At 35.9% G+C, this 144,179-nt stretch overlaps 1 protein-coding gene across 3 annotated transcripts in view; it reads right to left on the bottom strand.

Moving 5' to 3' along the window:
* The window catches only part of ITM2A (integral membrane protein 2A), a 7,427-nt gene extending 431 nt beyond the window's left edge, over nucleotides 1–6,996 (bottom strand). Inside the window, exons 1-6 of one of the 3 annotated variants that reach the window (XM_011236978.3) lie at nucleotides 6,672–6,992; nucleotides 3,165–3,296; nucleotides 2,688–2,885; nucleotides 853–963; nucleotides 469–619; nucleotides 1–327 (exon numbers count right to left, since the gene is read on the bottom strand). The exon at nucleotides 1–327 is cut by the window's left edge and continues 431 nt beyond it. In XM_011236978.3, coding sequence (XP_011235280.1) covers nucleotides 239–327; nucleotides 469–619; nucleotides 853–963; nucleotides 2,688–2,885; nucleotides 3,165–3,296; nucleotides 6,672–6,785 — 795 coding nt within the window. In that variant the 5' untranslated portion in view covers nucleotides 6,786–6,992 and the 3' untranslated portion in view covers nucleotides 1–238. Of the gene's footprint in view, nucleotides 328–468; nucleotides 620–852; nucleotides 964–2,687; nucleotides 2,886–3,164; nucleotides 3,297–6,671 lie in introns of all 3 variants that reach the window. The other 2 variants (XM_002929007.4, XM_019809697.2) reach the window with 2 other exon arrangements.
* Nucleotides 6,997–144,179: the final 137,183 nt, after the last annotated feature.

Consider the following 144,179-nt stretch of genomic DNA (forward strand, 5'->3'; position numbering starts at 1 on the left):
AAAAGAAAAACATAGAATCATTTAATTTCAAATTCAAACAACAAGCAATGTCAATTAAACTAAAAATTGACAAGAACTTGCAGTAGTTAGTAGTTTTTATTTCCTTCTCTCTTTTTTTTGGTATAAGCTATAAAGTATATGCATGAGTAAATATGAGTATCCTACACACTTTAATGTTGAAGTCATATTGTAAAACTCTGACTTCTTATTACTAAGGATATTATTTTTCTGTTGCCTCTCACTCTTGACAGATCTTGGTCTCAATGATAAATTCGTTGGGGAAGTGCCTAATCTTCCAACACTTATCAATGGCACGTTTGTTGAAACCTGTGAGAAAATGCACAAAGAATTGATTTTTTTAACTTTCTATGGAAATGAAAACATACCTAGATTTGTTCCCTACTTTTCTCCTTCACTCTCCTTCACTTTCCCAATAACACAGGTTGAAGGACAGACTGTATCACCTACCCAGCAAGAGATCTCTTCTGCGAAGGCGGAAGGACTTGCGATTGTTGCAAAGTTGGTAAATAAAGATGCCAAGGTTACTAACATCGCGAATCTCCTCCACAGCAACCAGGTCTTCATGAACCACATAAGTCTGAGGCAAGTATTTGCCACTCTAAAATTTGTTTAAAAAGATTAAAAGAAGAACTTCTTAAAAACACCATTTAAATCCTTGCCTATAGCAGATATAATTTTTTAAAATAAACTATTTTTGGAGTGTTTTTAGGTTACAGCATACTTTTTATTTTAAAATTATTTCAATAAAATGGAATGTTTTGGCTCAAATCATTATTTTTTTAAACGAGGGAGCAAACGCTTAAATAAAAATTTGACATCCAGAAGACATACTGCCAGTTTCCCGAAGAACTCCATCAAATTCTTTGGAGGCAGAACAACAGAGGTATTGAGGGGCATCAGATAGCAGTTCCCCAGCAGCAAGTCCAAGTAAGCAGTCATGCCCTGTTTTGGAGGGGGAAAAGTTAACTACGGTGTAAAGAATATCAATTCTGCCAATTCTAACTACCATTGAAATAAGCATCTATATCCTTTTAATATCTGTTTAGATACGTTCAATAGCAAAAGTGAAAAACAGGTTTGCTGCAAAAAAGATGTACATTTATGAGCAGATTTAATACTTGCTAATGAACTAAGAAAAAAATGGGAAAACCTATAAAAATGAGAAACTCACTTTTTCACTGTTATCACAAAGACAGCATGGTACTGGCACAAAAACAGACACATAGACCAATGGAACAGAATAGAGAATCCAGAAATGGACTCGGCTCTTTGGGCAACTAATCTTTGATAAAGCAGGAAAAAACATCCGGTGGAAAAAAGACAGTCTCTTCAATAAATGGTGCTGGGAAAATTGGACAGCTACATGCAAAAGAATGAAACTTGACCACTCTCTCACACCATACACAAAAATAAACTCCAAATGGATGAAAGACCTCAATGTGAGACAGGAATCCATCAAAATTCTAGAGGAGAACATAGGCAANGACATAGGCAGCAACCTCTACATCGGCCACAGCAACCTTTTTCATAACACATCTCCAAAGGCAAGAGAAACAGAAGATAAAATGAACTTGTGGGACTTCATCAAGATAAAAAGCTTCTGCACAGCCAAGGAAACAGTCAAAAAAACTAAGAGACAGCCCACGGAATGGGAGAATATATTTGCAAAGGACACCACAGATAAAGGACTGGTATCCAAGATCTACAAAGAACTTCTCAAACTCAATACACGAGAAACAAATAAACAAATCATAAAATGGGCAGAAGATATGAACAGACACTTTTCCAATGAAGACATACAAATGGCTAACAGACACATGAAAAAATGTTCAAAATCATTAGCCATCAGGGAAATTCAAATCAAAACCACACTGAGATACCACCTTACGCCAGTTAGAATGGCAAAGATAGACAAGGCAAGAAACAACAATTGTTGGAGAGGATGTGGAGAAAGGGGATCCCTCCTACATTGTTGGTGGGAATGCAAGTTGGTACAGCCACTCTGGAAAACAGTGTGGAGGTCCCTTAAAAAGTTAAAAATTGAACTACCCTATGACCCAGCCATTGCACTACTGGGTGTTTACCCCAAAGATACAGACGTAGTGAAGAGAAGGGCCATATGCACCCCAATGTTCATAGCAGCATTGTCCACAATAGCTAAATCATGGAAGGAGCCGAGATGCCCTTCAACAGATGACTGGATTAAGAAGCTGTGGTCCATATATACAATGGAATATTACTCAGCTATCAGAAAGAACGAGTTCTCAACATTTGCTGCAACATGGACGGCACTGGAGGAGATAATGCTAAGTGAAATAAGTCAGGTAGAGAAAGACAATTATTATATGATTTCTCTCATCTATGGAACAAGAACTAGGAAGATCGGTAGGGGAAGAAAGGGATAAAGAAAGGGGGTGTAATCAGGGGGGAATGAAGCATGAGAGACTATAGACTCTGAGAAACAAACTGAGGGCTTCAGAGGGGAGGAGGGTGGGGGAATGGGATAGGCTGGTGATGGGTAGTAGGGAGGGCACGTATTGCATGGTGCACTGGGTGTTATACGCAACTAATGAATCATCGAACTTTACATCAGAAACCAGGGATGTACTGTATGGTGACTAACATAATATAATAAAAAGAACATTAAAAAAAAGAAAGAAACTCACTTTTTCGAAGTCGTGAATAATTGCTGCAGGATCACTATCTGAGAATCTGGGGACAGGCACATCAATGATTGCAATGTTGTCATCCTCTCGAATGTCAGCCTCTTCGGTCACAGGCAAGAAGTAAGGCTCTGCTCCTCGAAGGGAATTTACAGGTTCCTTAGAATCAAAGAAGCACATCTCTCCACGGTAGATGGTACTCTAAAAGATAAAAAGGGAGAATTAAAACCTTTTAATACTTATTATGATGACATTTGAATCATTTCTCCCACTCACATCAATTCATTGTACTTTTTGTCAAGCTTAGGATTTCTGATTACAGCATCACCATGAAGACAAATCAATTTTATAAACTGAATGGTTATCTGAAAACTTGCCCTAAATCTTCCTTTCTCTGGTGACCACCACAGATTTCCTGAAGTGGTTACTAAATATATAGCAATTAGTAATCCAAATTACAAGAATTGTAATTATTATTACCTTGGGCATGAAGTATTTGTAAATGCAGGCTCCACCAACAATAAGTCCTGCCAAGATGAATGAAAGGCCTAAGAGAGTAAGCATGCATCTCCCAGAGGAGCCCTCTTTTTCCTGGGTGGCAACTTGGAGCTCCTGTTTATTAAAAAGCAAAACCAAAGACAAAAACCAGATTGCACTTTTAGACACATAGCTGCCTTGTGTACAATTTACTTTCTTGAAACACAAGACATTTTTAAAAGATGTTATTAAGTCATCCTAGCTTAAAATCATTTCAAGACATTTCTGATATTTAATAGATGTGAAAAATCTCCAATTATATTAACTTTCCTTCTGGCATTTACAATCCCAATTGCAGACATGGAGTTTTTTCAAAATACACACTTTTAGAATCAGCTGAAAATCACCGTTCATTTATGCAATAAATTATACTCTTTAAATAAATGTAAGCTGTTGATTTTTGGACTTATACAGTGATATAATCACTAACTTTCTGGAGTATAATTATGATGCTTTACTATTTTTGGTAAATCAACTTTTTTTCCAACTGAAAGGTAAATTTGTGTCCTTTGATTTATTAAATGATTTTCAAAATGCTGGTTTGTACTGTTTTATCTTAAAAAATTCTATAAGGCAGGTATATGTCATTTCCCCTATTTTAGAATTTAAAATATTGAAGGCAAGATATATTTCATAATGTTCCTAATTTTAGTGAGAATTTAGCCTTTCTAATATCATCCAATATTCTGTCGTTGTGTACTGCATGAATGAGACAATGTTTTCCAAGTTCTGCATAAAACACTAGACTTTACAGTTCAGCATTTATGATAGCTGGGCACAAAAGCTGTGTAACAGTTACTGTAAAAATTCAGTTAAATCCATACTTTGCTCAGGAATTGGAACAAGAAAGATCCAAAGCAAACAAGTAACTGACTAACTGTATTCTACCCGAGGCAATGGTCCAAGGGACCCTCCAATCCCATTCTTGTTTATCACGATATGTTTTAAGCAGTAAAATTACTCAAGGATAAAATAAACAAAGTCAGCAAATGTAGTTTCTTGTAATCAGTGGGTAAATCATTCAGACTAGTATGAAAATAGAATTGTTTCAGTATTTCAGGACATTAGCTCTTTTCCATGACCACTACTATAACGCTTATGACACCTAATTAAACTTCAATTAATTTGGTGAAAACAAATGCGTGGATTCTAAGGAGAGACAATTATTTGTTAAATGGTTTTACAAAAAATTATCTTAATTAAAATTCAAAGAAATTTGGAATGCACATTTTCTTAGCTAAATGTACTTAAATTCATGCTCTCCATTAATACTGTGTAAACCTTGAAGGCTTTTCCTTGTCCCAATAGTTTTCAGAAATCATAAATTATTTTTTTATAAAAAAACTACCATAAAATTAATATTACAAAGACAGAACTATAAATTATGACTGTGAATCACTGTAATTTAGGCTAGAGGCTTTGAAATTGTATCTTAGGTGATTAAATTGAGGTCCAGACAGATGAAGTTACTTGCCTGTAAGTCATAAAATGACTTGATTTTAAATACTCAAAAGGATGAATTTCTTTTTTTCTTGTCCCTGAGATAGGAGAAGAGCAATTTACACTGCAATTTCATTTATTGTTAAGCAAAATCTAAGTATTACAGTTTCAATCTAATAAAATTCACCACCATACTAGGAATAAGGATTTTTTTTCCATTTGCATTTGCTAGAATTCAGAGTGGTATGGACTCTCACTTACCATAGCTAATTTCTCTCTAAACTGTATTTTAAAGTCGTTGTACACAACCTCTGACATACTATTCTGTTGTGCTAGGTTTCTGATGAGCAGATTAATGTATCACATTATAATGTGTCAAGTATCATTAAATCAGTGTCCTATAGTGGTCAGGTCAGCATCCTGTGGAAGTTTCTCCAACACCTAACAAAGAAATGTAATCATGGTGCAAATGCTCATTTTTATTTATTCCTCATCACACCACAGGCCTGGCAGAAGTACTGCTTACATATTAACTGTATCCAACTACAAGTCATGAAGTTTTTGGTGGTGAGAGAAAAATAAAGGGATTACTGTGTGGCTATATTTAACTATTGGCATCTAATTAGACCTCCCAAAAAATCTGGCTAGGTTTCACTCACAAAGTGAGTAGGACAGTTACACATTTGATCTTCTGTCATTTAATCAAAACCACAACAATGCAAGGGGTGTTACTTTTGGCTTCTGAAATGTATAATCCCCAAAAGCTAGGTTTCTTGCTGGGTTAAATATTAAAAATTTCTGTGCTAAAAACTCTATAAGTATATAAGCATTTCAAATTGATGCGTAATAAGTTTTACTACAGAGAGTCTCATTTCACTCAAAGTAGTCTTCAAATCTCCAGTTTGAACACAAAAGTTAAAACTTTAAAAGAGAGAACAAGACAAATTTAAGACAGATCTGGAAACTCTGACACCGTACAGATTTTGTAGAAGAAAATACAATTGTCCCTTTTAACATTGACATTTTACTGAGGAAAATGAGTAGTTTACAAACATTTAAAACATGTTAGATGTTTAAAAGAAATAGAAATTGGACTAAATAAACAACAGCTAACATTTTTTTGGGGGGGACTACCTCAGTTTCTGGCAATGCTTGAAGTTTAAATTACAAGGTCAGACCTGCTTCAGATCTCTCCAAGGGGAGGCGTGTAGAGGGATACCACGAAAAGGAAGTACTAAAAGAAGAAAATAAACCTCAACATTTCTTTTTACAGATGAAGAGTGTCATCTTTAGGAAATGCTGCTGTGAAAACACACAAGGATCTTGCAGTAAGAGGGCACAGTGAACATCCCAAATTCTAATTAAGACCAACCTCAATTTTGACTGCTCCTTTACTGAATGCTTAAAACCGTCTATAACCAGAGAAAAATTGAAAATAAAAGCAGGCGAACACAGACACATACTGACCCCAACCCATGTCCCCTGGAGTCAAAGCTGTCCTTGGCCCCATACCCCACCCCCACAAACATTCAGAGATCCTAGGAAGAATTAGATTCATAGAGCTTTATCCAAATCAACAGTTAAGAAAGAAGAGTTAAATCTCTTGCCCCTGTTCTCCTTGAGTATCTGCTCCTTCCCCGTGGATGCTGCGTGCACCCCTGGAGCTGGAGACTGAATAACGTGGCTCTCATTGAACCCAGCCCCTCACATGTTCCCCAGGAGAGTGTGACGTCGGATCCCAGGGGTTCTCCTCGAACTCCCTCTTGGAAATGTACAACAGCTGGATCCGACAGAAAGTAGTGCAACGCACTGGGATGTTAAAGGGTGTGAGACACTGCAAGCGGAAGGCGGCGCGACTAGATGGAACTGGGGCAACCGGTAAAGCAGTTCAACAGCGCAGAGGGGGCAGCTTTCATTTCATCCTCTGTCACTTGCCCCTTCCTGCCCTCAAACCACCCCCTCCCCGCCTTACCGACCCTAGCAGGCAGTCTGGGGTGGAATGAGTACTGCTACCTTGCCGGTCAAGATCTGAGCTCGGACCGTGCGGTTTACAAGGGCCTCCACGTCTTGCCGCGCCTCTTCTTTTTGCACCGCCGTGGGTGTATTGAAGGCGATTTTCACCATCGTGAATCCTTGGGCTTCGTGGTAAGGCGTGGCTCAAATCAGCGTCCCGGGCTGCAGGTCGTAAAGAGATCGCGCTAGCCCTAGCAAGACCTACTTTCTCTCTTGCTTGTATTAGGCAGCTGCAAGCACAAGTCGGGGGATACTTATGACGCAGTCCCAAGCTTGGTGGGAGACCATGGGAGGGCCGGGGAGGGGCCGAGGGAGGAGCGGAGGGGGTCCAAATGCTGGGATGCGGGTGGGGGTTGTCAGTGAGGAAAGAGAAAGGGAGGTGGAGCCCTGGGGCAGCTGGGGCTTGAAGTGCCTCACCTGCACTCCAGGCGTGCTCCCACCCACCCTCTGCACCATTAGATAAGAACAGGACAGGAAGGAAACCTGCTGTATTGTGTCTTTTTGCCTCTGTCCAGGCCACAACAGCCTCTGACGCTGATTCTGTTTTCCCAAACCTGGGCCTGGCCGCCTAAGGGGCCAGGAACTGTAACTTGGCACCAACTCAAGCTTCCTCGGCTCTGCACTCACCCAGGTCCCAAAAGCACAGCCCATGACTGTTCTGTACCTGTTCTGTACCTTTATAATAATACCTTCCCCTTAAAGAACACTTAGAGGTCTGTTTATAGTTACTTGGTTCATTCTCCCAACATCTTGTTTTCTTTCTTGGTGTTTGTTTTATAATTTCAATTTCCCAACGTAGAGCAATACTAAATGAGAAATATAGCACTCCTGCCTCTTCAACTCCCCATTTTGCAGTTAGGAAAGGATGAGACACAGAGGAAGGGGGAGAACTCATAGTGAATCTCTGAAATAATCCAGATCCTTTCACTCTTGCAGGTCGGGAAACCAGAGTAAGGTCTCAGTCCAGACCTTGTTTCTCTTCGACCACCAATTGTGAAATCTGCAAGGAGAAAAACAAGGGTGTGTGTATACCTATGCATTTAGGGAGGTGGAAGTGTGAGTGAAGCACACAAAGTTTAGCCATATGCTAACCCAGCTCTAGTGGGGGGAAAAAACAATAATCCCAAAGAGGGCTGAGTTAGAAATCATTATTGGAACATTTATATGTGCAGCATGCTATTCCTTCATGATCAGTTCTGCCTGACACTGATACACAACTTCGGTATGTGAAATTCATGCTGTGGACGTTGGTGACTACAGTGGTAAAGAGTTTATAATTAGTCCTGCTGCCAAAGACAGTAAAGGGGTCTATTGTGTAAAGGCAATAACACCAATAAAAAAACAAAACAAAACCCACATGCAAAACAAAGGAAAGAATCAGGCTTGCGCTAGAGAATACTCCATTTACTCATATTTATTAAGGATACTTGAATATGTCATAATCCCTTGGTCTAAGAAATTTCAGGTTGGAGTTTTCCCCACTGAGGCTTCCTTGACTGAAGCCTGTTGCCTGTCTCTATTATGGGAGCTTTGTGAAGACACCCTTAATTTTCTCTGATAAGCCGCAGATGAGAAGGTAGATGGAGAATAGTGGGGATCCTTGCCTTACACAAGGCCAGATGTTCATGTTTACTTAGAAATATTAGTGCTTTATGTATTTTTTGTTTTCGTTTTTGTTTTGTTGTTGTTGTTGAATTCTTTCTTCAGTTCTGGCCATTACAATTTAACATTTATCAGGCAATCATTACTATAGGCTGAGGAAATCTCAACTTCCCAGGATGTTTCTTTTTACAGTTACCTTCTGTTTGCCATCGCCTTTATGACAACTCAAGCTAGGTTCTGTGCTAGCGTGTCCCTGTCACACAGGTGGCTGAACAAATGGTTGTTCCTACACATTTACCTATCAAGTGTAAGGTGCTGGCTAAGATAGTAATGTATTAGCTTAGTGCATCTTCCCTGAAATATGGTCAGGCAGAAGGGGCAGGGATTATTTCTGTTTTTCAGATGATTAAACCCAAACTTTGGTAACAATGAAGGGATATGTGATTGATTACTGGCTATGTCACATTGAGCACACTTCCTCATCTCCTCGTTGCCTCATTTTCCTCCTCAGCAGAGTGGTGCAATATTTCCATCCTGTTGCTGTGAGGATCATTTAGGATAATACAGGAGGCAACAACTTTCAAATTATGAAAAGAATAGGAGAGTAAAATGGTTGGTTACACTTGGATTCTTATTTTAGTCTGTAAGATAGCTGTGTTTCAAGGTTATAGGATGCTCTATATTTTTTTCCAACTATCATTTAGCCTTTAGAGCTGCTTAAGACCACACTATATCTTACTATAAGTCATTTTTGAAAGGCCAGACTTTCTGAAAATAGTCACATAAATTGACGTCTAAGTTATCTGTTGGATTTTCAAAAACGTGACCATCTTCTGTTTGTTAATGCCATGCTCCCTTTGAGAAATATCACTCATACCTCTCGAAGGGCTTTTGCTTCTATTGAACATATGTGGTGCAGGCGTGGTCTCAAGTTAGGGGTACTTACTGTTACCCTTTCAGTATAAATAATACTTGTGTTAGAATCATAGAAGAGCAACAGCACCCATTGTTAGTGTCTATTTCAGGAAGGGAAGATAGTTCCTACATGCTTTTTGACTTTCAAAATATAATCTGCCATTTGCTCATTGAGCTGAAACCAGCAGTGAACATATCTCCATCTACTAACAAAATAGTTCTTGGGTGCCAGGGTGGCTTAGTCACTTAAGTGTCGGCCTTCAGATCAGGTCATGATCCCGGAGTCTTGGGCTCCCTGCTCCATGGGGAGTCTGTCTCTCCCTCTCTTTCTGCCCCTACCCCTGCTCCTGTTCTCTCTCTCTCTCCCACTCACTCTCTTTCTCTCTCAAATAAATAAATGAAATCTTAAAAAGTAGTTCTTATTGCTTAAGCTCTTTGTTGTACTCTTTCCTTCCCAGCAACAACTTCTTGTTTCTTAGAATCAATTTCCTTCAGTTTCTTATCTTGGAAAACTGGGGATCTAGATGCCATGCCAATTCCAGCTTATATTGTTAATCATGTCTGAATGCACACCATTCAAGTTTATAAATGACTTCCGGATGATGACTAAATTATCACAACTTGAGCTGAATGGAAGATTATGTACAATTGGATGCCAACTCTCTTTGAATCCTGTGAAATTACCAAGAACTTAATCAATGAAAATAAGGCTACTAGTGGCTTCTTTGATACCAAGTCATTCATTAACTCATTTATTTGCTTACCAAATATTTACTGAGGGTCTACTGCCTTGTTCTGTGTTTGGCCATGGGAATGGTGGTGAGTAAAGCAGACACAACTCTGTCCTTACAAAACATATCACCACTGAAACCACAAAAATGACATATTTGTCTTAAGTTCTACAGTTTCTATATTAGGGACACTGGTCCTGTGCTGTAGAGTATAATACAGCAATTCTACAAACCAGCAGAGTAGTTCTACCCACAGCCAGTGCTACTAGGAATGTTTAAATTCCTATCTTACCTGCAGTGGTTTCACACCCAGCATTCTGTTTAGGAAGATTAATCTGACAGCAAGATATACTGGGAAACCAGTTAGGAAATACTTCTATATCCCAGGTGAGAGGTGGTGCAATACATTATGATTGCAACATTAAAAATAAAGGGATAACTTCCAAAGATGTTTAGGAACCATACTTTACAAGGTCCCGTGCAGGATTAAATCATAAGAAATAAATTAGAAAAACTAATTCTATTTTAAATAAATGGGAATCCAGGATTGGGAAGATGGTGGCACCCTTGATAGCAATACTAAAATTTGTTGAACAAATCAAATACTAGATTTCTGTGCTAAGCCCATTAAATTCATTGTCATTTAGTATTTAACACAACCCTGTGAGCTATTATTCTATTCCTCATTTTATGGATGAAGAAACAGACTTTCCAAGAGGTTAAGTGACTTGCCCAAGGTCAAATGCTAACTCAGGTGGTCTGATTACAGTGTTTATACTCTTAATCACTATGGTGTCCAATGGCTACCAAAAGAAATCAGAAAATCAAGAAGGGAGCTGGCTTGAAAGGAGGGAATATAATCAGCATATTCATTAGGGAAATGAAGAATGAATCCCCTGCCCATATTGCAAACAGAGATTCCTGCCTAGGATTTTGTTCAGGACTAAAAGCACTTGAAATCCTTTTAAAATTTTGCTGGTCATATACATCACTACAGGCTGCTCATCCTAAAGCATATTTCTCTTGAGCTGCCCAGTTGTTTTTGTATGCAGAGAAGTGGCTATGGGGAGAATGGCCAGCCATCTGCTTTTGGGTGTAATTCTAGGAAGCTGGCTTAATTCTTTAAAGATCCAGGCTGTTTTATAGGTCCATGACTTCTCTACATACATGGCTTGGTCCTGGGAGCACAGGTGGGGTTTCTCACACAAAGTAATAGAAAATACTCACTTTCTGATTTTTGAAAGTGATAGACTTGTATTTCTTAATTCTATTTAAGGTTTTTTTGTGTTTTTTTTGTTTTTGTTTTTTAGGCTAGTAAGCTTTGACAATAGGAGGATGCAAGGTTTTCTTTCTTTCTTTTTTTTAATGATATTTTATTATATTCTGTTAGTCACCATACAGTACATCCCCAGTTTCCGATGTAAAGTTCGATGATTCATTAGTTGCGTATAACACCCAGTGCACCATGCAATACGTGCCCTCCTTACTATCCATAACCGGTCTATCCCAATCCCCCACCCCCCTCCCCTATGAGGCCCTCAGTTTGTTTCTCATAGTCCAGAGTCTCTCATGTTTCATTCCCCCTTCTGATTACCCCCCTTTCTTTATCCCTTTCATCCTAGTTCTTATGTTCCATAGATGAGAGAAACCATATGATAATGTCTTTCTCTGCTTGACTTATTTCACTTAGCATGATCTCCTCCAGTGCCGTCCTTGTTGCAGCATATGTTGAGAAATCGTTCTTTCTGATAGCTGAGTAATATTCCATTGTATATATGGACCACAGCTTCTTAATCCAGTCATCTGTTGAAGGGCATCTCGGCTCCTTCCACGATTTAGAGAAATCATATGATAATTGTCTTTCTCTGCTTGACTTATTTCACTTAGCATTATCTCCTCCAGTGCCGTCCATGTTGCAGCAAATGTTGAGAATTCGTTCTTTCTGATAGCTGAGTAATATTCCATTGTATATATGGACCACAGCTTCTTAATCCAGTCATCTGTTGAAGGGCATCTCGGCTCCTTCCATGATTTGGCTATTGTGGACAATGCAGCTATGAACATTGGGGTGCATATGGCCCTTCTCTTTACTACGTCTGTATCTTTGGGGTAAACACCCAGTAGTGCAATGGCTGGGTCATAGGGTAGTTCAATTTTTGACTTTTGAAGGGACCTCCACACTCTTTTCCAGAGTGGCTGGACCAACTTGCATTCCCACCAACAATGTAGGAGGGATCCCCTTTCTCCACATCCTCTCCAACAATTGTTGTTTCTTGCCTTGTCTATCTTTGCCATTCTAACTGGCGTAAGGTGGTATCTCAGTGTGGTTTTGATTTGAATTTCCCTGATGGCTAATGATTTTGAACATTTTTTCATGTGTCTGTTAGCCATTTGTATGTCTTCATTGGAAAAGTGTCTGTTCATATCTTCTGCCCATTTTATGATTTGTTTATTTGTTTCTCGTGTATTGAGTTTGAGAAGTTCTTTGTAGATCTTGGATACCAGTCCTTTATCTGTGGTGTCCTTTGCAAATATATTCTCCCATTCCGTGGGCGGCCTCTTAGTTCTTTTGACTGTTTCCTTGGCTGTGCAGAAGATTTTTATCTTGATGAAGTCCCATAAGTTCATTTTATCTTTTATTTCTCTTGCCTTTGGCGATGTGTCGTGAAAAAGGTTGCTCTGGCCGATGTCATAGAAGTTGTTGCCTATGTTCTCCTCTAGAATTTTGATGGATTCCTGTCTCACATTGAGGTCTTTCATCCATTTGGAGTTTATTTTTGTGTATGGTGTGAGAGAGTGGTCAAGTTTCATTCTTTTGCATGTAGCTGTCCAATTTTCCCAGCACCATTTATTGAAGAGACTGTCTTTTTTCCACCGGATGTTTTTTCCTGCTTTATCAAAGATTAGTTGCCCAAAGAGCCGAGGGTCCATTTCTGGGTTCTCTATTCTGTTCCATTGGTCGATGTGTCTGTTTTTGTGCCAGTACCATGCTGTCTTTGTGATCACAGCTTTGTAGTACAGCTCGAAATCCGGCATTGTGATGCCCCCAGCTTTGTTTTTCCTTTTCAACAGTTCCTTGGAGATTCGGGGCCTTTTCTGGTTCCATACAAATTTAAGGACTATTTGTTCCAGTTCTTTGAAAAATGTCCTCGGTATTTTGATCGGGATAGCATTGAAAGTGTAGATTGCTCTGGGTAGTATGGACATTTTAACTATGTTAATTCTTCCAATCCATGAGCATGGAATATTTTTCCATCTTTTTATGTCTTCCTCAATATCTTTCAAAAGTGATCTATAGTTTCTAGGATATAGGTCCTTTACGTCTCTGGTTAAGTTAATTCCAAGGTAACGTATGGTTTTTGGTGTTATTGTAAATGGGATGGATTCCCTAATTTCTCTTTCTTCAGTCTCGTTATTCGTGTATAGAAATGCAACTGATTTCTGGGCATTGATTTTGTATCCTGCCACCTTACTGAATTGTTCTATAACTTCTAATAGTTTGGGAGTGGATTCCTTTGGGTTTTCCATATAGAGTATCATGTCATCTGCGAAGAGAGACATTTTGACTTCTTTTTTGCCTATTTGGATACCATTGATCCCTTTTTGTTGTCTGACAGCTGTTGCAAGGACTTCTAGTACTATGTTGAATAATAGTGGCGAGAGTGGGCATCCTTGTTGTGTTCCTGATCTTAAGGGAAAGGCTTCTAGCTTTTCCCCATTGAGAATAATATTTGCAGTAGGCTTTTTCATAGATGGCTTTTATGAGATTGAGGAATGTACCCTCTATCTCTACACTCTGAAGGGTTTTAATCAGGAAAGGATGCTGCATTTTGTCAAATGCTTTTTCTGAGATGCAAGGTTTTCTTAAATATAAAGGTAGTTTACATCATCTCTTCACAACAATGTCGTCATCTCTTCAAGTTTAAGAGGAAGTTGTGCCTCACCCTAATTTATAAAAAAATCACTTTTCCTTTGTGTCATTTGGCACAACTGAAAAATCTGTGAAAATATTTGCACTTTTAATGCATCTTCTCTAAATTGTGTAAAAATCCTTCTCTTTTGCAGACTATTTGGGCAATTTTAAAAATAGAGTCATGAATCAGTAACTGATCATATTGTCTTATCTGATCAAACATCACTGGAAGTTTCCATCCTGAGAAATACAGGGAGGAAACTAACAAATCTTGCCTTAGGAATGCTTTTTCTAGTTGGTTCAATTGCTTTATAATATATTACTAAGTGATACTAAGATGTCTTTGTGACTTTAAAGTTATGTTCCTATTCAATGAAAGCATAGCATTTGTATTCTCATTAATGAGTGCTAACCAAATATTCTTTTTACCTCTCATTTTATTTCATTGGTGTCTCAACATATTCTGTTCCTAGTTTAACCTTAAAGAACACAAAACCCCAAGCTGTTTTATCACACGTGATTCATCTTGGTTGTTTCTGAAATGCATTTTTTTAAATTTTCCTATTAATTTATGTATTTATTTTTATTTATTATTTAAATTTAATTAGCCAAGGTATTAGTACATCATTGGTTTTTGATATAATGTTCAATGATTCATCAGTTCAGTATAACACCCAGTGCTCATCACATCACATGCCTTCCTTAATGCCCATCAATCAGTTACCCCATGCCCCCACTCCTTCCTTTCCGCAACCCTCAGTTTGTTTCCTATAGTTAAAAGTCTTTCATGGTTTGTCTCCCTCTCTGATTTCTTCCCATTCAGTTTCATCCCCACCTCTATTGTCCTCTGCACTATTCCTTATGTTCCACATATGAGTGAAACCATATAATTGTGTTTCTCTGATTGACTTATTTCACTTAGCATGATATCCTCCAGTTCCATCCATGCCGGTGCAAATGGTGGGTAGTCATCCTTTCTGATGGCTGTGTAATATTCCATTGTATATATGAACCACATCTTCTTTATCCATTCATCTGTTGAAGGACATCTTGTCTCCTTTCACAATTTGGCTATTGTGGATATTGTTGCTATGAACACTGGGGTGCATGTGCCCCTTCTTTTCACTACATCCATATCTTTGAGGTAAATACCCAGTAGTGTAATTGATGGGTCATAATGTAGCTCTATCTTTTTTTTTTTTAAGATTTTATTTATTTATTTGACAGATATAGGGACAGCCAGCGAGAGAGGGAACACAAGCAGGGAGAGTGGGAGAGGAAGAGGCAGGCTCATAGCAGAGGAGCCTGATGTGGGGCTCGATCCCACAACGCCAGGATCACGCCCTGAGCCGAAGGCAGACACTTAACCGCTGTGCCACCCAGGCGCCCCATAATGTAGCTCTATCTTAAATGTTCTGAGGAACTTCCATAACTGTTGTCCAGAGTGGCTGTACCAACTTGTATTCCCACCAACAGTGTAAGAGGGTTCCCCTTTCTCCACATCCATGTCAACATTTGTTGCTCCCTGTCTAGTTAATTTTAGCTATTCTGACAGGTGTAAGGTGGTAGCTCATTGTGGTTTTGATTTGTATATCCCTGATGGCAAATGATGTGGAACATTTTTTCATGTGTCTGTTGTCCATTTATATGTCTTCTTTGAAGAAGTGTCTGTTCATGTCTTCTGCCCATTTATTGACTGGATTCTTTGTTTTTTGGGCGTTGAGTTTGAGAGGTTCCTTATAGATCTTAGATACCAGGCCTTTATCTAATATGTCATTTGTAAGTATCTTCTCCCATTCCTTTTAGGTTTGTTGATTGTTTCCTTTGCTGTGCAAATTTTTTTTTTATTTTGATGAAGTCCCAAAAGTTCATTTTTGCCTTTGTTTCCCTTGCCTTTAGAGATGGGTCTTGCAAAAGTTGCTTTGTCCAAGGTCAAAGAGGTTGTTGCCTGTGTTCTCTTCTCGGATTTTGGTGGATTCCTGTCTCACATGGAGGTCTTTCATCCATTTTGAGTTTATCTTTGTGTAAGGTGAAAGAGAATGGTCCTTCTTCTGCATGTGGCTGTCCAATTTTCCCAGCACCATTTGTTGAATACACTGTCTTTTTTCCATTGGATATTCTTTCCTGCTTTGTCCAAGATTAGTTGACCATAGAGTTGAGGGTCCTTTTCTGGGCTCTCTATTCTGTTCCTTTGACTATGTGTCTGTTTTTGTTCCAGTACCATCTTGTCTTGATGCTCACGCTTTATAATATGGCTTTAAGTCAGGCATTGTGATATCCCCAGCTTTGGTTTTCTTTGTCAATGTTCCTTTGACGATTCAGGGTCTTTTCTGGTTCCATACAAATTTTGGAATTGTTTGTTCAAGCTCTGTGAAAAATGTAGATGGTATTTTGATAGGGATTGCATTGAATGTGTAGATTGCTCTGGGCAGCATAGACATTTTTAGATTAACTTCAATGTATTGATATTACAAAACCTTTTATTACTCCAAATCATCATGACATATTGTTCATATTGAGGCCAACAAAGGAATGCTTTAAATTAGATTGTCATCAGGTCAATGTCACAGTTAGTCCTAATAAATTCAGATCATGATTGGAAAATCCTAGCAGATAATCTCCAAGCTCAAACTCAAGTTCCACAGAAAATGATACTTATACTTTGGTGTGGTTACCATGTAGTGCAAAAGGGAAATCTTCCATAAAGAAACACTATAGTGTGTGACAGCTTCTGTACTGTTTTTCATCAACACATCAATTATATTTCCTGAGTTTCAAGTTAAGGGAATTATCTTCTTAAATTTTTATTTTTTTATTTGTTTCAGCAACTGAAAATTTTAATTTCTTCTATCACATTGAGAAGAAACCCACACAAAAATATTGTCCACAGAATTTGAAGAAGGAGTATCTTCTCCTATATTCTGCTTATGTTTTGGTTAACACAGAACAAGTGGCTTCTTTCCTCACATTTGGAAGAGGGATTTATAATCTAAAAGATTCTACTAAAAGGGAAAGATTAGAATAATTACATTTATAAGTAGAAATAGCTAATTATACAAATGCCAACATTCATTATAAGTAAGGAGAACCTTTTCCTTCACTACTGTAATGTTATTCTTTGACTTTTAAGCTTTAAGACCTTCTATTTATTTGGACTGAAATACTTAATACTTCACTTGTGTAAACTTTACAAGGCAACTAAAGAGAATTCCATACTGGTGTACTCCTACTCAATCTTCTTTTTTGCACCCTCTTTGGGTTGAAACTTTTAGATGAGTAGCATTGGTATCTTATTTGGTGGTTTATTTTTGAAGAGCTTGAGAATAAATAAATTCTCAGTGTATGCCAAGAATTGCTATGGACCAATGAAATACTCACAGAAAAGAAAAATGCACATACATTTAGAAATGACCAAAGAAATCAATTTAATCAAGAGGCAAATATATATATATATTTTTTTCTTTCTTTTTTTCTTTTTTTGAGAGAGTGTGAGTGGGGGAAGGGCAGAGGGAGAGAGATAATCTTAAGTAGGCTCCATGCTCAGCAGGGAGCCTGACCTCACATCACTGAGGTCCTGACCTGAGCCAAATCAAGATTTGGAGGCTTAATCAATTGAGCCACCCAGGTGCCCCAGGAAGCAAACATACCCTATGGAATTATGAATTAGATGAGGCTAGGAAGAGGAAGTGATGACTGATTAACAAGAATGTCCGACAAATGCTATGATGAATGTGCTAAGACTGTGAGGAGAGTATGATTCTGCCACCTACACAACAATTTCTTCCAAAGACTACCCTACACACAAAACTTTGAATTCCAGATTTGCATCACAAATACAGCTAGAAATCTCTCCCCAGCAATTTAAAAAGAACTATAATTGTTTATATAGGTAATTGAAAGAAGCCAAAAAAAGTCTCCCAATAAATCAACTGAGCACATAATTTATTTTCTGTATGTGTGTGTTTGTTTTAATGAGCATATTCTCTTGGGGCTATTTTCTCTAAATGACACTACAACCTAAGCATCCAAAGAAGTTTCAATTGGAACCCTCCAAAACACGTCTATTATACTTTATGTATTCATGTTGTACAGCATATGATAGTAAAATACTTCCTATCACACAATTCACCTTAAGCTAGAACAATATTGACATTAATTTTATTCCTTAGTCCTTTCTGGTATTATCATAATTTTTGTGTTTTCAATGTATCGGAATGTTTGTGGAATTTGTACTTCTGGCTTGCCTGCCTGGTGGAAGAAGGGCAGAACTATTTCTAAGGGACATATTAAGTCCCTGTGTTTCTGACAGTGACTGACAGTGATTCTGGGACTTACTTTTGGTAAGAATAAATGAAGTATATTTGAAGTGTATTTGTAATACTACCTTGTTTTATAGTCAATTCCATGTACATGTATCTTTTACCTCTATCAGCCTCTGTCTAACTCATCTTTGAATCTTTAACAATGCTTAGTCCTTTGTCTGTGAAAAGAGGTACCTCAATAAAATTGTTGAATTGAACTGAACCTGAAGTTCATAGGCAACCAGACAAATTATAACATGATCCAGCAAAGCGGATGGGACCAGCTCTATCACCATACATGCACTCCTTAAGATTCCCACATGGACTTTTCTCCTTCAGAGATGGCTCTAATTAATGCTTATGTGATTTCATCTGTATGCGTGTATTTTTAAAACTTGAAACAGTACATAATACATAGTGTCACTTGCCTTAGAACCACACAGTACTGCCAAGAAGTCTTAAGCACAACCATCTCTTTGGGGGTAAGAATGCAGCAGAAACCTATTCACTCATTAAGTCTCATTTCCTTCATGGTGTTTTATAGGCACACCATTCTTCTCCCATTTTTTGACCTCCACCAAAACTAATTTCATATAAACTCTTTGTTCTGTTGTCCCATGCCACTATATGCAATTGTGTTTCATCTCTCTAACTATATACACATCCCCAGAGGGCAAGGGCTGAGTCCCATGCTTTGTATCCCCACACTGTCTAACCTGAGTCTGAGCAAATACCTAGTCAGTGTTCAAACAAGACTTACTGATTGTGTTAGCTGTTGACATTTTTTTTTCTTTAAGGAGAAAGAGAGAAAGTAATTGGAAAATTAAGAAGGGATTATACTGCCTCTATTCTCTTATGCCTTCAGTCTACAAATAAATAAATCTACAGTGATTTTCTTTTATACGCCCAACTCTGTGTTATGTAGAACAACAGAAATACAAAAAACACAATCTCCTGTAAAGATGTTTAAAGCTTCCTGCATTAGAAAAGTAATAGATTTAATCTATATAGACTAAATTTACTTTTACATCTCTTACTTCATTTGATTCTATATTCATCATGGCAGAGCTTATCAACTCTTTGTTTTAGAATCAGTAAATCTATTTGGAGAATGTGCGTGGTTTTGGTGGACCAAAGGGATTTGTTAATATACCCCTCCTCCTGTACTGAAGTGAGCCTCCGGCAGGTCTCCTCCACACAGCACACCTGCCTGAGAGCAGACAGAATGTACTGTACCTATGGCTCTGAGATTTTGAGGAAGAAATGCACTACTTATCCTTGATTCACCAGTAGAGGAGTCACTCACTTCTCTTATTGAGAAAGAAATAGGGAGTGAGTGAGGGTGAAAGGCAAGTTCTTCTCTAGGGTATTCTTCCTCTCTACATGGAAGCAGGAGCACTGGGAAATACTTGTCCATTCCTAACACCTCCCTCATTGGTTTTAAATTTTTTTCAATGTGATTTTTTAAAAATAAGGTATAATTGACATATTATATTAATTTCAGGTATACAACATAATGATTCAATATTTGCATATATTGTGAAATGATCACAAGTCTAGTTAAATTAGACACTACACATAGTTACAGATTTTTTTCATCTGATGAGAATTTTTAAGACCTACTCTCTTAGTAACTTTCAATTATACAATACAGTATTATTAACTATAGTCACCAAGCTGTACATTACATCTCTGTGACTTACTTATTTTATAACTGGAAGTTGCACCTTTTGAACTCATTTACAGATTTCCCCCAACCCTACCCCCACCTCTAGCAACTACCCAATCTGTTCTCTGTACTATGATCATCTTTTTAAAAATTCCATATAGAAGTGAGATCATACAGTATATATCTTTCTCTGTCTGACTTATTTCACTTAGCATAATGTTCTTGAGGTCCATCCATGTCATCACAAATGACAAGATTTTGTTCTTTTTTATGCCTGAATAATATTCTTGTGTGTGCGTGTGTGTGACTATGTGTAAATTGTTTTTTATTCATTTATTTGTCAATGGACACTTAGGTTGTTTCCATATCTTGGCTATTGTAAACGATGCTGCAATGAACATGGGGGTACATATATCTTTTAGAGATAATATTTTCATTTTCTTCAGATACATACCAAAAAGTAGAATTGCTGGATTGTATGATAGTTCTATATTAAATTTATTGAAGAACATTCATAATATTTTCCATAGTGGCTGCACCAATTTACTTTCCTGCAAATAGTGCACAAAAGTTCCTTTTTCTGGGGCACCTGGGTGGCTCAGTTGTTAAGCGGCTGCCTTCGGCTCAGGGCGTGGTCCTGGGGTCCTGGGATCGAGCCCCACATCAGGTTCCTCCACTGGGAGCCTGCTTCTTCATCTCCCACTCCCCCTGCTTGTGTTCCCTCTCTCACTGGCTGTCTCTCTCTGTCAAATAAATAAATAAATAAAAACTTTTAAAAAAAAGTTCCTTTTTCTCCACATGCCCACCAACACTTGTTATCACTTGTACTTTTAATTAATTAATTAATTTGAAAGAGAGAGCAGAAGAAGGAAGGGGCAGAGGGAGGAGGAGAATCTCAATCAGACTCCCTGCTGAATGAAGAGCCCAACATGGGGCTTGGTCTCACTACCCTGAGATGATGTCTTGAGCCAAAATCAAGAATCAGATGCTTTACTGACTGAGCCACCTGGGTGCCCCTTGTTTTTTGATAGTAGCCATTCTAACAGGTATAAGGTGATATCTCATTGTAATTTTAAGTTATTTCCCTCATGATCAGTGATGCTGAGTGCCTTTTCACATATCTGCTAGGCATCTTTAAGTCCTCCTTGGAAAAAATTCTACTCAGAATCTCTGTACATGTTTTAATTGCATTGCATTTTTGCTATTGAATTGCATGAGTTCTTTATATATATTGTATATTAGCCCCTTATCAGACAGTGATTTGTAAATATTTTCTCCCATTAAGTAGGTTGACTTTTCATTTTGTTGATGGTTTCCTTTGCTCTGCAGAAGCTTTATAGTTTTATATAGTCCCACTTGTTTACTTTTGCTTTTGTTGCCTTTCCCTTTGATGTCAAATCCCAAAATTCATCACCAAGATCTATGTCAAGGAGCTTACTGCCTATGTTTTCTTCTAGGAGTTTTATGGTTTCAGGTCTTACATTCAAATCTTTAATCTATTTTGAGTTAATTTTTGTGTATAGAGTAAGATAGTGGTCCAGGTTTTGTTTTTGTTTCTGTTTTCATTTTGTATGTGACTGTCCACTTTTTCCACAATTTCTTGAAGAGACTGTCTTTTTTCATTGTGTATCCTTGGAGCTTTTGTCATAAATTAATTGACCGCATGTATGTAAGTTTATTTCTGGGATCTTTATTTTGCTCCACTGCTCTGTTTGTCTGTTTTTATGGCAACGCCATATGGTTTTGATTACTGTACCTTTGAAATATAGTTTAAAATCAAGAAGTGTGATGTTTCTGGCTACATTCTCTCTCAAGATTACTTTGGCAATTCAGGCCTTTTGTGATTCCATACAAATTTTAGCTTTGTCCTCCTTCTGGGAAAAAAAATACAATTGGAATTTGAAAGGATTTGCATTGAATGTGTAGATTTCTTTGGGTAGTAGGGACATTTTAATAATATTAATTCTTCTAATACATGAGCATGGGACATCTTTCAATTTTTAATGTCTTCAATTTCTTTCATTGGTATCTTTTTTTAAAGTTTTTTAATTTAAATTCCAGCTAGTTGATGCAGTTAAATATTAGTTTCAGGTGTGCCATATAGTGATTCAACATTTCCATATGACACCTGGTGCTCATCACAAGTGCACTCCTTAATACTCATCATCTATTTAATCCATCCCCCCACACCCACCTCCCCTCTGGTAACCATCAGTTTGTTCTCTGTAGTTGAGTCTGTTTCTTGGTTTGTCTCTCTTTATTGTTCTCCTTTGTTCATTAATTTTGCTTCTTAAATTACACATGTGAGTGAAAACTACCAAGTATTTACACAAAGAATACAAAAATACTAATTCAAAAGGATGCATGCACCCTGATGTTTATAGCAACATTATCTACAATAGCTAAATTGTGGAAACTGCCCAAGTGTCCATCAACTGAAGAATGGATAAAGAAGATGTGGTATATATACACAACGGAATGTTACTCAGCCATAAAAGAGAATGAAATCTCGCCAATTACAATGGCATGGATGGAGCTAGAGAGTATTATGCTAAGCAAAATAAGTCAGTCAGAGAAGGAAAAATATCATAAGTGTCTTATAATTTTCAATGTGCAGGTTTTCCACTCCTTGGTAAAATTTATTCGTAGGTATTTTGTTATTTTTGATGCAATTATAAATGGGGTTATTTTCCTTTTTTAAAGATTTATTTATCTATTAATGAGCAAAAGAGAGAGGAAGAAAGAGCAAGTGGGGGTAGGAGCAGAGGAAGAGAGAGACAAGCAGACTCCATGCTGAGCAGAGCCTGATGCAGGGCTCAATTCTAGGACCCTAAGATCATGACCTGAGCCGAAATCAAGAGTCAGATGCTTAACCAACTGAGCCACCCAGGCACCCCAGGATTATTTTCTTAATTTCTTTTTTTTATAGTTCATCATTAGTGTATAAAAATGCAACACATTTCTGTATATTGATTTTGTATCCTTCAACATTACTGAGTTCATTTTTTAGCTCTGACAGTTTTCTGGTGGAGTCTTCAGGTTTCTCTGCATATAATATCATGCCACTTGCAAATAGTGACTATTTTATTTTTTTCCTTTCCAATTTGCATGTCCTTTACTTCTTCTTGATTAATTGCTCTGATTTGGCTATTCTATACTATGTTGAATAAAAATAGCATGAGTGAACATCCTTTCAACTCTTTCTTTTTTTTTTTTTAAAGATTTTATTTATTTATTTGACAGAGATAGAGACAGCCAGCGAGAGAGGGAACACAAGCAGGGGGAGTGGGAGAGGAAGAAGCAGGCTCATAGCGGAGGAGCCTGATGTGGGGCTCGATCCCACAACGCCGGGATCACGCCCTGAGCCGAAGGCAGACGCTCAACCGCTGTGCCACCCAGGTGCCCCTCAACTCTTTCTGAAAAATGAAGAAATTTATTTTCTGAGGGGTTGCTCACAGAAACATTATCAGGAATATGGCAGAACTTGGGCTACAACACAGGTTCCTTTACTTCAAGTTTAGTTTTTTATGCACCACACCATACCACCTCTTGGGTATAACAGATGTCCCCTGCCTTTCTCCACCAGTAATGCATATCAATATAGCAGTCTGAAAATATGACCTCTACTACTTGACATATGAGGCTTCCATCTCACCAATGGATTTTACATAAACCAATACCAATACCACAAAAATTCCAAAAGTAGTTCATGAGAAAGTTTTATAAAAGAAATCTCACATGTGGACATGAGGACATGTTAGTTTTCATTGCAGCATAGGTACACATAGCATCAAGAGTAAAAAAAAAGTTCCTTTATTTAAGTAATTTCAGCCTTTCTTGATTTGTCAAGAGCAGACACAATCATATGTTGGAAGGAGGACCTAGTCAGTGCTCCATACCTCTGTCCATCTCTAGAGCATCTAGAGTAATGGTTATAAGCACAGATTCTGGAATCTTTCCCAGAGGTTACTCAGCAGACTTCTGCTGATGTTTAATTGGCTAGGCTGTACCATATACTAGTTCTTAAATCAATTATTGGAAAGAAGAATGAAAGGAATACTTGTGATTGGCTTAGTCTATTCAAAATTCCCTTCAGTCTGAAGAAAGACCAGGTTTTGTGGGGTAAACAAAATTGGGCGTCCTGTAACTGGAAGAAAGAAGAGGATTCACTATAAAATAGGCAACCAATAATACTACCATACTTCTTTCCCAAAGGGAAAAAAATGTATAAGCACTGTATTCAGTGAAATCCTGTTAAGTTTTATTGGTAGATTACTGCAACTCTGGGACTCTCCAAAGTAGAGAAACTACTCAGAAATTCTTCTTTCAGCTTTAGGACTTTTTATTTTGTGTATATATAAACCACTAATTGTAATGAGGCTTATTTTAATCAACTGGAAATAGCCATCATTCTTCAATTCATGGAACAGTAGTACTTCCTTGTTTCTAAATACAGCTACAAGAAATACAGGTTCAGGTAGAGGGAACACAGCTGTGTTGGGCTTCAGAAACATTGTTCAAGTAAGTTTTAAGGCTTGAGTTTCAATAATTTTAGTCATACAAAATATCTACATTGGGTTCTGTGTCAGTCCATTTTTACAAGTGCATTACCCTGATACCAAAACCAGAAAAAAGACTCCACTAAAAAAGAAAACAACAGACCAATATTCCTGATGAACATGGATGCAAAAATTCATTTGGATGTAAATTGTATCCCAGAAGAAACATTTACCACGATGGGGTGAGATTTATTCCTGGGTTGTAAGTGTGGTTCAGTATTTGCAAATCAATCGATGTGATACACCATATAAACCAAATATATATATGCCATATTGACCCTTTCAATGCAAGAAAAGCATTTGACAAAGTACAACATCCATTCATGATAAATACCCTTAGCAAAGTAGGTACAGATGGAACATACCTCAACATAATAACAGTCGTATATGAAAAAGCCAGAGCCATTATCATCCTCAACGGGGAAAAACTGAGAGCTTTTCCTCTATGGTCAGGAACAAGACAGAGATGTCCACTCTCACCACTGTTATTTAACATAGTACTAGAAGACCTAGCCTTGGCAATCAGACAACAAAAAGAAATAAAATGCACCCAAATTGGTAAAGAAGAAGTAAAACTTTCACTATTTGCCAATGACAACATACTACAAATACAAAACCCAAAAGACTACACCAAAAAAATTGCTAGAACTGATACACAAATTCAGTAAAGTGCAGGATTGAAAATCAACATACAGGAATCTGTTGCATTTCTCTACACCAATAATGAAGCAATGGAAAGAGAAATCAAGGAATCAGTCCCATTTATACTTGCACCAAAAACCATAAGATATCTAGGAATAAACCTAACTAAAGGGATAAAAGACTTGTACTCTGAAACCATAAACTGATGAAAGAAATTGAAGATGACACAAAGAAATGGAAAAACATCCCATGATCATGGATTGTAAGAACAAATATTAAAATGTTTATAGTACCCAAAGCAGTCTACACATTCAATGCAATCTTTATCATAATACCACCTGCATATTTCACAGAGCTAGAACAAACAATTCTAAAATTTGTATGGAGCTACAAAAGTCTCCAAATAGCCAAAGTGACCTTGAAAAAGAAAAGCAAAGCTGGAGGCATCACAATTCCAGACTTCAAGTTACAGTACAAAGCTGTAGTGATCAAGACATTATGGTACTGGCACAGAAATAGACACATAGATAGTAGAATGGAATAGAAAACCCAGAAATGAACCCAGAACTATATGGTCAATTAATCTTCACAAAGCAGGAAAAATTATCAAATGGGAAAAAGACAGTCTCTTCAACAAATGGTGTTGGTAAAACTGAAGAGCAACATGCAAAAGAATGAAACTGGACTACTTTTTTATACCATACACAAAGTTAATAAGTGGGTGAAAGACTATGAAGTGAGACAGGAAACCATTAAAATCCTAAAGGAGAACAGAGGGAGTAACCTCTTTGACATTGGCCATAGCACCTTCGTACTAGATTTGACTACTGAGGCAAGGGGAAAAAGGTAAATATAAAGTATTGGGACTTCATCAAAATAAAAAGTTCTGCACAGTGAAGGAAACATTAAAAAAAAAAAACACCTAAATTGAAATAGGAGAAGATATTTGTAAATGACATATCTGATAAAGGGTTAGTATACAAAATCTGTAAAGAACTTATAAAACTTAATACCCCAAAAATGAATAATTCAAATAAAACTTAATACCCCAAAAATGAATAATCCAATTAAAATTTTTGGACCCAATTAAAAATTGGGAAGAAGACATGAATAGATAATTTTTCCAAAGAAGACATACATGGGACACCTGGGTGGCTCAGTTGGTTAAGCATCTGCCTTCAGCTCAGGTCATGATCTCAGGGTCCTGGGATCGAGTCCCACATGGGGCTCCCTGCTCAGTGGGGAACCTGCTTCTCCCTCTACCTGCTGCTGCCGCTGCTTGTGCTCTCTCTCTTCCTCCCTTTCTCTCTCTGACAAATAAATAAATAAAAATCTTTAAAAAATTAAACGAAAACAAAGAAGACATACAGATGGCCAACAGACACATGAAAAGATGCTCAACATCACTCCTCATCATGGAAGTGCAAATCAGAACTACAATGAGATATCACTTCACACCAATCAGAATGCTAGAAACAACAGGTGTTGGTGAGGGTGTGGAGAAAGGGGAACCCTCTTGTACTGTCAGTTGAATTGCAAACTGGTGCAGCCACTGTGGAAAACACTATGGGGTTCCTCAAAAAGTTAAAAATAGAACTACCCCATGATTTAGCAATTGCACTACTGGGTATTTACCCAAAGAATACAAAAATACTAATTCAAAGTGATACATGCACCCTGATGTTTACAGCAACATTATCTATAGTAGTCAAATTATGGAAAGAGTGCAAATGTCCATCGACTTAAGAATGGATAAAGAAGTAGTATATATATAAAAGGGAATATTAACCATAAAAAGAATGAAATCTCACCATTTTCAATGACATGGATGGAGCTAGAGAGTATTATGTTGAGCAAAATCAGTTAGAGAAAGACAAATACTATATTATCTCATTCATATGTGGAATTTAAGAAATAGAACAAATGATCATAGAGGGGAAAAGAGAGGCAAACCGAGAAACAAACTGTTAACTATAGGTAATAGACTGCTGGTTAGCAGAGGGGAGGTGGGTGGGGGATGGGTTAAATAAGTGATGGGGATTAAGAAGTACACTTGTTGTGGTGAGCACCAGGTGTTGTATGTAAGTGATTAGTCACTAAATTGAACACCCGAAGCTAATATTACATTGTATGTTAACTAACCAGAATTTAATTTTTAAAAAAGTGCTGTTTTCTTAAATTATTATTATTATTTTTTAAAGATTTTATTTATTTACTTGACAGAGATAGAGACAGCCAGCGAGAGAGGGAACAGAAGCAGGGGGAGTGGGAGAGGAAGAAGCAGGCTCACAGCACAGGAGCCTGATGTGGGGCTCGATCCCAGAACGCTGGGACCATGCCCTGAGCCGAAGGCAAATGCTTAACCGCTGCGCCACCCAGGCGCCCCTTCTTAAATTATTTTATAAAAGCTTTTAACAGTGTGAAATTTTGATCAGGTTTCTGTTTTTCTTTTGGTTTTGTTTTTTGCTTTTTGTTTTTTGTCTTTTCCTTGAAAGAGCAACTAATGCTTTACTAATAACAACTAAACTTAAAACAACAAAATGCTCCAGTTGGCTTCAAATTAAAAAGCCATTAAATTTATTTTTAAAAGTGGCAACATATGGGATGCCTGGGTGGCACAGTCAGTTAAGTGTCTGACTTCAGTTCAGGTCATGATCCCAGGAGAGTCCAACATTGGGCTCCTTGCTCAGCAGGGAGCCTGCTTCTCTCTCTGCCTGCAGCTCCCCTTGCTTGTGCTCTCTCTCTCTCTGACAAATAAATAAAATATTTTTTAAAAAGTGGAAATATTCCAACTACCTACAGCTTTATTTAACTACCTACTGCTTTATTTAGTTTTGTAACCCAGAAAAAATATTGTTTCTCTTACTAATGGCTCAAATAAATTAGCCTAATGTGAAATCTCCTTCCTTGATGCTAGGAGAAATAAACTGGGCAAACAGGTTGAGTAATAAGGAATACGTTGAGGACAAAAGCCCGTAAGGGCTCAGATTGCTTTGTCTAAGACAGATCATTTAGTTTGGCATAAGAATGTTTCTACCCAAAATGGTTGCTATCAAGGCTGAGGAAGTCTTTTTGAGTAGAGATTCAATTACAGTAATACTAAAATTAAATCTTTGTACAACTTGTAAGCTTTAATTTTGAATCAAATGGCTGAGGTCTGCTAGCAACAGCCCAGATGCTACAGAGATCCCAGATTTAAGGGTTTCCTCTGTAAGCAGATATTATCATTATAGTACGAATTCTATGACTTGGCACAGACCAATATTCAGCTGGTAGTAAAGTTATGGGATGTGTGATATATTACTCTTGTGATATCTTACCTATTACTTGAATAAAAAGCATCTTGTGGTATTTTCAGAATCTTATCTTAGATGGAAAAACTTGCTGAAGTAGGACAGTAGATTTAGGAAGATTCTAAAGTAGACAGTGGAAGTCACAACGTGCAAATATAATGTCAGAGGACTAAAGCAGTAGAAATTAGAGGTCACCATCAGAGAGGCAGTTCATGAGGACTGGGAGCAGTTCATGAGGACTGTGTACTTGTATAACTTATGTTTGTTCAATCTGTACATTAACTGAGATATGAAATAGCAGACCTTGGCCTCAGGCTTTATAAGCTGCACTTTCCATTATGTCACTAGTTAACACCCCAAAATATGAAGAACTAAAGTACTGACAGGGATAGGGGAATAAAAGAGGTGCTTAATTCTGGGATGTAAGGGATAAAGAACTGACGACCAAATCAGATCAGGAATAACAACCAGCCTGCCTTGATGTTATTTGACTAGATTCCAACGACTAAACTGATCTTAAACAAACAAACAAAAAACAAATGAAAAACAAAACAAAACTTCAGAGAATTGACTAGAACATCCTGATAGACTATTGTTTAATAAAAAAGAGGAGCTAAGGAATTTTTCACTTCCTTAAGTTTTGTCCTCTTAAACTGAAACACCCTTATTTTCCTTTTGACCTTGAAGCCTCTAAGCCAAATGCACAAATATACCTAACTTCTTTGATCTGTGACTCATTTAGGAAATAATACTTTTACCAGAAATTTAGTGTCTTTTTTTCTTTGTATATATTTACCATTAGACCCTCCCACCCTTCCCTTACACCCAACCTAGCAAATCTTGATTATTCACTGACATTTATTAGAAATTTAGAGCCCTGTCTTTGGGGGGAAAAGTTGGCCTCAAGGCATAATGAAATCCCAGTTTCCGCCTTTTCCTCCTCTTCAGGTATATCATAAGAAAGAACCATCATGTGCCCCCCCACCCTCGTTTCTTTCCAGGCTTGCTTCTACTTGGCCTTTTTCCTCCTCCACACACTGTCTGCCTGGGGAGTGCATAGAGTAGGCTTTCTTTATTGTATACACAAGCCCTATTTAAATCACTGAGGGCCCTAACAAGACTCCAGCCCTCATTCCCAGTCCCCGTTTGCATTTTAAGCAGCTTTGGCAGTTGTGATGAGGAGCTCTCCATAAGAGCTATAGGCCTCTGTATTTGCTTGTGTGACTTATGTTTGATGTTTGTTCTCTCTGAACATAGACTGGAATGTTGAATGACAGGCATGGGCCCTCTAGTCTTTATATTCCATCTCTCCATTATGGCAAGAATCAGCAGAGCTAAACCTGCTCACAATTTTATGGCCCCAAACCTGTAAAAATTGTGTTTGCTTAGTAATGAGGAGTTTTCAGTTTTCCACTATGTAATTTCTTTTAGAAAATCGGGAAGCAGATACTTCTGTTTCTTTACCATACTCCTCCTCCTTGCTGGCTCCCTGATGTTCATCGGTATAATCTTTAAAGAGGTGTATTTGGGAGTTAGAAGGAAAAGATTTGGATTGAAAAGTCTAAATCAGGAGTTCTGTAGACTCTCAATTACACAAAAGAAGAACCCAAAACCCAAATTGAGGGTCATAACATAACTAACGTCAACATAAAGGCAAGATTATTGTTATAAATATATGTGTGCCTTCTCCTTGGGTCCCTCAGAAAGGGCATTACCAAAATAGCTATGTTTGAAGGATTTATTCTTTCAAAAACAGAAAAAAGAATGAGACCTCGTAGAATCCTAAAAAGTCAGATTTGGATGGGACCTTAAAAGTTTGGTTCAGGCGTGATCCCGGCGTTATGGGATCGAGCCCCACATCAGGCTCTTCCTCTATGAGCCTGCTTCTTCCTCTCCCACTCCCCCTGCTTGTGTTCCCTCTCTTGCTGGCTGTCTCTATCTCTGTTGAATAAATAAATTAAAAAATCTTAAAAAAAAAAAAAGTTTGGTTCAACTTCCTTTGCAGCTCTCTAGTGACCAGTGTTTTGCCCAAAGTTCACAGTCAGTTAGCAGGAAAGGGAGTCTGGAAGCCTATGTTTCCTCATTTCTTTCTACTATAGTCTGCCACCTCTTGGGTATAGTGTCTTCTCTGAACCAGCTGTTATTGATAGTTAAACTTATATCCCCTCTTTCACAAAAACACTTTTCACAGAAAATCAAACAAAAATAACTTCAAAAAGCCTTTGCCAATGCTAAATTATTTCCTTTTTTCATATTCAGTTTTTCTCCTCAGGAACTTTCTCTTGGTATAGACTTTTTTTGTTGCTGCTGTTTTGTTTTTGTCTTGATTATTCCATTGGAATTTGGGAAGTCTGTAATCTGTATGAAAGGGGTATTTTTTATTTTTAATAGTATTTGGTTCAACATGACTGATATTCATACCTTGGCAAACACACACACACACACACACACACACACACACACACCTTTCACCCATAGGTTGGTTAATGACAAGAAATGAACAAGTGTGAAGGACAGTCATTAGAATTGGCAGTCTAGTCTTTGGATGGATCCAGCAGCTCTGGGTTGTGATAATTTACTCTGGATCACAGTGAGCACAGGTGCTTCAATCAAAATTTATTGTCCATTTACACTGCAAAGGCAGTCCTAAGGGGAAAATACATAGCCATCCAAGCCTCATTCAAAAGAATAGAAAAAATATAAAATGCAGTTTTTATATTTTCACCTGAATAAACTGGAACAGCAACAAAAGAAAGGTCTAATCCATGCACAAGAAAGCAGTTGATCAAGATTAGAGCAGAGATCAATGAATTAGAAACCAGGAGCACTGTAGAGCAGATCAACAGAACTAGAAGCTGGTTAATTATGAATGAAAAGGGAGAGGACACAACCAACACCAATGAAATAGAAAGGAATAGAGAAAGGACCCAAATTAATAAAATTATGAATGAAAAGGGAGAGGACACAACCAACACCAATGAAATAGAAAGGATTATTAGAAACTTTTATCAACAGCTTTATGCCAATAAATTAAGCAGCGCGAGAGAGACGGAGGCTTTCCTGGAAACCTATAAACTACCAAGACTGAAACAGGAAGAAATTGATTTTTTAAACTGACCAATTAATTATGAAGAGATTGAAACAATGATTAAAAACCTTCCAAAAAACAAAGCTTCAGGGCCTGATGGAATCCCCGGGGAATTCTACCAAACATTCAAAGAAGAAATAATGCCTATTCTCTAAAAGCGATTTCAAAAATAGAAACAGAAGGAAAATTACCAAACTCAATCTATGAGGCCAATATTACCTTGANTGAGGCTAATATTACCTTGATCCCCAAACCAGGCAAAGACCCCCTCAAAAAGGAGAATTACAGACCGATATCCCTGATGAATATGGACACCAAAATTCTCAACAAGATCCTAGCTAATAGGATCCAACAGTTCATTAAAAGGATTATCCATCATGACCAAGTGGAATTCATCCCTGGGATGCAAGTGTGGTTCAACATTCACAAATCTATCAGTGTGATAGAATATATGAACTACAAAAAAAAGCCAAGAATCATATGATCCTCTCAATAGATGCAGAAAAAGCATTTGACAAAATACAGCATCCTTTCCTGATTAAAACCCTTCAGAGTGTAGGAATAGAGGGTACATTTCTCAATCTCATAAAAGCCATCTATGAAAAGCCTACTGCAAGCATTATTCTCAATGGGGAAAAGCTGGAAGCCTTTCCCTTAAGATCAGGAACACGACAAGGATGCCCACTCTCGCCACTATTATTCAACATAGTATTAGAAGCCCTTGCAAAAGCAATCAGACAACAAAAAGGGATAAAATGTATCCAACTCAGCAAAGAAGAAGTCAAACTGTCTCTCTTTGCAGATGACATGATACTCTATATGGAAAACCCAAAGGAATCCACTCCCAAACTATTAGAAGTTATAGAACAATTCAGTAAGGTGGCAGGATACAAAATCAATGCCCAGAAATCAGTTGCATTTCTATACACGAATAATGAGACTGAAGAAAGAGAAATTAGGGAATCCATTCCATTTACAATAGCACCAAAAATCATACGTTATCATGGAATTAACCAGAGACTTAAAGGATCTATATTCTAGAGGCTACAAATCACTCTTGAAAGACATTGAAGAAGACACAAAAAGATGGAAAAAGATTCCATGCTCATGGATCAGAAGANGAGGAAGACATAAAAAGATGGAAAAATATTCCATGCTCATGGATTGGAAGAATTAACATAGTTAAAATGTCCATGCTACCCAGCGCAATCTACACTTTCAATGCTATCCCAATCAAAATACCGAGGACATTTTTCAAAGAACTGGAACAAACAGCCCTTAAATATGTGTGGAACTAGAAAAGGCCACAAATCGCCAAGGAATCGTTGAAAAGGAAAAAGAAAACTGGGGGGATCACAATGCCGGATTTCAAGTTGTACTACAAAGCTGTGATCACAAAGACAGCATGGTAGTGGCAGAAAAACAGACACATAGACCAATGGCACAGAATAGTGAACCCAGGGCCGCCTGGGTGGCATAGCGGTTAAGCGTCTGCCTTCGGCTCAGGGCGTGATCCCGGCGTTATGGGATCGAGCCTCACATCAGGCTCTTCTGCTATGAGCCTGCTTCTTCCTCTCCCACTCCCCCTGCTTGTGTTCCCTCTCTCGATGGCTGTCTCTATCTCTGTCGAATAAGTAAATAAAATCTTTAAAAAAAAAAGAATAGTGAACCCAGAAATGGATCCTCGGCTCTTTGGGCAACTAATCTTTGATAAAGCAGGAAAAAACATCCAGTGGAAAAAAGACAGTCTCTTCAATAAATGGTGCGGGGAAAATTGGACAGCTACATGCAAAAGAATGATACTTGAGCACTCTGTCACACCATACACAAGGATAAACTCGAAATGGTTGAAAAACCTTGATGTGAGACAGGAATCCATCAAAATCCTAGAGGAGAACATAGGCAGCAACATCTACGACATCGGCCACAGCAAACTTTTTCATAAAGCTTCTGCACAGCCAAAGAAACAGTCAAAAAACCTAAGAGGCAGCCCACGGAATGGGAAAATATATTTGCAAATGACACTACAGGTAAAAGACTAGTATCCAAGATCTACAAAGAACTTCTCAAGCTCAATACACGAGAAACAAATAAACAAATCACAAAATGGGCAGAAGATTTGAACAGATACTTTTCCAATGAAGACATATAAATGGCTTACAGACACATGAAAAAATGTTCAAAATCATCAGATATCAGGAAAATTCCAATCAAAACCACACTGAGATACCACCTTACGCCAGTTAGAATGGCAAAAATCGACAAGGCAAGAAACAACAAATGTTTGAGAGGATGTTGAGAAAGGGGATCCCTCCTACATTGTTGGGGGGAATGCAATTTGGTACAACCACTCTGGAAAACAGTCGTGGAGGTCCCTTAAAAAGTTAAAAGTTGAGCCACCCTATGATGCAGCAATTGCAGTACTAGGTATTTAACCCAACGATACAGACGTAGTGAAGAGAAGGGCCGTATGCACCCCAATGTTCATAGCAGCATTGTCCACGATAGCTAAATCATGGAAGGAGCCAAAATGCCCTTCAACAGATGACTGGATTAAGAAGATGTGGTCCATATATACAATGGAATATTACTCCACCATCAGAAAGAATGATTATCCAACATTTGCGGCAACATGGACGGCAGTGGAGGAGAATATGCTAAGTGAAATAAGTCAAGCAGAGAAAGACAATTATCATATGGTTTCTCTCATCTATGGAGCCTAAGAACTAGGAAGATTGGTAGGAGAAGAAAGGGATAAAGAAAGGGGCGTAATCAGAAGGGGAAATGAAGCATGAAAGACTATGGACTCTGAAAAACAAACTAAGGGCTTGCGAGGGGTGGGGGTGGGGGAATGGAATAGGCTGGTGATGGGTAGTAAGGAGGGCATGTATTGCATGGTGCACTGGGTGTTATACGCAACTAACGAACCATGGAACTTTTCATCAAAAACCAGGGACGTACTGTATAGTGACTAAAATAATATAATTAAAAAATATTATTATAAAAACAAAAACAAAAAAACCCAAAATTAGTGTCCATTTAATATTAACTGTCTGTAGTGCTCAACTGGATAACACCTATGATTTTCTCCATCACCCTCCGCTCAGCCTTTCACACCCCTTTGCTCCTCTTACCCCCACAGAGCCTGCTGCCTCCCTTTCTAGCTTAGAACATTCTGACTGCATAGTTACTACATGGAAGCAGCCCTGATCATGTTAGCCTTGGCCTAAAGTTATGTTCCAAAACTTCATTACTATGTCATTAATTTATTGATCTCCTTAATGCAGAGTATTAATTCAAAGCTGTTGTTTGAATCTTCACTCATTGTGCACCTATTTATTATTGAGTTGTAACAGCAATTTTCACAGAAGAAAATGCTTTTGGTTTATGTGGTTTTGGTTTTTCATGCCTGACCCATGAAGGAGATTTTATAAATCATGTGTCACCTTTTACATGCCCTATGGTTGTATTGTAAAAAAGACTCTGTGACAAGGGTCTTTTTTGAATGGAAAGACTATAAAGATTTCAGAACACTTGACATAAAACTGATGTATTATGTGTTAATGCTTCTGGTAGAAACCAGGACCTCATTCATTATGAAAGACACTCCCTAAGTTCCTTGCTGTATGTTAAGGAAACCATCACCCTCTAGTAACACTGTAGATTGTCACTCCTAATCAGAGGTGGGCAACCTAGAGATTTTAGAAGAAAATACTGCTGTGAAAAAATGAGTTTTGCCAAACAAGGAATACTGGGGACAAACTCAGCCAGCAAACCTTCTAGTCAGGACCCCTCTTGGTGCCTCAGTTTTATCCTTTACAAATTGAGGAAGTGGGCCTATAAATCCATACTTCTGGTATAATTCACTTTCTTTCTCAATGCACAATTCTCTGTAGCTGCTCTATTTGCTGGACTTCAGCTTAAATTGGTAAATATTAACTAGGGAGCTACGAGCAATAATCTTTTGACTAGAATGGTGATTGGTTTTGCCTAGTAGGTCTCTGGTTATCTCAGAAGGCAGTGTGAAATGTTTAGGAGGGAAAAAAAAGTACAAAATCAATTCAAAATTATTTGAACTGTAAGTAGGAGCCAACAGCATTGAGTCCTTTTGTAGGGTTGTGAGAAGAAGTGTTAGGAAATTAGACAGTATTTTCCCTCTTCCTTACCTCCATAGCCAATCATCCACCATATCCTGCCAAACCTTCTTGTAGAGTATCTCTCACATCTGTTCCTTTATATTTACAACACTGCCATCCTCACTGCAGCCTCTCACTAGTTCACTCTTACCTACTTTGAAAGCCTCTTGAGTGTTCTCTCTGCCTCTTTCTGTCCATTTATGGCTCTGCCATAATACTAATCTTTCAAAAATGCAGCTTATTTAAAGAAAAAGAGAAAAAATGAAAACATCTTCAGTGGTGCTCCATTGTGTCCAGGAAAAAAGGCAAAAACTCTTTGTCTTAAAGTTAAAATCACCTCACACTTTGGCCCCAACCTCCCTTCAGTAGCTTTAGTTCCCTCACACATATCCTCCCCCTCAAACAGCTTTATTGACTGTTCCCTAAACACAGCTTGGTTTACACTGCTACCACCAAGTTTTTTCATCTTTGTATCACCTCGGGAATACTCATCTTTATTCCCTTCACCTCAGCAACGTGTAGCCATGCCTCCAATTCCCAGTCAAATCTTATCTTTTTCTTAATCCTTTACAAGCCACTAAGCCTAAAGTGGTCTGTCTCTGAATTTCTTTAGTAATTATTCACTTGGTCTTGAATCTTCAACTGCCTTATTTCTTAATAAATTATTTATTTGAAATTTTTCATTATAGAAACAGTACAACATGAAAGAAATACTTGAGAAATGAATAGAGAGATAGGGTAGAGAAACTGACCCAGAATCCAGGGTCCCTAAATGGAAAACTTACTGTTTTTGAGAATGTAGGTTTTCTTCCCCCCTCCCAGTATCATCATTTATGAGTTTTGTGACCCTGAGCACTTCAGTTATGTTATATGTATATTTTCATAGCGGCCAGCATTTTTTTTCAATTAATGTCTCATAAGATTTTTTTTTTCCACTTTGGTACCATCTTTAGATAGGTTATTTTTAATAGTCTTATAACAATCTGTAATAGGCATACATCATATTTTACTCATGATTTCCCTTATTGTTAGGTACTTGAGTTGCCTTTCCTATTCTTTTGTTATTATAAATAATGCTTTGATTAATATTTTTAGGCACAAAAATTCCCTCCATTTGGATGATTTCCTTAGAATACATTTTTAGAAACGAGGTTTTTGAGGAAAAGAGTATGCACATTGTTATGGCTCTTATGCCACGAGCAATTTAAGATAGCTCTAGTTTTATTTACACATCAATTTTGTGTATTATCCTCTAATTCTGAAGCTATGTAATATTCAAAATAATATTTGTGTTTTTTTTTCTATTTCTCTAAACATTGCCATAACAAGGTTGAACACTTTTCACATGTAGATTTGCTACTATATCCTCTCCTACAAATTGTCTGCTCGTATTCTTTGCCCAGTTATCTATTTGGACTTAAATGTCTTTGTTTTAATTTCTATAGATTCTTTATATAGACTATAAAGAGTAGATTTTTGTATGTTATATTTGCTGCATATTTTCTTGGTCCATTATTTACTTTTATAAGTTATTTTTAAATGTATAGAAATTTCACATTTGTGTGGAGTTCAGTATGTCAGTATGTCAGCCTTTATTCATTCTCAGCCATCAAAGTTATTCTCCAATCTACTTCCTTTGATAGCTCTTATATTGCATTTATAATATTGTTTTAGTCTATTGTTGTTTGACTATTCTCAATCTAGATTATAAACTCCCTAAATTCAAGGATTCTATTTTATGTTACAAGCAGTGTGGAAAGAGGACTGACTTGTGAGTTCAAAAAAACCTGTACTTGAATCCTCATAATTCTTATGTAACTTTAAATATATCAGTATATTTCTTTTGGCTTCTACAAACTGACTTAACTTCTGTTTTTTTTCCCCTACAAGTTTTTAGGAGTGGCAAATGTAGTTATATACATATGAAAGTTTTATTAATGGTAAAGCATCATTAAAAGGATCAGTTGTAATTATTCGTGTGACCAACAATGCCTAGCACGCTGCTGCCTTGATAAAAGATTCTTAGTAAAATAGTTTAATTGGAATTTTATGGGGAAATCATATATTAAGTAAAAGAAAAGAGAAAGAAGTCACTGTATTAGATGTTCACATTAGCCAGGATTCCTGTCTATTCACTCTAAATTTTCCAGTATAAAATGAATTGCAAACGTTCTACTTTATTGTAAGATGTGTCATTGTTTGATTTGGGAAATGTGGTATCCTTTACTATGACTTCTCATTAGTGGATTTTGGCTAGAATAAAAGAAGTAAAGTTAGCTGTTGTTTAATGTTTAGCCGTAAAACAAATGCAGAAATTCACTTTAATGAACTTTTGAAAACTATCTCTGCTGCAAAGTGAAGATTATGCCTATTAAGAGCATGTGACCTTCTAAATGAAAATTAATCTGGAAAATCAAGGTTTGATACAGGATATAAGAACACAAGAGGCCATCTTAGTTCCTTTGCTTTAAACCTACCCTGTGGAACATAGAAATACTACTTCAATTAACTGGCAGTGGCAACACTTTGGAAATGCTTTCAGTTATGTGAGATTTGTGGCAACAAAGGAAGAAACAAGAACTGTGCACTGATATGCATCTCTTAGAAGTGGAGAATGCATAACCTTAGATAAGGTGCCTACCTTCATGTATGAAGAAACTCAATGTCATGAAGCAGGAAGCTATAACAGACATAACTTATTCACAAATCAAGATGAAAATGTATCAGCTCTTTATGATGTTCTGAAAGGAAAAAGAATTATTAAAATAAAATGTGATACTTACAAAGATAAACTATTCTTACAGAAATTGCCTTTCCTCATCATGTCTATAAATGAGAAATTAAATGGGAAAAAAAAGCCAAACCAAATATGCACCAGACACTATGTTAGACAAAGTTAAGTTAAATTTTTTGAAATTAGTGGAACTTAGTGGAACTTTTAAAGGGAGTTAAAAGGGGGAGATAATGGGAAAATGTTATTTAATAAGCAAAGACTTGTTTTGGCCTCAAAATGATGGTAAGGATAGAAGGGAGGAAATTTGTAGAAGTATTAATAGAAATGTGAAGAACTCTAAGGATTATATATAGATGAATGAGTGCAGCTTCTGTAAAGAAAACATAGAGGAGGAAAAGAAAGAAGAGAAGAGAAAAGAAAAGGATGAAAGAGGGAAAGGAGGGAGGGAGGAAGGAAAGAAATAAGAAAAAGAGAATGAAAGAGAAAGAAAAACTCTAAACACCAAAACCCAAAAGAAATGACTTTTTGTCCTGTAAAATGGTCAACCTTTGTGGCACTTGTTCTAATAGGCTGTGATAATCATAACGGGTCTTGATTTTTATGTTGTGAGATCTCACAAAAATTTGTTTTCTGCATCCTTTTATAGTTCTTTTTGATATTCAATACACTGGGCATTGTCTTGCCATAAGTTTATTTGTGCTTTTAGATCTTAGTTCCTTTACTGGACTCTAGAACCAGAGTCCTCCTTTTCAAGGCCAAGTACAAGAATGTGTACATGTAGGGGCGCCTGAGTGGCATAGCGGTTAAGCACCTGCCTTCGGCTCAGGGCGTGATCCCAGCGTTGTGGGATCGAGCCCCACATCAGGCTCCTCCGCTATGAGCCTGCTTCTTCCTCTCCCACTCCCCCTGCTTGTGTTCCCTCTCTCACTGGCTGTCTCTATCTCTGTCAAATAAATAAATAAAAATCTTAAAAAAAAAAAAAGAATGTGTACATGTAGAATAGTCACTCAAAGTTATAGATAAAGATATAGATCAGATTGAGTTCTCAGTTTTCTTCAAATACTAAAATACTTTGTTAGTGCCTCTACATCTCCAAGACGTATTTTTTGCATGCTTTAGAATTTTCATATTCTTTGTTCAATTGGCAAAGTCATTTAAATAATACATTTTTAATTCAACATTTGGACTTATGATTATGTGAGTAACATAGAATTCAAATAGAGTAAAATATGTTAATATACCAACCGTGAAACAGTGTTGTGGAAACAATAAACAGAATGATAATATTAAAAATGAAATAAAGACAACAGAATTGAGAAGATGGAAATTAATTTCAGCACATCTAAGGAGTACTGTCTGTTAAACCAAAGTAAAATGCATCTTAAACCACAGATTTTATTATTAATTTGTGACTAATGATTAGATAAATTTTGGGGGTTTTTTCCCCAAAGAAAGTGAAATATGTTCCTGTCTCAAAGCATTTGCTTGTACTGTTTTTTTTTTACCTTGCAAAGGCCCTCTTCTAGATTTTCTACATAGCAAATACTTACTCAAAAAGTCTAGATCAAATGGCCCCTTTGCTATGAGATGTCCAAATCTTTCTTATCATGATTAATATTGCCCTCTGCCTTCATAATATGCTGCTCTCCTCTTTCAATATTTAAAATCATAAAGCCAGAATTTTAGAGTTATAAAGGAACTTAGAAATCATATGATCCAGTGTAGCCCCCATGTGGGGTAGTTCATTATCACTACCCTTTGTTGTTCTAGCTAATTTTGAGCACATCCACTGTCTCCATTAAATTTACAGTCCTTGAGTGTAAGACCTGTGATTTGTATTTTCTCATAACTTTCTCATTCACCTGCAAACAGGGAGTACTCAAGAAATACTTATTGAATAAATGTTATGAAATGAATTAATGAATGAATAAATAAAATGAATTGCTTCTGGCAAAATAGTAAGGTAAATACAACTTTGATTTTAACACTTCCTTAATGATTTCTCCTTTTATCATTTACCACTTCACCATCACATGAAGCCCACTTTTGTCATGTTGATTCCTACTACTGGGTACCCCATTAAGGTGACCTCAAGAATAGGAGAGGACCATTTCCATTGTCCCTCAATGGAAATTATCTACTAGCTGTTGTATACAGAGCTGGCCTAGCTGAACTACTTGACATTTTCTGTACAACATGTGTGGCAGGGTCTGAATTTCCTGTGTGGTGAGACTATGTTGATGAGCCATGGCAAATCAGACAAACTGTGCATTTTTGTCTCATCTGATTAAGCTGCACTCATATAAAGTTTCTTCTTTACTAGACTCAGTGACATTTCCCCTTCTGCCATGCTGTTTATCCTAAATGATAAATGGAAACTATAAACATTGATGAAACAAATTGAACATGACACAAACAATGGAAAGGTATTTCATGTTTATGGATTGGAAGAACAAATATTGTTAAAATGTCCATATTACCCAAATAAACTGAAATCTTGAAAAAGAAGAAGAAAACTGGAGGTATCACAATCCCAGATTTTAAGATATAATACAAAGCTGTAGTAATCAAAACAGTATGGTACTGGAACAAAAATAGACACATAGATCAATGGAATAGAGGGCCCCCAAAATAGACCCACCATTACATGGTCAATTAATCTATGGAAAGGTGGCAAGAATATTCAATGAGAAAGACAGTCACTTCAACAAATGGTGCTGGGAAAACTGAACAGCTACAAGCAAAAGAATTAAATTGGACCACTTTCTTACACCACACACAAAAATAAATGCAAAATAGATTAAAGACCTAAATGTGAGACCTGAAATCATAAAACTCCTAGAAGAAAACATAGGTAATAATCTCTTTGACATCAGCCTTAGTAACATTTTTATAGATATGTCTCCTTTTTCAAAGGGAACAAAAGCAAATTTAAACTACTGGGACTACACCAAGATAAAAAGCTTTTGCACCATGAAGGAGATCATCAATAAAACAAAAAAGCAACCCACCAAATAGGAAAAGATAGTTGTAAATGATATATCGGATAAAAGGTTAATCCAAAATACACGAAGAACATATACAACTCAAAACCAAAAACCAAACCAAACCAAACCAGAACAAAACAAAACAAATTAAATTAAAAAACAGGCAGAAGACTTTAACACACATTTTTTTTCCCTAAAGAATATGCATATTCTAAAGAATACATATGGCAAACAGACACACTCAGCCAGGTGTTGTATGGAAGTGTATGGAAGTGTTGAATCACTCTACTGTACATCTGAAACAAATATTACACTGTATGTTAACTAACTGGAATTCCAAATAAAAACTAATAAAATAAAATGACTGTAAAAGAAGAAAAGATGGTCACAATAACTAATCATCAGGGTAATGCAAATAAAAACCACAATGAGTTATCCCCTCACACCCGTCAGAATAGCTAAAACCAAAAACACAAGAAATAACAATTGTTTGCAAGGATGTGGAGAAAAAGGAACCTTCCTTCACTATTGACAAGAATGCAAACTGGTGCAGCCAGTGTGGAAAACAGTATGGAGGTTCCTTAAAAAATCAAAAATAAAGTTACCATAGGATCCAATAATTCCAATACTGGGTATTTACTGAAAGAAAATGAAAACACTAATTTAAAAAGATATTTGCAACCCTATTTTTTTTGCAGCATTATTTACAATGGCAAAAGTATGGAAGCAACCTAGTTGTCCATTGATAGACAAATGGATAAAGAGGTGATATATTTATTCAATGGAATAGTACTCAGTCATAAAAAGGAATGAAATATTGCCATTTGCAATAACATGGATGGATCTAAGGGGTATAGTGCTAAGTGAAATATGTTAGCTTGTTGTGACTTATTTTTCAGAAATTCCACAAAGGGCTGGTGATTTTCCAGGAAATAGTCACAATAGGAGAAAAAGGTTTATCATAAAAAAAGAGAGAGATGCCAACAATGACACATCTATATGAAGTTTTTAAGAATCACTTGCAATAATCAAACTGAACGCAACTCTTCAGGACCTAATACTTTAGCAAGGTACCTGAAAGTTGGAGAAATAGGAATAATGATACATCAAAAGATTTCAAAATCATGATCAAAGCCATGTTTGTAATAATAAATATAATATATAAGTAATAGTGTGATAAAAATACTTTGTTATTGCCATCCCATATTAACAGAGCTTCCTTAGACCCTGGAGATTTCAACTGTGAATATGGATGGTTTCAATGTGACTGAATTCTAGGACCACTAATACATGGAATCACTGGAATAAATGCAAAAATTGCTGAATATTTGCATACCATCATAAATCAAGTGTATTTCTTTTGGACTTAGTCCCTGACTCAGTCATCATATCACTCCATGTAATTGTTTTTTTTATAATAATATTTGTTATTATATTATGTTAGTCACCATACAGTACATCCCTGGTTTTTGATGTAAAGTTCCATGATTCAATAGTTGCGTATAACACCCAGTGCACCATGCAATATGTGCCCTCCTTACTTCGCATCACCAGCCTATCCCATTCCCCCAACCCCCTCCCCTATGAAATTGGTTTAAAAATATACAAAAGAACCTGAAATTTGCTTTTAAATATTTCAGGATCTCAAGGTTTAAATCAGCAGAATTTTCAAAGAATCACAACTTTACCATCCATTGGTGGGGTGGAGGAAGAAGAGAGGAAAAGTTCAAATGGGCAAGGGTGTTTAGAGACTGATCCAGTTCTTGGGATTTGTGGCATGGTGTAGGGAAAGAACAGAAAAGTTAGTCAGGAAAACTATCTAAGGACTCTGTTATGAAACCCCCACATGACTTTTGACAAGTCACTCCCCTTCCTTTGTCTTGTATACCAGCTAGCTGCTGTCAGCATTCAGTGAGATAATGTGTGTAAAAAATCTTTGTAAACTGCAATACACTATCCACTTTAATGATTATATTATTAATACATTATCAAAATATTACTGAAAGAAGTTAAAGACTTAAAAAAATGAAAAGATATTCCATGTTTATGGTTTGGAATATATATATATATTCCAAAATCAAGAGTCAGACACTTAACCAACAGAGCCACCCAGGTTACCCAAAATCTAGAGTACTTTTAAATGAGGTCAAACATAATGTTATTTATATTCTAAATACTTCCATATGTTTTTCAGAAAAAACAAATAAGTGTATTTGCATTTAAAATACCATAATCATACCTAAAAATCAAAAATACCATAATCATACTTAAAAGGTCAAAAGATATATTTTTACAATTTGTATATTTAGATCAGGATCCAAAATAATTCTAGTCATTGTATTTCAAAATCATGTTTCTTAATTATCTTTAATTCGTTTTATTCTAAAATAGGTCTCTCCCTTTCTCCCATCCAATTTTTGTTTTTATGGTTACCACTATTTTGACCATACATCTTTTAGTTTGAGAATTTAAATTATCAATGCATATTTTTTTTCTGAATTAAGCATTATTTATTATTTAGCTGAGGACACCATACATACATTTACTATGCCAGGCATATTCATGGTGCTGGATATTCAGTGATGAAAGTGGACAATATAGTCCAGAAACATGTCATGAAATTTGTAGACAATATGTAGTTTCATAATATGGTATCAGTTGTGGTAAGCTACGTGATAAAAAAATAACTAAATCATAATAAGGAGAGTTGGGTAGAGTGATGGAGCTATTTTAGATAGGTTAATCGGAGAACAACTTTATAAAGTGGCCACTTATATAGGGAGTAGAATATAGAATGATAGGCTGGCTGACTTGAAAGTCACCTTAAGGTCACATGGTCCAATTTTGGGACAGTGTGATGACTTAGTATTTGCTGGATGATTGGTAAAATATGTAGATTTCAATGATTTTACTATCCATATATTTTTAAGGGTTTTATGATGGTTTTTCAGATGGTATGCAGATATGTATGTACATACACCTAAATTTTGACCACATGTTTGACCTAAACTTTGGAATGAATAAAACCAAAGAATTTGGGAATGCCTATGAACTCACTTTATTTTTCAAAATAACTTGTTGAATTAAGGGTAGGAATTTTATAATTTAGGTTACCTAAATTTCAAAATAGATATTCTTTTTTTTTTAATTTTATTTTATTATATTGTGTTAATCACCATACAAAATAGATATTCTGCCAGTAAGTGTGAGCATTCAATGCAGGTGATGAGGCGAAGTGACTTACATGGCTACAACACCTGAAAACTTCAGAAAACTTGATGTGTAGTAAAGTGTCTCTTTAAATCTGTCATCGGGTTTCAGAACTGTGCAGATATAATGGTAAAGAACAGAAAGCAAGTGCAACATCTCTGATCAACAGAAAACAGACATCCGAAAAAAAAGTTGTAAAATTATGACATCAAAGTTTATTTACTTTTCAAAAGACATTACATTGGATTGATAAGATTAGTAGTCCAGTTTTCTAATCCCTGGACTTGCATATTTCCAGTACATTCAGTGTTGTTGAAATATATATGTACTCTGCCCTTAGAAAATTTCAAATATTAAGTTTGAGTAAGTTAAACACCACAGAATAACAAACATTTCATATAGTTTGTCAATAAATGCTAAAGAATGAAGGAGATTTCAGTAGGGAATTGTAGTTTCATGTGTACTTCCTTTATTGGAGAATTGTCATACTTCTGGGTCATGATGCAAATAGGATGAAGATAAAGAGAGACATATTTGCCAAGTCTTTCTTAAAGATCAGCCGGAAGTGATGAACTATATAATTATTAACATAAGTAAAGTAGACTAAATTTCATCCTCCCATCTTTCCTTTCACCTCAATGAAATAAAAAATTTTAATGCTCTATGGTAAAATTGTTTTCCAGCATTTTCTCCATTTTTTTACATTAAATTTTACATTATGTAAGTACAACATGTACTCAGAGTTTTCATTCATGCTTATACTGTGGGATCTAGAAAAAAAATGAATAATAGGGCATTTTATGTTTGGCCCATACTCACCCTTCATATATTTGGAATAGCTTGAGTTTTCTATTACTAGCCAATTAACTAATTTCTCCATATCTAGATTTTCCAGTTGCTCTTGTAGAAATAATGATCCTTAGATTAAAAGTTTCTTGAATGTGGAAAATGTTATATATCATAAATAGTTCTTTGATGACACAATGTAAAAAGAAAAAAAATAATAAAATTAAGCCAAAGAACAATCATTTGGAGCCCATGTACTCTATCAACCAAGGCATTTATGTGCTTCTTCTGTCCTTGGTAACAAGTGACATACTTGTGCCAGGTATCTTAATTTCTTAGATGCACTATGTCATTCTAAACAAATAATCACACTTCAGCTCTTACCCAATCTCTTAATTTTAGGATTAACTCTGAACTGAATATTTACAAATTACATCCTTAGAAATTCTCATTCTATTTCCAAATTATATGGAGCTGAAACTAAGGTAGAAAGTGTCAATTCAATTACAGTGAAGTACTACATGCTCAAACTTTATCACATGCTAAAATTAAACTACTGAGATATTCAGAGCCAGAGCTCTTATTCTAATGAAATCATGAAAAACTGGAACAGCCAGACAAGTAGGGAGAAAACTTCCAAGTTCATAGCCTCTTAGACCTTCTCTACTACTACTTCTGGAGTAATCTACTCTACACAATAATATTTTTTGTATGATTCAAAAATCTCTAATCAAGGACAAAGTTAATACAGTCATAAGTCTGTTTTCTGAACTCTCTTTCACATTAATAATTCTGAGCTCATTAAGAAATATTTTAACATAATAGAAGCAATTTCTGCATAAAAAAGAAAGAAATCATGAAAAAAAAATACACCAGCATATCTGGTTTTGTGATTCTCTTTTCTTTCTGTTCTTTTTAATATTTTATAAATATAAAATGTCAGAGAGAGGGGAAGGTGGTGGAATAGGAGCACTTTAAGTGTGTCTTTTCCTGGAAATAACTGGATACTAATCACATCAGTGTAAATAACCCAAGAAATGACCTGAAGACTGGCAGAATGAACTCCACAACGAAAGGTAGGGAAGAGGCCACATCAAAGAAGGTAGGAAAGGCAGAGATATAATTTGTGACCTAAAGGGACTGTGGTCATTTGTGGACAGGAGGGACCAAGGAGCATAGGGAAGAGAAAGACTCAGCAAGACACCTAAATAAGACAGATATAAGTAAGATGCGTTATAGAGAATTTAAAGTAATGGTCATAAAGATACTCACTGGACTTGAGAAAACAGTGGAGGACATCTGCGAGAACCTTAACAAAGGATAAAAAAGAACCAATAAGAGATAAAAAACAAAATAAATGAAATTGAAAATACACTTGATGGACTAAATAAGAGGCTAAATATAGCAGACGAACAAATTAATGACCTGGAAGACAGAGTAATGGAAAGTAAGCAGAGCAAATGAGAGGAAAAACAATTAGGCAAATTGAGAATAGTCTTGCGGAACTATAGTTCCGTGACTCCATGAAATATAACAACATTCAGATTATAGGAATCACAGAAAAAGAGAGAGAAAAGGGGGCAGAGGATTTATTTGAAGAAATAATATTTCCTGAATCTGGGGAAAGAAATAGATATCCAGATCCCAGAAGCACAGAGAGTCCCCCAAGAAATCAATCCAAGGAGGTTCACACTGAAACACGTAGTAATTAAGATGGCAAAAAGTAGTGATATACTAAGAAAATTAACAACAGCAAGAGAAAAGAAGGTAGTTACAAACAAACAAAACCCCACACGGCTATCAGCTGATATTTCAGCAGAAACTTTGCAGTCCAGGAGAAAGAAGCATGATATATTCAAAGTGCCGAAAGGGAAAAATCTGCATTTAAGAATACTCTATTCAACAAGGCTATCATTCAGAATAGGAGACACAAAGAGCTTCAAAAACAAAAACTAATAAGAGTTCATGAAAACTAAACCAGCCCTATAAGAAATACTAAAGGGGACCCTGAGTGGAAAGGAAATACCATAAATGAGAGTATGAAAAAATAAGTATATCGGGGCACCTGGGTGGCTCAGTCAGTTGAGCACCCAACTCTTGATTTTGGCTCAGGTCATGATCTCATGGTGTGGGATCAAGCCCCATGTTGGACTCCATGCTCAATGTGGAGGTTGCTTGAGATTCTCTCTCTCCCTCTCCCTCTGTCCCCCTAACCTCTCTCTCAAATAAATAAATAAATCTTTTAAAAAATTAGTATATCAGTAAAAATCAGTCAAGGGATTCACAAAATAAAAAATGTAAAATATAACACCATATACCTAAAACATGGGTGGGAGAGGAGTAAATAGGTTCAAACTTAAGCAACAATTAACTTAATACAGACTATTAACCAGATGTCAAAAACCAGTAATAGATAAGCAAAGAATAAAGAGATAGGAATCAAAGTAAATCACTAAAGAAAGGCAGCAAACTATGAAAGATAGCAAGAGAAGAAAAAATTTAAAAACCCACCAAAAACCACACAAAACAAGTAACAAAATGACAATAAATATATATCTATCAATAATTACTTTGAATGTAAATGGACAAAACACTCCAATCAAAAGACATAGGGTGACAGAGTGGATAAAAAAATAAGACCAATCAATATGCTGCCCAAAAGAGACTAATTTCAGACCTAAAGACAGCTGCAGACTGAAAGTGAGGGGGTGAAAAAATATTTATCAGGCAAATGGCTGTCAAAAGATAGCAAGGGTAGCAAAACTTATATCCAACAAAATAAACTTTAAAAAAGACTGTAACAAGAGACAAAGAAGGACACTATGTAATAATAAAGGGGTCAATCCAGCAAGAAGACATAACAATTATAAATATTTATTTACCCAATATGGGACCACCCAAGTACATAAAAAAATAACAAATATAAAGGAACTAAATGAGAGGAATCTGGGTGGCTCAGTTGGTTAAGCAACTGCCTTTGGCTCAGGTCATGATCCCAGGTTCCTGGGATCAGGCTCCCTGCTTGGTGGGGAATCTGCTTCTCCCTCTCCCTCTGCTCCTCTCCTCTGCTCCTGCTGTCTTGCTCGCTCTCTATTTCTCTCTCAAATAAATAAATATTTGGGAGAAGCAGACTCCCTGCCAAGTATGCTAAGTGAAATAAGTCAAGCAGAGAAAGACAATTATTGTGTGGTTTCACTTATACGTGGAACATAAGGAATAGCATGGAGGACATTAGGAGAGGAAGGGAAAAATGAAGGGGGGGATCAGAGGGGGAGACAAACCATGAGATACTATGAACTTTGGGAAGCAAACTGAGGATTTCAGAGAAGAGGGATAGGGGGATGGGTTAGCCTGGTGATGGGTATTAAGGAGGGCATTTATTGCAATGAGCACTGGGTGTTATATGTAAAAAATGAATCATAGAACACTACATCAAAAACTAATGAAATACCTAATGGTGACTAACATAACATAATAAAAATAAAAATAAAAATAAATTAAAAAGGAACTAATTGATACTATTATTAATAATAGTAGGGAACTTAAACAGCCCACTTACATCACTGTGGAGATCATTTAAACAGAAAATCAACAATGAAACAATGGCTTAGAATGACACACTGGAGCAGATGGACTTGCCAGATATACTCAGAACATTCCATCCTAGAACAGAAGAATACACATTCTTCTCAAGTGCACATGAGACATTCTCCAGAACAGATCACATACTAAGTTATAAAACAGACCTCAGCAAGTACAAAAAGTTGGGATCATACCATGCATCTTTTCTGATAACACTATGAAATGTGAAGTCAACCGCAAGAAAAAATTTGGAAAGACCATAAATAAATGGAGGTTAAACAATATGCTATTAAACAATGAGTGGGTCTACCAGGAAATTAAGGAAGAAATAAAAAAATACATGGAAACAAATTAAAATGAAAACACAATAGCACAAAAACCTTTGGAATGCAGGAAAAGTGGTCTTAAGAGGGAAGTATATAGCAATACAGGCCTACCTCAAGAAGCAAGAAAAACCTCAAATAAACAACCTAACCTTACACCTAAAGGGGTGAGAAAAAGAACAACAAATGAACCCTAAAAACAAGAGAAGGTAGGATATAATAAATATTAGAACAAAAATAAATGACATAGAAATGTATAAAACAATAGAACAGACTAAAGAAACCAGGAGCTGGTTCAATAAGATCAATAAAATTGATAAACATCTAGCCAGACTTATCAAGAAAAAGAGAGAGGACTCAAATAAATAAAACCACAAATGAAAGAGGAGAAATAACAATCAACACCACAGAAATACAAGCAATTTAAAGAGAATATTATAAAAAAACTATATGCCAACAAATCAGATAACATGGAAGAAATGGATACATTCCTAGAAATATATAAATTGCCAAAACTGAAACAGGAAGAAGTAGAAAATTTGAGCAGACCTATTACTAGCAAGGAAAATGACTCAGTAATAAAAAAAACTCCCAATAAACAAAAGCCTAGGTCCAGATGGCTTCACAGGCAAATTCTACCAAACATTTAAAGAAGAGTTAGTGCTTATTATTCCCCAAATATTCCAAAATATAGAAGAAGGAAAACTTCCAAATTCATTCTATAAGGCCAGCAATACCCTGGTACCAAAACCAGATAAAGACACCGCACATGCACACACACACACACACACACACACACACACAAAGAGAGAACTACAGGTCACTATCTCTGATGAACACAGATGCAAAAATCTTCAGCAAAGAACTAGCAAACACAATTCAATAATACACTGAAAAAAATAATTCACTATGAACAACTGGGATTTATTCCCATGATGCAAGGATGGTTCAATATTCGCAAATTAAACAATATGATGCATCACATCAAAAGTGAAAGAATAAAAACCATATGATCCTTTCAACAGACGCACAAAAATAATTTGACAAAGTACAACATCAATTCATGATAAAAAACAGAAACAAAAACAAAACAAAACAAAAAATACCCCTTAACAATGTAGGTTTGGAGGGAACATACCACAACACATATTCCTTACATAAAAACCCCACAGCAAACAGCATAATCAATGGGATAAAACTGAGAGCTTTACCCCTAAGGTCAGGAGCAAAACAAGGATGTGAACTCTCACCACTTTTATTCACCCTAGTATGCAAAGTTCTAGCCATAGCAACCAGACAACAAAAAGTAAAAAATAGAGTCTTCTAAACTGGTAAAGGAGAAGTAAAACTTTCACTATTTGCAGATGATATGATGCTGTATTTACAAAACCCTAAAGACTTTACCAAAAAAACTACTAGAATTGATAAATGAGTTCAGTAAAGATGCAGGATATAAAATCAAAGTACAGAAATTTGTGGCATATTCATACACTAACAATGAAGCAGCAAAAAAAGAAATTAAGGAATCAATCCCATTTATACCTGCACCAAAACTAATAAAATACCTAGGAATAAACTTAACCAAAGAGATGAAAGACCTGTACTCTGAACTGAAGAAAACACTGATGAAAGAAATTGATGACGACACAAAGAAATGGAAAGATATTCCATGCTCGTGGATTGGAAGTTAAAATGTCTATACTACCCAAAGCAATCTACACATTTAATGCAAATACCAACATCATTTTTTACATAACTAGAAGAATTCTAATGTTTGTATGGAACCACAAAAGACCCTGAATATCCACAGATGGAGGTATTGCAATTCCAGACTTCAAGTTATATTACAAAGCTCTAATAATGAAAAAAGTTTGTTATTGGCAAAAAACAAACAAACAAACAAACACCACCATAGATCAATGGGACAGAATAGAAAACCCAGAAATGAAACCACAGTTACATGGTCAATTGTTGAGAAAGGAAGAAAAAATATCCAATGGGAAAAAGACAATATCTTCAACAAATGTTGTTGGAATACCTGGACAGTAATATGTAAAACAATGAAACTGGACCACTTTCTTACTCTGTAAACAAAAATAAATTCAAAATGGATTAAAGACCTAAATGTGAGACCTGAAACCATAACAATCCTAGAAGAGAGCACAGGCTGTAACTTCTCTGACATCACCCACAGCAACATTTTTCTAGATATGTCTCCTGAGGCAAGGGAAAGAAAAGCAAAAATAAACTATTGGGACTACATCAAAATAAAAAGTTTCTGCCTAGTGAAGAAAGCAATGAACATAACTAAAAGGCAACCTATTAAATGGGAGAATATATTTGCAAATGACATATCTGGTAAAGGGTTAGTATCTAAAATATTCAAAGAACTGATATTATTCAATACCCAAAAAACAAATAATCTAATTTGAAAATGGACAGAAGACATGAACAAACATTTCTCCAAATAAGACATGTAAATGGCCAACAGACACAAGAAAAATGCTCAACATCACTCATTGTCAAGGAAATGCAAATCAAAACTACAATGAGATATCACCTCACACCTGTCAGAATGGGTAAAATTAACAACACAAAAACAATAGGTGTTGGTGAGGATGTGGAGAAAAAAGAACCCTCTGGCACTGTTGGTGGAAATGCAAACTGGTGTAGTTACTCTGGAAAACAGTACAGAGGTTCCTCAAAAACTGAGAAATGGAACTACCATATGATTCAGTAATGAATTACTGGGTATTTACCCCAAAAATGCAAAAACACTAAAGGGGTTCATGTTTAAAGGGAATGTTTACCGATGTTTATTGGAACATTATTTACAACAGCCAAATTATGGTAGCAGCCTAACTGTCCATCGATAGACAAATGGATAAAGAAGATGTGGTATATATAATGTAATATTATTCAGGCATAAAAATGGGAAATCTTGCAATTTACAGTGACATAGATGGAGCGATGGTGTAGAATGGTAAGCAAAATAAGTCAGAGAAGGGCAAATACCATATGTTTTCACTCATACACGGAATTTAAGAAATAAAATTAATGAACAAAGGGGAAAAGAAGAGAGACAAACCAAGAAACAGACTCAACTATAGAGAACAAACTGATGGGAGGAAGTGAGTGGGGGGATGGGTGAAATAGGTGATGGGTATTAAGGAGGGTACTTGTCATGATGAGCACTGGGTTGTGCATGGAATTGTTGAATCACTATATTGTACACCTGAAACTAATATAACACTGTGTGTTAACTATACTGAAATTGAAATAAAAAATCAATAAAAATATAAAGTGTCATAGGACCAAAGGCACATGGGAGAGTTCTGTAGATTGGAATATGTATGTGTGTGGGTGGAATTTGTGGTAGTAGAGAATGTGAGACAATTTGGTCTCAGGTTAACTACATAGTGAGCTAACAACAAAGGCATTCTAGAAAGTGTTTTAATCACTAGATTACAATGGACTTTCAGACCATGGCATCATTATGAATTTATAGAAATTATGTAAAAATGTACATGCTTAAAGCATAATTCACTCAGCACCTTAAATGCTGCCCTAAAATGAGATAGCTTCTAATAGAATGTATATTTATAAAATCCTTTATTGGTTATGCATAAGGTTAATAATAAAAAGATATTACTAGTATCAGCGGTAACATTAGCTTCATCCAAAATAATTGTTTTATTTAATCACAATATTTAAAATAAGAGCCAAGTTTGTCTCCACAAACCTCTCTGCACAAAAAGAGCAACTTGAAGATAGGGTATATATTTAAATATTAATTTCAATACAGCTTTTTTCAGTATCCAAACTTATGTTTCAAATGTACCATTCATCTTTCTCACTCATCTGAACATGGGAAGAGTTGTGTAGAGCTTCCCGAGATAAACCATATGTTTCTCTGTATATAAGCTCATTTCAGATTCTATTCCTTGCTTTCAAAACTGTATATGGCTGTTCAATTTCCTTCCTCCTTCATTGGTGCAATGGAATAACATTTTGAACTCTGAGAATAGGTATTTACTTAAAAAATATTTTTAAAGCTTTCAGGATTTTGGGGATGGGGAGAGCACTGAGAATACTAAAAGTTTTTGATCACTATAATTTTACATGGAAATTTCCAATGTCTTATCAATATATTGATAATATATTTCTCTCTTGGGGTGCCTGGGTGGCTCAGTCAGTTAAGCGTCTGCCTTCGGCTCAGGTCATGGTCCTGGAGTCCTGGGATTGAGCCTGGTGTAGGGCTCCCTGCTCAGGGGAGAGCCTGCTTCTCCCTCCCCTTTGCCCCTCCCCCTGCTTGTTCTCTCTTTCTCTCTCTTTCATTCTCACGCACTCTCACAAATAAATAAAATCTTAAAAAATATAGATATATTTCTCTCTCTTGGCATGAAGTGAGGTGTCCAGATACACTAAATTGGGTAGGATTTGCTACCATTTTATTGATTTGATTTTGTTGCAGTTGTCTGCCTTTGCATGACACTTGGAATTTTGTAGCCCACATCTGAGTGAATTCCATCAGGATCTTGAGGACTTGATCCAAAAGAGAATATGGGATGAAGGGTCATTTGGAAAGGAAGATGACTGATTGACTTACTGACTGAAAATATATATAGCTGACCATTGAACAATACTGGGAATTGGGATACAACTCCCCCACAGAGCTAAAAATCTACATAAAACTTTTGACTCCCCCAAAATTTAACTGACTGGAAGCCTTAGTAATATGTAAATAATAAATTAACACTTATTTTATATGTTATATGTATTCTTACTGTATTCTTACAATAAAGTAAGCTAGAGGAAAAAAGATGTTAAGAAAATTTTAAAGAAGAGAAAATAAATTTAGAGTACTGTATGTATATTTATTGGAAAAAATCCACATATAAGTGCACCATGCAATTCAAACTCATCATATATTTTTTTAATAAATATATTTAAATATATATTTTAAAAATAATTTTGAATAAATCCAAAGTCAAGTTGGAGACAAAAAGAAAGAATGGTAATTTGAAAATGATTTAAAGGTGGTATTTAGATTTAGGCTTTCTATGTCTAAATAATTTCTAGTCCCTTTCCCCTTTTGATTCTGTTTCTTCATTTTTTTATTATTATGTTCAATTAGCCAGCATATAGTACATCATTAGTTTTTGATGTAGTGTTCAGTGATTCATTACTTGCATATAACAGCCTGTGTTCATCACCACGGGTGCCCTCTTTAATACCCATCACCCGATTACCCCATCCCCTCACCCCCCTCCCTTCTGTAACTCTCAGTTTGGGTGCCAGAGACCAGAGTCTCTCATGGTTTGTCTCCCTTTCTGATTTCTTCCCATTCTAAGGATATTTCCAGTTATATATAAAAAAACTGATGATTCAGTTTTAGGTTTGGAGCAAAAATACCTTAGGTTCAGAGCACTGGTTCTAAATCAGGGATTATTCAGGAAACATTTGTAAATGTCTGAAGACATATTTGACTGTCACAATTGGGAGATCAGTGATCCTGGCCTCTAGTGGATAGAGAGGCTAGAGACGCTGCTAAATATCTTGCAATACACAGGACAGCCCCTTACAACAAAGAATTATCCAACTCTAAATGTCAATAGTGCCCAGTTGCAGAAACAAGGTTTAGTGTATCTCAACAAATACCTTCAACCTTTGATCTCCCCCACTTTAACATATCTTGACTACAGGGATGATTTTCATGTACTAAATTATTCCCAAAATAAGTTCATAGTCCAGTGCCTCAGCATTCACCTGGGGCATTTAATTAATGTTCATCAAGTAAAAAATCTAAGTCCTTTATTTTTTTTTGTTTTTATTCAAATTATGGCTGGTTAACATACCGTGCAATATTAGTTTCACATGTACAATTCAATGATCCAATACTTATGTACAACACCTGGTGCTGATCACAAGTGCACTCCTTTTTTAAAGATTTTATTTATTTATTTGACAGAGAGATTAGCCAGTGAGAGAGGGAACACAGCAGGGGAGTGGGAGAGGAAGAAGCAGGCTCATAGCAGAGGAGCCCGATGTGGGACTCGATCCCGAAACTCCGGGATCACGCCCTGAGCCGAAGGCAGACGCTTAAGGACTGCGCTACCCAGGCGCCCCAACAAGTGCACTCCGTAATCCCTATTTCATTTCCTTTTTTTTTAAATAAGATTTATTTATTGAGAGAGAGAGAGAGAGCATGAGTGGAGGGATGGGCAGAGGGAAAGGGAGAGAGAGAATCCTCCAGCACACTCCCCGCTGAGAATGGAGCCCCATATCCTGCTGGATTCCATGACCCGGAGATCATGACCTGAGCCAAAATGAAGAGTCAGATGCCCAACCCACGGAATCACCCTGGCGCCCCTATCCCTATTACATTTTAGCCCATCCCATCACCCGCATTCCCTCTGGTAACCATGTTTGTTCCCTATAGTTAAGAGTGTCTCTTGGTTTGCCTCTTTCTTTTTTCCCCCATGATCATTTGTTTTATTTCTTAAATTCTACATATGAGTGAAATCATATGGTATTTGTCTTTCTCTGACTGATTTCACTTAGCATAATATTCTCTAGCTCCATGCACATCATTGCAAATGGCAAGATTTCATTATTTCTATGACTAATATTCCATTATATGTTTAATGGAATATAGATATACATATTCTTCTTATCCAATCATCAGAGGATGGACATTTGATCTATTTCCTTAATTTGACTGTTGTAGTTAATGCTGTTATAATGCTATAAACACTGGGGTACATATATACCTTCGAATTAGTGTTTTTGTAATCTTTGGGTAAATACCAAGTAGGGCAATTGCTGGATCATAGGTAAGTTCTATTTTTTCACTTTTTGAGGAACATCCATACTGTTTTCCAGAGTGGGTGCACCAGTTTGCATTTCCACCAACAATACAAGAAGGTTCCCCTTTCATCACATCTCCTTTAACACCTGTTGTTTCTTGTGTCATTAATTTTAGCCATTCTGACTAGTGTGAGGTCATATCTCATTGAAGCTTTGATTTGTGTTTCCCTGATGATAAGTGATGTTGAGCATCTTTCCACATGTGTGTTTGGCTATCTGTATGTCTTCTTTGGAAAAATGTCTATTCTTGTCCTTTGCCCAATTTTTAATTGGATTATTAGTTTTTTGGGGTCTTGAGTTTTATAAGTTCTTTATAGATTTTGGATATTAACCCTTAATCATATATATTATTTGTAAATGTCTTCTTGATTCCATAGGTTTCCTTTTAGTTTTGCTGATTATTTCCTTCACTTTGCAGAAGCTTTTTATTTTGATGAAGTCCCGATAGTTTATTTTTGCTTTTGTTTCCCTTGCCTCAGTAGACATATCTATTAAGAAGTTGCTAGGGCTTATGTCAAAGAAGTTACTGCCTGTATTCTACTCTAGAATTTTAATGGTTTCTGGTCTTACATTTAGGTCTTTCATCCATCGTGAATTAATTTTTGTGTACGGTATAAAGAAGTGGTCCAGGTTCATTCTTTTGCATGTTGCTATCCAGTTTTCAAAAGACCAGTTGCTGAAGAGACTTTCTTCCATTGGATATTCTTTCCAGCTTTGTTGAAGACTAATTAACCATAGGTATTGTGGATTTACTTCTGGGCTTTCTATTCCATTCTATGGATCTATGTGTCTATTTTTGTGCCAGTACCATGCTGTCTTGATCACTACAGCTTGTAACAACATGAAGTCCAAAATTGTGATGTCTCCACCTTTGTTTTTCTTTTTCAAGGTTTCTTTGGCTATTTGGGGTCTTTTGTGGTTCCGTACAAATTTTAGAATAGTTTCTCCTAAATGTCTGAAAAACGCTTTTGGTGTTTTGATAGGGATTGCATTAAATGTGTAGATTGCTTTGAGTAGTATAGACATTTCAACTTCTAATCCATGAGCATGAAATGTCTTTCCATTTCTTTGTGTCATCCTCGATTTCTTTCATCAGTGTTTTATAGTTTTCAGGGTAGAGCTATTTTACCTTTTTGGTTGGGTTTATTCTTACATATCTTATGGTTTGGGTGAAATTGTAAATGGACTTGATTCCTTGATTTCTCCTTCTGCTGCTACATTGTTGGCGTAGAGAAATGCAACAGATTTCTGTGCTTTGATTTTGTATCTGCAACTTGACTGAATTCGTGTAGCAGTTCTAGCAAATTTTTTTTTTTGTGGAGGCTTTCAGGTTTTCTATATAGAGTAACATGTCATCTGCAAATAGTGAAAGTTTTACTTTCTCCTTGCAGATTTGCCTGACTTTTATTTATTTTTGTTGACTGATGCTATGGCTAGGAATTCCAACACTATGTTAAATAACAGCGGTAAGGGTGGACATCCTTGTCTTATTCCTGACTGTACAAGAAAGACTCTCAGTGTTTCCCAATTGAGGATGAATTTACCTGTGGGTTTTTTGTATATTGACTTTATTATGTTGAGGTATGTTCACTCTTTGTTTGAGGTTTTTTGTTTTTTTTTTAAGATTTTATTTATTTATTTGAGAGAGAGAGAGAGAAAAAAAAAACACAAGCAGGGGGAGTGGCAGAGAGACAGGGAGAAGCAGGCTCCCCACTGAACAGGGAGCCCAATGTGAGGCTTGATCTCAGGACCCCAGGATGATGACTTGAGCTGAAGGCAGGTGCTTGACCAACTGAGCCCCCCAGGCGCCCCCTTTCTGAGGGTTTTATCATTAATGAATGTTGTACTCTGACAAATGCTTTTTCTGCATCTATTGAAAGGATCATATGATTCTTATCCTTTCTTTTATTAATATGGTGTATTATGTTGATTGATTTGTGAATATTGATTCAGCCCAAGAACAAATCCCAATGGATAGTGGTGAATGATTCTTTTAATGTACTGTTGAGTTCAATTCACTAGTATCTTGATAATTTTTGCATCCATATTCATCAGGGAGAGTGGCCTATATTGCTCCTTTTTAGTGGGGGTCCTTGTCTGGTTTTGGAATCAAGTTAATGCTGGCCTTGTAAAATGAATTAGCAAGTTTTCCTTCCTTTTCCATTTTTTGGAGTAGGAAATTTTTGAGAAGAATTACTATTAACTCTTCTTTAAATGTTTGGTAGAATTCATCTGTGAAGCCATCTGGCCTTGGACTTTTGTTTGTTGGGAGTTTTTCGATTAGTGGTTCAAGTTCTTTACTTGTTATTAGTCTGTTCAAATTTTCTATTTCTTCCTTTGTCAGTTTTTGTAGCTTGTATGTTTCTAGGAATTCATCCATTTCACCCACATTACCCAATTAGTTGGCATACAGTTTTTCATAATGTTTTCTATAATTGTTTGCATGTTTGTGGTGTTGTTATTTCTCCTCTTGCATTTGTGGTTTTGTTTATTTGGGTCCTTTGCCTTTTCATTTTGATGAATTGGTAAGGGTTTATGAATTTTATTATTTTTTTTCAGAGAACCAGCTCCTGATTTCATTGATCTCTTCTATTGTTATTGTTTCTTTGTTTCCGTATCATTTATTTCTGTTCTAATCTTTATTGTCTCCTTCCTTCTCTTGCTTTTAGGCTTCATTTGTTGTTTTTATTGTTCCTTCAGGTGTAAGGTTAGGTCGTTTGAGATTTTTCTTGCTTCTTGAGGTAGGCCTTTATTGCTATATACTTCCCTCTTAAGACCACTTTTGCAGCATCCCAAAGATTTTAGGTCCATTGTGTTTTCATTTTCATTTGTTTCCATGTAATTTTTAAAATTTCTTCCTTAATTTCCTGGCTGACCCACTCATTGTTTAGTAGAATGTTGATTTGTTTCGTAGCTCCATTTATTTGTGGTCTTTCCAATTTTTTTTCTTGTGGTTGACTTCACATTTCATAGTGTTGTTATCAGAAAAGATGCATGGTATGATCTCCATCTTTTAGTGTTTGCAGAGGTCTGATTTGTAACCTAGTATGCGATCTATTCTGGAGAATGTCTCATGTGCATTTGAGAAGAATGTGTATTCTTCTGTTCTAGGATGGAATGTTCTGAGTATATCTGGCAAGTCCATCTGCTCCAGTGTGTCATTCAAAGCCATCACTTCCTTGTTGATTTTCTGTTTAGATGATCTGTCCATTGATGTAAGTGGTCTGTTAAAATCCCCTACTATTATTGTATTCTTATCAATGAGTTCCTTTATGTTTGTCACTAACTGTTTTATATATTTGGGTGGTCCCATGTTGGGGTCATTAATGTTTACAATTGTTAGATCTTGTTGGATTGTCCCCTTTGTTATGATATAGTGCCCTTCCTCATGTCTTGTTACAGTCTTTGGTTTAAAGTCTAGTTTGTCTGATATACGCATTGCTACTCTGGCTTTCTTTTGACATCCACTTGCATGATGAATGTTTCTCCATCCCCTGACTTTCATTTTACAGGAGCCTTTAGGTCCGACAGGAGTCTCTTATAGGCAGCATATTGATGGTCCTTGTTGTTTTCTTTTGTTTTGTTTTCCTTTTCTGATACCCTGTGTCTTTTAATTGGAGCACTTAAAGTCCATTTACATTCAGAGTAATTATTGATAGATATGTATTTACTGGCATTTTATTACTTGTTTTGTCATTGTTTCTGGGGATTTTCTCTGTTCCTTTCTTATCTTTGTCACTTTTGGTCTTTCCTTTCCACTGTAAGAGTTCCCTATAATATTTCATACAGGACTGTTTTATTGGTCATTTTCTCCTTTAGTTTTTGTTTGTCTGGGAAACGCTTTATCACTCCTTCTATTCTGAATGATAGTTTTGCTGGATAAAGTATTCTTGGCTGCAGATTTTTCACATTCAGCACTTTGACTATATCATGCCACTGCCTCTAGCTTGTCATGTTTCTGTTGAGAAATCTGCAGCTAGCCTTATGGGTCTTCTCTTGCAAGTTAAGGTCATCTTTCATCTCACTGCTTTTCAGATTAATTTTCTTCATCACTATGTTTTTGCAAATTTAATTAAAATATGTCTTGGTGTTTTGCTTTTGTTGTTTTTGTTGGGAGTTCTCTGTGGCTCCTGGATCTGGATGTCTCTTTCCTTCCCAAGATTAGGGACATTTTCAGCTATTATTCCCTCAAACAATCTTTCTGCCCACTTTCCCCTCTCTTTTGGTACTCCTATAATATGAATGTTATTATATTTGAGAGAGTCACTGAGTTCCCTATGTCTATGCTGGTGTTGCATAATTCTTCTGTTTCTCTTTTGTTCAGCTTCATTATTTTCCATTATTTTTTGTTCTATATCACTTATCCACTGCTTTGTTCTTCCAGCCTTGTGTTCATTGTATGAAGCCTTTTTCCAATCTCAGTTATTGTGTTTTTCATTTCTGATGCATCTTTTTCTTCCAGCCTTGTGTTCATTGTATGAAGACTTTTTCCAATTTCAGGTATTGTATTTTTCATTTCTGATGCATCTTTTCTAGCTCCTTTAAATCTCTGGTATGGTTCTCCTTGAAGTCTTCCATTCTTTTCTGAAGCCCAGGTAGTATCTTTACAGATATTGCTTTAAATTCTCCATCAGACATGTTCATTATACGTGTTTCACTTAGATCTTCTGGCATGACCTTATCTTATTCTTTCATTTGGGATATATTCCTCTGTCTTGGCATTTTTTCTAAGTTTCTGCATCCTTTCCTGAGTTAGAAAATCCCATTATGCTTTCTGCTTCTGAGAATAATGGCTTTTCTGATGGAGAGGTTATATAGTGTCCAGGGCCTGGCCTTTCAGGCAGTGTCTCTGGTGTGTGTTACGTGTGCTCTGCTGTTGTGTTTTGGCTTCTCTGTCCTTCATGTCAGCCATCTGCAGAGGCTTTCCTTACCTGCATTGGGTGGTGTTTTGTCCTTGGCCAAAATGTAGCAAGGTTTACCTAGGTGTGTTCTGGTCTGCTTGTTACTTAAGACCTGATAGTACTTCCACTAGAAATGAAGCTTTGCAGAACTCTCTGGGAGATGTGGTGTGGGTAGGCATTTCTGTTGGTCTTCTGGGAAAGGGGACCACTGTGCTGGGATGAGGCATACTTGACCAAGAAGGAGATTCATGCCAGATTGCAGGGGTTTAACCAGGTTAGGCAGCTAGTGTGGGCACTGGGTTGATTTCAGCAGGTGTCTCCAAGTTTATGTTGTGGGGTAGGGAAGGGAAATGGTGCTAGCCAGATCCTTTGTCCACAGAGAAGCGGCTCCCTGAATCCTGCCTCTCAGGGAAGCACTTGGAGGCAAGGGAATAATCTTCCCTTCTATGTTCCAGGTGTTTTACAAATTGCTATTTGCACATTGTTTGTCTCTCTGTTGTTTGCTTGCTTTCTTTCCGAGCACTGCACGGTGCCCTCTGGGCTCTATCCCAGCCAAGCTTGCTGCCTTTAAACTCCAGGGTTCAGGTTTAGGGTGTGTGCAGACGTCTGCACTGGTCTCTAGGGGAGAGCTCGGCCTCACTGGGATTGAGGCAAGCTTGACCAAGAAGGGAAGTCCTGCCAGAGCACAAGGGTGTGGGACCTGGTGTAAGCAAGTCAGAAGGCCAGTGTTAATAAAATTATGAATGAAAAGTGAGAGGTCACAACCAATACCAATGAAATAGAAAGGATCATTAGAAACGTTATCAACAGCTTTATGCCAATAAATTAAATAACCTGGAAGAGATGGATGCATTCCTGGAAACCTATAAACTACCAAGACTGAAACTGAAAGAAATTGATTTTTTAAACTGACAGATTAATTATGAAGAGATTGAAGCAGCGATTAAAAACCTTTCAAAGAACAAAACTCCAGGGCCTGATGGATTCCCCAGGGAATTCTACCAATCATTCAAAGAAGAAATAATACCTATTCTCCTGAAACTGTTTCAAAAAATAGAAAGAGAAGGAAAATTACCAAACTCATTCTATGAGGCCAGTATTACCTTGATACCCAAACCAGGCAAAGACCCCATCAAAAAGAAAAATTACAGACCGATATCCCTGATGAATATGAACATCAAAATTCTCAACAAGATCCTAACTAATAGGATTCAACAGTACATTAAAAGGATTATCCATCATGACCAAGTGGGATTCATCCCTGGGATGCAAGCATGGTTAACATTCGCAAATCTATCAGTGTGATAGATTATATCAACAAGAAAAAAGCCAAGAATCCATACAATCCTCTCAAGAGATGCAGAAAAAGCATTTGACAAAATACAGCATCCTTTCCTGATTAAAACCCTCCAGAGTGTAGAGATAGAGGGTACATTCCTCAATCTCATAAAAACCATCTATGAAAAGCCTACAGCAAATATCATTCTCAATGGGGAAAAGCTAGAAGCCTCTCCCTTAAGATCAGGAACACGACAAGGATGCCCACTCTCGCCACTATTATTCAACATAGTATTAGAAGCCCTTGCAACAGCAATCAGACAACAAAAAGGGATAAAAGGTATCCAACTCAGCAAAGAAGAAGTCAAAATGTCTCTCTTCGCAGATGACATGATACTCTATATGGAAAACCCAAAAGAATCCACCTCCAAACTACTACAAGTTATAGAGCAATTCAGTAATGTGGTGGGATACAAAATCAGTGCTCAGAAATCAGTTGCATTTCTACACATAAACAATGACACTGAAGAAAGAGAAATTAGGGAATCCATTCCATTTAAAATAACACCAAAAATCATATGCTATCTTGGAATTAACTTAACCAGAGACGTGAAGGATCTATATTCTAGAAACTATGAATCACTCTTGAAAGACATTGAAAAAGACACAATAAGATGGAAAAAGATTCCATGCTCATTGATTGGAAGATTTAACATAGTTAAAATGTCCATGCTACCAAGAACAACCTACACTTTCAATGCTATCCCAGTCAAAATACCAAGGACATTTTTCAAAAACTGGAACAAAAAGCCCTTAAATTTGTGTGGAACTAGAAAAGGCCCAGAATTGCCAAGGAATTGTTGAAAAGGAAAAACAAAGCTGGGGGCATCACGTTGCCGGATTTCAAGCTGTACTACAAAGCTGTGATTACCAAGACAGCATGGTACTGGCACATAAACAGATACATAGACCAATGGAACAGAATGGAGAACCCAGAAATAGACCCTTGGCTCTTTGGGCACCTTATCTTTGATAAAGCAGGAAAACACATCCAGTGGAAAAAAAGACAGTCTCTTCAATAAATGGTGCTGGGAAAATTGGACAGCTACATGCAAAAGAGTGAAACTTGACCACTCTCTCACACCATACACAAAGATAAACTCCAAATGGGTGAAAGACCTCGATGTGAGACAGGAATCCATCAAAATTCTAGAGGAGAACATAGGCAACAACCTCTACGACATCAGCCAGAGCAACCTTTTTCATGACACATCTCCAAAGGCAAGAGAAACAAAAGCATAAATGAACTTTTGGGTATTCATCAAGATAAAAATCTTCTGCACCGCCAAAGAAACTGTCAAAAAAACTAAGAGGCAGCCCACAGAATGGGAGAAGGTATTTGCAAATGACACTACAAATAAAAGACTGGTATCCAAGATCTACAAAGAACTTCTCAAACTCAATACACAAGAAACAAAGAAACAAATCTTAAAATGGGCAGAAGATATGAACAGACACTTTTCCAATGAAGACATACAAATAGCTAACAGACACATGAAAAAATCTTCAAAATCATTAGCCATCAGGGAAATTCAAATCAAAACCACACTGAGATACCACCTTATGCCAGTTAAGAATGGCAAAAATTGACAAGGCAAGAAACAACAATTGTTGGAGAGGATGTGGAGAAAGGGGATCCCTCCTACATTGTTTGTGGGGATGCAAGTTGGTACAGCCACTCTGGAATACAGTATGGAGGTCCCTTAAAAAGATAAAAATTGAGCTACCCTATGGTTCAGCAATTGCACTACTGGGTATTTACCCCGACAATGCAGACATAGTGAAGAGGAGGGCTGTATGCACCCCAATGTTCATAGCAGCATTGTCCACCATAGTTAAATCGTGGAAGAAGCCGAGATGCCCTTCAACAGATGACTGGATTATGAAGCCCACTGATTTTTAAAACTCTAGCCTTTAAGCCCTGATGTTTGAAAAAACTCATGACAATCAGCCCCCTTTGTTTCAGCCAATGACTTGGTGAACTGTTCTCCTTGTGTATTTTAATGTGTTCTCCTCTTTCCTGCACCTTTCTCTGCAACCACAGCTCCCTCTTGTCCACAGCACCCACAATCCATCTCTCCCCCAAACCACATCTTCACATTTCTTACCTTCCTCAATGTGGCTTCTTCTATCCCTTTAGTTGTGGAGTTTGTTCTGTCATTTTTCAGGTTGATCTCTGGGGTATTTAGAATGATTTGATAGTTATTTTTTTTAAAGATTTTATTGATTTATTTGACAGAGATAGATACTGTCAGTGAGAGAGGGAACACAAGCAGGGGGAGTGGGAGATGAAGAAGCAGGCTCCCAGCAGAGGAGCCTGACGTGGGGCTCGATCCCGGAACGACGGGATCACGCCCTGAGCCGAAGGCAGACGCTTAACCGCTGTGCCACCCAGGCGCCCCGATTTGATAGTTATTTAGTTGTGTTTGTGGGACAAGAGAAGCTTAGGGTCCTCCTAATCCTCCACCATCTTCTGGGAATCGAGATATAAGTCCAGAAATCCTAGCTCTTTAACATTTGGTTCCTCGTAAAGGGATATGGTACTATGATTGAATGCACCAAGTTAAATTCTATGCAAATGAATATCTTAACTTTATAGAAATACCTGAAGCTCTTTAGGGCTTCACAGACTTGCATTTATCTATTATAACACCCTCAGTATACATGCACAAGCAGTGCCTGGGCCATTTTAGCAAATGTTTCACCAAATTAAGTAAAGTAGCCATTTCCCCTGTCATTCTTCATTATTCCCTTCTTTCTTGCTTGGACCTGTCCATTATTCTTTTCCTACTTGTCTTGAAACATTGAATTGCGCTATCTTTTTTCCCCATAATTCTTCAGTAGGGGGCAGAACTTCCTGTCTGGAAATTGTGTTTTTTGTCATGTACCCAGATCTGATCCAGAAAATAAGGACATGTAGGTGAAAAAATCAGACCGTGTCAGACATTTTTGATTGTCTACTTATCTCATTACACTATGTCACTAATTTATTTTAATCTTTGTTTAATTTTATCTTTGTAGTCTAGAACAACAATTTCCCTAAGCTTGGCTTAGAAACTAAACTTTGCCTGTTCCAGGTTATTCACTAGTTACATTCCTGGTTAATTGACAGTGATGAGAGAAAAGCTTTTTGATGGACTCCTAATCATCTTTTTATCCCCTGCAAAATTTATTAAAATATTTTACATGTAAAAGGGATAAAAATTTTCAATTAATTAAAATGAACTTTTTGGTTTGAAAAGCTTAGGACATAACATATCTTCAAAAAGCTCCCAATCTAGATGGGGACGTGGCAGCAAAAGCAAATGTCACTGTAACACACAATAGTAACAAGGCAAGTGATACAAACAATAAATGCCATGAAGATGCAGAGACAAAAGAGGGCAATTTCCTTTGAAAGAGGACAGATTAAGGAAGGCTTCAAGGATAAAGTCATCAAATAATCTTCTCAACACTGATATTTGGACAGCCCCTATTAGAAATTATGGAATATTAGGGCTGGGGGATGCCTTAGTTTAACCTCTTCATTTGCACATTTGAAAGTTTAGGTCCAGGAGTGAAAATAATCAGAAAAAAAAGTCACTCAGAAACTCTTATTCTAAATGTAACATGACACAACATTCTTCTCACCCTTAAGAACAAAATGTGTGCCATATAATCAGTCAGAGCTGCTTGGGAGATCCCGTTCCATGGAGGTTTCATGCTTAATCTTTGATTACCTCCCCATATACTCTGCTCAGATGTTGAGTTAAAAAAGAAAGATGTGAAGACTTTGCTTTTTTCTCTGTCCAAAAAATTGTGGGCTTGTCCAGTCAAACATGTAGTTTGAGAATAGTGAATCGATGGAGTGTCTGAAAACTTATTTTAACAAATGGTGCATTCATTTATTGTCTGTTTCCATTCACAGATTGGTATTTATCCCCCAAATTCCAAGGCACAATATATTTTAGAATTCTTAGAGTCTTTCACATTTCTAGTCTCAAGTTAGAAACACTTTAAAGGTCGTCAGGTTCATCTTCTGTTCCTGGCTTTCTCACCTGCCAGATGTAAGAATGTTTTCTACTCTCTTTGCCAGATGATACTGCTAGAAGGATAGGATGACTAATGAGTCTGGAACAAATACATATTTTAAGTTATTCTTTCCCTCATTCATTTTTGTCTCCAGAAGTGCTTCAGGAACTAGGGTACTTGAATAGAAGACTTAGAAAAGTTCAGGCCAATGAGAATAGTTACATAAATTTGCTTCCAGTTTCTCTATATATTTTGAAGAATTTGCTCATCCTTCATTTGTTAATATCAAGCCCTCAGTTGAGTCTATAACCTATACACCTATGAGAGTCTTGGCTGCTGAAAGTGCCTAGGTATTGGATATTCAGGAGTCATTCAAGGTCATCCAAATAGCATATATTTCCACCATTCCTTTTTCCCCCTGTCATCCTTTACATACAGATAAGGATTGCTCGTATCAAGAAAATAGAACAGCAGCAGCAATTTATGGATAATGGTCATTTTAGGAAGGGACAATGGGTCTTTGGGAATGATCCAGGGCTGAACCCCACAAACTTCACTAAAGTACTTAAAGGCCATAATTATGTTTTCAATCACTGGATTATTTCAGGATCATCTACTTCTCCTGGATAAAGTAGAAATTTGTTCAAATCATAACATGAAGGCTGATCTTAGTCCATATAATATTAAACAAAACCTCCTCCAAAGAGGTCAACAGGATTGTGGTTCTACTATAGAGACATCCCAAGCATGAGTGACTATGGACTCTGAGAAACAAACTGAGGGCTTCAGAGGGGAGGGGGGTGGGGGAATGGGATATGCTGGTGATGGGTAGTAAGGAGGGCACGTATTGCATGGTGCACTGGGTGTTATACGCAACTAATGAATCATGGAACTTTACATAAAAAACCAGCGATGTACTGTATGGTGACTCACATTAATATAATAAAAATATTATTATAAAAAAAAGAGAGATCCCTGAAAGTGTACCCTTCGTTAAAACAAATCCTTAGATGAATTTATAGATCATCAGTCATGAGATATTATATTATACACATTTAAAATGTATTCAAGGTTGTGAGGGTGGTCTGGCTGCAACATCTGTCACGCGGTTAATTGCCAGGGTTGATTCAGCTGAACTGGCTGGCTGGGTGGGTTTCCCTCTCACTGCTCCATGTGCATCCCTCCTGAAGCTGTATGCTTGGATGAAGAGGATGACCTTTCCCAATAGAGAATAACCATTTATCAGTCAAGGGTATATGAGTATCTGTGCTCCCCTGCTAGCACCACCAAACAAGCTCTCAAGGTCCATTTGTAGGAAAATGTAGGGTAGTCAAGCTTCCAAGACTCTAGACACATCCAAATTAAGTGCTGCATGTGGCAGTCTGCCTTTTTCCAAATAAATAAATAAATAAATAAAGTATTAGATTATGCATAGTCTTATTTTTCCTGCATCAAAACGTACATTTTCAGCTCTTAGATTGTTTGAGTCACAGTCGTTGGATTTTTCCTGAGAATAATCTGGTTTAGGGATCTAATTATGTAGAATATGAGATCTTTGTACAGGAAGGAAGCACAAGAAAATATCTCATCTGGCCTCCTGCATTCAAGCAGGCAAGTTTGTTCAAAAAAGCCAGTTCTGATTTGTCTCAAACATTTAACTCTAGATCACCAAGAGTGATTAATGAACTGCCATATAGGGACATTAACAACATACTAAGGAGTTTTAGATGTATCTTGGTACTAGAGCTACCACTAGGTACTTAAGTTGCCTTATTTAACCCTTTCAATAGATTTATCATGTAGATACAGTTATTATTTTGTTTTCTTTTTTTACAATTAGTAGTTTCATTTCAAATTTTAGTGCCCTTTGTTTCTCAGATATGAAATCTCCAGTTCAGCCAGACTAATGTATTCCATCACCAAGTCATCACGTAAATACTTTTTTCTTCTTTCCTGATTTGTTCATACTCATTTGGCTAACTGAAATGCTCAGTTCTTTCCTCTCTACCAATCCACATTATATGCTCTTTAATCTTTGCATTCCAACCCATATCTGAAATCTAATAGCATTTACTATCTATTTGGTATGTTCTATAATATGTCTTGTTTGTATAATGCTTTAACCTTTTTTCAACTCTGTGGTTGTTCTCCCCCCAGCTAGGCAAAGATTTCTCCCACACAAAGATTATGGCATATTTCTTCATATGTATTTCCCAAAGCATAGTTACCTTCCACATAGCAGATATTCCATAAATATGTGTTGAACAAATACATTAATGCACTCAGTGAGATTGCATTTTAGTATAGAAGACTTACGATTCCAATGTTGCTAACCTATAGATGATAATGAAATAGTCCAACACACTTAAAAAGAGCATAGGGAACATAGTAATGCACTTTATAAGCTAGAACAGATACTTCTGGAAAATAATTCTTTGCTCTGGCTTCTAATACACAGTGCTTTGGGAATTCACTGTAAATATTGTAATGGTTTCAACTTTAAATTACAGAAGTGACACAAGAAGGAGAACATCACCCTGTAAGTTCATAATTGCTTTAGCTTCCCATATTCTTCATGTGAATGTGATATAGGTTTGGAATATTTGTTTGCTTGTCATATTCCTTATATGGAATCCCAAAACTTTGGCTCCTTTTTCCCATAAACCTTACAAAAAGAACTCCTGCAGAATTAAGTAGTGAACAGACTAAAATGTGGAATAAATATCCAGATTTGTTTCCAACTTTTACCTAAAGCTGAAAACCATTTGTCTGAATTTTGGCTTGCATAATATTTTTAATGGAATATATTTCACTTGGGAAATATCTGCTTTTAAAGTTGTTGAAACATTTTTCCATTTTGAAATTCTGTTTTGCATAGTTGTCACTTCTCCCTTTTCTAATTGACATTCTCTCTTTGAGGAATTGTGACAAATATTTAGAGAATTAAAGGTAACACCCCATGAATTTATGAAACTATTATTTGTTTATATCTGTTTTGCATAAAATTATTTATATTTCTATTGAGACATAAATGTTTGGGTTCATTCTGTGTGTGTGTGTGTGTGCGTGTGTGTGTGTATGTGTGTGCATGATTTAGAGAATGGTAATCAATGGGGTACAGATATTTATTACTAATGTAGCAGTTGTAGGTTAATTATTTTAAATAAAGACATTAAAAAGAAATTTAATATTGTAAAAAAAAGAACTGTACTGCATGAAATAGTAAAAAGGAAGAATATCTCCCAAATATTATCAGTTTCCTAAGACACCCAGTTTCACAAAAGGTGTTCCTGTCCACCATGAAATACCTGCCTGGTAAAGTGACAGCTTCAGGGGTGTGCTCTTGTTAACGTTTTTCCTCATCCAACAAGTCAAGAGGGCTAAGCTGTTTCATAGAACAACGAAACCATTTTCTCAGTTCCAAATTCAGGAAAGAATATGGAATGACTTAATATTTAGCCAGTTCTAATGTTCAGTGAAACTGTGTTTTACAAAATAAACAAACCCATGGTGAAATAAATCACCTTTTGAAAAAGTTTAAAAACAACTGTACTTTTTAAAAATCAAAGACCTTTTATAAATGTATTCTTGTATTGATCTTCACATGCCCCCTTGTGGTAGTCTATAGGAGAAACTCAGAAGGCTTTTAAAAACTGAAATGGGTTATTTTTTTAGTACATTTAGGTTTAAGTTATTCTTTCAAAAATTTCCTCAGTTAGTTTTGTAATTACATAACCGTATCATAAAGGTTGATACCTTAAGAAATTCTGGGTTGTTCATATGGAAGTAAACTCTTACACTTTCTTACTATTTTAAAGAAAAAAATACATTTACAACAGTAGTAGAGTAATTGGATTTTGCACAACAAATTGTGGTATGCAATTCAAAAGAGATATTTAATAAGACACACTGATATTCTCCTTTTTGTTTGTTTCGTAGCTTAAATCAAAATTGGAATAATTACAACATATATGATGAGCTCCCAATGCATTGTGTATAGGATTTCAGAGAAAATAGTTACATTTCCCAAAATTATATACCAACTCCAAGCTTGTTCTAAGGGCTGCAGTGAGGACTTATTAAGGAAAGTCTCTGTACAAATGGCAATAATGAAGCAGATTCTGAGCCTGTGAAGAGAAAGCGAACATGAGGGTTCACCAAACTATTAAGTACAAAGTGAGTAATGTAAAGTGCAAGCAACCACGTACCTGAAATAAATGTTCTTTAGACACCACTAGCTGTACAGAGCTCTGTATTAAGTCATGTGTGGAAATCAACAGAAATAGAGACCTGGTCCTTGCCAAATTACAGGTTTTACAATAACTTCAAGTGCACACAGTAATATAAAATATATAGTATGTTGGTATCTAAAGATTTGGGACTGGTCTGCCAATGTTTCCTTAGTTAGACTCTCCAGATTTAGCAAATAATAGAAGCCCAGTTAAATTAGAATTTTAGATAAACAATGAATGATTATTTAATAAACTATTTCTCATGAAGAGTTTGTTTCAAATACCAGTGTGTGATGAAATTTTCTACAATCTATTTTAAAAAATATAATGCACTAAGTTGCATTTTTGGATAATGTACTAAGTTTTTCATAAAACTAGATTTATTCCATATTTTATTTCTAAAGTTATGTCTGCTTCACATTTTTGTTTGCACTAAAAATATACACTTTCTCTTATGAAATAATGGTAACACCGATAGCATATTTTGTTGTTTTTTAATTGCAAAAATTAAAGGTGACAACATATATTATTATTTTAGATATATGCTATTTGTGTATATGTATATATGTGTGTGTATACACACATATATGTATATGAACATATATTTTCTATGTAATTAATTAATTATACAGAAATTAATGTCTCTTAACTGCTATTTAGCATTCCAACATATAAATAGACTATATTTATCTGATCTCCAAATAACAAATAACTTTGTTTTGAATTTATGCCATTAAAATCAATACTGATTTCAGCATTCTTACACATATGTCATTATGTGTAGTGCATATTTTTAAAATATATACCTAAAGTGTAATTGCAGGATCATTAAGGTCTGCACATTTCCAATGTTACTCTATACTAGCAAATCACTTCCCAAATTGGCTGTATTCATCTTTAACTCCATCAGCAATGTATAAAGGTTCTGTTTTCTCTGTATGCTAACTGCATTTGATATCCTCAGACTTTTCCCCCAGCTTTGAGATACAATTGACATATAACATTGTGTAAGTTTCAGGTATAAAATGTGCTGTTGTTTAACAGCATAACTCTACTCTCATGACAACTTTATGCTGCTAATCTGATACAGCTCCTCCTTTACCACAACAATTTAACCTGTGTTAGCATCCTTTAAGGCCTTCCTATACTCTGGACTGGCCTACTACACCATCCAATCCTGATACTGCTTCCCAAGGTTTACACATAGGGACCAGCCTAGGCCTTCCTTTTCTGGCCAATGCCTTAGGCTTCAGATCTCCTTTTATCAGCTGGTGCTCTTTAATTCTTTAATGTCACATTCCCTTAGGGTCTGTAAGATGACAACTAACAAATCAGGTTAATTAATTTTTATTGTAATGTTACTGAATGTTTAATGATTTAAAAGGTTATCCCTTTCAAACAAATAACATATGACTTCACTCATGTGGAATTTACAAAACAAAACAAATCAAATGAACATGGGGGGGAAAAGAGAAGCAAACCATAAAAAAGACACTTAACTACAGAGAACAAACTGAGGGTTGCTGGAGGGGAGCTCGGTGGGTTTAGGGGTTAAATAGGTGATGGGTATTAAGGAGGACACTTGTGATGAGCACTGGGTGTTGTATGTAAGTGATGAATCACTAAGGTCTATACCTGAAACTAATATTACACTGCATGTTAACTAACTGGAATCTAAATTTAAAAACTTGAAACAAAAAAGGGGGTTATCCCTTTCAGTTTACATTTCCATTTTAATAGCTCTTGTCAAGGAGGGATACTAATAATATCCTTGTCAATCAACACAAATTGAACAAACCTTTTAGACTTTCTAAAAAATAAAAAAAAAAGAAGAGGGTTTTATTCAAGCCCAAGTTAGCATAGGTGCCTGGGATACACAATCTTCACAAAGAGGAGAGTGCTCATCACCCATTTAGCCCATCCCCCACCCGTCTCCCCTCCATCAGCCCTCAGTTTGTTCTCTGTAGTTAAGAGTCCTATGGTTTCCCCTACCGATCCTCCGGAAGAAAGGGATAAAGAAAAGGGGGGTAATCAGAGGGGGGAATGAAACATGAGAGACTATGGACTGTGAGAGGCAAACTGAGGACTTCAGAGGGGAGGGGGTGGGGGAAGGGGATAGCCTGGTGATGGGTAGTAGGGAGGGCACGTATTGCATGGTGCACTGGGTGTTATACGCAACTAATGAAGCATCAAACTTTACATCGGAATCTGGGGATGTACTGTATGGTGATTAACACAATATAATAAAATAAAATTAAAAAAAAAAAAAAAAAAAAAAAAAAAAAAAAAAGAGTCCTATGGTTTGCTCGCATCTCTTTTTTCCCCCTTTCCCTATGTTCATCTGTTTTGTTTCTTAAATTCTACATATGAGTGAAATCATATGGTATTTATTTTTCTCTGACTGATTTTTTTTTGCTCAGCATAATACACTCCATCCAGGTTGTTGTAAATGGAAATATTTCATTCTTTTTTATGGCTGAGTAATATCTATCTATCTATCATCTATCTATCTATCTATCTATCTATCTATCTATCTATCCCACATCTTTATCCATTCATCAGTCCAGATGGGTGTTAAGGAGGGCACTTCTGTTGAGCACTGAGTGTTATATGTAAGTGATGAATCATTAAATTCTACTCTTGAAATCAATATTACATATATGTTAACTTACTAGAATTTAAATAAGAATTTGAAAGACAAAGAAAAAAACAGAAAGGAGAATGCTCTGGTAAGGGAACATTTGGTGTAGGGTTATATACATTTTTACATAACATTTATAAATTATTAGAAAAAGAACATTTCAAAAAGTTGCAGAACTTAAGTTTCTAGTATATGCAAGGCTGTATAATTTCAATTTTATGGGAATCAGAGAAGTTTCTTATTTTTTCTTATCCTTTGTATTCAGAATCCTCCTTTTTTATAATTTACTTTAATAAAACAGATGTACAGTATGTGCCTGGGACAGAAAAAAAGTCAATGCTTTGAGTTTTTGCTGAGTCATTTTGACATAGGTAAATGTTGAAGTATAGCTTCCCTGAGATCCCAGGAGCAGGGCCCACAAGCATTAAATGTTGAAAGTGTCCTTTATCACTCTTGAGGATGAACTTGAGTGGTGGGAATGATTATACAAGAGGTCTTTCAGAGTGACATTTAATCATACCACTGAAGTGCCATTGCTAGCCGACATACTTGGAGATTATGGTGGTTTTGTTTGAATTAGTTTAAATTTGCGTTTAAGTAAAAGTTAACTAAAATACTCTTTTATCGAAAACTTTAAAAAAATGTATGAATATATTACTTAACTTATTCAAGATAATCTCATGACCATAAGTGAATTGCTGCTGATTTTTTAGGACCTTGGAGTCATTATTCTGAGCATCAGTATCCAGTGAGAATTGTAGACAGCAGATGGTGGAAATAAGTAAGCCAACTCTATTGTGTACTGAGTCGAAAATATAATCTGAAAGGTTTTCTTTTGTTCTTACTAAAATCATTGTTGTCATATGTGTTTTTGTGTGTGCGTGTGTGTTTTCCTTAATCACAATTTTACTATACCTGCATTTGTGTTAGATTTGTATTATAACTTTATTTCTCAAGTGTGAGTATATGAAAGTTGATCCTAATAGTGATTTGTAGGCTTCATATACTTGATTAACAAGTTTTACTTTTCTTAAATATCTCCTAAGAATGCCAGTGACAAAAATATAGCCACATATTGTAAACTGCCTATGGAAAGACATTTGTACTTTGCCATCCAGCATCATCTTTGTGTCATGTTTGCCTAATACAGTTTTCTGGTACATAACAATTGCTCAATAAATGTGATTGAAAACTTGAATGAATTAGTGACCAGATTCAACTGGAATTTGCAAGTTAGTGTTTCTCTCTGGAAATTTATGAAATCAGTACTATGATTTGCAATAGGACCAGAATGACTCTCTGACTAGATGTTGAAAGAAAGGCTATTTGAACAGCATTACTCCCTGGCTTCTCATTTGATTGCAGCTTCCAGAATGGATAAAAAGAAAAATATTCCTCCAAAAAAAGTGCACATTTATCAGATGAAGTGGCAAGGAGCGTCAGAAGTCTGTTTCATTTCTGAGCAATTATAAAGTGTGCTTGGAAGAAATGACCATAAATTTAGCTGAATGGGGCTTATTCTCCCAAAGCCAAAGGTCCAGCCTGACTCAGCTGAGAACAGAGAAGGGAGTAGCTTTTAAAACACAAATGTCTGCATTAATGTGTTCTGAACAATTACCTGCCATCTGGGAGCAATTTATTCAGGAAAAAAATTACTTATTTACTGAAACTATTGTCCCGACTTATATTTCACCCCAACATAGACTAGAGGTTAATTAGTTACTGCAGATTTCTTCCCTCTGCAGTAAGGAACCTGAGGGGCTATCTGCTAGTTTTTCTTCCTCTCTGTGGTTCCTAGAAACCTATTGAAGAGAAATTTACAGTCTGGGAAGCAACAGAAACTTAAGTTTGTTAGCATGTGAAGAAACATGACAACTTTTGGGGTTTGAGGTTGTAACAAATTGAAACTGGTGAAAATCTTAAAATGGTGTTCCATCCCCTCTTTTTGTGTCTCCTGCCAGCTGCATTCTTTAATCACTAATTCATGCAGTATGGTTTGCAAGGAACTTTAAAAGCAATATTTTCCCTGCTGCTATTCCTTGCATTTTCATTTGTGGCCTAAATGATCTATGTAGGAAATATTTACTTTGAGGCTTTGGTTTGGCTCAAAAAATGCCAAGTGATCAAACTCAGGCAATGAGCCCATTGATCTCAGCAATGGAACTTTTGAGTGTAGAATAACGCACAGGCAAGCTGCTACAAAAAAAAAAAATCCAGTTATATTTGCAAATTTAATGACCCTAATGTTCTTCCATGTCTAAAAGACAGGTATCAAGCTGCATTCTTTCTGAGTTTTTATTTTTGTCTTTAGCATCTTCCTGAAATAAAGAAAAAATAAAAATAGACAGTAAATTTTAATTTGATGGTTCTAGTTGTTCTTTTTTTCCCCAGCTGCCCTCTTTGTCTTCTGATTTTTTTTCCCTAATCCTTGTTGAGAGGAAATATTTGTGAATGTGAGATCTTATGTCTGCATTGCAAGTAACCCTAATCTCTCATAGTGGAAGGGGAGTTTCTGGGCCTTTAAAAGCTGTAGTAAATGAGAGGAGAAGCTGTGGATATGTCTGAGTAATTTTTATTCATTAATCTCCCTGTATTTTTGAAAAAATTTATTCTGTAAGCACCCACCTATTCTAAGGCCTGTTACAGTATAACCTACTTATAACTTATATAGTAATTTTGTGTACCCCACACTAAGATCATTCTCCACATTTTCTCATCTCTTTTGAGGAACAAACACTATACGTTCAAGTCATTGAAATAGATGTGTATGAAACAATACACACAGCAAAATTTTTTTCTGTAAGAGTGTATTTTTAGTAATGCAAAATATGTAACATAAGACAATTTTTGAAATTGCAGGTATGAACTTAAAATGATTGAATCCACTTCTACAAAAGTGTGATTTATTTGTGGATTTCTATGGTGTATATACTCCTGCCTTGAGTGATTTAAAGCTACCAAAGAAAAGTCACTGAAGGAGGAATTGGTAAGGTATGCATAAAATGGGATCTCTTGCAACTGTTAGAGCTGTCTTCAGCACACCACTGATAGTTTGCCATCTTATGGTATCCTCTTTTGAGATACTTACATTATAGAAGATAATTCCACAAAAGATCACTAAAGAAAATCATAATTTGCTAAGGGTGTATGTGAAAATTACAGTAAAGAATTTTTAGGAAAGATTGCTGGTGTGTTTCCTCATATCCATTGAATCACCTTATGTTAATCAACTCCTCTTCAGCCCATCAGTAATGGTACCCCACTATAATGTGGCACATAGGTACTAGCTGATTTGCTATGAAAGTTTTATAAATCAATATCACCAAAAATCTGAATTTTAGGTGTATTTTATGGCTTTTTTCTTACATCCACCTTATTTAAGGAATCATAAGTTCATGAACTTGTTTTCATATTATTTCATTATTTTTTCCTCTTGCAACTTCAGTTATTGCTACATCTCATTTATCTTAGGCTCAACTGTCTCACTACTTCTTGTTGTTGATATATTCTTTATACTCCTGCTGCCTTCTTTGCCTTCACATATCAAAATGTGTAATAAGAAATGAAAGTCCAATCTGTCCGAATTAGAGGCCAAAACTCTAAAGGACAGGTCCAGCTGACATAAGGATACTGGAATTTTCCAGGGTAGCTCTCAAGTCAAATATGATTTAGGAATTGGATTCGATACTGACTCAGTAGCCTGGCTTGTTGAAAGATACATGAAAAGCAACTAAAACATCAGCAGAGGAAAGGGTCTTTGGACGCACTCACCATTATGCATATATTAATTAAAATAATGTGAATTACAGTGGGATTTTCACTATGTATATAATAATTAAAATGATGTGAATTACAGTGTAGTTATTCATAAAGCTCTGTCAAAATAGCATCAATATCTAATAGAGGGAAAGTACTAGGCCTAATGGATGGTTTAATGACAGAATCATTTGTGGGTGAAAAAAACCTCTTTCCTTTACTCTTTTCAGAATTCTCAAGCTTCTAAGTACAGTTGTCTAAATCCCAAGGTTAATTTAAAATGCTTATGTCTAACTTGGATTGAGTTGAACAGTATTTGGGAGTTTTTCAGGAAATGGTAAAAAAAAATCAGAATTTTATCCTGTCAGTCTAGTTCTTGACAAAGTAGAGGAGTAGAGCTCATCTTCAGTCACTCCTCTCTTTTTCAGATATCCCTCTTTCCTGCTTTGGGGACCTTGTCCCATCATATACCACAGGCTTCTAGTGATGTTTCTTTCATTTCCATTAAATGTTGCTAACAGACCTGTCGTCACATTTTGACACAATGAAGTGATCTTGCCTCACTCTGAAGTGTTCAAACTCTCTTTTTTCCCATAAAACATATCAGACTGTTGTCTGTTTCTCAAAGTTCTGTTCTCTGGAATCAGCTAATCCTATAGACACAGGGATGAAAATATGAAGGGGCCACTGATACAAAAACAATCCTTTCTTTATTCTTTTTTTAATAGTAAAATACACATAACATGAAGTTTACCATTTTAATCATTTTAAAGTTTTTAAGTGCATGGTATTAAATACATTTACAATGCAGTACAATTTAATACATCATCACTCTCAGGTCAAAGACATTTAAATTACCTGAAACAGAATCTCTGTAAATTTTAAGCAATCACTTCTCATTCCACCCTCTCCACAGCTTCAGAAAACCACTATTTTGCTTTCTGCATCTATGGATTTGCATTTCAAAAAAATGGGATCATACAATGTGTGACCTTTAGTTTCTGACTTCTCTCACTTACCATAAAGTTTTCAAAGTTCACCAATGTTCTATTTTTATTTCCTTTCTTTTTTTAAATTATGCTTTAAGGTTTAATTTTTTATTTAAATTCTAGCTAGTTAACCTTTAGTGTAATATTAGTTTCATGAGTAGAATTTAGTGATTCATCATTTACATATAATTCCCAGTACTCATCACAAGTGCTTTCCTTAATACCCATCACCCATTTTGCCCATCCCCCTGCCCACATTCCCTCCAGCAACCCCCAGTCTGTTGTCTAGAGTTAAGAGTCTCTTATGGTTTGCCTCCCTTGCTTTTTTTCCCCTTTCCCCTATGATCATGTTTTGTTTTTTAAATGGCACATTTGAGTGAAATCATAAGGTATTTGTCTTTCTCTAACTGACTTATTTCACTTAGCACCGTACACTCCAGCTCAATCTCTGTTGGTTGCAAATGGCAAGATTTATTTCTTTTTGATGGCTGAGTAATATTCCATCATATATATATGATATATATATATATATATATATATATATATATATTTCCATATCACATCTTTATCCATTCATCAGTTGATGGACATTTGGGCTTTTTCCATAATTTGGCTCCTGTGGATAATGCCGCTATAACCATGTGCACGTGTTCCTTTGAATCAGTGTTTTTGTATCCTTTCAGTAAATACTTAGTATTGCAATTGCTGGGTCATAGGGTAGTTCTATTTTTAACTTTTTGAGGAACATCCATACCCTTTCTCCCCCAAATTATGTCTCCACACCTCCTAACTTCCATGATGTGACCTCCTCTCTCCCTCTACTGCAGTTTTGTTCTGTCAGTCCTCAGGTCAATTTCTTAGGTGTTCAGAATGATGTGATATTTATCTATCCTGTGTTTAAGAGATGAGGCAAGCCTGGGGTCCTCCTGCTACTCTGCCATCTTAATCCCCCTCCCTCAAAGTTCATCCATGTTTTAGTTGATGTCAGTACATGGCTCTTTTTTATGGTTGAACAATATGCCATTGTATGGCTACACACATTATGTTTATTCATTTATCACATTATAAATGAGTTTGTTTCTACCTTAACTATTATGAATAGTGCTGCTATAAATGTTCATGAACAAAATTTTGTGTTAATAATTTGAGTTTTGGGGGTATATATCTAGGAATGGAATTGCTGGGTCATATGGTGTTTCTAAGTTTAACTTCTTGATGAAGCACTAAAATATTTCCATAGAACTTGGTATCATAATAGATTCCCACCAACAAGGCAAGAGGATTCCAATTTCTCTACATTATCACCAACACTCATCATTTTTAATTTTTTTTAACATGGCTATCCCTGTGGGTGTGAAGTAGTATCTCATTTTGGCTTTCATTTGCATTTTCCTAATGAGAAATAAAACTGAACATATTTTCATGTGTTTATTGACTACTTCTTTATCTTAATTGGAGAGTGTCTATTTATATCCCTTGTCTATCTTTTTAAAGTGGACTATCATTTTGTTGTTTAATTTTAAGAATGTTTTAATATTTTTCTTTCAAGTTTTTATTTAAATTCAGGATTGTTCACATATAGTGTAGTATTGGTTTTAGAGATAAAATTTAGTGATTCCTCAGTTGCATAGAACACCCAGTGCTCATTACATCAAATGCCCTCCTTAATGCCCATCACCCCATTATCCCATCTCACCATCCATCACCCCTCAAACAACCCTCAGTTTGTTAAGAGTCTCTTATGGTTTGCCTCCCTCTCTAGCTCTACCTTATTTTATTTTTCCTTCCCTTGGGTTCTTTCCATGTTTTGGCTATTGTGGATAGTGCTGCTATAAACTTTGGGGTGCATGTGTCCTTTTGAATCACTATTTTTTAATCCTTTGGGTAGATACCTAGTAGTTCAAGTGTTGTGGTGTAGGGTAGTACTATTTTAACTTTTTGAGGAACCTCCATACTGTTTTCCAGAATAGCTGCACCAGTTGGCACTCCCACCAACAGTGTAAGAGGGTCCCCTATTCTCTGCATCCTCGCCAATACCTGTTGTGCCCTGAGTTGTTAATTTAAATTTTTGAAGATATGTATGTATGTATGTATCTGTCTATATATGTATGTATTTAGAATGCACAAGCAGGGAGAGGGGCAGAGGGAGAGCACAGAGACAATCTCAAGCAGACTCCATGCTGAGCACAGAGCCTGACACAGGGCTCAAAATCACAACCCTGAAATCATGACCTGAGCTGAGATCAAGACACAGACTTAACCAACTGAATGGCCCAGGCGTTCCTTCTGAGTTGTTAATTTTAGCCAATCTAACTGGAATGAGGTGGTATCTCATTGTAGTTTTGATTTGTATTTCCCTGAAGATGAGTGATGTTGAGCATTTTTTCATGTTCATGTCTATGCGTGTATGCCTTCTTTGGAGAAATATCTGTTCATGTCTTCCACCCATTTCTTAACTGGATTTTTAGACTTTTTTCAGTGTTGAGTTTAATAAGTTCATTATAGATTTTGGATACTAGCCCTTGCAAATATGTTCTCCCATTTTGTAGTTGCCTTTTAGTTTTATTGATGGTTTCCTTTCCTGTGCAGAAGTTTTTTATCTTCATGAAGTCCCAACAGTTCGTTTTTGCTTTTGTTTCCCTTGCCTCCAGAGACATGTCTAGTAAGAAGTTGCTATGGCCTAGATCAAAGAGGTTGCTGCCTGTGTTCTCCTCTAGAATTTTGATGCTGTCCTGTCTCACATTTGGGTCTTTCATCAATTTTGAAATTATTTTTGTTTACAGTATAAGAAAATGATCCAGTTTCATTCTTCTTCAAGTTGCTGTCCAATTTTAGAAGAGGCTATCTCTTTTCCTTTGGACAATCTGTCCCACTTTGTTGAAGATTAGTTGACCATAGAGTTAAGGGTTATTTTTTAAGTATATGCAATTTTTAATATCTTCTTTATGGATAGACCCCTTAATTATGATATAATACCCTTCTTCATGTCTTGTTACTGCCTTTAGTTTAAAATCTAGATTGTCTGATATAAGTATGGCAACTCTAGCTTTCTTTTGATGTCCATTTGCATGACAGTTTGTTCTCCATCTCCTCACCTTCACTCTGAAAGTGTCTCTAGGTCTAAAATGAATCTCTTGTAGGCAGCATATTGACATATTTTTTTTCAATCCATTCTGATGCCTTATGTCTTTTGATTGGAGCATTTAGTCTATTTACACTCAGAGTGATTATTGAAGGATATGGATTTAGTCCTAGTTTGTTACCTTTAGAGTTGGTGCTTCTGGTGATGTTCTCTGTTCCTCTCTAGTCTTTGTTGTTTTTGGTCTTTTTCCCCTATTCAAAGAGTGCCCCATAATATTTATTGCAGGGCTGGTTTAGTGGTCACGAACTTCTTTATTGTTTTTTGTCTGGGAAACTCTTTATCTCTCCTATTCTGAATGACAGCCTTGGTAGATAAAGTATTCTTGACTGCATATTTTCCCCATTCATCATGTCATATATATCCTGCCATTCACTTCTGGCCTGCCAAGTTTCTGCTGCAAACATGATCTGTCTTCCCTTGTAGGTTAAGGACTTGTTTCCCTTCCTGCTTTCCAGATTCTTTCCTTGTCTGTGTATATTGTGAATTTGACTATGATATGCCTTGGCAATGGTCTGCTTTTATTGAATTTAATGGGAGTTCTCTGTGCTTCTTGGACTTTGATGTCTGTGTCCTTCCCCAGATTCAGGAAGCTTTCAACTATAATTTGTTCAAACAAACCTTCTGTTCCTTTTTCTCTCTCTTCATCTTCTGGGACTCATATGATACAAATGTTATTACATTTTAATAAGTTGCTGAGTTCCCTAAGTCTACCTTCGTTATCCAGTACCTTTGTTTCCCTCTTCTCTTCAGCTTCATTATTTTCCATATTTTCATCTTCTTTTTAAAAAGATTTTTATTTACTTATTTTGAGAGAGAGAGAAAGAAAGAAAGAGAAGAAACAGGAGGAAGGGCAGAGGGAGAGAGAGAATCTGAAGCAGACTCCATGCTGAGCATGGAGCCCGATGCTGGGCTTGATCATGTGATCCTGAGATCATGACCTGAGCTGAAATCAAGTTTGACACTTCAATGACTGAGCCACCAGCTGCCATTCCATATTTTTGTCTTCTATATCACTGATCATTCCTCTGCTTAATTCATCCTCCTTTTATGGCATGCATCTGGGTTTGCATCTCAGTTATAGTATTTTTAATTTCAGCCTGTCTAGATTTTAGTTCTTTTATCTTTGCATCAAGGGATTCTCTAGTATCTTCTATGCTTTTTTCAAGACCAGCTAGTATCTTTATAATTGTTGTTTTAAATTCTAGTTCAGAAATCTTACTTATATATGTCTATTGATGAAATTCCTGGATGTTAGTTCTACTTCTTTTTTTTCTTATGGGGTAGATTCCTTTGTCTTGTCATTTTGTCCAGAAAAACAAAAAACAAAAACACAAAACAAACAAACACAAAACTAGATGCTGGGTGTGTTTTGGTCTGCTTTGTTAAAAGAAGCTATATCCAAATATTAAAAAAATATATATTAAGGCACCTGGGTGGCTCACATCATGATCCCAGGGTCCTGGGATTGAGTTCCACATTGGGGCCCCTGCTCAGTGGGGAGCCTGCTTCTCCCTCTCTCTCTGCCACTCCCCCTGCTTCTGCTCTCTCTCACTGTATCTCTGTCAAATTAAGAAATAATATCTTTAAAAAATATTAAATTAAAAATAAAAATGTATATGAAATTTTTTAAAAAATAAAATAATAAAAATAAAAGGAATACAATAAATAAATAAATAATAAAATAAGATCAAAGATAAAAATACAAATGAAGCTGGATTCTATTTCTCCTGGAGCTGAAGCTTTGCAGCACTCTATGATCAATAGACTTGGTGTGTGTGAGGTGTTTTTGCTGGTCTTCTTTATGTGCTTTTGCCATTTCCCATACTGTGCCAGGAACGTGGTCACACAAGCATCCAGCAGGTCAGAGTTTATGGCAAGGTGGAGCAGAGAACCAGCATCCAGGATCACTGCCCTCAGCCCGGGGTTCCTCTCCTATACCTGGTAAAAGTGCTGCACGTTGGCACTACCCATTCCTCTTGAGACCCAGGGGATCCTCAGATTACCCTGTCCATTTCTGAGCCTCTGCCCGCCTTCCCCACCTGGAGCACCTTTAAGCCAGGTGTGACCCCGGAAATGGCAGACTTCTAAAACTTCAGATTTTGTGCTCATTCTTCTTATAATACCTTGTGGTAGTCTCTGTAAGCAAAGCTCCCTTCCCTCCACAGCACCCACAGTTCTTATCTCACCCAAATCAATTCTCTGTACCTCCTCCCTTCCAGAAGGTGGTAGCATTTCCACTTGTACACTTGCAATTTTGTTCTCTCAGTCCTTAGATTGATTTTTTGGGTGTTCATAATGATTTGATAATTATCTAGCTGTGTTCAAGGCATGAGGCAAGCTTAGAGTACCTGTACTCCTTCAACATCTTAACTACTTCCCCTAGATTTATGGTATAGTTTGATAAGGAAGTGTGACACCTCTTCCTTTGTTCTTCTTTTTGAGGATATTTTGGGGGGGGTATTTGGAAACTTGTGTAGTTCCATTAAAATTTTAGAATACTTTTTCCTACTTGTGTTAAAAATTCAGTTAGGAACTTGATTTGGATTGCATTGAATATATAGATAGCTTTTTAGTATTGGCATTTTATTTTATTTTTTCACATTTTCATTTAAATTCCAGTTGGTTAATGTACAGTGCAATATTAGATTCAGGTGTAGAATTTAGTGATACATCACTTACATGTAGCACTCAGTGCTCATCACAAGTGCCCTCCAAACACCCATCACTTATTTAACCCACTGATGCCACCCATCTCCCCTCCAGTAATCGCTAGTTTATTCTCTATAGTTAAGAGTCTGTTTCTTGATTTGCCTCTGTCTTTCCCCAACCCTGCGTGTTCATTTGTTTTGTTTCTTAAATTCCACAAATGAGTGAAATCATGTGGTATTTGCTTTTCTCTGACTGACTTAATTCATTTAGCGTACTATACTCTGGCTCCATCCATATCCATGTTATTGTAAATGGCAAGATTTCATTCTTTTTTATGGCTGAGTAGTATTCCAAGATTTTATATATCTAAAACACCTCACTATCCATTCCTCACTCAGTGGATATTTGGGCTGTTTCCATAATTGAGCTATTGTAGATAATGCTTCTATAAACTTCTAGGTGCAAGTCCTTCTAAATTCGTACACTTTATCTCAGGATTTTTATATTTTCTATCTGGTCTTTAAATATTGGGTTTTCTCAGGACTTCATTCTGAATGCTCTTTCCTTCTTTACTGGGTTCCCTCTCCATAGAAATTCTGCTCAGTTTTGCAACTTTAAGTGCTGTCTATATGCTCTTTACTCTTAAAATTTGCACTTTCAGTTCATAAACTGCAGAATGTTATATTAAACTTCCTACTTAATATCTGCATCTCAATGTATCTCAGGTAAGTCAAACTGAAAATTTTCCAAGCTGAAGATTTGCTATCCATTTGTTCAACTTGTCCCTCATCAGTATTCTTCATTATTTTCCCATTGCTTACTCCAGGAACCTGGAAATAATCCTTCACACCTTCCTCTATCTTATATACTATATCTACCCAAACTCCAATCTATGGATCATTTTTTTTCAAAATATATTTCAAATAAAACCATCTTTTTTATTCTCATTACCACTATGCTACTTTCTTTTTTTTTTTTTTTTAAAGATTTTATTTATTTATTTGACAGAGATAGAGACAGCCAGCGAGAGAGGGAACAAGCAGGGGGAGTGGGAGAGGAAGAAGCAGGCTCATAGCAGAGGAGCCTGATGTGGGGGCTCGATCCCATAACGCCGGGATCACGCCCTGAGCCGAAGGCAGACGCTTAACCGCTGTGCCACCCAGGCGCCCCGACCACTATGCTACTTTCTTAAAGAAGCCCTTCCTCAGTCATTTTCCCAGTTTAAAAGCTCAGAACACAATGTATCTATTTTTCATATTATTTGCCACAATCGCACTTTTCATATTGGGGATTTTTAGGTAAATAGATATCTATCTGTTTCACAAGATTGTATATTTCATAAAAGTCATATTTGAATCTGCTTAGCACAGTACCTGGTAAATAATAGATACTCAATATATATTTGTTGAATGAGTTACATAATACAATAATAATTAGTAGTAATGAATGTATATTCACCATGTTCTTGGAACTATGCCAATGCTTACCTGAGGTATTTAATTTAATTCTCTAAATTTTCTTGTAAGAAATGTACTATTATTACTTTTATTTATATTGGAAGAAACTGAGGCCCACAAAGTCTAAAAATATCACACAAATTTATAGAACTACTAAGAGGCAGAACTGTGATTTTAATCTATTTCTTATTTTTTGTTTGATTATTTAATTTATTTAATTCATTTTCCCAGGTTTATTGTGGTATACAACATGATGTTTTGATATATGTGTACATCATGAAATGACCACAAATCAAGCTAATTAACATATCTGTCATCACACATGGTTACATATTTTTATAGTGAGACACTTAAAATATACTTTTAAACAAATTTGAAATATACAACAGTATTATTAACTATAATCAACATGCTGCACATTAGATCTCCATAAATTATTAACCTTCATAACTAAAACTTTGTATCTTTTGACCATCTCTTCATTTCCCCCAACCTCCTGCCCCTGCAAACACCATTCTACTATCTGCTTTTATGAGTTCAGCTTATTTAGATTTCATTATCAAAGTGTGGTTATGTAGTATTTGTCTTTTTGTGTCTGGCTTATTTCATTTATTATAATGTCGTCCAGATTCATCCATAATGTCACGAATGGCAGGGATTTCTTGTCTCTTTTTCTAATATACATAATTTTATTGTAAATTTAAAAAATGCAGCATTCTAAAATAACCCAAAATTTACTATTGATACTAATTCTTACAAGTTTGCTGTGCTACAATACACAAGAAATTAAGAAAACCATTAGGTATTTAGAAATATTCAACATCAGAAGCTTTAAAATCTAACTGTAGTAGCCTCTCATTTTTTTTAAAAAAAGTATTTTCTCTACAAAGAATCTTAACAGCTATACAAAAATTTGTACAGATTTTATACTGAAGCTAATATTGAGCTGCATTTGAATTTACATTCTTTTTTTTATGTTATGTTGGTCACCGTACAGTACATCATTAGTTTTTGATGTAGTGTTCCATGATGCATTATTTTGTATAACACTCAGTGCTCGTTCCAACAAGTGCCCTCCTTAATACCCATCACTGAGCTACCCCATCCCCCCACTCCCCACCTCTTTGACACCCTCAGATTATTTCCCAGAGTCCATAGTCTCTCATGATTCACCTCCCCCTGATCTCCCCCCACCCTCATTTTTCCCTTCCTTCCGCTAATGTCCTCTGTGCTATTCCTTATGTTCCACATATGAGTGAAATCATGTGATAATTGTCTTTCTCTGCTTGACTTATTTCACTTAGCATAATTCCCTCCAGTTCCATCCATGTTGCTAAAAATGGTGGGTAGTCATCTTTTCTGATGGCTGAGTAATTTTCTATTGTATATATGAACCACATCTTTATCCATTCATTTTCCCTTCAACAGATGAATGAATTCACATTCTTAGCAAAACAATTGCCTGAGCACACACACATACAGCCTCCACACACATCATTACAGGATAGCCATTTATTCTTCATTTTCTTCCTTTTCTTCATCGTCTTCATCTTCTTCCTCCTCTTCCTCCTCATCCTCTGATTCATTCTTCCGTGAGGCTGTAGGCCTGCCATGGCCCTTCTTTCCCACTACACTTTTATCATGTATGGTGTAGTATGCAGCAATATCCTTTTCATATTTCTCCTTTAGCTGCCTTCTGTTCATATTGTTTATCTTTTGCTGACTGCTCAGAGCATACTTCACCCCATTTGTTTTTATTATCTCCAGTGGATAAACCAGGGTGTTCACTTTTGATCTTGGGGCTTGTTTCTTTAGAGATAAATTATATATATTAATGTCTTTATCCATTTATTCATTGAAAGGCACGCAGATTATTTCCATATCTTGGTTACTGTGAATAATGTTGTAATAAGCATGACAATGTATATGTCTCTGAGATAGTGATTTTACTTTAATTGGATATACCCAGAAGTAGGTTTGCTGATAGTTCTATTTTTAATTTTTGGAGGGAACTCCATACTTTTTTCCCATGACTGTACCAATTTATATTCCCACCAATGGCACATCAAAGTTTCTCTTTCTCCATATCCTCTTCAACATGTGTCTTTTGTCTTCTTGTTGATAAGCTATTCTAACAGGTGTGAGGTGATGCCTAATTTTGGTTTTGCTTTGCATTCCCATGATGATTAGTATAATGAGCAGGTCTTTAAGGTATTTATCTCCCATTTGTAGGTCTTCCTTGGAGAATTATCTATTCAGGCCCTTAACACGTTTTTTAAGTGGGTTGTTTGTTTTAGTGCTATTGACTTGTGGGTGTTACTTACACATTTTTTAAGTTATTAATCCCCTATCAAGTGTATTGCTTGCAAATATTTTCTCCTATTCTGTAGGTTGTCTTTTCATCTTGTTGATTGTTTCCTTTGCTGCTCATAAGCTTTTCACGTGGATGCAAACCCACTTGTCTATTTTGGCATTTGTTGCTTGCACCTTTGGGATCATATCCACAGAATGATTGCCCAGACAAATGATATAAAGCTTTATTTGTACAACTGTTACAATTTCAGGATACGCCTTTATGTTTTTAATCCATTTGGAGTTTATTTTTGTTTATAGTATGAGATAAAGTTTCAATTTTTTCTTCTGTACATAGACATCCAGTTTTCCCACTACCATTTCCACATTATGTGTTCTTGACACCATTGTCAAAGATAATTTGACTGAAGATATGTGGATTTATTCCTGGGCTCATTCTGCTCATTTATCTACATGTCTGTTTTTATAGCAGTACCTTACTGTTTTGATTACTGTAGCTTTGTAATGTATTTTGAAATTAAGAAATATTATATCTCCAGCTTTTCTTCTTTTGCACAAAATTTCTTTGGCAATTCAGGGATTTTTGTCGTCCCATATGAACTGTAGGATTGTTATTCCATTTCTGTGAAAAATGACATAGGACTTTTGGTAAAGATTGCATTGAATCTGTAGATAATCATGAGGATTATGGACATTTTAATAACTCTAATTCTTACAATCCATATACATGGAATATATTTTAATTTACATGTGTTTTGCTTAATTTCTTTCACCAATATTATATAGTTTTTAGTGTAGAGATCCATCACTTCCTTGGTTAAACTTATTCCTAAGTATTTTATTTCTTTTAATCCTATTGCAAATGGGATTTTTTCCTTCATTTACTCTTTTGATAGTTTGTTGTCAGTGTGGAGAAATGCAACTATTTTTTGCATGTTCATTTTGTATCTTATAACTTTAGTGAATTAATTTATTAGTTCTAACAGTTTTTTGGTGGAGTATTTAGATAAAACATATATATATTTGTTTATATACATATATGATTATGTCATCTGCAGAGATTATTTTACTTCTGTCTTTCCAATTTAAATGTCTTTTATACTTTCATTGTCCAATTGTTCTGTTTGCGGTTTCAGTATTATATTGAATAGCAGTAGGGAAATGGCCAAACTTGTCTTCTTCCTGATTTTAGAGCAAAACATTTGGGTTTTTGTTTCTGTTTTTGTTTTTGTTTTTTACCTTTGAGTATGATGTTACCCGTGGGATTGTCAAGTAGTGAAGTGGGCAAACTTGTCTTAATCCTGATTTTAGAGGTAAAACTTTCAGCTTTTTATTTATTTACTTATTTATTTTTTACCTTTGAGTATGATGTTACCTGGGGGCTTGTCATATGTGGCTTTTATTATGTTGAGGTACATTTCTTGTACACCTAATCTGTTGAGAGCATTTTTTCATGAAAATATGTTGTATTTTGTCAAATGCTTTCTCTGCATCTACTGAGGTGACCATATTATTTTTATCTTTCATTCTGTTAATGTGATATATCATTGATTTATTTGCATATGTTGAACCTGTCTTCCATACCAGGAATAAGTTCCACGAGTTTACTTATTAATAATAAATAATATTATAGATTCTTTTTATTTGCTGCTGAATTTTATTTGCTGGCATTTTGTTCAGGACCTTTTATCTATGTTCATCAGGGATACTGGCCGTGTGTGTGTGTGTGACCTTTATCTTTGCTATCAGTATAATGCTGGCCTTCTAAACTAAATGGAAGTTTCCAGCCTCTTCAACTATTTGGAAGGGTTTGAGAAAGGTTATTAGTAATTCTTCTTTGGATATTTAGTAGAATTTACTAGTGAAGCTATCTGATCTTGGACTTTTCATTATTGGGAGTTATTATTGTTGTTATTGCTGTTTCAATTTCCTTACATGTTATTGTCTTTATTTTTTTTTAAATTTCTTAATGACTCAGTAATGGTTGGTTACGTTTCTAGTAATTTACCAATTTATTCTAGGTTGTCCAATTTGTTGCTATATAATTGTTCATAATGTTTTATGATCCTGTGTATTTCTGTGATATAAGTAGTAATATCTCCCTTATTTATAATTGTATAGGGCATTTTTGTCTTTTTTTTTCCTAGTTAGTCTAACTAAAGGTTTTTCTTTTATATATTTTCAGAAAACCAACTTTTAGTTTGGTGATCTTTTCTACTGTTTTCCTAGTTTCATTTCTTTTCTAATCTTTATTATTCCCTTCCTTTTGCTACCTTTGGGTGAAATTTGTTTGTTTTCTAGTTTCTTGAGGTGTGATGTTAGTTTTTTTTATATGAGATCTGTCTTTTTTATTACCATAAGCTTTTATGACTAAGAATTTCCCTCTTAGAACTTATTTTACTGAATCCCATGGACATTTTGTGTTTCTATTTTTCTTTGTCTTAGGATGTTTCTCTTTTGATTTCTTCCTTGGCCCATTGGTTGGTCAAGAGTGCTTTTCTCATATATTTTTGAATTTTCTAATATTTATCTTGCTATTGATTTCTGGTTCTATACCATTGTGACTAAAAAATACTTGATACAATTTATTTTTTTAAGTTTTTATTTATTTATTTGAAAGAGACAGAGAGGGGGCATGAGCATGAGGAGGGGAGAGAGAGGGAAAAGCAGACTCCCTGATATTTCTCCCTTCAGTTCTGTTAATATTTGCTTTATATATTAAAGTGTTCATATGTTAGATGCATATATATTCACAATTGTTATATCCTCTTGATAAATTAATCTATTTTTCTCTATATAATGACCTACTTTGTTTCTTATTCCAGGTCCTGACTTATAGTTTGCTTTATTTGACATAAGTATAGCTATAGCTGCTCTCTTTGTTTCCATTGCATAGAATGTTCTCCATTCCTTCAGTTTGAGCTAATGTGTGTTCTTGAAATTGAAGTGAGTATTTTTTAAAAATTTTTTTTATTATATTATGTTAGTCACCATACAGTACATCCCGGGTTTCTGATGTAAAGTTCGATGATTCATTAGTTGCGTATAACACCCAGTGCACCATGCAATACGTGCCCTCCTTAACCCATTCCCCCACCTCCCTCCCCTCTGAAGCCCTCAGTTTGTTTCTCAGAGTCCATAGTCTCTCATGCTTCATTCCCCCTTCTGATTACCCCCCCTTTCTTTATCCCTTTCTTCCCCTACCGATCTTCCTAGTTCTTATGTTCCATAGATGAGAGAAATCATATGATAGTTGTCTTTCTCTGCTTGACTTATTTCATTTAGCATTATCTCCTCCCGTGCCGTCCATGTTGCAGCAAATGTTGAGAACTCATTCTTTCTGATAGGTGAGAAGTATTCCATTGTATATATGGACCACAACTTCTTAATCCAGTCATCTGTTGAAAGGCGTCTCGGTTCTTTCCACGATTTAGCTATTGTGGACAATGCTGCTATGAACATTGGGGTGCATATGGCCCTTCTCTTCACTACGTCTGTATCTTTGGGGTAAATACCCAGTAGTGCAATGGCTGGGTCATAGGGTAGCTCAGTTTTTTACTTTTTAAGGGACCCCCACACTGTTTTCCAGAGTGGCTGTACCAACTTGCATTCCCACCAACACTGCAGGAGGGATCCCCTTTCTCCACATCCTCTCCAGCAATTGTTTCTTGCCTTGTCAATTTTTGTCATTCTAACTGGCTTAAGGTGGTATCTCAGTGTGGTTTTGATTTGAATTTCCCTGATGGCTAATGCTCTAGGCTTTTTGGGCAACTAATCTTTGATAAAGCAGGAAAAAAACACCTGGTGGAAAAAAGACAGTCTCTTCAATAAATGGTGCTGGGAAAATTGGACAGCTACATGCAAAAGAATGAAACTTGACCACTCTCTCACACCATACACAAAAATAAACTCCAAATGGATGAAAGACCTCAATGTGAGACAGGAATCCATCAAAATTCTAGAGGAGAACATAGGCAACAACTTCTATGACATCGGCCAGAGCAACCTTTTTCACGACACATCTCCAAAGGCAAGAGAAATAAAAGATAAAATGAACTTATGGGACTTTATCAGGATAAAGAGCTTCTGCACAGCCAAGGAAACAGTCAANGACAGTAATCCATCAAAATCATAGAGGAAAACATAGGCAGCAACCTCTACGACATTAGCCAAAGCAACCTTTTTCATGACACATCTCCAAAGGCAAGAGAAAAAAAAGATAAAATGAACTTGTGGGACTTCATCAAGATAAAAAGCTTCTGCACAGCCAAGGAAACAGTCAAAAAACTATGAAGTGAGTCTTTTGTAGACAATATATAGTTCTGTCTTTTATTTTTTAATTGTTTTAGCCACCCTAAACCTTTTGACTGGAGAATTTGATTCATTTACATTTAAATTTATTATTGATAGATTAGGCCTTACTACATCATTTTATTGTTTTCTGACTATTTTGTAATTCCCCTTTGTCTCTCTCCCTCTCTTGTCTTTCTTTGTGACTGAAAATTTCCATTGTGTAATTCTTTGATTCCCTTCTATCTTTTTGGTCTCTACTGTACATTTTTTATTTGTTATTTAACCATGAGATTAACTGACTGAGCCACCCAGGTGTCCCTGGATAATTTCAAATGACCTGTCTTTGAATTCACTTTGAATTCTTTGAATCCTCTCCTCTGATTGAGTCTACTATTGAAGTTCTCTGGTCTCCTCTTCTTTTTTTTTTTTCCTCTTAATCATTGTATTCCTCGGCTCCAGAACTTCTGTTTGGTTCTTTTTTGTAATTTCCATCTCTTTGTTGAACTCCTAATTCTGTTTATGTATTGTTTTCCTGATTTATTTGAGTTGTCTATCTGTATTTTCTTGTTGCTCAGTGAGCTTCCTTTAGGCAACTATTTTGACTTGTGTGTCAGCAAATTAATAGATTTTCATATCTTTGGGTTTGGTTACTAGAAAATTATTTTTTTCTTTTGATGTTGTCATATTTCCCTGATTTTTTATGCTCATTTAAATATTGAATTGATGGGGCACCTGGTTGGCTCAGTCAGTTAAGCATCTGACTCTTGATTTTGGCTCAGGTCATGATCTCAGGGTCATGAGATCAAGCACTACATTGGCTCCACACTGAGTGTGGAGACTGCTTAAGATTCTCTCCCTCCTTCTGTCCCTCCCCACCTGCTCATTCTCTGTCATAAATAAATGTATAAATACATACATAAACACATAAATACATAAATAAATAAATGTGAATTTACATGTTCACCTTTGAAGATGTAGTTACCTCTTCCAGTACTTATTCATTGGCTTCAGGGGCAAAATACACTCACACATCACCTATGAAGTTTAGAAGTCTCTCAGGCCTTTTTTATGGATGTATCTGCTCCATTCTGCATGTTCCCTCTTGAAGGCCAAGTCTTAAGATTGTATACCTTCTCTCAATGTTCCAAACTCAGGACAGGTGCTAAGAGCCTCCTGTGAATTTTCCCTAGATCATGCCCTGAAGTGTTCAAGGATGTGTACCTTCTCCAAATCTAGCACAGTTGAAGCAGATATTTGCATATGCTCATGCACAATCTGCAGATGCTGATATGTGTGGGGCACTGCCTGTGGGAGAGGAATGCTGGAGATACACTTGTCCTTATTGGGGTGGATCTACAAGTAATAGATATCATGAGGTTTATGAGGTGACCTTTGAGATGAAGTATGAAAGGTTATTAATAGAATTCATGGTCATTTGTTAATTATCATGCCCAGTTACTATGAATCCCTGCCCCTTTTCTCTGCTCTTAGCTCTTCCTATTCAGCCTTACCAATACTGTCAGTATTTTTATTTGAGTAAGAAAGAACTGGACCTCTTTGGCAGCATCCTGTGTGGCCTGGCAAGCTAAGAAATCACTATTTTCACTTTCCTCCATGGGAGGTATCACAAGACCAGCAAGTCTCTCTGAACAATGAAATGTACTGCTTTGGAACAAGGTGGTAGTGCAGGTAAAGTAAAACTGTTCTTACTCTCTTCAATATGTCTATTCTCAGATTTTTTTTTATTCCAGTGGGGTGCTGAGATCTCTTTGCTGGACTCCCAGCCTCCTATGAAGTACTCTTACTCATGTGTGATTGTCAAAATTGTTGTTTCTGTAGGTGGGTAAGTGCTAAAAACTCATATTCTGCCATCTTGCTGATTTCCTAAAAAGCCACAATCTATTTATATTAGGCTCCCTAGTTTCTATTTCTTTTTTTTAGTGTTTTTTTTTATTACATTATGTTAGTCACCATACAGTACATCCCTGGTTTGTATTTCTAGTTTGTATTTCTAATGGTATAATCTTCAGAAATTTTAGATTTTTTTCTTGTTTTATTTTGAAATTTTAGACTTGCTTATTTGTAGTTCACTTTTGATGGGATAAAATCCTATACTAAATGAAATGTACTGTTAAGCAAAACCTCTATTTTCCTGTCAGTGCTTGTCTTTCATATGTGGTATCTATATCTAGCATATACATTATTGTCGTGTCAGAAATATTAGTTTTATGATGTGTAACACTCCACACCATAATATAAGCTTCTTTAACACTGTTCTGTGGAATTTAATGGATCAAGGTCTGATATTGAGAAACATAATACATGGAGTTACTTAAGACCTAAGCAAACTTGATGAATTTTTGGAACTATTTTGATCATTTCCACCTTCTTCCAATATTAATACACACTTGTATTTCTGAACTTTGCTACAGAATAGCCTGGATTCCATTCTACACTATCGTTTTCATGTTGGTTCAGCATGTTAATGATGGTGGACCTCTTCATTCCCTATTTGGAGTTACTGACTCAAGACATCTTCTGATGTTTATAGATGCACAAATCAGCTGATATTATTAGGAGTACATTTTCCTTGTATGTTTGAAGCCACATGTTAACTTTTTTATTGCCACTGTATTGTGCATTTCTAGGTAGTGACATTCACTTTTTAGTATATGTGAACAATTCCCCAGGAGCTTCATATGGCACAGACTGTTAGGCCATACATTGTGAAGTGTCACCTGCTCCCTCTTTTTGTTGGTAGGTGATTAGTGAATAAATTCTACAAACTGATCACAACTTATAACAAAGACTGTGTTTATTATGACATATGCAATCAAAATAATTTTAAAAACTCTTGCGGGGGGAACTGGTGATGGGTATTAAGGAGGGCATGTGTTGTGATGAGCACTGGGTGTTTTATGCAACTAGTGAATTGAACACAACATCAAAAAATATGATGTACTATATGCTGGCTAAATGAACATAATAAAAAGCTTTGTGAAGAATAATAAAAAGCAATTCTGTGAAAATAAATAAAAACTACTCTTCCCTTTCCACACTTGAATTTTTGTATAGTAATGTCTTATACATTTCCATTCAGAATATTCCTGTATTAACCTAGGCTCTTTGTGGAATACAACAGAAAACAACTTTGACAAACAAGAAGAAAGGAATTTAGAAAAAGGATAGTGAAGGCTCACAGAATTGATGATAGGTTAGACTATCAAGAGTATCTGAGAAAGTGAGAAGTGGGGAATAAAAATCACAGCACCCGCCTTTTAAGAAGGGTCCACCTGTTCAGAATTCGTTTACCAGTTCTATTGCCACACCACCACAGATGCTGCTCTGAAAAATACCATGTTCTAGTCTACCTTCTGACTGTATTGTTATCTACAAAATTTAATGTCTAGGTAAAGGGCTTTTGATTGGCTGAGATTAAGTTATTTATTTAACCTTCTGATCCTCTCAGCTCCCATAGTCAGAGGCATGGAGTTGGGTAGTAGGAGATGCATGGAATTACTGTCATGGAAAAAACACATATAATGGGGAAGAGGTAAATTTCCAGAAGTAAACTGGTATGCTATTAGGAAGGATGTAGTTTCTGGCAGCCAAAATATCTCCAGTCTGATCAATGTCTACTATAAACCCTCTTCCATATCAGTTATGGGTTCCACTCACATTATCTACTGCTTACTCCTGATAACATTACTTTCCCTGATATAGTCTGGCATTAGTTTTGTGTTTCTGGAACTGTTTAAGTCAAATACAATAGCTTGGTTTCAGAGAAGGGGATAGTCTTAAATATCAGATACATTTCTGTGGAAGCATTGGGTGAGCATCCCACTTCAATGCTATCCATCTTCCCCACAGATTTTCACAAAAGATACTCTACTAAAGATTTAACTATTCCTTTGGCATGAACCCGAGGGTATAAGAGTGTCAAGTTACCTAAAATTCTTCCGTTGCTGCATTATTTAAATCGAATCTATCTAGGTGCCATTTAGAAATGGCATTGCTTCAACAAGAGGTATCATTTTCTTACAATGTGCTGGAAGAACATTAAATAGCTCAGTGATCTATTCACTTTCTCATCTTCTGTTCTGATTCCATTTTTTTCCCTTTTTCTTCCTTGATTTGAGAACAACTTTGATTTTATGCTTAATAATGTGACTTAAAAACTAATTTAGATTGAGATTTGGATTCCTAAACCCGGTTTCTGTTTGCTTCTTAAAGCCATCATTTCTTATTTCATCTTTTTCAGACCCTTTGAGGTATAACAATTTTATTGTTCCTGAGTTGTGACTCCACCCTCTTCCGTGCTTCAGGCCAGTCCAGTGTCCTTCCTCATGGCCAAAGCATGCCCAGAATTTTCAGTTGCTCATAAGGGCAACCATCCCATCTGTATTCAGCATGTTTCTGCCTAGTCTGATCTTTTGCTTCCCTCTAGTGGCTAATGCTTGCTTAGTCTCACTTGAGAAATCTAGGTATATCTCTCTCTTTCTATCTATCTATCTATCTATCTATCTATCATCTATCTATCATCTATCTATCTATCATCTATCTATCTATCACCTATCATCTATCATCTATATATAAATCTATTTATATCTATGTGTCTATGTAACTATCTATCTGTCATCTACAGGTTGTGTCCAATGAAGGGAAGAGAAAAAACTCTAGAAAATCCATCAACTCAGATATAGTTTTAAAAGATTTATTCAAAATTTGAATAAATATTCTTATTTACAATCTCTGATGGAACAAAACCATTAACTCTACAATGGGGATTTTTTTCCCTTCTTTATTTATAAGAAAACAAAAAATATTGACACAGAATTGAATTATTTTGTATTTTATTAGCGTACTTTATTTTTAAAAAGATTTTATTTATTTATTTTACACACACACACACAGAAAGCACAAGCAGGGGGAGTGGCAGAGGGAGAGAGAGAAGCAGGATCGACACTGAGCAAGGACCCTGATATGGTGTCAGTCCCAGAACCCTGAGATCATGACCTGAGCCAAAGGCAGACACTTAACCTACTGAGCCACCCAGGCACCCCATTAGCCTACTTTAATACTCTCAAGAATATTAAGGCAGATAGCAGTGCCTATAAAGTAAGCAAAAGAAAGGCTAACCTCATCCATTTACCTAACAGTATACTACTACTTTTATTTTACTTCTACTACTTCTGCTGCTACAACTACCTCTACTATTAGTACTACCATATTAACCTAATAATAATAATAATTCGCATATATCAAGCACTAACTTTATGCCATATACCATATTAGACCCAACTTAAAGATGAAGATATCAAAACTTAGAGAGGAGTCATAGCTATTAGGGGCAGATTTGGAATATGAACAGAAGCAATATACTTCTAGAGTCCAAACACTTAGCCCCTAAATTACCCATTAAAGACAATGGGTCCTCAATAGTAAAAGTTGCCAGTTAAAAGAAATCCCATAAAACATAAAAATTTTGAAATTGATTTATAAAGCACATTTACCACCTTCTTTCTCCTCCTCCTTCGTATCCCCTCTTCCTCTTTTTTCCTTCTTTTTTCTTTCTTCTTCTCCTTCTCCTCATCCTCTTCTCCTCCTTCTGTCTCCTTCTCCTTCCTCCTTCTCCTCCTGCCCTTCCCCTTCTTCTTTTCCTTCCCCTATCTCTTCGCCTTCTTTCTACTTCTTCTTCTTCCTTTTTTTTAAAAAAAACTTATTTATTTTTTATGCCAGGCATTGACCAGCAAATTTTCAGTGGAATAGAGCCTGGTTGTCATTGCTTCCACATTTGATTTAAAATACTCCTCTATCATCTTTCAAGGCTTGTCATGTTGACGTACTTATTTTTCTTTCCTTTCAGTCTTTACTCCATCATACCAGAAAGAAGGAGGCAATGGTGCAAAAATGTCTTGTGTGAGTGTTAAGAGTTCAAAAGAAGTGAGTGCCTGGGCAGAATGGTTGGGAGGCAGGAGAAGGAAGGCAAGGGAACAGAATCTGGCCATGGTGGTAGAAGTGAAGATGTAGAACAAAACCAGAGGCTGGCTCTTGAAAGACTAATGGGGAAAAAAGCCTGAAAATAAAAGGCAGGAGGAAAAAATTTGGGAGGAGTGTATGGTCTACACAATCATAAATAAATAGATCAAAGTACAGGAACTTCTATTTAGACATAAGAAAGGCTCAAGTACATCCCTTAAAATAAAGTTTGCTTTTATCAGTGTCCTTTCAGACACATAGAAGGTAGCATTCTACTTCTATGGGTAGTCATTTAGTTTTCCCACAACTTTTTGCACCACCCTTTTGACTTCTAACCAACTCCTTCTCCTCCCCTTTCCCTTCCCCTCCTCCTCCCTCTCCTCTTCTCCTCCTCCTACTCCCCCTCCTTCTCTTCCTTCTTTCTTCTTCTTCTTCTTCTTCTTCTTCTTCCTTCTTCTTCTCTCATTACACACACACACACACACACACACACACACCACACATATTTTACCTCTCTAAAAGAAGTTTGGTACTGGTACTGTTAATTAAAGTCTTCCAAAAGATGAAATGCCTGGTCTACTTTTCAGGCCCATATCACTCCGAGTCTACTTTTCTACTTCTGGTTGGAATCTAATATGGTCTGGGTATTATATCCAGCCTCCTCATCCACTATGGTATATATAGGGTACTGGATGAAGATTAGAGAATGTAGAATGGGTCCTAGTTATTCAGAGGAAGAGGAAGAGAAAATAAGATATAGCTGGCATATGGTAGTACCTAGAGGCAGAGGTCAACCAGATTGATGATGAGAGTTAAGGAGAATGGGTCCAAGAATTTTCTTTTTTTTTTCAAGAATTTTCTACCTTGCTTTCTTTATGGATGGAAGGACTGTATGCATTGTCCAGACAAGTAAATGTGATTTTCTTTGCTAAGGTTTTCAAATTACATTCTGTGGAAACATTGGGGTATCCCAGGGCACTAGTGAATGGTTCTTTATATCCACTTCTTTCTTTACCAGTGCATTTCCACTATTATTCATTTTCTATATTAGGTCTCCATGAAAATTTTTGTTTGAAGAAAGGAAAAAAATATGTTTAAAGACTGTTGCTTTTTACAACGGAATTCCCAGCATTGATTGTTGGTCAATAGCAAGTTTTCAGTAGATTTTTATTGCTGACATGCGGCTTGAAGGTTAACTCTGATGACAGGAACTTTGGTGAATGACCCTCTACGATGAGGTTGCTAGTGAATGGGGCTGGCTTTGAGAAGTATGGACAAGGGTTGGAAATCACAGCTAAAATAAATAAATAAATAAATAAATAAATAAATAAATAAATAATAATGGCATAAATATTGCTACTGAGGTATTTACTGACCTGTTCTGATGTGTGCATTCTCCATGATTAGATTTATCTAACTAGGGGTAATATCTTTAGAAAAGAAATAATTGAATGTTTTTTAAAAATTTTATTTATTTATTTGACAGAGAGAGAGTGAGAGAGTACAAGCAGGGGGAGTGGCAGAAGGAGAGGGAGAAGCAGGCTCCCTGATGTGGGGCTCGAATCCAGGACTCTGGGATCATGACCTGAGTGGAAGGCAGGCATTTAACCAACTGAGCCACCCAGACAGCCCTATACTTGAAGAGATTATGTTAAGTGAAATAAGTCAAGCAGAGAAAGACAATTATCATATGGTTTCACTCATTTATGGAAGATAAGAAATAGGAAGATCGGTAGGAGAAGGAAGGGAAAAATAAAGGGGGGGGAGTAAACAGAGGGAGGAATGAACCATGAGAGACTATGGACTCTGGGAAACAAACAGGGCTTCAGAGGGGAGGGGGGCGGGGGATTGGGTAGGCCGGTTATGGGTATTAAGGAGGGGACATATTGCACGGTGCACTGGGTTTTATACGCAAATAATGAATCATGGAACACTACATCAAAAACTGGGGATGTACTGTATGGAGACTACTATAACAAAATAAAAATTATATAAAAATAAAAATAAATAAATAAAGAAAATACCCATCCCCCAAGAGCTTGGAAACAAATTGAGAAATATGATAAAAATTTACATTGCCCATAAGGACACAATTTACATGAGGAAATATGTGCTTTTATCACTGTTGGAGGGATCTCAAGCTTCATATATAAGAGTTTGGTTGCATCTTAAGAGGTTGCTAAAAAAAAATCCTATATACTTGGATCATCAAAAATGATGCCACCAAAAGACCAAATACAAACTGGGAAAATATTTGATATATAAATATATAGATATTCCTTATAGATGCATAAACAAAAGAACAACTCAATAAATAAAGAAGCAGTGGATATTAGCAAGTAGTTCATAGAAAATAAAATATATATAGTATAAAGTATATGGAAAAACACTGAACATTACTCATAAAGAATCGAATTAAAACTACACTGAGATACAACAAAATGATATTTTTACCTATCTTCCCTTGCTTGATCACAATACTCTTCAGTATATTCTCAGTATATAAGCCTGATACCCAATATATCTCCTTCCAAATGTGGTCGTTTTTATCATAGGCAAAATTTAGTGCCTTTTTGCTGTTTTTCTAGAGATGATCCTATATTATACATGCTTTTCTTTTTGTTTTTGCCTATACCATGTGAGATTCCACCTTTGAAAGAGTAGCCACTACTAGAATGTGGCCTTGTCCTTGAGATTGAACAGTTCAAAATGCAGACTATAGACAATGATGCCTAGCTTTTGTTGAATCTCCCATAGTTTGGTGTAGCCTGGGGACATCCTTAACTAGGTCTTTTGTTGGTTCTCCTGACTTTGTTTTCTCACAGGTAATGAGGATTCAAATAGATGGATACAAACTTCACTACTAAATGATGATACTACGGATATCTAGTTATTCAATCTTGGGACTTACCATAGGAAAATATCTATTAGTCACCCTTACTGTCATATTACCAGTTTTTGCACAGTGGCCTATATGTTTTGTAACACCAGGGGTTATTTATAAAGTTTCTGGAAGTTCCAAAGTCCACAAAAAAAAAACATGAAAAGGGGTATAATAGTGGTCACAAAGTTGTTCAGAAAGCATTAACTACAAGATAACTTATAAACTGATAGGTGTTAAGAAGACCATGTCTTAGACTGGCTAGTCATATCTTTATTGGAAGACTGAAGTGATCTTCCTGGAAAAAAAAATGTTGGCAATTTGCTAGGACATTTCCTTGTGAGGCATCTGCTTGCTTTATATATATGTATACCTGCCTTTCTATTGGTCTTATTCAGGAGGAAACATAGGCATGTTTTTTCAGAAGGCATTGATTCATCTTCTGTTGGGAAGTGTGAGAAGCTAACACCATGTAGTGGTATAATCAAAGTGCTATGTTTATGTAATGACGTGTTAAACAGAAATAGAGTTTGCAAGACCTGGGCTTGGCTGTTTCTCTGGTGCTGAAACTTGTACTAAATTCATCATTATAGTGTGGGATTAACAACACAGACTCTGAAACCAGGCTGGCTTTTTTTTTTTTAATTCTAGCTTCACAACTTGCAATGTGATGTGTGTCTCATTTCCCATCTGTAAAGTAGAGATGCTCTTGGCATTTACCCCATAGGAGTCATTATAAGGATTAAGTAATTAATTAAATATATGTAAAATGCTTAGAAAAGTACTTCATCCTGAAGCAGCTGGTTTGATAGAATGGTAGAATGGTTTTTTGAAAATTCAGTAACAGAACAAGCCAAGTGGTAATACCTTGGAGTGCTGGGGTATGGTTCTCCAGGAGGCTGTGTATAATCTAAATCACTGTGTGATATATGCTGATGTTTTTTTCATTGCCAAGAATCACAGGTCCAGGAATGAAAAAATGTAAATGGCAGTAGCATTATTAGTTAATTATCATTATTTGTCAATTCCTTAATAGTAATAATTCACTATTAGCCCTTTTGACTTACTTGCTAGTCTTTAACAAGACTTTTGCTTCTTGTCCCCTTAATCTAGGCCCTGCTGGCCTAGAAATCTTAGTTACAGGGAAGAATGCTTCCATCAGAAGAAAAAAATGATTCCATTGAAATAGAAGTTAAGACTACTATCTGGTGACTTTACGTTCCTCATGCCTCTGAATCAATAGGTAAAAAAAGAAAGTTACTGTTGACTGAGATGGCTGATCCTGACTACCAAAGGGAGGTTGTACTGCTATTCCACAAGGGAGGTAAAAGAAGAGTATGTCTGGAATACAGGAGATCCCTAAGGATATCTTTTAGAATTACTATGCTAGAGTGTATTCTTCTAAGTGAAATATGTCAGTCAGAGAAAGACAAATACCATATAATTTCATATGTGGAATTTAGGAAACAAATAGATGACCATATGGGAAAGGAAACAAAGAGAGAGGGAGGGAAACTATAATAGGCTCTTAATGATAGTGAACAAACTGGTTGATATGGTTGATAGAGGGATGTGGATGGGGGATGGGCTAAATGGGTGATGGGTATTAAGGAGGGCACTGGTTATGATGAGCACCAGGTGTTATACATAAGTGAAGAATTACTAAATTCTATTCTTGAAACCTATATTACACTATATATTAACTAACTCGAATTTAAATAAAATTTTGGAAGAAAGAAAATCCCAGAAAGTATGGGGAGAAAAAAAAGAATTACTATGCCCTGTGATTAAGGTCAATGGAAAATTACAGCAACACAATTAAGGAAAGACCACTAATGGTCCAGATCTTTCAGGAATGAAGGTTTGCTTTACTTTATCAGGAAAGGAAACATAACCTTCTAAGGTGCTTGCTGAAAACAATGGGAATATGGAATGGTAGCAGAAGATGGTAGTTATAAATATCAGATAAAGTCATGTGAACAGTTACATACGTGAGGACTGTAATGCTCACAAGTATTTTTTTCCTTGTGTGCATATGTATCACTGAAACATATTCATAACGTAACAACATATATCAGATATATACTTATCTGTTATCTTCTCTAGATACCATCTATTATCTATCATCTATCTATATATCTATCATTTATCATCTATCATCTATCAATCTATCTACCTTTGTTTTCTTTCTTTTATTATCCCCAATCATATAATGTGATGAGATTTATAGCATAGTATTGTTAACACCATAGTATCTAAGTTATAAGATGTTAAGGAGAAGAGTAAATATCACCATACAAGGACTTTACTTCCTCTTTTGATGTAAAGTGTTAGTACATTCTTGATTGTTCACAGGATAGTTGTGTCATGCTAGGCAGATATATGATATTGTTATTCTCTTTATTTAGAGATTAAATACAGTTTAAAGAGATGTGCATGGGTCCAAGGTTGACAGGGTGGTGAATTGTTGATGGTTAATTATATATGTCAACTTGGCAAGGTCATGGTACACATTTATTGGGTCAAACACTATTCTCGGTGTTTCTGTGAATGTGATTTTTATATGGGATTAATATTAAATTAATGGACTTTGGTTAAAGAAGCTTGCCCTCTATAATGTGGATGGGCCTCATCCAGTCAATTGCAGGCCTCTAGAGAAAGACTGACTTTCCTTGAAGAGAGATTTCTGCCAGCAGACTGCCTTTGAACTTGAGCTACAACTTTTCTCTGGGTATCCAGGATATTGGCCTACTCTGCGGATTTTGAACTTGCCAGCCTCTACAATTGTATAAACCAATTACTTAAATCTCTTTCTCTCTGTTTCTGTCTTTGTCTCTACCTCCCTCCCCCACCCCACCCCACACACAATTGGTTCTATTTTTCTGGAGAACTTTAATATGAACAGAACAAAATAGCCTCTTACAAGTGCATGTTTAAATGAACATGGAAAACATATGGAAGAATACAGACAATATTGTTAACTTTTATCACAGGGATAGAAGAGGATGGGGAGGTATGATAAAGATGAAGTAATACAATATTAATTTTCCCTATATATATTTATTGTTTCATAGGGAAACTGACTTTTTGTAAATTTTAGGATAAATATAACAAAATAAAATAAATTAAATAGTATAAGTGCAAAGGGGATAGAAAGCAGATTCTGGATAAATTTTCTTGTTCTAAGAAGGCAGCTATAGATGCTTCTTACAGGTTGTTTGCAGTATTGAATGTGAAACAAAAGGGAGAATTCATGAGATATGCGCATCCTTGTGAGGCAAATGTTGTGACCTTTGAAGGGGGAAAGTCAGAAGAAATATAGTTGACAACGTTTAAGAAGTACTTGGGTGTTGTTGAGAGAGTTAACAGTAATCCTAGATAAGCCTTTCTACAAGATACAGTAAAGGTGTCAGAGACATTGGAATACTGGGATGGATTATTTTGAATTTGGAACTAAGCCCTTGTGAATCATGTTCAATGTTTTGAATAGCATTCAATGGCTTTTCAGGACCACAATATAGCCCTGGTGAATCACTTGTGCAGACCTTCCTAGAAGAAAAGCATAGTTGTCCATTTTCATAATTCCTAAAAGAAGCCTTCTATTCATTAAGCAATCACATTCTTTTTCCCTCTCCCTTCAAATCTTGGTGACCACTAATTTGATTTCTGTCTCTCTGGAACCTATTCTGAACATTTAAATTGAATCATATAATATGTGGCCTTTGTGTCTGGCTTATTTTACTTATAGTGATGTTTTCAAGGTTAATTTATATTGTAGCACAAATTAGTATTTTACTCTTTTTATGGTTAGATGTTATTCTTTGTGTTTTTATGGCTGAATAATATCCCATTGTATGGATATGCCACATATTTTTTATCCACTCATCAGTTGGTGGACATTTGCCTTGTTTCCATTTTTTAGGATTTCATGAATAATGCTTTATAAACATTTGTGTACGAGTTTTTGTTAACACATCTGTTTTCAGTGCTTTTGTGAATATATTTATGAGTGAAATTACTAGGTCATATGGTAATTCTGTGTTTAACTTTTTGGAAAGGTTAGACTGGTTTGCAAGTGTCTGAACAATTTTACATTCCCACCAGAAATGCACGAATATTCAAATTTCTTCACATATTCTGTATCCTTCTTTTTGGATAAAGTCCAGTTTACTCTTACCTTTCATCACTTATGCTTTTGTTGTCATATCTGAGAAACCATTGCCTAATTCATGATTATAAAGATTTATGCTTATGTTTTCTTTTAAAAGTTTTAGAATTTGAGCACTCACATTTAACAGTTTGGTTCATTTTCAGTTAATTTTTGCATATGGTGTGAGGTAGGGGTCTCATTTCATTATTTTGTTTGTGGATATTCAGTAATCCCAGCACAGTTTGTTGAAAAGGCTATTTTCCCCATTGAATGGGGTTGGAACCCTGGTCAAAAATCAACTTTGGCCATAGATTTGTGGATTTATTTCTGGATTCTTAATTCTATTCCATTGATCTATATGTCTCCCCTTGTGCCAGTACTACCCTGCTTTGATTACTGTAACTTTGTAGTAAGTCTTGAAATTTTAAAAAAATCATAATTTTGCCAACTTTGTTTTCCTTTTTCAAGATTATGTTGGTTATTCTGAGTTCCTGTAATTCCATATGAATTTTAAAATTACCTTGTTATTTTCTGCCAAAAAAAGCTATCTGAGATTTTTATAGAGATTAGTAACTATAGATCAATTCAAAGATTATTGCCACTTTAATAATATCATCATCCAATCCATAAAAATGAGATATATTTTTATTTATCTAGATCCTTTTTAGTTTCTTTTGACAATATTTTGTAGTTTTTAGTATAAAAGTCTAACACTTCCTTAGTTAACTTTACCAGTAAGTATTTTATTCTTTTGGATGCTACTGTAAATGGGATTATTTTCTTTATTGCCTTTTCAGATTGTTAATGTATACAAATACAACTAATTTTTGTATATTGATCTTGTACCCTGCAATTTTGCTGAGTTCCTTTATTAGTTCTAATAACTATTTAGTTGTATTTTTTTTAAGATTTTCTATATATATGATTATGTCATCTGTGATTAAAGTTAACTTCTTCTTTTCCAATTTGGATGCATTTCTTTCTTTCTCTTACTTAATATCCTTGACTAGAACTTCCAAAACAATGTAGAATATAAGTGGCAAGAGTGGACATGCCTGTTACCAATATTTGGGGGGGGGGGCTTTCACTCTTTTACCTTCAAGTATGAAATTATTTTGTTTTTTATAGATATCTTTTATCAAGTTGAGGGATTTCTTTTCTATTTTTAGTTTGCTGAGTGTTTTAATCATGAAAGCATGTTGGATTTTTTCAAATGATTTTTTCTTCTCAAATGACATAACCACGTGTTTATTTAACCTTAATTCTATTAATATGTTCTATCACATTGATTTATTTTTGTATGCTGAAGAACCTTTGCATTGCTTGTATAAATCTTACTGGACCATATTGTATAATCCAAAGATGGTTTTTCAACCTTTTTTTCCCCTTTTTTTGAACGAGCTTTATTTTTTAGAGTAGTTTTAAGTTCACAGCAAAACTGAAGAGCAGGTAGAGAGATTTCCTCCTGCCCCCACACATGCATAGCCTACCCCATTACCAGGTTCCCCAAAAGAGTGTACATTTGTTGCAATTGACAAACCAGTATCGATAAATCATTATCACTCCAAGTCCATTGAAATTCACTCTCAAAGATGGTTTTTCAACCTTAAGCATATCCTGGACATAACCTAACTTTGGGAAAGTTAGTTGTATAGTTGAATCTTAGTTATAATTATTTACAGGTTTGTGGGTTAAACTAAGTGATTATTTAAAAAGTACAAATTAATCAGGAGAACATTGTTTATAAACATGCAAATAAACAAATGAAAAAGCTTAAAAAAACTTTAATTGGTTTAAAAACTAATGGGAAAAAAAATATAAACAAATATTGTTCTCTGGAGGTGAAGAGCCATAATATCCAAACTTTCCTCAAAAGTCAGTTGATTTCTTTGCCAGCATATATTGCATAGAGTAGTGGGAGAAAAATGATCATCAATAGCCGCATCCCCCACCTGAAACATGAAGATAAATAGATCCACTCCACACCTCTACAAAGAAGGGAAGAGGATCTTTCAGAGCACTACATAAAAGCTGATATGGCCTCTGAGAACTGAAGATTGCAAAAACATTCTGCTGAGCCTTCCTACTGGCTCCAGGTTTGGAGTTTCATGACAGAGCATAAACTTGATGTGAGTAGGAGTAGACCTTGAAGAATCTTTATTTCCTAAAATTGTCTCATTAATTTGATGATTGTTTTTGTCTGCCAACCATTACTAGAGTTTATGCTCCCTGAGAGCAAGAACCTAGTTTAAATTGTTCACCACGTTACCCCCAATGGTTAAACAGTGCTGATAGGACACAAGTGAAGAGTTATAACATTATAATAAAATAAAGAAATTCTTTAAAAATGGCAACTGACTAGGAGATGCTTTAATGATATGACAATAGCATGCTTTATTGAATGGTGAGCCTATAAATGGAATATCTCAGAATGAGGTCGAAATCTAAGCTAGATTATGCAATAGAGTGATCAATACCAAGAGATTGGAAAATAGTGTAAACATATGACTGATATAATCGAAACATTTTCCATTGTATTAATTTTATATTGCTGCTGTAACAAACTATCACAAACTAGTAATTTAAAATAACACAAATATATTATCTTGCAGTTGTTGAGGTCAAAAGTCTAATATAGGTCCTGTTAAGCTAAAATCAAGGTGCTGGCAATGTTGTGTTCCCTTCTGTATAGTTGAGAGGATAGTATGTTACTGGCCTTTTCCGCTGCTACATGCAATCCACATTTCTTGGCCCATGGGACTTTTTCATTCATTTTCAAATTCAGGAACATCGCATCTCTCTGAACTTTTCATGTGTTTACATCTTCCTCTGACTGACTATGGCCAGGAAAGGTTCTGTGCTTTTAAAGATTCACGTGATTAAATTGGGTCCACCCAGATAATCCATTATAATGTCCTTCATTTTAAGATACGTAACCTCAGGGGTGCCTGCGTGGCACAGTCGTTAAGCGACTGCCTTCGGCTCAGGGCGTGATCCTGGAGCCCTGGGATCGAGCCCCACATCAGGCTCCTCTGCTAGGAGCCTGCTTCTTCCTCTCCCACTCCCCCTGCTTGTGTTCCCTCTCTCGCTGGCTGTCTCTCTCTGTCAAATAAATAAATAAATAAAATCTCTAAAAAAAAAGATACGTAACCTCAACAACATCTGCAAAGTTCCTTCTACTATGAGATGTAACATATTCACAGGTTCTGATTAAAAGTACATAAATGAGTTTGAGGGGCCATATTTCTGCCTAGCACACCCATTCTGAGATTTGAAGAGAAGATGGGAGGCAGAATATAATAATTTGTTTTAAATTGGCTGAGGATAGCTGCAATTATTTTTATTCTTTAATTTTTTTATTTAGGTAAAATTGGTATATAACATGTTTCAGGAGTGTAATATTATAATTCAACATATGTATGCACTACAAAGTGATCACCAACAAAAGTCTAGCTATTCTCTATCACCATAAAATTAACTGATTCATTCACCCATTTAACTTCTCCCAATGACCTTCATATCTGGTAACCATTAATCTCTTTCCTGTATCTATGAGTTTGTTTTGTGTTGTTTTTGTTCCTTTATTTTTTTTTTTAGATTCTACATATGAGTGAAATCATACATGTCTGTATTTTTCCATCTGACTCATATCACTTAGCATAATACTCTGAGTGCATCCATGTTGTTACAAATGGCAAGATTTTATTCCTTTTTATGGCTGAGTAGTATTCCATTATGTATACATACCACTTTCTATTTATGTATTCAGTTATTGATGAGTACTTTGGTTGCTTCCATATCTTGACTATTATAAATAATGTTGCAAAAGGGGCCCCTGGGTGGCACAGCGGTTAAGCGTCTGCCTTCGGCTAAGGGCGTGATCCCGGCGTTATGGTATCGAGCCCCACATCAGGCTCTTCTGCTATGAGCCTGCTTCTTCCTCTCCCAATCCCCCTGTTTGTGTTCCCTCTCTCTCTGGCTGTCTCTATCTCTGTTGAATAAATAAATAAAATCTTTAAAAAAAATAAAGTTGCAATGGATATAAGGGTGCATATATATTTTCTAATTAGTATTTTCAAATTCCTTGGGTAAATACCCAGAATAGGGATAGCTAAATCATATGATAGACATATTTTTAATTCCTTGAAGAAACTCTGTACTGTTTTTCATAGTGGCTGCACCAATTTACATCCTCACCAACACTGTCCAAGGGTTTCCTTTTCTCCACATCTTTTCCAGAAGTTGTTATTTCCTGTCTTTTTTGATAATAGCTATTCTAACAGGTGGAGGCAATATCTCATTTTGATTTTGATTTGCATTTTCCTAATAATTAGAGATGTTGGATATCCTCTCAATTGCCTCTTAGCCATCTGCATATCTTCTTTGGAAAATATATTCAGATCTTCTGCCCATATTTTAGTCAGTTTGTTTCATTATTTTTGAGTGGTATGAGTTTTTACATGTTTTGATATTAACCCTTTATCAATATTTGCCAATATTATCTCCCATTCCATAGGCTGCCTTTTCATTTTGATGATGGTTTCCTTCACTGTGTAGAAACATTTTATTTTGATGTTGTCCCACTTTTTAAATAAATTTTTATTTTGTTTCCCTTACCTTTGGAATCATATCCACAAACACTCACTAAGACTAATGTCAAGGAGCTTAACACATATGTCTCCCCCCCACCAGGAATTTTATGGTTTCAGGCCTTATCTTCAGTCTTTAATTCATTTTGAGTTAATGTTTGTGTATGGTATAAATAGTGGTCTAATTTCTTATTTCTTTTAATTTTGCATGTGCTTGACCAATTTTCCCATCACCATTTACTGAAGAGACTGTCTTTTGTCCATTTTATGTTCTTGGCTCCTTTGTTTTAAATTAATTGTCTGTATATGTCTTGGTTTATTTCTGGGCTTCTGATTCTGTTCTATTGAGTTGCGTGTCTATTTTTATGTCAATACCATGTTGTTTTGGTTACTGTAGCTTTGTTGTATAGTTGAAATTAAGAGGCATGTTACTTTCATCTTCATTCTTCTTTCTCAAGATTGCTTTGGATATTTGGGACCTTTAGTGATTCCATACACATTTTAGAATTATTTGTTGTAGTTCTGTGAAAAATACCATTGTAATTCTTATAGAGACTGCATTGAAACTATAGATTGCCTTGGGTAGTATGGACATTTTAATAGTATTAATTTTTTCTATCCATGAGCATGAAATATCTTGCCATTTATTTGTCTTCTTCAATTTCTTTCTTCAGTGTCTTACAGTTTTCAGTGTACAGGTCTTTCACTTCTTTCATTAACTTTATTCCTAGGTATTTTATTATTTTTGATTCAATTGTAAATGGGATTGCTTTCTTTTTTGAGGGGCACTTCTTTCTTAATTTCTCTTTCTAATAGTTTGTTATCAGTGCACAGAATTGCCACAGATTTCTATATATTGATTTTGTATCATGCAACTTTATTAGTTTATTAGTTTTCACAGTTTATTTTTTGCTAGGGTCTAGTATATTTTATATATAGTATCTGCAAATAGTACTGTTTTTACATATTCCTTTCTAATTTGGATGTTTTTTTTTTTCCTTGCCTTATTGCTATGGTTAGGACTTCCAGTATTATGTTGAATAAAAGTGGTGAGATTGGGCATCTTTATCTGGTTCCTAATCTCAGAGGCAAAGCTTTTACTTTTCCACTATTGAGTATGATGGATTTATTGCATATGGCCTTTATTATGTTGGAGAGCATATCCACATTGTTAAGAGGTATTTTTTTTAATCAAAAATGGCTGATGAATTTTGTAAAATGTCTTTTCTCCATTGAGATGGCCATAAGATTTTTATCTTCTGTTGATGTAGTATATCATGTTGATCGATTTGTAGATGTTGAATAATTATTACATCCTTAGAATAAATCTCACTTGATTATGGTGTATGATCTTTTTAGTATTGTTGAATTACGTTGACTAATTTTGTTGAATACTTCTGCATCTATGTTCAGAAAGGATAGTGGCCTCTATTTCTTTGTGTGTGTGTGTGTGTGTGTGCATGCACTTGTGGTTGTGTGTGATGTATTTGTCTGGTTTTGATATCAAGGTAATTCTCACTTTGTAAAATAAATTTGGAGGTTTTCCCTCCTCTTCAATATTTTGGAGGAGTTTGAGAAGATAGATATTAAATCTTCTTTGAATATTTGGTAGAATTCACCAGTGAAATGATCTGGACCTAGGTTTTGGTTTATTGGGAGTTTCTTAGTGACTGATTCAATCTCCTTACTAAAATCAGCCTGTTGATATTTTCTATTTCTTCATGACTGTGTGTTTGGAAGATTGTGTGTTTGTAGGAGATTATCTATTTCTTCTAGGTTACTCAATTTATTGGTGTATTATTATTCATAGTACCTTTCTATAATCCTTCATATTTATGTGGTGTCATAACTTTTCCTCTTTCATTTCTGGTTTTATTTAGTTGAGCTTTCCCTTTTGTTCATGGTTAATCTAGTTTAAAGTTTTGTCATTTTTGTCTGTCTTTTCAAAGAACTCATTCTTAGAGTCATTAATATCTGCTATTGTATTTTCAGTCTCTACTACATATATTTTTTGTTGTGATCTTTATTTCTTTCCTTTTACTTACATTAAGCTGCATTTTTTCTTGTTTTTAGTTCCTTTAAGTGTAATAACTACAATTATTTTAAAGTGGTACCTGAAACACTGAATGGAAAGAGGAATGCCAAGGAAACAGTAGCATTGGTGGGAAAGGAGGAAGAGAAAAGAGGGAAATTTAAGGATTGTTGACCTGGTATAGACTTGTGGCCTAATGTAGGAAACCACGTTGAATAAGAAGTCTCCCATTTGCATGCTACTTTTGTCTGAGGTAGGACATATTAAAGGGTATTATTCTCTCTTGAAACTAATTGTATGCTAAGCTGATTCTTATTAGCAGGCCATAAATTATAGGCATCATATTTGGTGGAAGTTCATATGAATATTGCAGCTCCTGCAGGTCTTAAGGTGATCTAATCAATGTTTCATTCTCTGAAATATGGGGCAAACTAGAATCTAAATATTCTGAATAGCAACTTCTTAGAAATATCATCTTTGAACCTCACATCTGCCAAATTCCTCTTCCTGGGAAGTTGGATTAAGGACATTACACCTTATTTCACCCTCTGAATGCAGCTATAAAACCTGAACAGAATGTATTTAGCAGCTGAAGACAATGAAAAACAAATACTAGTAGATGGACCACAGAATAAAACAATAATTAATAGTTCCACAGAACTAGTAATGAATTTATCATTTTATTTTCTTCCAGTAACCTCCAGTCCAGACATAAAACAGTACAAACGTAGATGTAGGAAGCAAGGCAGAGAATTTTAGAAGTATTTGCTTAGTCATAGATTAAGAATAAAAAAAAGAACTCTGAATGTTTGAAGAGAGTGAGGGCTACCTTTGTCTCATTTTTTTTAAATTTTCCTGCACTTCAGATATTACTCATATGATTGCTCAGAGCACAGGATATTGATTGCTCTACTTTCCCTATTGTGTGTGATCATTGTATTAAAAATCACATTTGTGTGTTTTAACTTGTGTTTCATTTCTGACTTCTTTTCCTTCTGTGTATGGATATGTTAGAGGAAATCACAAAATAAGAATGGCAGCAACAGTGGCAGTAATAGGTACCATAGCCACCTAATTCTGAAAGAGGGGAAACTTTCTCTCTATCAGATGAGCTATGGTCTCAAGAAAATAAGAAAAAAAAACTCCCATTGCATTTTATTTTTTTTAATTTTAATTTTTTAATTTTTTATAATAATTTTTTATTATGATATGTTAGTCACCATACAGGGCATCCCTAGTTTTTGAAGTAAAGTTCCATAATTCATTACTTGCGTATAACACCCAGTGTACCCTCCTTAATACCCATCACCGGCCCATCCCATTCCCCCACACCCCTCCCCCCTGAAGCTCTCAGTTTGTTTCCTAGAGTCCTAGTCTCTCATGGTTCATTCCCCCTTCTGTTTACCCTCCCCTTTCTTCTTCCCTTTCTTCTCCTGCCGATCTTCCTACTTCTTATGTTCCATAAATGAGTGAAACCATAATTGTCTTTCTCTGCTTGACTTATTTCGCTTAGCATTTTATTTCTAAGTCTTGCTCATTCTTGGCTCCAAATGAGGGTGTTATTATGATAAGTATGCTACAGGGAAGGATAAATAAAGCCCCAACTTTATGTCCAGAATACTGAAAAGGTGATCTTCAGGAGACCAGAACTCTAGGAACTACATGAAGATTATAGAGAGAGCCTTCATAAAGTGATCCCACTAAATTGTTTAAGAACACCTGGGTGCACATGCAAGCTGTGCATATATGGAACTGACCTTAAAAAGCATAACATAGGTTTTGAAAACTAAACTATGATACGTACAGACACTTAGATCTCAGAGTGGCCACTGTTTGCACACGTAGTATGCAGAACCAAATAGTACTGCAAAGGCTGTGAAAACTAAACTGACGTTAGAATTAAATAATTCATGCCAGAACATGCAGCCTAAATGCAAACAAGTCAATGCCTGCTTAAAAACAACCCAGCACTGTTGACCCTTGAACAATGTGGAGGTTAGGGGCACTAACCCTCTCCAAAGCACATGCAGGTGAAAATCCATGTGTAATCTTTGATTTTCTAAAATTTTTACTAATAATCTACTGTTGACTGGAAGTCTTAGCGATAATGTAAACAGTCAATTAACACATTTTGTATGTTATGTGTATCGTATACCATATTCTGACAATAAAGTCAACTAGAGAAAAGAAGATGGTACTGAGAAAATCATGAGGAAGAGAAAATACATTTATAGTACTGTACTATAAAAAAAATCTGTATCTAAGTGTAGTTCAAACCTGTGGTGTTCAATGGTCAAATGTATATTCCATATGATTTATACGAGACTCAGAGTCTCAGCATAATATTCAAAGTTTCCATTTTACAATCCAAAATTATTTAGCATATGGAGATCCAGGAAAATATCAAGTTACATGGGATAAAGATCAACAGACACCAGCAAAGATTGACCCAGATATTGGAAGTATCTATAAAAGACTTTGAAGCAGTTGTTATGAAAACAAAACAAAACAAAACAAAATATCCAAGTGTTAAGTATGATCATTTTCTTTTATTTCCTACATGTTACTCTTTATTCATTTTTCCCTTCAAATCTCAAGTCCAAGCCATTTTATTTTTATTCTTATTTCACCGAAGAATTATTTTTATTATTACCCAAAAAGTTCTCTATTTGTTAGTGCTTTCTAAAGAAACTCCAGGAAACAAGCTGAGGGTTACAGAAGGGAGGGGGGTGGAGGGAGGGGTAACCGGGTGATCTGTATTAAGGATGGCACTTGTTGTGATGAGTACTGGTTGTTATACGCAACTGAAGAATCGTTGAACACTACATCAAAAACTAATGATGTACTCTTTGTTGGCTTTCTGAAAATAGTAATAAAATAACAAAATAATAATAATAATAAAAGAATGTAAATGAAAAAGATGTTCTTTCATTAACAAGTAATTGGTAATTCAAGGGTACTTCTCACTTTTCACCTTATAAAAAATGTTTGTTCAAAATGTATAATATGATGTTTTGATATACATATACATTGTGAAATGATTATTACTATTAAGCTAAATAGCCTACCCATTCCTTCACATAGCGACCATGTTTTATCTTATCTACTTATCTACTCTCATAGCAAATTTCAAGTATACAATAGAGTATTATTAATATAGCCACCATGCTATACATAAGATCTCTGGAACTTATTTATCTTACATAACTGAAACTTTATACACTTTGACCATCATCTCCCCATTTTCCCAAACCCCTCAAACCTGGTAACCACCATTCTACTCTCTACTTCTATGTATTTTATTTATTATTTATTTATTTATTTATTTATGTTTTTATTTTTTATAATAATTTTTTATTATGATATGTTAGTCACCATACAGTATATTCTTAGTTTTTGAAGTAAAGTTCCAGTGCACAATGCAATACGTGCCCTTCTTAATACCCATCACTGGCCTATCCCAATTGCCAATCCCCCTCCCCTCTGAAGCCCTCAGTTTGTTTCCCAGAGTCCACAGTCTCTCATGGTTCATTCCCCCTTCTGTTTACCCCCCCTTCATTCTTCCCTTCCCTCTCTTACCGATCTTCCTATTTCTTATGTTCCATAAATGAGTGAAGCCATATGATAATTGTCTTTCTCTGCTTGACTTATTTCACTTAGGAAAATCTCCTCCAGTTCCATCCATCTTGCTGTNATTTTCTTTCTCTGTTTGCATATTTCGTGTAGCATAATCTCCTCCAGTTCCATCCATGTTGATGTAAATGTTGGGTAATCGTCCTTTCTGATGGCTGAGTAATATTCCATTGTATATATGGACCACATCTTCTTAATCCAGTCATCTTTTGAAGGGCATCTGGGTTCCTTCCAAAATTTAGTTATTGTGGACATTGCTGATATGAACATTGGGGTGCATATGGCCCTTCTCTTCACTACCTCTGTATCTTTGGGGTAAATACACAGTAGTGCAATTGCTGGATTATAGGGTAGCTCAATTTTTAACTTTTTAAGGGACCGCCACACTGTTTTCCAAAGTGGCTGTACCAACTTTCATTCCCACCAACAGTGGAAGAGGGGTTCCCCTTTCTCCACATCCTCTCCAACATTTGTTGTTTCCTGCCTTGTCAATTTTTGCCACTCTAACTGGCATAAGGTGGTATCTCAGGGTGGTTTTGATTTGAATTTCTCTGATGGCTAATAATTTTGAACATTTTTTCATGTGTCTGTTAGCCATTTGTATGTCTTCATTGGAAGTGTCTGTTCATATCTTCTGCCCATTTTTTCATTTGATTACTTGATTCCCGTGTATTGAGTTTGAGAAGTTCTTTGTAGATCTTGGATGCTAATTTTTTCTCTGTAGTGTCATTTGCAAATATCTTCTCCCATTCAGTGGGCTGCCTCTTAGTTTTTTTGACTGTTTCCTTGGCTGTGCAGAAGCTTTTTATCTTGATGAAGTCCCACAAGTTCATGTTTTCTTTTGTTTCTCTTGCCTTTGGGGATGTGTCATGAAAAAGTTTGCTGTGGCTGATGTCAAAGAGGTTGCTGCCTATGTCCTCCTCTAGGATTTTGATGGATTCCTGTCTCACCTCAAGGTCTTTCATCCATTTGGAGTTTATCTTTGTATATAGTGTGAGAGAGTGGTCAAGTTTCATTCTTTTGCTTGTAGCTGTCCAATTTTCCCAGCACCATTTACTGAAGAGACTGTCTTTTTTCCACTGGATGTGTTTTCCCATTTTGTCAAAGATTAGTTGCCCAAAGAGCCGAGGGTCCATTTCTGGGTTCTCTATTCTGTTCCATTGTTCTATGTGTCTCTTTTTGTGCAATTACCATGCTGTCTTTGTGATCACAGCTTCGTAGTACAGCTTGACATCTGGCAACGTGATGCCCCTAGCTTTGTTTTTCCTTTTCAACAATTCCTTGGTGATTCGGGGCCTTTTCTGGTTCCACACAAATTTAAGGGCTGTTTGTTCCAGTTCTTTGGAAAATGTCATTGGTATTTTGAGCAGGGTGGAATTGAAAGTGTAGATTGCTCTGGTAGCATAGACATTTTAACTATGTTAATTCTTCCAATCCATGAACATGGATTCTTTTTCCATCTTTTCGTTTCTTCTTCAATGTCTTTCAAGAGTGATTTGTAGTTTCTAGAATATAGATCCTTTACGTCTCTGGTTAAGTTAATTCCAAGATAACGTATGATTTTTGGTGGTATTGTAAATGGAATGGATTCCCTAATTTCTCTTTCTTCAGTCTCATTGTTCGTGTATAGAAATGCAACTGATTTCTGAGCACTGATTTTGTATCCCACCACATTACTGAATTGCTCTATAACTTCTAGTTGTTTGAAGGTGGAGTCTTTTGGGTTTTCCATATAGAGTATCATGTCATCTGCGAAGAGAGACAGTTTGACTTCTTCTTTGCTGATTTGGATACCTTTTATCTCTTTTTGTTGTCCGATTGCTGTTGGAAGGACTTCTAGTACTATGTTGAATAATACTGGCGAGAGTGGGCATCCTTGTTGTGTTCCTGAGCTTAAGGGAAAGGCTTCCAGCTTTTCCCCATTGAGAATGATATTTGCTGTAGGCTTTTCATAGTTGGTTTTTATAAAATTGAGGAATGTACCCTCTATCCCTACACTCTGAAGGGTTTTAATCAGGAAAGGATGCTGTATTTTGTCAAATGCTTTTTCTGCATCAATTGAGAGGATCATATGTTTCTTGACTCTTTTCTTTTTGATATGATCTACCATACTGGTCTATTTGTGAATGTCGAACCACACTTGCATCCCAGGGATGAATCCCACTTGGTCTTGATGGATAACCCTTTTAATGTACTGTTGGATCCTATTAGCTAGGATCTTGTTGAGAATTTTGGCGTCCACATTCATCCGGTGTATCAGTCTTTACTTTTCCTTTTTGAGGGGGTCTTTGCCTGGTTTGGGGATCAAGGCAATATTGGCCTCATAGAATGAGTTTGGTAGTTTTCCTACTGTTCCTCTTTTTTGAAACAGCTTCAGGAGAATAGATATTATTTCTTCTTTGAATTTTGGTAGAACTCCCCCTGGGAATCCATCAGGCCCTGGACTCTTGTTTTGGGGGAGGTTTTTGTTCACTGCTTCAATCTCTTCATAATTAATCAGCCTGTTCAAAATAATCAATTTCTTCCTGTTTCAATCTTGGTAGTTTATAGGTTTCCAGGAAGGCATCCATTTCTTCCAGGTTGTTTAATTTATCTGCATAAAGTAATTCTAAAGTGATCTTTTACAATCTTATAACAGGGTTATGCCATATTCATGCTTAAAATAATTCAAATGGCTTCCCACACCTTTCAGAGTAAAGTCAATTTCCTACATTTGACAGATAAGCACTCCATATTCTGACTAATGTCTACTTCCATGGTCTCATCGTCAGTCATACTTCACATGCACCTTCTCTGAGTATACTGAACATAGTTTCCAGAATGCATCTTTGTTTTTCTTTTAATATTTTATTTATTTATTTGAGATAGAAAGAGTGAGCAAGAGAGAGAATACAAGCAGGAGAGAAGGAGAGGCAGAGGGAGAAACAGATTCCCCACTGCAGGGAGCCTGATGTGGGGCCCAATCCTAGGACTCTGGGATCATGACCTGAGCTGAAGGCAGATGCTTAACCAACTGAGCTATGCAGGTGCCCCCAGAATGCATCTTTAAAGCCTTATATCATCATGCTTTTGAATATGTTCATTTTACTGCTTAGGGTGTCTTTCACCCTTCCTTTATGAATCTCCAATCTATTTTTATTGAGATATCACTGACATATAAAGAATGTATGTATTTAAAGTGTAAAACTAGATGTTTTCTTATGCATATACCTTTTGAAATGGTAACCACAATCCAGTTAATTATCATATGTATTATATCTGTATAGTTATCAGTGTGTGTGTGTGTGTGTGTGTGTGTGTATGTGTATTTTGGCTATTTTGTATAATGCTGCAATTAACTATTGGTTCTTTAAAGTCCATCATATATATCGCAATTTCCAAGAAGCCTTCCTGAATATTTCCTCTAGTCTGATGTCTATGCCTGTTCTTTGTTTTCTTATGGCAACAGTGAATGTCTATTATATTACTTGCTCTATAGTTTTCTTTTTTAATTATAACACTCTATATGGCACTTTTTGATGTTCATGTCCATTTATCTAAGTTGTGAAATTTTTGAGGGCAGGGGCTTTGTCTTACCTGATATTATGTTTTCAAGTCCTCATAAACTGTAGGTGCTTAAGAAAAGGTTGGGGGAAGGCAGAGAGATGAAGAGAGAGAAATCAAGTGAAGGAAGAGGGGAGAGGAAGGGAGGGAAAAAGAGGGAGGGGAAAAAAGTTTTGAAATGTGGGAAGAATGGAGATGAAGGGAGGGATGTGGACAGGAAAGCAGGGAAAAGGAAGGAAGGAAGGAAAGAAGGGAGGGAGGGAGGAAGGGAGACAGGGGAAGGAGGAAGGGATGAAGGAAAGAAGAGAAGGAGATCCATAGTAATTCCTTACAAAGCATAGATGGTTTCAATTCTGATTGAAACATGAAAGAGTAGAGTTCAAAGAGAACTCTGCAATCCTTAAAAAATGTCACTGAAAGATACAAGATAAAAAATTAATTACTTGATCAGTTATCACCTAGGTGCATAAAACTGTAAGGAGCTCTTGAGTGGAATATGAACATTGTTTACATCTGTTTACTTGTTCCTTGTAGTGACTTATGCTTTTACATGTGTACTAATGTTTCTGCAGTTTAAAAGTCTCCATTTGCTTGTCAATGAGCTTGTAGAACATAATCATGCTCCTCAATTAGAACAAACTTTAAAAAAAACAGTATTATCCTTTCTTTGTTGTGGGTAAATTGTAATTTAATGCAAAAGACTCGGCTGTTTTACATTTACTGGAGCTTCATTCATTCCTGCTTAGTAATTACAAATGGCTTTAAATAAACACTTGGGAAGATTTCCAAAATATTCTGTATTTACTTACAAGGCTGATACTTCCATCACTGGGTCACTTAAGTGGTTTTGAAAGATTGTATACAGGTTGATTTTACAATGTATTTGAAGTTTGTAATCCTGCTTAAGTACATACAAAAAAATAGGAAGGATAAGCAAACTGCTGCTTGGAGGCCATGAGAAGACAGAGCTAAGGGCAATCAAGACAGGGCTTATGAGTAACATAAAATCAATTTGTCAAAAAGTAGAAGACTGTCAAAGAAAATAACATGTTATGGACCCTCAAGGCTTTCTGTTTATGCTAGTGGAAGCCTAAAATAATTTGTGGTTTTTGATGCTTGATTTAGTTTTCCACAAACCTAATTAACACCAGATTAAGTTTGCTGCCACTATAGTTTATTGCTGAGACTGAAAAATACTTGCTGTTTATTTGTCTCTTGTGTAGAAAGACTATACTGACATGTTTAATAATACTGACAATATAGTATAGTCATACACAGAAATTTGTGGGATATTTCAATTATTTTTGGAAAATCAATTTTCTTTTTTTATAATAATTTTTTATTATGTTATGTTAGTCACAATACAGTATATCCTTAGTTTTTGATGTAGTGTTCTATGATTCACTGTTTGCGTATAACACCCAGTGCACCATGCAGTATGTGCCCTCCTTAATACCTATCATCAGCCTATCCCAGTCCCCCAATCCCTCCCCTCTGAAGCCCTCAGTTTGTTCTAATGAACAGAAATTTCCCTGGAAACAATTAAGTCATCTTATGTTCTATCTGGGTGTGTCCTGTTTCAAGATGGGTTTCCTTTGTTTTAACAAGACTGAATATGATGACAACTTTTTTGAATTTGCCACCAAGTACCAGTAATTTCTTCTCTATAAAGAATATATAAGAAAATTAAATTCAGGAATCTCTGTTTAGAACAATGTAGTAAGTAAGTGAATTGTGACACTCTGCCAAATGTGACTTTTTTAGATTTCGGTTTTTCTAACACCATAAAAGACTCCCTAATCCCACCTCTGGAATTGTTGGTATATATTATAATTCAAGATCAAGTTGAAATCATGCTATTTAATTTGCTTCTCTTTGGATCTTTAACTTTTGTGCAAGAGTTCATAGGGACACAATAAAACAGAAAGTGTTTGTTCACATATGTGAACAAATTGGTGACCAGATTTTAATATTGCTCCAAAGAGAGTTTTGTATACATAGGAGGGTAAAGCTGGATCAGAAGTCAGTAAAAAGGAAAGGATATGTTATCCATACAATAAGATATGGCTGCCTTCGGCTCAGGACGTGATCTTGAGCCCTACATTGGCTCCTCTGCTGGGAGCCTGCTTCTTCCTCTCCCACTGCCCCTGCCTGTGTTCCCTCTCTCGCTGGCTGTCTTTCTCTCTGTCAAATAAATAAATAAAATCTTAAAAAAAAGAACATGCAGACCTCATTCTCTCAGATCTTTAGACTTCAAATTCTTCAAGATGCATCACAATTGATCAAGAAAATCATGACTAGGGGCGCCTGGGTGGCACAGCGGTTAAGCGTCTGCCTTCGGCTCAGGGCGTGATCCCAGCGTTATGGGATCGAGCCCCACATCAGGCTCCTCTGCTATGAGCCTGCTTCTTCCTCTCCCACTCCCCCTGCTTGTGTTCCCTCTCTCTCTGGTTGTCTCTCTCTCTGTTGAATAAATAAATAAAAAAAATCTTTAAAAAAAAAAAAGAAAAGAAAAGAAAATCATGACTAGAAGAAATCTGTAAGGTCATTTGACTTCTTCCCTCTCTATGGTATATGTTGCCTAATCCAAAGATTAATATATAATAAGTTCATAGTCACCTTAATAGTTTGTTTAGTATCTTAAAATGTCTTTCTAGGCTCCAAAATTCCATTTGAGCTAAAGTGCAGTAATCCATGGATAGTATAGTTTAGGTTTATTCTCACAAAAGATTTGGGAACTAATGTGTTGAAATAGCAATAAAAATTAAATGGATGAATAGCTCTTTAACAAACTGAGGGTTTTAGAGGAGGGTGGGTGGAGGGATGGGCTAGCCCAGTGATGGCTATTAAGGAGGTCACGTATTGCATGGAACACTGAGTGTTATATGCAAACAACGAATCATGGAACACTATATCAAAAACTAATGACATACTGTATGGTAACTAACATATCATAATTAAAAAAATCATACATATAAAAAAAAGAAAAGAAAAGCTTAGGAGTTGATCTTAACCCAAAGCATTTCAGTACGTTACTAATATGGCCCTGAAAGAATAAATACACTGTACACTCTATAACACCACTGTTTGGCATATATACCACCTCCTTTACTACTTTAATCCTAGCTAATAATTTTCTTCCTTTTAAAAGTGTCTTTTGAACTATAACTACAGACATAAAAGTGGACAGATATTAAGTTTACAAATCAATTAAAATTTACATGTGTATGCACACATGTAACCACCCAGATGAGGACAAAAAATATTTCCAGCACCTAAAGACTCCGTTATGCCTTCTCTTAGTCATTATCACCAGATAACAATTATTCAGACATTAATCAACATAGATTAATTTTTCTTAAAATGAATTTCATATATAATGAATAATTTAGCATATAGTTTTTTGTGTCTAACTTCTTTTACTCATAATGATGTCTATAAAATTAATCTATGTTGTTGCATATATCATTAGCTCATTGTTTTTCATTATTTCCTTCATTGTGGTCAAAATCTGTTGGCAAAGAGTATAAGTCACAACATTATTTCAATACATCATCTAATTGAAAGTAGGAAATTTGACTTCAGAATATTAATCATGCCCTGATTAGCCCATAATATCAATGCTACTCTTATAAAATAAGCACAGTTCCAAAAAGAGATGTCTGTTTTATGAATATACTAGAAATAGCTAATGGTTTTCCAATCAAAAGAATATCCTATTTTGGGGCTGCCTCAATTGTGTAATAACAGTATTATTGGTATGGTGGAGTAAGCTGTGTGTTACTGAAATTCTGACATTAAATTTCCCATTTTTCAATTAGTTTTCTAGAATACTGAAATAATGTCATATTTTAAAACTCTGTCTTGTCATTCTTTCTCTGAACATCTTATAATCAAGCAGTCAGTACATAATATCCTATCTGAATTATTAGGAAGCATATTCTCAGTGGAAAATTCTGGAAGTCCTGAGATTTTGAATGGAAAGTACTAAACTCAGAATATTTAATAATTAATGTTATTTGCTGGGCCCCTGTATTGGAATCACCCACAAACATTGACTACACTATTTGGGGAAAACATAACAGAGAAAACAACATTCTCAAAGAAATAGTTGTTTTGCAGGCTGAGGAGCAGGGGAAAGAGATCATAGACAAATACAATTGTTGTTCCTACTCCAAAAGGTCTGGGCAGAGATGGAATTTGAGGTCTTTATCAGATATGTACAAATGATTTGGTATTAAGTTTAATCCACAGTAAGGAAGGTTCTTATTAATTTGTGGAATATATGAGGATCTTAAACGTTTATTTTTCTTAATTTCTTATAATTCTGGTACAGTTTCTGATACATAGGCATAATTTAATTATCAATAATTGCTGGTTGAGTTGAATTACCTTTGAATTCTGTCTATAGTTCCTATAAAAGAGTAAGTGTTATGTTTAATACTCTCTCAGGGGAAGGGCCACTATCCATGTGAACAGCTCAACAACAACAAAAAAATTTGGAATAACAATGACGTTATTGAATAAAATGTATCTATGTCACTTTGTTGGAGAACCCATGTTCAATATATGTATGTACACTTCAGTTACCAACTCAGCTTCCCAACTCAGCTTCACTCCAAGATTTTGATTTCTGATTTCCATGGAATTACTTAAAATCCTCAGCATCAACCTTTTTGTGCTAATTCCTGGTATTTTTTGAGAAAACTGACTTCTTGTTTATGGTTAAAACTGAGATCAAAGACTTTATAAATTAGTACATCATTTCAATACACCAAGTATATATATAGAAAATGGTGGAAATATTACATCAGAATTACAAAAGCCCTTGCTTAGCCCACCATATCAGCACTACTATTATTGTGTCACTTGAGACAATCTCAAAAGTGTTGCTGTTTTTCTAGTTAAAAACTATTTGCTGCTGTGTATTCAGTCTTAAAACACAGTAGCAAATACCATGCCATTATTCATGAAATTAATAGAGTGCTATGAATTGAACAGAGAGAAAGAGTCATTATTCTGGCTCATTGGTTGTGAAACACGGACAACGGTTTTTGTTTCTGTGTGTTTTATTTTTTCTTAATATATCCTTCACTTACAGTGTACTTAGAAATCCCACAGTTTTATTTGTCATCTTTCAATTTAAATCATTTATAAGTTCTTTTTCAAATAGTATATTTTCTAGAGGGAGCTTCCCCCAAGTCTCTGGATAAGCTACAACTTCTGGCCATTAAGATTATGGGGATAATCAACATTATTTGTCAATTACATTATGTGAGTTCTAACAATTCTTGGTGTGTGTTTGAATGGATTTAAAGAGCATGATCTCTCAAAGTAACACATTCCTTTGAAGAATGTACACCTCCAAAACATCAAAACACCTGTGTAACTTTCCACAATATAGATATGGCTATTATGTCTAAAAAATGCTTATGTTATGAATTATGCCTTTCCTGTGTTCTTTCTGTAAGCAAATATCCTCTGCATGATAGGAATTGCATTTGACTGTTCAATAAAAAACCTCTAGGGTCTTTCATGCAAGTAAAGAGGTGCTGTATGAGGGGCTCTTTTTTTTAATGCTTTTTTATTATATTATGTTAGTCACCATACAGTACATCCCTGGTTTCTGATGTAAAGTTCCATGATTCATTAGTTGCGTATAACACCCAGTGCACCATGCAATACGTGCCCTCCTTACTACCCATCACCAGTCTATTCCATTCCCCCATCCCCCTCCCCTATGAAGCCCTCAGTTTGTTTCTCATGGACTATGAGAAATATGAGGGGCTCTTGATGACCTTTGTATATAAAGCATTTCAAAAACATGTTATATAAGATATTATTCCAATTGCAACATAGTGACAGATGAAGGTGCTCTGAAATATCAAAGACAAACCCCTCATTATTTATTTTATTATTATAAGAAACTTGAATCTTAGAACAGTAGAACTCTCAAAAATACATTTTTTTCCCAAATGTCCTAGCCTTCGAATGAATGTTTGTTCACATTTCCAAGAAAGCTAGAAGCACACTTCATCTCAGTTAAGGACTCCCTATTTTCTTGAATCTAATATATAATCATTTTCAACAGATGAATTGTAGCAAGCTGGCTGACTGACATAAAACTATGTAAAATGCTCAAACACAGGCTTTTAAAATGCAGATGTAGCAGTTAGGAAGTTTTAAGTTGGAAGCACTTCAACTCAAATTTGCTTTAAAATATCAGAATTCATTGGCTTACATATTTGGAAAGTCTAGCTATAGAGCAGACAGGCTGAGGTTCAATGATATCTACAAGGGCCCAGTTTATTAGTCTATTTCCCTCTTTCTAATTTGCATCTCACAGTGTTGGTCCAGGGCCACGCAATTTCTCATTCAAAACCACTAAGAGAAAGGTGGGGGAAGAGAAAGAGAGAGAGAGAATGAATTACTTCTCCAAGTCGGAAGTCCTCAGCTTTACACTGACTGGATCCCTAGTATTTAATTTAACTTAATCTCAGTGTACAATGTACTAGAATTACTTTAATTGGCCTAGACTCATCAGGGTCCACCCCTGGAGCTGAGGATGGGATTTATCACATTCAAATCTCTTGGCAGCTAACCAATGGGGGAAGGATGAAATGATATTAGGGGGACAATTCCTACTACACAACGTCTGTTCAAGTGCCAGTCATTCTCCAGCTTCCCTTTGAAATGGTTCGCATTGTTGTTGCCAGAAAATTGTTTTCTTTGATGGTAGTGAGGAGGTAGAGGACAAGAAGAGTTTCAAGGAAAGTCCTTTCCTGTTTCAAGAATGGACTTCTCATAATTTTTTCAGTTCAAAAGAGAAAGAGATACTTATCAAAAACTTCAAAATAAAATAAGATAAAAATAGAGAGGGAGGCAAATCATAAGAGATTCTTAACTGTAGGGAAAAAACTGAGGGCTGCTGGAGAGGAAGTGTGTGTGGGGTGGGGTAATTGGGTGACGGGCATCAAGGAGGGCACTTGATGTAATGAGCACTGGGTGTTATATGCAACTGATGACTCACTAAATTCGACCCCTTAAACTTATAATACACTAAATGTTAACTACCTATAATTCAAATTAAATTTTAAAAAGACAATGCAGCATATATAACCGAATAATGGCAGTCACCTGGCATAAAAGTAAAGTATGTGTCTCCAACATTTGCAATGTTTCTAAAACAAAGTGTCAACACCAAGAAAATGGAGGGCATAGCAAAGAAAGTGAAGAACATGGCAAAGCCGGGCGGGGGGGGGGAGGTGAAGATAGGGGTAGGGAGAGGGAAAAATATGGAACTCTTTAATATTTTTTTTTAATTTATTAAACTTAAAACTAGCCCTGCTACTGATACACTCGCCATTTAGAATGAAGGTCAGCAAACAAAATTTTCAGGTATATTCTAGCAACATGAGCAAAGACCTGAAGTAGAAGGATCAGGTGAGAATAATTGCACGAAAATAATATTTTTTATTTTTGTAGTTTCAAGCTTTTATTCAAATTCCAGTTAGTTAACATACAGTTTAATATTAGTTTCAGGTGTAGAATTTAGTGATTCATCACTTACATAAAACACCCAGGGCTCATCACAACAACTGGCCTTCTTAATCCCCATCAACCATTTAACCCCTACCCCACCCACTTCCGCTGCAGCAACCTTCAGTTTGTTCTCTATATTTACCAGTCTGTTTTATTGTTTTCCCCTCTTTTTTCCCTATGTTCATCTGTTTTCTTTCTTAAACTCCACATATGAGTGAAATCATATGGTATTTGTCTTTCTCTGACAAACTTACTTCACTTAGGATAATATTCTCCAGCTCCATCCATGTCATTGCAAATGGCAAGCATTCATTCTTTTTATGGCTAGTAATAATTCACTGGATCCATATATCACCTCTTCTTTATCCATTCATCAGTTGATGGACGTTTAGGCTCTTTCCAGAATTTGGCTATTGCTGATAATGCTGCTATAAACAATGAGTGCATGTATCCCTCCCAATCAGTGCTTTTGCATCCATTCGGTAAATGCCTACTAGTGCAATTGCTGGATCTTAAGGTATTTCTGTTTTTCTCCTTCTGAGGAAACTCCATACTATTTTCCAGAGTAGGTGCATAGTTTGCATTCCCACCAAAAATGTAAGAGGGTTCCCCTTTCTCCACATCCTCACCAACACCTGTTGTTTCCTGTGTTGTTAATTTTAGCCATTCTGACAGGTGTTAGATGATATCTAATTGTAATTTTGATTTGTTATTTCCAAGATGAGTGATGTTGAGCATCTTTTCACGTGTCTGCTAGCCATCTGGATGTCTTCTTTGGAAAAATGTCCATTAATGTCTTCTGTCCATTTTTAAACTGGATCATTTGGGGGGTTTTGGGTGTTGGGTTTTATAAGTTCTTTATACATTTTGGATACTAACCCTTTATCAGATATGTCATTTGCAATTCTATTCTGAAGGTTGCTTTTTAGTTTTTTTGATTGTTTTTTTCACTGTACAGAAGCTTTTTATTTTGATGGAGTTCCCATAGTTTATTTTTGCTTTTGTTTCCCTTGCCTCAGGAGATTTATCTAGCAAGAAGCTGCTAAGGCTGATGTCAAAGAGGTTGCTGCCTGTGTTCTCTAGGATTTTGATGGTTTGCTGTCTCACCTTTAGGTCTTTCATCCATTTGGAATTTATTTTTGTGTAAGAAAGTGGTAAAGTCGTCTTCTTTTGCATGTTGCTATCCAGTTTTCCCAACACCATTTGTTGAAGAGACTGTCTTTTTTTTCCCATTGGATATTCTTTCCTCCTTTGTTGAAGATTAATTGTCCATACAGCTGTGGGTTCATTTCTGGGTTTTCTGTTCTGCTTCATTGATCTATGTGTCTGTTTTTGTTCCAGTACTGTACTGTCATGATCACGACAGCTTTGTAATATTAACTTGAAGTCTGAAGTTGTGATGCTTACAGCTTTGCTTTGCTTTTTCAAGATTGCTTTGGCTATTTGGGGTCTTTTGTGGTTCCATACAAATTTTAGGATTGTTTGTTCCAGCTCTGTAAATAATGCTGGTGGTATTTTGGTAGAGATTGCATAAAATGTGTGAATTGCTTTGGGTGGTATAGACATTTTAACAATATTTTTTTCTTCCAATCCATGAGCTTGGAATGGTTTTCCTTTTCTCTGTGTCATCTTCAATTTCTTGCAACTGTGGTTTATAGTTTTCAGAGTACAGATCTTTTACCTCTTTGGTTGGGTTTATTCCTATGTACCTCATGAGTTTTTGTGCAATTGTAAATGGGATTGCTTCCTTGATATCATTTCTGTTCCTTCACTATTGGTTTATAGAAATACATTAGATTTCCCTGCATTGATTTTGTAGCTTGTTACTTAACTGAATTAGTACGTCAATTCTAGCAATTTTTTGGTGGAGTCTTTTGGGTTTTCTACATAGAGTATCATGACATCTGCAAATAGTGAAAGTTTGGCTTCTTCCTTGCCAATTTGGATGTCTTTTACTTCTTTTGGTTGTCTAGTTGCTGAGGCTAGGACTTCTAATACTATGAAAAACGGTAGCTTTATAACCAAACAAGGTATGGGCTTGGAGTCAAATCAGTAGGTAAAGCCTTACTTGTTTCATATATGAGACTATAAATGAATGAAGCTAATCAATATCCAATATGTGATTAGATGTTTACTCATTTGCCACAAAAATTTGCACTCAAATTGCTTGAACACAGATATTTACATATTGACATAGACAGTAAAATGTGCCAAGAAATTATAGGTTCCATCTCACTGCCATGAAACAGCTGCAATAACAAAGCCAACTTTGTTTTTAAAAGTAGGTTCAGTTCCATTTTATAGCAACATTTCATGTGTTATTTCTCAAGCAGTATTTTGTATGGCACTTTCTTATATTTCATGACATAAAAAAACCCCAGCAATTTCAATTTGAGCGTGTCACTTGTTGCTGTATACAAAAGAGAAAACCAATTTCCCTAGCGTATTTTTCCTTTTGTAATGCCCAGCCTTCCCACTTTAAATAATTTTATAGACATCCATATATCTGTCCTAGCAGTTTGAAGAAGCTTATAGATTTAGAATTTACAAACATAGAATCACAAAATTTGTGGGCTGAAAGGGACCTTGGAGATTATTTCATTCAATATCCTAAACTTACCAATACGGAAATTGAGGACTGGGGATGTAAATGATGCTTTCAAGGTCTACACAGATAATTAGCTATTAGAGACTGCCCACAACGATTGCAACAATTCTGGGAGCAGGAAAATTCTGCTTGTGAAGAAGTATAAATAAAAGTCATCTGGAGCTACCAGTAGGTATCAGAAGAATTTGGTTTATGGTCTTTCTTTTCAGTGCTTCTTGGAATATAGTAAAGCATTCAAAAATAGTTATTAAATAAATGAATGGACGTACAAGTTCCTTTCTAATATTGGATTTTCTAGCTGCTAGAAAATAACAAATCCTTAAACAGAAACAAGATAGATCCTGGTTTTATTGTGATTTGATTCTTGACTAACCCCATGTTTCTATCTTATTTTTACTTTAGGTGTCTTCAGATCAGTTAGCTTCATTGAGACTCTTGCTTTCTGCCTATAAATCAACATGCCTTTGAAGACATGAACACACGCAAACACACATACACACACTTCAAATTAGCAACAGAGCTACAGCCAGAAACTAGGTACCTTATTTCTAATCTAGCATTGTTTCTGTTTCAGTACATTACCACACAACTGATGACCACTGAGATGTATTTTTAATCCAGAAATTTGGTAGGAATTGCTCTTATATTTACACAAATAAAGACTAAGATGTTAAATGACAAGGAAACTAAGCAAAACAATTTGAAATTGAAATGTTTGGTTTCTTTAAATTCTCAATCCAATACTTTGGCTAACCTTTAAATACAAAATAGCACTTTACATTTAATTTATTGGTCTAAATCTTCTGATACTATCTCGCCAAAATAGAACTATTTTCTAATTATGGTGTGTTTTGTAATATTTCTACATTGATTATGTTACCAAATCGTATGTCTAGAGACAGAAAACAGAGATTCTCTACCTCTTGAAACCATGTGATTTCTGTAGCATTTAAATTCAAAAACCTCATTAAATGTTTATCAAGTATTTTTCATTGTGATCCAAAATGACTAATTTACTATATTTTATCAGAAAAATAATATGCTAACAATAAAAATTATTTATTTGGTTGTTCATGATACTCTCATGACAATTGTGAATGTCAGAGGTCATTTTTATTTGCTGTAACAAATACTTAAAAATGTGGAAGTGGCTTTTGAATTGAGTAATGGATAGAGGCTGAAAATTTTTTGAGGAGCAAGCTTTAAGAAGCCTAAATTTCTTTGAATAAACTGTAGTATAAATATAGATGCTGCAGATTATGTTGGAAAAGTTCAAAAGGAAAGGAAGAACATGATGGAAAGTAATCTATATCATCTTTGAAAATACATATTTAGTCATAAACATTGTTGGTAGAAATATGAACATTAAAGATGCTGGTGAGGAAGTGAGGAGCACAGTAAATAAGTTGTTGTGATTATGGCTTTTAATGACAGAGGAAGGGGCCACAAGCCAAGTAAAGTAAGTGGCCGCTAGAGGCTGGTAAAATAAAAGAACAATTCTCCCCTGGAGCCTTTATAAAACAAAACAAGACAAGACAAGACAAAAAACTGTGAACACATTTTAGATTTATGACCTCCAAAACTGTAAGATAATAAATTAATGGTTTTTAAGCCACTAATTTTGTGGCAATTTGTTACAGCAGCAGCAGAAAACAAATATAGATTTTTGGAATACCTAGATACATACCTTTTTAAAAAAATCTCTTTCCTAAAGATTTTGCTTTTTGATTTGCCATCTGAATTGTATGTAGAGTAAACAGAAGTCACCTAAACTCAGCACTCTTCTAAATATTCTGGGGTAGTCCTTCTAAAGTGGAAATTCTAATTTAATGGGCCTGGGGCTGAAACTGAAATTCTGCATTTCTAACAAATTCCCAGCTGATGCCAACACTGCTGCACCTCAGATAACACTTTGAGTAGCAAGATGCTAAAGGAAATCATTAATTACAGGTATCCTTAGTGTTGACATGGTAATTTAGTCATATTATGATTGCCCTTTATTCCTAAAACTACTGAAATGAGTCATTTAAAGTGACAGAAGCTGAAATTAAAGCAAGGTTTTTTCCTTATGTGGGAAGAATGGAAAAGTTTTATCCTTACTTTTCTCATCTGATTCTTCTTCACATGAGCTGTCACATAAATTTGGAAGTGACACTTACTCATACTTGTTGATTATGTTGTATAAAATGAGAACTCAGTGTCACAACCAGCTGTTGAAATGGCTGTAGATACAAATGCAATGGAATACATTCTTTCTTTTTTAAAAAAATTAATTTAGCAAGTAATGAATCATGGAACTTTACATCAAAAACTAGGGATGTACTGTATGGTGACTAACATAATATAATAAAAATATTATTATAAAATAAATAAATAAAATTAAAAAAAAATAAAAATTAATTTAAATTCAATTTAGTTAACACATAGTGTATTATTAGTTTCAGGGGTAGAATTTAGTGATTCATCAGTTGCATATAACACCCAGTGCTCATTACATCAAGTGCCCTCCTTAATGACCATCACCCAATTACCCCATTCCTTACCTCCCCTCCAGCAACCCTCACTTTGTATCCTGTATAGTTAAGAGTCTCTTGTGATTTGCCTCCCTCTCTGTTTTTATCTTATTTTATTTTTCCCTCCTTTCCCCTATGTTCATCTATATTGTTTCTTAAATTCCACATGTGAGTGAAATTATATGGTATTCATCTTCCTGTGACTGACTTATTTCACTAGCATAATACCCTCTAGTTCCATTCATGTCGGTGCAAATGGCAAGATTTCATTCCTTTTGATGGCTGAGTAGTATTCCATTGTATAAGCATATCACATTTTCTTTATCTGTTCATCTCTCCACTGATACGTGGGCTCTTTCTATGTATTGGTTATTGTGGACATTGCTGCCATAAACATTGGGGTGCACATGCCCCTTCCTATCATTATGTTTGTATCCTTTGGATAAATACCTAGTAGTGCAATTGCTGGATCATAGGGTAACTCTATTTTTACTTTTTGAGGAACCTCCATACTGTTTTCCAGAGTGGCTGCAGTAGTTTGCATTCCCGCCAAGAGTGTAAGAGGGTTCCCCTTTCTCCACATCCTCACCAATATCTGGTGTTTCCTGAATTGTTCACTTTAGCCATTCTTACTGATGTGAGGTAGTATCTTTTTGTGGTTTTGATTTGTAGTTTCCTGAAGCCAAGTAATGTTGAACACTTTTTCATGTGTCTGTTGGCCATTTGTGGGTCTTCTTTGGAAATATGTCTGTCCATTTCTTCTGCCCATTTTTTGACTGGATTTTTTGTTATTGTTTTTGTTTTGGGGTGTTGAGTTTGATAAGTTCTTTATAGATTTTGGATACTAGCCCTTTATCTGATATATTATTTGTGAGTATCTTCTCCCATTCCATAGGTTGTCTTTTGGTTCTGTTGACTGTTTCATTTGCTGTGCAAAAGCTTTTTATCCTGATGAAGTCCCAATAATTCATTTTTGCCTTTGTTCCCCTTGCCTTTGGAGACATGTCTAGCAAGAAGTTGCTGCAGCTGAGGTCAAAGAAGTTGATACCAGTGTTCTCCTCTAGAATTTTGATAAATTCCTGTCTCACATTGAGGTCTTTCCTCCATTTTGAGTTTATTTTTGTGTGTGCTATAAGAAAGTGGTCCAGTTTCATTCTTCTGCATGTGGCTGTCCAATTTTCCCAACACCATTTGTTGAAGAAACTATGACTTTTCCACTAGATTTACTTTCCTGCTTTGTTGAAGATTCAGACCATAGAGTTGTTGAGGGTCCATTTCTGGGTTCCCTACTCTGTTCCATTGGTCTATGTGTCTGTTTTTGTGCCAGTCTCATACTGTCTTGATGATTACAGCTTTGTAATACAGTTTGAAGTCCAGAATTGTGATTACCTCTGCTTTTGGTTTTCTTGTTCAATGTTACTTAGCTATTCAGAGTCTATTCTGGTTTCATACGAATTTTAGGATTGTTTGTTTCAGTCTGTCAACAGTGCTGGTGGTATTTTGATAGGGAGTACATTGAATGTGTAGATTGCTTTGGGGGAACATAGACATTTTAACAATGTTTATTCTTCCAATCCATGAGCATGGATTGTTTTTCCATCTCTTTGTGTCTTCCTCAATTTCTTCCATAAGTGTTCTGTAGTTTCTAGAGTACAGATCCTTTACCTCTTTGGTTAGGTTTATTCCTAGGTATCTTATGGTTTTTGGTGCAATTGTAAATGGGATTGATTCCTTGATTTCTCTTTCTTCTGCCTCATTATCCGTGTATAGAAATGTAACAGACTTTGGTGCATTGATTTTATATCCTGTGACTTTGCTGAATTCCTATATCAGTTATAATACTTTTTTGGTGGAGTTTTTTGGTATTCTACAAAGTGTATGATGTCATCTGTGAAGAGTGAAAGGGATATTGTCAAAACTGGTTGTTCTGTTTGAAAATAACAGGGGAGTGGGGGGATGGGCTAGCCTAGTGATGGGTTTTAAGGAGGGCACGTATTGCATGGAGCACTGGGTGTTATGTGCAAACAATGAATCATGAAACACTACATCAAAATCTAATGAGGTATTGTATGGTGACTAACATATCATAGTAATAATAATAAATATATACATAAAAATATTACTAATCATGCCTCTCTCTCCAACAAAAAGAAAGTTTCTGTTAAAAAAAAACAGGGGACATAGAAGTCTAGACCTCAGTATGAGAACACAGTCTGGTATGTAAATGCAATTTAAATTGAGTGACCGATCTGTGTGGCATAACTCTGTTACTTAATACCTCTCTGACAAGTCCCTTCTCTCTACTAAGCCTCAGTTTCTCCATCTATAAAATGAGAGAGTTACATTCTATGCTCTCTAAAGGCTATTACTTCAAGGGGCCGTGGTAGCAATATATCTGAAATGAAGTAGCTATCTATATAAAAATTTGGACTAAAAATCTACCCATATGGTTTTCTTGAAGAAGAGACTATCTACACCAACAATGGAAGTGACTTTCTTTTTCCTCTGGGTAAGTGTTTATAGGATCATCTATCACTACTAAACAATGTTTTATTCTCTCTTAATAAAAATCCTTCAACACACACACACACACACACACACACACACCCATCCACTTCAGATAGTGTAAATAAATCTTCCTAAAATAAAATTTCCAAAGTAAAATAAAATCTCCATTTCTTTTTTAAGGTTTGTATTTATTTAGTAATCTCTACACCCAAATGGGGCTTGAACTCATGACCCCAAGATTAAAACTTGTGTGTTCCTCCCACTGAGCCAGCCAGCCACTCCAAAATCTCCATTTCATTAAATACAGAAACTGTCTTTCCCTTCTTAAATTAATCACTATTTCATTGGCAGGGAATGTTCTTCCTCAATTAAATATGAGCTCAATTTCTCCTGTTGAAAGGCTTTACAGCTCCCTAGACGGCCAGTTTACAGCCTTACTCTAAATGAAGTTGTGACCAGTTTTGAATCTTAGGAATGGCTCAGAGATGTAAGTGCACACTTCAGAAACATGGCACAAGCTTCTTTCTATGAAAAGGTTACTATAAATTAAACACTCAGAATTCTGGTTTTAGTCTGACACTTTCTTTTTTTTAATTTATTTTTTATTTTTTTTAAATTTTTTATTTTTATTTTTGATGTAAAGTTCGATGATTCATTAGTTGCATATAACACCCAGTGCACCATGCAATACGTTCCCTCCTTACTACCCATCACCAGCCTATCCCATTCCCCCACCCCCCTCCCTTCTGAAGCCCTCAGTTTGTTTCTCAGAGTCCATAGTCTGACACTTTCTTGGGATCAAATATCCAAATAAATTTTACAGGCAAAGCTTTATGTTAGTTGTTATGCAGGAATATCAAAGAAAAGTTTTTAATTCTTCACTTTTACTAACTTGAAGTCACATAAAAAGATAAAAGTTACCAAATAGCATGCAAGTAAGTGTTAAGAAAAAATGCAGTTGAAATCCCTGTGTACCAACAGCTTCCAGACCGAAGGTATGATCAGAGTGTACCCAAGTTAAGGAAAGTTCTTCTTCTCTTTTTAAAACTAAGATTAGGGGCGCCTGGGTGGCATGGCAGTTGAGCGTCTGCCTTCGGCTCAAGGCGTGATCCGGCGTTATGGGATCGAGCCCCACATCAGGCTCCTCCGACTATGACCCTGCTTCTTCCTGTCCCACTCCCCCTGCTTGTGTTCCCTTTCTCGCTGGTTGTCTCTATCTCTGTCGAATAAATAAAATCTTTAAAAAAATAAAAAAATAAAACTAAGATTAATTGTCTACGATACCCTAGGCACTGCACAAAGCACATATATGCATTATCTTATTTAACTCTCATAAACTCCTTGTGAGGTCAATATTATTAGTCTCATTTTAAAGATAAGGTAACTGAAACATGGATGATTAACTGGCCCAAAGTCATATAACTAGAAAGTGGCAGATCAGGGACTAGAACCTGAGTCTCTCGCTTCAAAATTTGTTATTTTAACCACAGTGTATTGGTACAGTGTACATACTGGTCTAAATTAAACTAAGGAAATCCTGGTAGATATTTTACATACAGAAAATCATTATCTTAGACTACTAGGATGAGATGATACTGGAATTAATAATAGTCTCATATCACAGATAAGAAACTGAAATTTACGGAGAGTGAAATGACTTGCTCAAAGTCACAATACTAGTAATTGGCAAGACTATAATTAGAACCCAGGTTTTCTGACTCTTAGTAACTATTTGTCCCACTTTACTACTTTTGTTCAATATAATTTTTATAGACAGTGTTTTTGTCCGAGGTAGTCTTAACTCTGTTATAACAGTCACATGCAAATAAATGCATATGACTCAGCATATTACTCCCACCACCCTGATTTACTCTTAGAATGAAAATCAGTTTTCTTATGGATATTCAAAGCATGAAATTTACAAAAAACAACTAAAAGTAACCAACCCAACAGCCTACATTCTGATTGCCTTGAACTTTGGCATGTTCTGCATTTGGTTCTCCTAATTGTCTCAGTTGTTGCCTCAAATACTTTTAGTGCCTGGCTCTGATGGTTTATGAACACTGTGAACAAACATGCTGTCTCTTAAAAAAACTTACAAGGTTGCCACAAAAGGCTGCCAGATGAGAAAGAGATTTCACATAATGGTTCTAATTCTTTTTAGACAAACGTGAGAATTTTCTTTAGTGCTCTCAGTAACATCTATTGCTACCCATTTTCTCATTTTGTGAGTACAGAAGATAAGACAGGACATCAGTCAGAAGGAGTGTAATTAGAAAAACAGTTGTTTTGGTGTAAGCTTTGATTTGCTGTGTAAGATGGAATTGAAATGTAACCTTAAAATGAATGCTGGGATGCTTGTGTGGCTGAGTCAGTTAGGCATCCAACTCTTGATTTCAGCTCAGTTCATGATCTCAGGGTTGTGAGATCAAACCCACATTGGGCTCACTGCTGGGTTTGGAACCTGCTTGGGATTCTCTCTCTCCCTCTTCCTCTGTCTCTCCCCCTTCTCCCTCCATTAAAAAAAAATAAAAAATGAATGATGGAAGCTACCAGAAGCTAAGAGGGGCAAGGAACAGATTCTTCCTTTGAGCTTCCAGTGGAACATGGCCCTGCTGACCCCTTGATTCAGTCCAGCAATATTCATTTCAGACTTAATTTGCAATGATAGTGCAAAAAACACCTTTACCCAAATCCACTAATTTTTTTAAAGATTTTATTTATTTATTCGGCAGAGATAGAGACAGCCAGTGAGAGAGGGAACACAAGCAGGGGGAGTGGGAGAGGAAGAAGCAGGCTCACAGTGGAGGAGCCTGATGTGGGGCTCGATCCCATAACGCCGGGATCACGCCCTGAGCCGAAGGCAGACACTTAACCGCTGTGCCACCCAGGCGCCCCCAAATCCACTAATTTTTAACATTTTTCTTTGTTTTATTAGTTATTTTCTCTCACACTACACAAACATATACATGCACACAATATATTTTTTTTCTGAGCTCTTTGAGGAAAAGTTGCATACCTTACCACTACACACCTCAGTGTATGTTTATGAGGAGCTAATACATTCTTTTATGTTATCACAGTTTAGTTATAACTTCAATAAATTTAACACTGATGCAACACATTTATCTAATCACCTCTATTCCAATTTTGTTATTTCACACAATAATTTCCTTTATAAAGACTTTTTTTTTCTCAAGTCAAGGATCAGGTATTAGTAAATGCTATATTTTTGTGTGCCTTCATCATCCTGGACACTCTGCTCAGAATGCATTTAGTCATCTTTATCAATATTCTTTCAAAGCATCCTGCTAAGAAATAAATACATTATGCTAAATGTGGTCTGATCAGTACAAACAAGAGAGGACTTCTTAACCTCCATTATCCTATATCTTACATAGCTCTTTATTTTATTATTTATTTAAGATCACCAGGTCTTTTATTTTTTTAATTTATTTATTTTTATTTTTTTAAAGACTTTATTATTTTTTTAGTTATTATTTTTAAAATTAACATATAATGTATTATTTGTTTCAGGGGTACAGATCTGTGATTCATCAGTCTTACACAACCTCCAGGGCTCACCATAACATATACCCTCCCCAGTGTCCATCACCCAGATACCCCATTCCTTCATTCCCCCCAGCAACCCTCAGGTTATTTCCTAAGATTAAGAGTTTCTTATGGTTTTTCTCCCTCTCTGGTTTCATCTTCTTTCATTTTTTTCTCTCTTCCCCTATGATCCTCTGCCTTGTTTCTTAAACTCTGCAGCTACTCTTATACCCTTGACCAAAGAATGGTCCTTCTCTATTGTGGAAGGTAGTCCTCTTCCACAGAGCTTGCAGGTGTGGGAGCGATGCAAATGAAGTGGTGAGGGAGGAAGGGGACACCAGACTAGCCAGCTAGATCAGCCAACTCAACCCTGGCGATCAATGGGGTGACAGATTTCACAGGCAGATTGCCCTCACACCTTTATGTATCTCTTTAAAAAACAGTTCTATCAAGGTACAATTTCCAAACCATAAATATCACCTACTTACAGTGTACTGATTTTTAGTGTTTTTACAGAGTTGTGCAACTGCTACCACTATCTAATTTTAGAACATTTTCATCACTCTGAAAAGAAATACCATACCCTCTAGTAGTTACATCACTCCCCCACAGCACCCTACATCAAGGCAACCACAAATCTACTTTCTGTTTCTATGCATTTGCCTATTCTGGCTATTTCATGTAAATGGTGTCATACAATATGTGGTCTTTTTCTACTGGCTTCTTTTACTTGGCATAATGTGTTCATCCATGGTGCAACATGCACTAGGACTTCTTCTCTTTTTATTGCCAAATAATATTACATTGTAAGAATATGACACATCTTATGTATACATTCTTCAGGTGATGGACATTTGGGTTGTTTCCATTTTTTTTGTCTACTATGAATAATGCTGCTATGAATAATTATGCAAGAACACGTTTTTAATTCTTTTGGATTTATATTTAGGAGTGGAATCAATGGGATATGCGCTAAATCTATGTTTAACATTTTGAAGAACTGCCAATTTTTTTCCAAATTCACTATACAAAACTTCATATTTTATTAGGCTGTTAATTCTAGTAATTCCATGTTTGATTCCTGAAATGTAATTACATTGACATTAGCAATTTTGCACAAATATCTGGAAAGTTCAGAATTTTTTGTATAGATTTCTGCTTGGATACTTTTACACTGTAGCTATAAAAATATTATATTTATAACATATGAGATATTAGTAGTAGTTTCTACAATGTCAATTAAATTTTGTTTATAAACTATTTTAATTGTCAAACTTTTCAGAATTATTTCAGAGCTTTTAAAATGTTCTGGTGAATGGCTTTACAGAACTGTTTACTTTGTTGTGAATGTTTTGACAAGACCCAGAAGAAAGGGAATTCTTGAGAATTCTCCAATGTGATTGTAAAACCAAAGTGCCGGAAATCCCATTTCAAAGACTGTTTTCCTGAAGCTTCCTAAACAAATTATAGTCTCCAGAGGTGAGTCTCCTTCTGATTAGTTGAATGTAAGCAATTAGTCTTGGAGATACAATTGCTCACATTCCTTCTTCCCAGCCACCTCCCAAGCACTAACAGCAAACTTTGACAAAGTGAGAAAGAACAAGGCCTACTATTCTCCCTGCACAGACAGTGCTCATTGCCACATCTCTGCTTTTGTTCTTGATCTTCACTCTTTTTTGTGTATGTACTATGACTTTCCTCTTTAATAACCCCAATCTGAATCATTTTTCAAAATTCAGCATAATCTCAGTCACTTTCATACATCAGTCTCCTTTTGAACTATCTCTGAAGTCTTAAAACATTTTAACCATGCAATATTGCATTTAAATACGTGCCTTGTATTTACTTGTCATTAAATCATAAGCCCTCTGAAAACAAGGACCACCCTGTTTCTCTCTTTGTATATCCCAGTGTACCTTCCACATAGGAGCTTAATAAACATATATTTGCTGAATGATTTATCTTCACCATTTAAAAATTAGTTCCAGTCAGAAAGGTTTCTTTATCTCCTATTTTGAAAAGTGAATTGGTTTTGAGTAGGCAGATCTTAACAATGTTAGAGAATACCTTATTTGGTACAAAACAAAAAGTCTGGAATTAGAAGGATGAGTTCTACTTCTAGAACTATCATTATAGCATATTGGTTACAAAAAAGGAATTTGGAGACAAATAAACCTGAGTTTGAATCCCAGCTTCACACTTAACTATTTAACTCAGTATCACGAATCATCTCTAGGTGTGTTTCCTCATCTATAAAATAAGGAACATAATAAAATCTGCCCACTGTATCATACAGAATTATTGTGGGGATTAAATATTACCATGTATGAAAAAGTTCTTTGGAGGTTATACAGAGCAATACAGAACTATTTAATTAAGATCCAACTATCTGCTGAAGGCAGTTGAAAAAGATAAACAAAATATAGGGAGTCCTTACATTGCACAGTGGTGTGGGATTATGAAACTGACCACACAAGCTGAAACCATGCAAAGCAATCTTAATAATCAATGAGAAATACTACATTTGTTCTGTGACTTTAAACAATTTATATCAAAAAAGTAAAAACTCTTAGTTACAAATGGATAAGAAAATAAAAAAATAGTAAAACAAATACTAATTTAGTGCACTGTGTTTTAAATATTTTGAAATTAAAGTGTTTTATTTCTTTGTAAATATGTATTAAGAATAGCTTGAGGGGGTGCCTGCCTGGTGGCTCAGTTGTTAAGTGTCTGCCTTGGGGCCAGGGCATGATCCCAGGGTCCTGGGATTGAGCCCTGCATCGGGCTCCCTGCTCTGCTGGGAGCCTGCTGCTTCCTCTCTCACTCCCCCTGCTTGTGTTCCCGCTCTCACTGCCTCTCTCTCTCTCTCTCTGTCAAATAAATAAATAAAATCATTTTTTAAAAAAAGAATAGCTTGAGCACTTCTCTCTCTCTTCTAGTTATATAATTTATGATTTGGAGAAAACATCTTTTCTGTCTTGGTGAATTTTGATGCTCATTTCTTTTTTTTAAAGTTTTTTTTTTATTATATTATGTTAGTCACCATACAGTACATCCCTGGTTTTTGACGTAAAGTTCGATGATTCATTAGTGCGTATAAAACCCAGTGCACCATGCAACACGTGCCCACCTTACTACCCATCACCAGCCTATTCGATTCCCCCACCCCCTCCCCTCTAAAGCCCTCAGTTGGTTTCTCAGAGTCCATAGCCTCTCATGCTTCATTCCCCCTTCTGATTACACCCCCTTTCTTTATCCCTTACTTCCCCTAACAATCTTCCTAGCTCTTATTTTCCATAGATGACAGAAACCATATGATAATTGTATTTCTCTGCTTGACTTATTTCACTTAGCATTATCTCCTCCAGTGCTGTCCATGTTGCAGCAAATGCTGAGAAATCCTTCTTTCTGATGGCTGAGTAATATTCCATTGTATATATGGACCACATTTTCTTAATCCAGTCATCTGTTGAAGGGTCTCAGCTCCTTCTATGATTCAGCTATTGTGGACAATGCTGCTATGAACATTGGGGTGCATATGGCCCTTCTCTTCACTACGTCTCTATCTTTGGGCTAAATACCCAGTAGTGCAATGGCTGGGTCATAGGGTAGCTCAATTTTNTCATAGGGTAGTTCAATTTTTAACTTTTTAAGGGACCTCCACACTGTTTTCCAGAGTGGCTGTACCAACTTGCATTCCCACCAACAATGTAGGAGGGATCCCCTTTCTCCACATCCTCTCCAACAATTGTTGTTTCTTGCCTTGTCAATTTTTGTCATTCTAACTGGCGTAAGGTGGTATCTTAGTGTGGTTTTTATTTGAATTTCCCTGATGGCTAATGATTTTGAACACTTTTTCATGTGTCTGCTCGCAATTTGTATGTCATCATTGGAAAAAGTGTCTGTTCATACCTCCTGCCCATTTTATGACTTGTTTATTTCTTTCTTGCGTATTGAGTTTGAGAAGTTCTTTGTAGATCTTGGATACCAGTCTTTTATCTGTAGTATCATTTGCAAATATATCCTCCCATTCCGTGTGCTGCCTCTTAGTTTTTTTGACTGTTTCCTTGGGTGTGCAGAAACTTTTTAACTAGATGAAGTCCCACAAGTTCATTTTATCTGTTGTTTCTCTTGCCTTTGGAGATGTGTCGTGAAAAAGGTTGCTGTGTTCGATGTCGTAGAGGTTGCTGCGTATGTTCTTCTCTAGGATTTTGATGGATTCCTGTCTCTCATCAAGGTCTTTCATCCATTTGGAGTTTATCTTTGTGTATGGTGTGAGAAAGTGGTCAAGTTTCATTCTTTTGCATCTAGCTGTCCAATTTTCCTAGCACCATTTATTGAAGAGACTGTCTTTTTTCCATTGGATGTTTTTTCCTGCTTTATCAAAGATTAGTTGCCCAAGAGCCGAGGATCCATTTCTGGGTTCTCTATTCTGTTCCATTGGTCTATGTGTCTGTTTTGTGCCAGTACCATGCTGACTTTGTGATCACAGCTTTGTAGTACAGCTTGACATCAGGCAACGTGATGCCCTCAGCTTTGTTTTTCTTCTTCAACATTTCCTTGGCGATTCAGGGTCTTTTCTGGTTCCAAACAAATTTTAGGATTGTTTGTTCCAGCTCTTTGAAAAATGTCATTGGTATTTTGATTGGGATGGCGTTGAAAGTGTAGATTGCTCTGGGTTGCATAGACATTTAACTATGTTCCTTTTTCCAATCCATGAGAATGGAATGTTTTTCCATCTTTTTGTGTCTTCTTCAATGTCTTTCATCAGTGTTCTGTCGTTTCTAGAATATAGATCCTTTACGTCTCTGGTTAAGTTAATTCCAAGATAACGTATGATTTTTGGTGGTATTGTAAATGGAACCAATTCCCTAATTTCTCTTTCTTCAGTCTCATTGTTCATGTATAGAAATGCAACTGATTTCTGAGCATTGATTTTGTATCCTACCACATTACTGAATTGTTGTATGAGTTCTAGAAATTTGGGGTTGGAGACTTTTGGGTTTTCCATATAAAGGATCATGTCATCTTCGAAGAGAGAGAGTTTGACTTCTTTGCCGATTTGAATACCTTTTATGATTTTTCTGCATCAATTGAGAGACTCATATGGTTCTTGTCTCTTCTCTTATCAATGTGATTTATTACACTGATAGATTTGTGAATGTTGAAAAACCCTTGCATCCCAAGGATTAATCCCACTTGGTCGTGATGGATAATCCTTTTAATGTACTGTTGGATCCTATTAGCTAGGATCTTATTGAGAATCTTGGAATCCATATTTATCAGACATATTGGTCTGTAATTCTCCTTTCTGATGGGGTCTTTGCCTGGTTTGGGGATGAAGGTAATACTGGCCTCATAGAATGAGTTTGGTAGTTTTCCTTCTGTTTCTATTTTTTGAAACAGCTTCAGGAGAATAAGTATTATTTCTCCTTTGAATGTTTGGCAAAATTCCCCAGGTAATCCACCAGGCCCTGGACTTTTGATTTTGGAAGATTTTTTTAATCACTAATTTAATCTCTTCATGATTAGTCAGTCTGTTTAGATAATCAATTTCTTCCTGTTTCAGTCTTGGTAGTTCATAGGTTTCCAGGAAGGCACCCATTTCTTCCAGATTTTTTAATTTATTGGCATATAGTTGTTGATAATAGTTTCTAATGATTGTTTCTATTTCCTTGGTGTTGGTCATGATCTCTCCTCTCTCATTGATAACTTTATTAATTTGGGTCCTTCCTCTATTCTTTTGAATAAGTCTGGCCAATGGCTTATTGATCTTATTAATTATTTCAAAGAACCAGCTTCTAGTTTTTTTGGTCTGCCTACTGTGCTCCTATTTTCTAATTCATCGATCTCTGCTCTAATCTTAATCAATTGTTTTCTTGTGTGTGGGATAGGCCTGTTCTTCTGTTCCATTTCCATCTTCTTAAGGTTAGAATACAAGGACTGCATTTTAGATTTTTCAATTCTTTTGAGTGAGGCTTGGATGGCTATGTATTCTCCCTTTTAGACCGCCTTTGCAGTGTCTCACAGATTTTAGACTGACTCATTTTTGTTCCCATTGCTTTCCGTAAATTGTTAAAGTTCTTCATTAATTTCCTGGTTTACCCAATCATTCTTTTTTTTTAAGAGTTTATTTATTTATTTGAGAGAGAGAAAGGCAGCTAGAGAGCATACACAAGGAGGGGAGTGGGAGAGGGAGAAGCAGGCTTCCTGCAGAGCAGGGAGCATGATGCGGGGCTCGATCCCAGAATGCTGGGATCATGACCTGAGCTAAAGGCAGACACTTAATGACTGAGCCACCCAGGCGCCCCTACCCAATCGTTCTTAGGCAGGCTGGTTCTTAGTTTCCAAGTGTTTGAGTTTCTTCCAAATTTTTCCTTGTGATTGAATTCCAGTTTCAAAGAATTGTGTTCTGAGAATATGCAGAGAATAATCTCAATCTTTTGGTATCGGTTGAGACCTGTTTTGTGACCCAGCTATTCTGGAGAAAGTTCCATGTGCATTCAAAAAGAATGAGCGTTTTGTTGTTCTGGGGTGTAGTGTTCTGTATATATCTATGAGGTCCATCTGGTCCAGTATGTTATTCAAAGCCCTTGTTTCCTTGTTGATTTTCTGCTTAGATGATCTGTCTATTGCTGAGAGTGGAGTGTTGAGGTCCCCACTCTTAATGTATTACTATCTATATGTCTCTTTATTCTGGTTAAGAGTTGGCTTGTGTATCTCTCTGCTCCCATGTTGGGGGCATAGATATTTATAATTGTTAGATCCTCTTGTTGGATACACCCTTTAAGAATAATATAGTGTCCTTCTATATCACTAACTACAGTCTTTATCTTAAAATCTAATCTGTCTGATATGATAATTGCTACCAGAGCTTTTTTTCTGAAGTCCGTTGGGATGAAAAATTATTCT

This window comes from Ailuropoda melanoleuca, chromosome X (assembly GCF_002007445.2).
Source record: "Ailuropoda melanoleuca isolate Jingjing chromosome X, ASM200744v2, whole genome shotgun sequence".
Classification (NCBI taxonomy): domain Eukaryota; kingdom Metazoa; phylum Chordata; class Mammalia; order Carnivora; family Ursidae; genus Ailuropoda; species Ailuropoda melanoleuca.